Source organism: Fistularia commersonii, chromosome 32 (genome assembly GCF_037954325.1).
Source record: "Fistularia commersonii isolate RoL2024-O1a breed Wild chromosome 32, RoL_Fcom_v1.0, whole genome shotgun sequence".
Taxonomy (NCBI): domain Eukaryota; kingdom Metazoa; phylum Chordata; class Actinopteri; order Syngnathiformes; family Fistulariidae; genus Fistularia; species Fistularia commersonii.
The window spans coordinates 8,340,140-8,462,035 of NC_141315.1; the positions used below are offsets into that span (position 1 = coordinate 8,340,140).

A 121,896-nucleotide genomic window follows, 5' to 3' on the forward strand; every position below is an offset into this window, starting at 1 on the left:
AACACTATATGGCTCTCGATGAAATATATTTAGAAATATTTGGCTTTTATGGCTCAAAAAGGTTCTTGACCCCTGCTCTATGGTGTTGGTTTGTTTTTTTTTGGTTTTTTTTCTTTTGCACCAAGAGCAGAAAATATGAAATGTAGTGAAAAAACCCTCAAGAGACACCGTGGAAAATATTGAACAGGGATGATAAGAAAGGCACAGAGAAACGGAGATAATGAGACAAACGAATGTCACCCGAAAGCTAAGACGAGGAAATATGACGAAGCGTTTGCGGCGCATTGTGACTACGGCGGGAGACGGGGAAAGACCGGCGTGTTTACCGGGTCTAAAAATGTTGTCGTGGACAGCATGAGCCCAAATAAATAAAAGCGTCACCTAAAGACATTAAACTTCTATCGCGCTGATGAGCCGCTTGTGTTTTTTCACCGTAAACATGCTGAATATTAGCAAGAACCATCCCGCTAAAGAAAGCGAAGTAAATTAGCATGCACGGTCATGTTAATAAAGTTATTCTTTCTTGCGAGGTGATCTACCGTTTTTTTATATTTTATCTACCGAATATATTTTTTCCCACAATTTGAACCCCTGCGGTTTCTATAGCGATGCGGCTAATCTATGGATTTGTCTTCGCTAACGGCCATCGGGGGCGCTCTAGCAGGAAGTGCAAAAATGAGACGGACGCAAGAGCTCAATGCAAAGAAAAAACAAGAAGACGCAAAACATTTTTCAACAACTATGTTTTTGCAGCCCCTCATAATCAGCGTGAATTGTGTATTTAAATCGGTGTGTTTAAAGACTTAAAAAGTGTGTGATAGACATTTTCTGAGGCTCTTTAATTCCCACACTGAAGATGAAGCCGTTTCAGTGTTTGATCAGCCATGTTGGAAACAATGAAGGTATGTAAATAAATATTTATAAAATCTTTCTGTGTGAATATCTCATTTCACATCGTGGATATCTGCACCTTATAATCCGGTGCGGCTAATATACGTAAAATTATTTTTTTCTTTTAAAATTTAGATGGTGCGGCTTATATCCCAATGCGCCCTATAATCCAGAAAATACGGTATATTTCTTTCTTTATTTTCTTTAATGTTAATAAAGATATGATTTTGTCCAGAAGTGTATAATACATATTACATATTACATATTACATATTATAGTTGCACTGGAGAGTGATAGCGGGGTGCAAAATGTTTTCTTCCTCCTAGGGGAACATAAGAGAAAATAATTGAGAAGCACTAAACTATGACATTTTCCCCCCGTCTCCACGGAAACAAAGACAAAGGCGTTTCCGTTTTGTAGATGGAGGCCTGAACAAAACTATAGTTTTGCGATTTCACCTAAATAACCTTCCCTGTGTGTGTGTTCTTTCATTTTGCACTCCTTCTTAACAGTCTGTTAACTGTTTTCGGAGTCCAATGCCTCACAAGAGAATTACGATGGCTACTCTCCTGTTAAAAGTCGGCAAGCGCGCACAAAACCACACACAAACCGTCCAAAACTAGATACAGCGCAGCTGGTGGTCTCGCAGTCCAAAATTTAAGTTATTACACCGCTTGAAAAAAATAAGTAGTTTGTTCTGGCTACTTATTAATTGACTAATCGCCATATTGATGTATTTTTTAACATCCGAACCCGACACGTTGGCCGACGTGAACGCAGGATGACCTGTTGAGCGAAGATGGCCGCGTGGAGAACACAGATACCGAAAGTGTCGATCTGCCTCTTTTGTTTTCCCCTCCGGAGGTTTTTCGGTGACGTGAGTTCGCCGGTGGACGCCGAACAAAAAAAAAAATAAAATAAAATAAAACCAAAAGCAGCGTCTTTGTTTAAAATCCGCGCTGAAAAGCATGTTTCTCCCCAGTGCACAGCTTGGGCCCGGACAAATCATTTTTTCCTTTTATGACTCTGACAGCGCTGTCCGTCTGCCGCTTGGCTCGGCCGGCCTCGATGCATCTGTTTGTCGAGGAGAGAAAAGAAGGGGGGAAAAAAAAAAAAAAAAACACCTGCATATCTCCCTCCCGGCTGAATTGCTCAGAAGCGCCGCCAAGTAGAACCGGACAGATGTGGGGGGGCGAGGGCGGGGAGGCGTGGAGGGGGGCGGATGGGTTGGATCGGCCGCAGACAACTCCATCACTCTCCTCGCTCTGCATAAATCTCCGTCTATCGCACGAATCCGAATTGTTTTTCGGGGAGGGGGGTTCGACGGATGAGACGGGAGATGGAAGGCGAAAACGGGGTTGACGGTCGCCGGAGGTCAAGGGCGACGTGTGCGGTCGCCTCGACGTATACGACTCCCGAAAAACAGGGGCGACTCACGGGAGAAGAAATGCCTTTGGCGCAACGTCGGCGAAATTTCAGCGTCTCGCTCAACAACACTTGGACGAGCTAGGAGGAGTCCGGAATCGAACCGGGAATGTTCGGTTCCGAGAACGACCGACGCACCTTCCGACGATCTGCGTCGCCATTTCATGTGGCGTGGGAACGACGACCCTCTAATACTTCTGTCTCCTTGGCGTTCTGTCTCCCGCACGCTCTGTTTCGTCTAATAAGCCTCGGACGACCGCGCGGTGTGAAATTTTCCAAATGAGGCGAGCGCCTCTCGACGTCTCCTCCATCGTCCCTCGATATTTTATCCATCTGCGCGTCAAAACGGGCCGCCAAGCCCCGGGATGACAGCCGGGTGTTCGTCGGCCAAATTCAAGCTCCGCTCGAACAACGGCCTTTTGGAGAAACATCAGCGTTTGGACGGTGTGGAACAATTTCAGCATCATTTATTATCTATACCGCTTTTCCTCCACTCAGGGTCGGGGGGAACCTCGCCCAGCTGTCACTGGCCGAGAGGCCGGTTCATCCCGGATCTGTCGCCAGTGGACTGCGGGGCATACGACTACTGACCATCTCACTCACGCACAAAAATACAACTATTCAACCTCTCATTTTTATGTCATATAACCTTATGTTTAGGGTGTCCAATGAACCTCCTGACTGTTTTTGCATTGTGGGAGAAACCCGGAGAACCCAGAGGAAGCCCAAAGCCCCCAGATGACCAAACTAATAATAATAAGAACAACTTTATTTATCCCAAAGGACATTGTTGTGCCAGAGTTTCAAGTAAAACATAACAGTAATAAATAATAGTAGGAAATTGTATAAACAGTAAAAAAAAAAAATCACAACAATATCACTTTCAACTTGTGTTTTATTTATTTTATTGCCTGTTTATATATTGTAGTTATTTTATTGCCTATTTTATATATATTGTCTATTTGTACAGTTTTATATAGTCTTCCCAGGACTACAGATGGAAATTAGCTATAAGCTACAATCTGGTACAAACATCTCTGCCTCTGGGCTTAATGTAATTGTACACTGTCCTAATAAACTTTTTAAACTGAACTAAATAATAAAAATAATAAAAAGTCCTAATAAACTTTTTAAACAAAACTAAACTCAAATCATCTCACTGCAAGGCGGAAGCACTAACCGATGTAGCACCGCTTTTAGCAACATCTATAATTAAGCTATTCTTTCGTAAAAATGAAGGTAAGTCTGAGTATAAGTGTGTAAGTGAGAGGAACCAGGGTGGAGATAAAATGTCAGGAGTACGAAGAGATAGAAGACTATCGGCCAGAATGAAAAGGAGAGGCGGACAAGACAGAGTGAAGGAATAAAAGTACAACACTATTACGATTTTGACCCTCAGTTAAAAATTGTTGTTTTTAAAACTTGAAATTCTGCTTAGATTTTAATGAACATGAAAAAGAAGGGAATAATTCACTTAATGTCAATTTTCTTCTTTATAATGTTTTTTTGTTTGGTATTAAATTGGAAACTATGGACAGATGCTAGAATTGGTGGTCTCAAGGAAGACCAAAGAGAAGATTTATGGACGTAGTGAAGGGAAAAGCCCAAAGGAGAAAAATTTGCAAACAATTATAAACGAAAAACCTTCCTGGCTGCTCCCCAATATTTAGACATTCGATGACGTCATTGAGACAAGTCAGCTGAGCTCCCATTGGTTGGTTCATCACAGACGTAGCTTCCCCCTCTTAATGAAGGACTCTTGAATTAGTAAAATTCGGTCAAAACCACCGGCTGCAAAAAGTGATTGTCAGGCAGTAGTTGTCGCAGGGAATCCAAGTTGCGGGATTATTTTGAAAGGTTATGACGACCACGGGAGCAAATACACCGATCCCAGTGCCGGAAAAAAATCCGAAGTAGGATCAGCTAGCCAGTTAGCGCGTCTGTTCTTTGTTCCATTAGTATTCCGAGGGGACGCGTTGGTCTGGAAGGCCGACCTGAGCGGAATTCAAAAGTTCCAGTGTGCGCTAGTCGGTTACTGGCGGCGGTCAACTTCATCGATTTCTGCTCTCGAGGCGTCTCCTTGTTTTCGTGTCTGCGAGGTTTTTGGCCGTCAATCTGAGAGACGGCGAAGTTACGATATCGCGCCGTGTCGCGGAAACAGTAGAAATCCCAGCCTTGTCTCCATCATGGGAACCAGATGTGCGAGATGGGACGGAGCCACCGCTGGCGCTGATTTACAGGTCGGGCCGCGGCGATGAGAGGAACCTATTTCACGTCTCCGTACCGACGGCCGTTCGCCAGTCGGCGCGTTTGGCTCGGTCGCCTCTCGGCTGGTAAAAACGCGCTTTGGCGCTAGCGACGCCCCTCCGGAGTAATAGTTGAAAGCGAGGGGTCTCTGGTTGCAGTCTCGTGAATTTGACGACGACATTCTTCACGTTACTGCGCCCTCTTAAGATGCGGCGGCTTTGGGTCGCGGCTCTGAAAAGCATCCCAGTCCCTCATCGGTATATTGGTTCACGGGGCTAGTAACTGGCACGTAACATTCTTGGTTACTTGCTTGGCTTGTCACTCGCTGCATGTAAAATATCTAACACGAAGTGTGTGTGTGTGTGCGTTAGGAAGGGAGTAACTACAAAGACATTATTCACGGAGACAGAAGCAGGGGAATGAAATCCAGATTGGACAGAAACAAAAAAAAAGGCAGAGCGGGGCGGATGAAAGACCGCTCAATTGGTTTGAGTGTCCAAAGAGAAGTGCTTTTTTGGACAGGTTTGAAATGATATGCGAGGAGACGCGAGGAAGCACGAGTCGCGGCGATGGCGTGCGGTTCTGGTCATGGTCGTTTTGCGCCGCCTCTCCCCTCGCTTCCCCTCGTCTTCTGCTGGAGCATGAAAATAAAAACACGTCTGCTTTGAAAAGGAATGTGGGACTAATGTGTGCCAAGAAAGCTGGCGCTCAATTTCTCGCCGGCCACGACGGTGATGTATGGATGGCATTTGGAATATACCAAGTAAAGTTTTGCTCTTTTTCAACCACCTCCTGATTATTTCCATGTTATATTTCATGCCTTTTTTTTTTTTTCATTTCCTTTCCAAGCTCCTGCGTTGTCTGACAGACACAGTCTCATCTTATAGAAGGAAATACGAATTAAAAAAAGGACCGTTGTCTTAACAGAGACGTGCTAGGAGCGGGCGGTGTTGATTGGTACGTCCCGCCCAGGTTGGATCCGTCACTCTTGCGCATCTGCACTCGCACAAGTGCCTTCATTTTCTGGCAGAGTGAACGTTCGCAGGTCATAAACATGCAAATCTTCGTCTCTCCCATCTGTCGCACGTGATTCGATAACGGCCGCGAGGACCGGACTTCGGTTTCTGTTCCCGCCGCGCGAAAAAAAAAGGCCAGAAAGAAAACAAAAGACCTTTCATTTTCGATATCCACCGTTCTTTTCGGCGTCCTCCAAAAGCGAGGTTGTCAGCCGGTGCCAGCATTTTTGACATAGCCGTCTCATTTTTTCAGCACCCGCAGAACGTTGAGTCTCATGAATATTTTTTTTTTTTTGTATGGAACGTGTCAAAGTCTTGGAAAAAAAAAAAAAAAAGCAACAAGAAAGTCCTGGTCCGAGACAAAAAAAAAAAAAAAATTTGATTCTGTCTTCACCCTTTGGTTACATCAAAAAAGCACTTCTCAGGGAGAAACACCCAGAAAAGTGCTGGCAGTTCAGGCAGGATATGAGCTCCCCTTTTTTTTTTATTTTTATTAGCATGTAAACCTGCGTTGTGAACACGATCCGGGTCTTGGCAGCGGCGGGTTTTTTTGCCTCCTGCCCGAAAAAAAAAGAAGCTGACCTTCAGGACCGAGCGTCCGTTTGCAGGTTCCACCCATCACACACCTCCACCGCTTGTCGTTTGCGTGACCTTTTTTTTTCCCCTCATTTTTATTTGTCATAACAGCTGCCCTTCAATATCGATGATTATATCTGACCTCCAGAAAATCCCATAATAGAAGCAGGGCTATGAAACTTATTTCGTCTGGGTTTCTCCAAATTGACAGATTAATGTGCTATTGGACTTTTGTTTCTTCGTGTGCATGTGTGTGTGTGTGTGTGTGTTTAACCAGTAATGACTTCCTGTATTTAAATGTTCTGGGGGGGGCCAGATGAATTAAATACACTCAGCTCACAAGAACCCAAACCCTAAATGTGAGACGTTTATTTTCCTAACGGGAGTGACAACCGGAGGAGGTTGCACTGACGGCGCTGGCGAGAAAAAAAAAAAAAAAAAAAAAAAAACACTGCCGCAAATCTCCGACGCCTTCCCGAGCGAGGTACAATGCAAAGAGCGAGTGCGGCGGGAGCGAGGCCCGGGTTCAGAGACCGCGCGTAAATCTCGTCCGCTGTATATCCAACTGTCCGAGTCGCGCAATTACTAAATTATGAATGTGAAATTAATCAGAAAAAGGTCCTGGTGTTTGTGCGAAAGAAATTAATCTTGTCCTTGTTATGCCAACAGCGAGAGGCATTATTCATGCACCCTCCATTTCTCATCCCCCCCTCGCCCCCTTCTTCTTCCTGGAATGGGAAACTCTTAGCCAAGAGCGAACATTTACTCTCCAGCCCTGCAGACCCTGACAAAACAGAGTTGTAATTACGTGAAATTATTGATATAAACAAACTGATGAATGGTTGTCGGCTGCCGGTGTGTTAACTCGCGTGTCTCACGTGACGTATCCCGGCACGGACTTATTGTGCTCTTGCGTGCAGGTGCAGTTTTTGATGGCATAAAAGTGTGTGTGTGTGTGTGTGTGTGTGTGTGTGTGGGGTCCGGTGAGAAATAAGAAGACGGAGCTGATTTCTTTGGAGAAACTCTAAGTTACAGAGAGCGAACTCAGAGTATTTTAATTCTCAAATCCTTTCAGGGTAAATACGACATCGTACCGGGGCTGTAAAAAGTAAGTGAGGAGAAGTGTGGTGGGGTTAGTATCACTCTGAAAGTGTGAGAGAGGGGAAAAAAAAAAAAACAATGTCACCAGTTAAAAGCCCGAGAGTGGTTGAGGGTCGGAGGCATTTGGAAACTGCTCTTAATTGAAACTGCGCCGCTCTTAAGAGGGACGGTCCGTGCCAAACTCAAATCCGCTTGGCAGTAAAGAGGGGCAGTTAGAGAATCTTTTAACGGGCCGCAATCCATTACGGAAGCTCGTAAATGTCCTCTGGCAGATACTCGTCATCTCAGAGTGGTACGAACGGCGTACTCTTACGAGTCCTCTTCCTCCTTTAGGGGCCCGGCTTGTGTCCGGACTTTTGTGTAAGTGTGAGAAACTTGTGTGACGGCGCTCCCGATCAAAAATGAAGCGCAACTCGCTGAAAGCCGGAGCGAGTCTCGGTACTGACAGGCTGACGTCTTCTATTTCCCTCCAATAAGCGGAGTGGATGTTTCCAGACCTTGAGCGTTCTGAGTCGATGCAAACCTCGGCCGCTGTTTTCTGAGTTACGTCCCTGTCAAATCCCGGTGATCTATTCAAACCTGTGGCAAATTACTCACTCCCCTCCTGCCCCCTGGACGACGGGGGCGTCTTGTCTCTGATTGGTGGGCCCTGCCCTCATTTGTCTTCGACGCCGGCGTCGGCCAGCCAAGCGGCGTCATCCATCACGGCCGCCCCCATGCTGCGTCGAGGAGAAGCCCGGTCCTCCTCGCAAACCGCTGTCAGCGTCGGCCATATTCTCTCCTTCGGCGCTCTTCCCCCAGCACTTTCACCAAAGTGTGATTTGTCCACGTCAAGCTGTCTTGCCGTACGAATCCCGGCCAGGGTTTTTCTTTCGTTGTCTGAAAGGATATTTTTACTGGTGGACTTGCAAATATGTCAGGAGAAGAGGTCGCCGCCCTTAAACTGTCCCGCCATGTGACCTTGAACTTGGCCTTCCTTTGAATGAGAGAAAATTACCAAGATCTGCACAGTCTTCTTGTTTAGAACTAAATGTAATTGCTACCAGCAAAGCTTTCAATCTCGAAAATTTATGTCACGTTGACATGATAATATGATACCGCCAGGCGATCCGAATGGACATTCCTGCTAAAAAAAAACATGGTGTAATGAACTTTTGGGTTAAATGCACAGAACCTTATCGGCCATAGGTTTAGGGTTTGTGTGTTTGTTTTTTTATTACTATAGTGAAAAATCAAAATACCTGCTGAAAAGTCAATATACCTGCTTTGCTGTGGAGAGCTGTGATGCTTCTTTCATGCTAAACTAGCAAACTTTACACACAGTCACAATCAAAAGTTAGCTATCGATGCAATATATGGTTACGACCCTTTCTTTTTCCCCCTGAAATGTACTGATAAAAAGAATAAGAAAGAAAAACTGGAGGGCGGGTGCTGAAACTCAAAGTTACTCAGATGTAGAAGATTGCTATTGATTTAAAGAAATGGTTCACGAGTTTCCAAAACTACAAAATGTTGGTGGTGTGATTGCGTGCGGATCCGCATGGAGGTCAGGTCTTTGACCACGCGGCCTCTTCGTCACTCTCTCCGTCAGCCAGCGCCGACAGTTTGCCCCTCGGCGGTCTCCCCCGTGAATAAGTCAAACCGAACAAACCCGGGGCCGACACGTCGTACCATGAAGGCGCTTTATCGAGCCAAAAAGCCTCGGCAGGTAGCCAAACAACTCCTCTGGCACTCATTAAGTTTTCATCATAGATCATTTGTTTTCCAAAAAAAAAATGGCGTGTCTATTTTGTTCGTGAGTATTTTCGTAGCTGTTCTGTAACCGTGACACAAACCACTTTGTGGCGTGCCCCTTTTATTTTGTCAAGCCGTCCGCACCGGGCCCCGTCCCGGAGCCGCGTGCACGCGTGGTGGCGGGGCATCGCATGCGGCCGACATCTCACGAGTGAAATTTTGCGCCTCGCTGAGTGTCGGCCGTGATTCTTAAAACTTCTTTGATCCCTTCCTGCTGCAGATGCCAACTCCCACAAAGGCATTTTTCATGTTTTTATAAGCGCATCTGGAAATTGGCCCGACGAGGGTCGCACCTCCAAGGGCCTCGCCGTCGGGTTGTCCGTTTTAATACTAAACACTTGAAACTCAATTTGTACCTGGCAACCAGGTGCACAACATTTCTCCAACTTGTCTTGGCCGGGGTTCATCTGATCCCCCCAGCCCTTTCTCGCTGAACTCACCATGCTATAAAAAGACGAGCTTATCTGCCCTCTTAGTCGAGCCCGGCGCAGTTTATGGTCACAGGAGTCCCTCTGGATCTCGGCCATCGTGCCGGGAGACTGAAAGGCTCCGCACTTGCTGAGGCTCTTTACACTGACAGAGACAAGAGATACGGAGAGAAAGAAGTGCATGTTAGTTTTTCTGTGTCACTGTTTTTTTCTTGATGCCCAAGTTATCTGTTCCAAATGTTCAGGCCTGGGTTGAGTTAACTGCCTCAACCGTACAGAAAGGTCTGCTTCTGAATCCCTACAAAATCAAATTACATGTTTTTATTCTCTTAATGCACATGTGGTCCCTACAGACACATTTTGACTTTTTATTTGGAGAATTTTAATAATAATGTTGGCTTGTCCTGCTGTTGGCCATGCAATAAAAGTACATTATTTCTGTTTTTTGTTTTTTTTGTTTTTTTTATTTCATTATCCTCACATAAGATGGACGGGGTGTCTTGGGAGATAAATGGAGCATACATACACGAGGCCAGGATCACATAGATTAACCAGGGTCCAAGGCAAATGAGTTTAGAAGAGCAAATTTGCCAAAAAAAATGAAAACATTGGGATGAAGTCAGAATATATACATCAATGTGGATTTTAGGTACTTGTTTGACAAGGGATGCTAATGTCATAGTGTTAATTTTAGAGACAAAAAGGTCTGTATTTAGAAGGCCACAGTGGGATGAATAATAATAGGCAATAAAGTGACCTTTTCCCCCTCTCCTCCTCCTAATCCCCCGGATGACAGAGACATAAAATGGCAGGGAATCATCTCGGTGAACCCTTTAACGGCGATTTCCTTACGACACCGGAGAAAGTCTCCGCCGTGCTGTCTGGCACTGTCTCACTCCTTCGTGCTGTTTAGTCTGTGATTTTGAAACACACCACTCATATTTGCGTCATGGTGTTCCTCCTTCCTGCCCTTCCATCGTCCTCTGCCTGGTCCAGTCGGCTTAATGACTTCGGTCCGGCTCATTCCTCGCTTCATCAGACAATCAGCTACTGGCCTTTAACTCATTGTCTCATTTGTATGATTATAGTAAAGCCTCTTTGCTTGGCTCACCTGTTGTTACAGACCTCTTACACCTCTAGATCTCTTTTTGGGTGGTTAATTTCATTGTCACCCTTAGCCACTTCTGCTCCCTGCTGATGACACACATTCACTATGACCTAATGGCCGACATGCCTTGAGGTTGACAGTGTTTTTAGGCAGAGGAGCCAAAGACTGCGACCTTGCCAAGAGATCAGAGTCCTGCTCCATTTTGCTTCAGGCCAAAGTCACAAAAATGAGAATGACTGCCCTTTGTGCGAGCCAGAGAAGCTTTTACATTGGTATAATTCTGTGCCTAATATCATGCTTTTATTTTGTACAGCTTTGAAAATACGTCAACTGCAGCTAAATTAATATACAGTGCAGGGAGGGACAGAAAACCATGCCGGCTTGTGTGAAAGCTCCATCTAAATTAAATAAAAGGTACAAATACATACTGAATAATAACCCCAATGAAAACAACAGTAATAAAATTTGGTGAATAAAAAAGAAAGTGAATAAATGCATGTCAGTAACCTAATAGTAGACCACATTCCAAATATTTTATTTTACTTTCCATGTTATTAGCCACACATGAGCACAGAATGACATACCAATGGGGCTGATGCACAGACGCCGTTTATTTGATACTTCGGTCAAGTATCAACTTAAAACACACTTTTGTATTAAAAATACATACAACAAATGATTGAATTCCTGAAGAGTATCTTAAAGAAAAAAGTTTGGAAAAGGAACCATGGCAAAAATAAATTTGAGCTCTGTATAACATCTCACAAGAGAACATTATTTAATATACTCTGCCCTCGCTGCTGCCCCAGATACAGCAAGGCAGACAGCTATCTCCTCAATTGATAACGCTGGTAGATCTTCAACTAGTTTTGTTACCAATTATGAGCGGGGGTGGAACTTAAAACATGCAAATAAAAGTAAAACGGGTGAGACAACCGTGTCGAAATGCTAACACCAACATTGTGTTGTTAAGCTAGCGGTTAGCGCGGTCGCGATTAGCGACCATTAGCGGCTAGCTAGCGGCTAGCGTGTTAGCGTTTACAATACCAACACAAAACGAAACAGACCCTCAACAACACACATAACATCGGATTCAAATGTTTCTCATTTTGTACACAGTTCAGAATTTTACAAATACAACTTACAGGTTTAGCTCGTAAGAAGCGGAAATAGAGACAAACGGTCGAGGCTTCAGAGAAACAGGTAACAGGAAGTTGAGAATATGTCACTTCCGGTTCATGTCCGAACTGGAAGTGTAGCAAAAAAAGTCCTAAACATAAAAAATGACGTTAAAAAGCTCTGCAACTTTCATAATCATATAATATAACACAAAACACGAAAGCATAAAATGTAGAGTTTGTGATTTTATAATTTGTGATTATGATTTATGTTTGTTTTTTGTCATGATAGTCCTACTATAATAATCCCATCATAATGATCGTCATGGAAACCGTTCCAATCAGACTCGTGTGTTTGTTGGGCGGCACAGACAGCAAACATCCTGGTCTTCATGGCTCCCGTAAATCTCCATGGGGCTGAAACCCCATTCATCGCCGCTGGCTGTCATCACCGTGTGTGTACAGTATTTGGCAAGAGGCTCTGGTGTCGCTCTGCTGCAGAGCTGCTGACGGCTCAGGAATGATAAGTGTGTGTGTGTGTGTGTGTGTGTGTGTGTGTGTGTGTGTGTGTGTGTTTGGAGGGGGGGTATGTGCGCCCTCAACCCCCTCAGCAGATCGTCGACCACCGCGGAGCATCCAGTTTCAAGGCTTCAGAGGCGTCTTTCTGCCAAAGAACCCAAATCTCCTAAAATCGCAGCCTCTCCTTGAGGCACAGGTGGCTGAGGGACAGAGGGCTACATGATCCATCTCACAGGTACAATCCCAGGTACAACACAATAGGCTGCGAAATAATCCAAATCTCTGATATAAACTTTGGTATTTTCTTAATCACCTGCATGATTATATTGTAGCAACCCCGGAATAGAAGCTATAAGTTGTTGACCTGTCATTCTTCAGCCTTTCGCTGGACTGCAGGTTTGTCAAATAGGATGGTGGAGAGTGTGTGTGTGAGAGGGGCGAGTTGACGGGAGTTGCAGCGGGAAGATTGGAAGAGAAGTTTTTTGGAATAAGGCGTCTGCATTTGGAGTGAAAGCCTCATTGAAACATCACAATATATATATATATATATATATATATATATATATATATATATACCCCTAACTGCTGTTAAAATCCGACATGCCTGCTGAAAGCAAACCAAAAGTTACCAAAACAAATATCGAGCTGCACCCATGAAGCGATGGTGGTTCTATCCCAGCGGTCTTTTTTTCATGTGACTCTGCAGAATAATGAGAAAAGCCTCCTTGTTAGGGACCATCCTCCCTAATTTGACTCTGTTGTGGGACTGGGCTGGTCTTAGCAGCAATTTCACAAGAATTTTCACTATCTTTGGACGCCGTATCAGCTATCGTGAAGAGGAGGGGGGCTTTTTAATGGCACCGGTCGCATTGAACTCACCGCTGACTAATCGAAGCTTAATCTCCGCTTGTTCCCGCCCGTTCGCCAAACTCATTTCACATCCCGCTCAGGTAACAACGATCCATTTGAATTCTAACAGTAACTCGGAGAGTGAAAAGCTAGAAACAATCCAAACAATGACGTTTTCTCTAAACCTGACTTTGGCTGCCTAAAAACACAACCTTTTTCAGTGTTTACATCAAGTGGCACGTATCATTATTGAATTTAACTCTTCAGGCTGCCAAGATCCTGAAGCTGCTCCTCCCGATCGGCCAAAACCTAATATAGCTGTAATAGCTCTCGCGAAATCGACCGCGGCCACTTTTTTTTCCGTCGATACACACCCTGATGGATATGACGTATCTGCAGAGGAGGGCCTGCACGGACTCTCTCAACAAGTCCACTCTGAATCGTCATTTAAAATCACCGCCGACCAAAAATATCCAATATATTTGTCAGCTGCTGGTCACAGATAAGCAGGTAATATCTCACGGCCAGACATAAATCACAGTTAAGTATATTAGCAGTGGCTCCTTCGGAGATTTATTTGTACTTCAAAGACTCCGCGTCTTATTTACACGCAAAATCTGCTTAACTCCCGGACACCCGGCTCGAATCTGAACCCCTCCCCCGCCTCCGCATACTCTGGCGGAGATGGCCGACATGTGTTTTATACCGCCGACGGACGGGAGAATCGAAATCCATATGGTTCGGCGCGGCGAAGAGCTGAGCGTTTGTCGAGTACGTCTTCATCTTCGTCGGGCCGCGCCGGGTCTTTCTCCTCATCAGTCACGCGCGAATCCCGGGGCTCCGCTCCGCTCGTCCAAGACTTCCCAGCCGGAGTCTAAATCTCGCACCTTTTCGTAAAAGGCCTCCTTTCTTGTGCGTACATCATCGATTCACTCGGCCCGAGGCGGGTCTGCCTTTTGTCCGCGTGCGCGGGGCCGTGGCCCGGGCGAAATTTAACTGAGCTATAAAAGAAGAAACGGCACAGGTTATGGCCTTACATTTTTTTTTTTTTTTCCAGGCAGATGTAAGCTGTCGCCATTGACCGTTCTGCTTGATTGATCTGTTACGTAAAAACTGTTGAAAGTAAAAAGAAAATCTGCTTCCTGACATGTCAAGTAGTTCTATCGAAAAGGGACGTGCGCTGCTCCGTGCACCGCCGAAACAGTTAAAGCGTTCATTCGTTCCCAGCTATCGGCACAGCGCAGTTGGCATCGTCCGCAAGTGAAACGCGGCACAAAAAAAATCGGAGATTTTTGTAGAATGTGAAAAGAAGCTTTTCACAAAAACATGAAATAAAGCCACAATGATCATTTACTTTTGGATTGAAGCAGGAAGTAACGTAAAGTAAAGGAAGTAAAGCTACAACCGGTTTGCTAATTAGCATAGCCAATGTGCTAGCTAGTAAGTTAATACAAATCTCAGAAAAAGAGAAAAATGTGTGTTATTGTACTTTCAAAACTGCGGTTTGTAGGATATTTAGTCACTACTTCTAACTTCCTTTGGCAGCCATATTTTGTTTAACAGGGAGATTTATTGAGAAGATGAAGAGACTCGGCGCCATAGTTGGAGTCTCCGAGCTTATTGAACTACAAGTTGGACGCTGCATTGTTATTAAAAAAAAAAAAAAAAAAAAAACAGCAATAGCCATTGCCCAGTTTTCAGTGTGACTCACACTGACAGCTTGATCCGACGATTTTTTTTATTTTTTTCCCCCAAAATCGTGACAGTGGATCAGTACAAAACGGTCCCCGGCTGGGGCGCGCTCGTGCAACCCGCCTCCCCCCCCCTAAAAAAAAAGAAAAAAAATGGCGCCCACCATCCCGAACAGTTAACACGGCGTGACGCAAACTTTAAACATTCTCTGCAGCGGCACCGAATGTTCACGAATCATGTTCGTTCACACACGAGGAGAAGAGCTAAGAGGGAAAAAATGACGGAGGTCCAAACCTCAGCGACCTCATGCAGCTGGCGACCAGCGAGACGTCTGGAAGTGCGCTGTAAAGTTATTTAGCCGGTATTCGCTTTCAAGCCCGCCGTCTCTGCCTCTTGCGCTGTTTGTTTGCGCCGCTCAGTGTGCCGCGTTGCCATGGCACCTATCTGCATTATTCATTCGGCGATATATCATGTGGCTGCTCCTTACTTTGTCGGTCCGCGGACATAATTTCATTTCATACAGTCGATTTTATGGTTCACTTTGCTGTTTGCTTCGCCCTCGGGGGGAGAAAGAGGGTTGCCGTTTCCTCGTAAAGTGATTGCCGTTCTGTTTGCAAGTCGCCGACGTCTGAAGGGACTAACCGACCCAGAGAGCGGCTACTTCAAGAGTTTGACTTCTTTGTGTGTCACGGAATAAGTATTATGTGGCTCCAAATCTGGGCTGAACTTGTTGGACTTTGGAGTTTTTTTCGTTTTTTTTTTTTTTTTTTTTTTGCTATGTCGACCAACTATCAATCAAATCCAGTCTCTTGTTGTGCGGAGCTGTAACGTGACACGGCCTCTGCGACCGCGATGAGTTTTAATTATAAAAAGGAACAAACGGGCGTTTGATCGGGTCGCAGGACCTGCATGAACAGCTCATATTCAAATGTACATTTATTTCAAGTATTTCTTTGAAAAGAACTGGTATCCAAATATTTCATCGTTGATATGTTTGCAGTGAAATTTTGCTAGTTTTTTTTTGTACAGAGCAAAACAAACAAAAAAAAAAGTCAATGTATTTGTTTTTTTTAATCAAATATTCCCCTTCAGAGGCCAGTGGCGTTAAAACAAATGACCCGATGATATTTACAGTTCCCGATCTGCCTGTTTTCCCCTTTTTGATCGGTGAATTCAGCCGTGCAGGATGAGTTAGGGATGGACGGGAGGTATTTCCTGTCGAGCCGATGTAAAACGATTTTCTCCGACGTTTGTCTGAAAACGGCGAGCTGGAATTGGACTTAACTCAAATAGACAGGCTACAAAAACCTCCAATAAAAATGCAAATGGGACTGATCATTAATATTCTACGCTTTTCACCAATAAACTGTCCAGCCTGGTTTTGCATCTATCGATGATAAGCACCTCGGTTTCTATGGATTCTGTGCGGTATTTAACTTTTTCCAGGTTATTAGCTGACGCCTCGGACCCTCAGCGCTCCTTCGCTGTGCTTTATCTCTGTTTTATTGCCCTGTTAAAATATTAGGGGGAAACGTCTTCGTGGGCGTCCTCCAATTTTTCCTCCGACAGTCCAAAAAACACGCCGGAGGTTCGTTGGAGACGCTAAACTGCGCGGATGGTTGTTCGTCTCTATATGACATGTGAATGAGAGATTGAATGTCATGATATGATTGGTTGTTTGCATTTAAGGTCAAATATGAATGAATGATAAATAGTTTAATGTGTCTATTTGATGAGAGAGTGAATGAACGTATAACGTATGAAAGAGAGGGTGATCCCCGCCTCTCGGCCAATGACAACCCTAGCGGTGCTCCAGCGGCGGGCCGTGCATTTCGCACCAAGGCCTTCAGTAGTGCTACATTTATCAATCCACCCCTCAATAACTGCTTTAAAATCCAATCTTATTATGCAATTAGTGGACTGAAAGTGACAGACAAATCCTTTCCCTCGCTGCAACAGGTCAGCTGGCTTCAGCATTGCCCTTAGTTGTTGAAGAACCTTTCTAAGTCATGTCCAGGTTCTCTTGAAACGTCCATCTTGAAATGGTCTTGACAATAAATCTGGAACCACATCCATATCTTCTCTTCCTTCAGCAGGTTGACAAAATAGCTATTATATCAACGCTCGCTACAGATGCGGCCTGCTCGGTCTGGCTAGTAAGCGCTCTGATTATCCAATCAAAGGGCGTGTGACACGCTGACTGCAGCCTTCTGGAAGGCCTTGGTGTCTCAAATCAAAATCTGATTGGTTGAAGCAACAGTTTCATTGACCCTTATTTTTTTGTGAGAACACCTGGGAATCTGATTCTTTCACTTTAACCCTGCCTGGCAACAAATAATGGCAGAAATGTGATTGGTTAAATGCCTCAATATGAAAATACATGTCTGGAAGCAGCACAGCCAAGGAAAAAGCTATGAATTTTCTAATAATCATTCACGGACAAAATATAATTAAAATCAGTCTGTTGTTCAGATATTTTTTAGGCCAGCAGAGCAGGCCTTGAAGGCCCCCACGGCCCTCCGCTGCGGCGCTGTGACCCCGAGTGCAGGATAAGCGGTGTAGATGATGGCTGTCTGGCTGCAAATGGGATGTATTTCTCAGGGAGAGAAAAAAATCTCTTTATTGTCAAGCGTGTGAGCTGTTTCCTCCGGATTCCGCGTACACGTCGGTAATGTGCGATGACGTTCAGCGGCCGCTGACCTTGACTTGACCGAGGTAACGCGTCAGAGGAAGCATGATCCTCGGCGTCATGAGCGATATTCCTTTCCTGCGCGTTTAAACCACATGACACGAAAGACGAAATACCTTGAAAATAGAAAATAATTATTTCTGAAATTTTTTGTTTCATTTGGCTCCCGGTGAGGTCACATTATTCCGGGGAACGGCATGCGTGGCACGCCGCGCCTGATAGGCGGTCCCTCCTCGCCGCTAATATTTCATCCTGTCGTCACGCTCTCGGGGAAAAGAGCCCGGTGTTGACGATGGAAAGCGACGTGGATGTGGCGCTTTTCCCCGGGAAACCGCAGAGCATCGCGTCAACGTGAACCGGCGAGGATTCAAGGCCCCCGATGTTTTTCCTCCGGAGCTGCGAGGAACCTCCTGGCGGCGGCGTGTTATTGTTGCGGAGAAAGAGGGGAGCGGGCGCGAGCCAACGGTTAGTTCAACAAAGCTTCAACCAAAAAAAGCAAATGGGGAGGAAGAGCGGGGCCGGGCTAACGGGAGCGTCCTTGGGTTTGTCTTATCACGCGGCGCGTATGCCTAACATTTAGCATGGAGGACGGCTCCACGGAAAGACCGCCGTGTCCACAGTCTGATAAAAACCAGGCTACGGGTGATTCTCTATATGGTATGTTCACCAAACATTTAATCCCATCAGCAGCAGCAGCAGGAGGAGGAGGAGGAAGGAGCCCATCGGCCGCCGGTATCCAATATCACAACCCCGATCTCAGGTTTGACGCTCAGCCCGAGCCAGCGTTTCCCGGAATGTCTGTCCCCCCATGTGGGAAAACTTAACCTCGCGCGAGGTTTCGAGGGGGTTTTTGTTTTCACCTACTGTCACGCTGCCGGCGGGGACGGATCGGCGGCGCCGCCAGAATCCACCGTCACGACTCCGTGCCGCCGGAGCGAAGGTAAACACAAATACGATCTCTGAGAAAGAATCTCTGGTATCTTTTATTTCGCAGGGGTGTCCGGTTTGGAGTTCAAACCGCCCACGCGCGCTCGGGACACGCGCCACTGTTTGGGTCCGCGGTGATGTTTATACGAGCAGCGCCAACTGGAAGCGGCGATCGCGGGACGCCGGTTTGTTCTAATTAAACATGGAGAGCGCTTGAAAAGGGCTGCGGTGTGACTCACACGCTTTTTTTTTTTCAGAACGGTCCACGCCGGGGCGGCACGATGCCGCGTCAGTCGGCGCCTCCCTGGTTGGATCCGGACAGCGGGCCTTTCCTCCGTCCACGCTCTCCGAAAACATGCAGGAGGTCGATTCGACGGACGGACGGATGAATTCCCGTACGTCTCTACATGACACCAGAATGAATGGTTGTTTGTCGTTATGTGACGTGAATGAATGAGCGAATAGTTGCACGGGATCGACTGGTCAAGGGCGAAGCCTGGTTTTTCACCCAATGCCAGCTGGAATAGGCTCCGGCGGATCCACCGGAATGGGCGGTATAGATCACGATCGAATAGATCAGGGGTCGGCAACCCGCGGCTCCGGAGCCGCATGGGGCTCTTTCATCTTTACACTGTGTCTCCGAGTGGCTTGGGAAAATAAATTACAAAAATATTTAATTGAAGTATATTTCATTTGTGTTAATTCCTTTTTTTAACTTTTAGTTCTAAGTTGGAAGATTATTGTGATCTTGAAATATTAGATAGAATTATATTTATTATTTTTCGCCCGCTCAAAATAACGTCACCCTCGCGGAAGCCGGTAAAGTCCCGATTTGCAGATGCTGTGCGCAGAAGTTCAGGAGCAGAAGTCCCATAAACCAGGTAAAAGAAATATTTATGAAGATATTTTGCAAATATTTATTTTTTATTGGTTAATGACACAGTGATTTTTTTTCCCGATTTATTTTTAAAATTCAGATCAAGGCTCTGCCAAACGCTCTGAAAGGCCAAAGCTCAAAATGAGTTCCTTACATAAATAAAATTTAATTTTCTCCATCATGCTTTTTGAATTTCAGAAGCAACACACTACACACTTGTTTATACAAAGTGTAAAAGTAATAAAAAGCAATATATACAGTGGTACCTTTATTTTAGACGTCAAAAAGTAATTGCGGCTCGCAGTGTTTTCTTTCTTCTTACGGGTTGCCAACACCTGGAATAGACGAATGAACTACGAGTCTCGGGCCAGTCACGACGTGGCCGTTAAAAGCCCGGTTTGGCCACCGCCGTGCTAAACTGACGGCTCAGGTGGACCCTTGAACCCGGGATCTTTTCTTATGAAAACCTAAATAGCGACTCTGACTTTGAAAACCCCGGGATAAATCGATGTGTTTCGGGCGCCACCATCGCAACCGCGCAATCCACCTTTTTGATTTCATAGCCGAAGCCTAAATGATCCGTGAGAGCGTTTGTTTTCCTTCCGTCCCGTCGCCGGAAAGCGCCGCCTTCTGAAGACTAAGCCGGGCTTTTCTGGTAAAGCTCTCCTTCTGTCTCTAAGTCTAACTTAAAACAAATTTGTCCTTGAACCGTGGCTTGCCGGAGAGGCCAGAATAACTCTCCTCTCCGGCGCGGCGGCTAATAGCTCGCCGTTTAATCCCGCCGTACGTGCACAAGTCACTTTACAGTCATTAAGCTCTGGTTTGCTCTTCATAATCCCCTGCCGGCAACGCTCCACGCACCGCGGCGATGTGTTTACTTTCTCTCCGTGCGACGCCAGCGCTCCGCCGGAGCCCATCTGACAAGGGACCTCCAGACAAGACGGGGCGCTTCTGATGTTTGACGGATCCAATAATCGGCCGCGGCGGCAGCGGGAAAGATTCGACCGATCACGCCAAACAAACCCCAATTACACGTGGAGGCCTATCAGAAGTAATAGCACACACTGTCAGAAGTCAAAGGAGGTAAAGCCAAATGACTTTTCCTATGCAAATTCTAAATATTTGGAAGGAACAGTGTTATAATGCAGTTATTGGCCTGTCTGATTTCCTAAAATCTAAAAAAAAAACATCATTACATTTTAAATGAAAGTGTAATTATTTCAAAAGCAGGTATGTGGAACTTTCGGAGACATAGCTGTGGTATTACAACGTTATGGTTTTTTTTTTTTTTCCAAAATAAAAATGTGAGGATAAAACGGAGATAAATATCCTTTGAAATGAATGCGAAAAATAATATTGACGTAGCGTTTAATAATTCAGAAATATTGATTCGAAAAAAAAAAAAGTCAGCACCTTTTGAAATACACGCGGGAGGATCATCGAAGACGTCCAAATACGTGAATGAGAGGGTGAATGTTTGTACGTCTCGACCCCGAGCACAGGATAAACATGAATAAGAATAAATGAACGCCTCTGTATATAAAATTTAAAGACATTTTTTTATTGATTTTGACTGCTAGTTTGACTGATTTGATTCGACTGGCTGATTTTCTGACATTTGGATGCATTTCGTGGCTGCCATAGTCCAACATGGCGTGTGTGCATGCATGTCAGCGACACACACACACACACACACACACACAAGCACGCACGCACATGCAGGATTGCCAGCGTGTCATTAATGTAACAAAGGTCCCGGCGTAAATCAATGCCTCTGCCAATAGTTGCTGCCTTACAAAGCCTTTATTTTTATTCATTTCAAGTGGCTCCTTGGCAGAGCGCTGCCCCTGATTCAAAACACATGAGCCTCCGTTCCAGAGAGCCACAAGCCTCCGCTTCCAATTTGCAGCGGAGACGTCTTTTGATGTGGCCACATCAGTGCACGCAGTACACAAACGTAGACACTCGCGAAAATGAAAAGCCCGGCCTGACATTTCTAACCTATCTCGGCGGCGTCGGGTTTCCTCTGCGTGCGCACTCGGTGTTTGGAGAGGGAGCTTTGCGAGACCGTCATGGAATCTGCTTTTATTTTGAAGGTTGAAAGATTTGCAAGCGATACCCCGCGTTCTTTGTATAGCGAGAACCTCCAAATCCGTGTTGCTTAGACGTGTGCGTGTGTGCGCTAATCCCGCTAGCCCACCTTTTTTCTCTCCGGCCCCTGCACGTCGCCCGGTGACGCCGCACCGTCTTGGAAAGACGTCTTCGCCGGCGTCGTTTTCACTCGGGAAAGCAGCAGCGCCGCGACCCCACGCCTCGGCGGTTGCACCTTCCAGACGCCCACGGCCGCTAAGAGCCGCAGCTGCGCCGGGATCGGTTACATTCTTTATCTCACCTTGTAGAGTTTCCCTTGCGAGGGCCGTAAAATTTAGAGACTCGTTCCATTCTGGAGAGTCCAATTTGCGCTTCCTCCTTTTTTTTTTTTTTTTTTTTTTTAACCGTGTCGGCTTCGTATTAATTTCCTCGCAGCTGCTAAAATGGACGTAAAAGAAAGAAAATAGGGGCCGTGATTATTGAGAGTCCGTCGGGGGAGATTACGTAAAAAAAGCACCAGCGCAGTGAGGAGGAGGCGGCCAACAGCGCGGCGTCATGGCGCTCTGGAGGAAAAAAAGGGGGGTTGGAGGGAAATTACTCGCGGGCCGTGACAAACGAACGAGGCTCTCGCCGATTCGTCATCGGTGGCCCGAAACACCTTTGAGGACCTTTTGTGAGGCGGTGGCATCAAGCAAAGTCGCCGATAGCGACCCCTCCTTTCGACGAACCTACGGAGGCCTGCGGGATTTAATAGAACGAGCACAAGCGCTCATCTCCGATTTGCAAAAGTATTGATTTGGGGGCACTAATAAAAGCCTGTAATCACTTCCAGAGGGAGGAGATGACCGATGAGGTTCTTTGTTTAGCCTTGACGTCACCGCGCCTGCTAGCGGTTAGAGAACCGCTTGATTCTTTTTCATGCGTCCAAAACTGTACAACAATCACCATCGGTCGGACCCCGAGTCAATAATATTGGCCGGACGTCATCCATCGATAAACAAAGCTAGATTCTCAAACGCTTAAATGCTAACAAGTGGTGAGCTAGCCTGCTAAGTTTAGCTTGGGGGTTCGTGTTTTGCCTTGCGGCCTCCCTGTGTTCGGTGTTGGCGCCGCGTTTTTGAGTTTTATTGGGAGTTTGACGAAAACCAAGCGCAGCAGTCACCATAATTCAAAGCAGGCCCGGCGTGAACCGTTATTTTACAGCAAATTTGCAACGGCTTTGAGACGAGTTAAGAGTTTGACATTTCTAAAAAAAAAAAAAACAATCCCGCACGGTATTTTTTCGGCGCCAGAACCAGGAAACGCCAACGGGGATCAGAAATATCACACCGGATACTGCGGGGCCATATTTTTTCCAAATGATCCAGTCGCTTCTCACATGTTGAAAACCCCCAAAGATCACGCAATATTTTGTTTTGCAGGAAATATCGCCCACGTCAAACATCTCCATCTTTTATCTCTCGTGTTCAATACCCTGTTTTTGGAGTTTTGGACGTTCCCTATTTTCCACCATTACACCTTACGCATCTTACATGTTGGGTGAGTTGAAGCCCAGACATGTCTTGGATGTACACGAGGAACTATTCCAGATGAAGAGTGCCAAAGAGTCGGAGATCTGTGGCCCGACAAACCTTTCCCCCCTCTTCTGTCACCTGGTCCTTGTTTTCCTGGGTAACCGGCGGATAATACGATATAAACCCAAGGAGTGGATTGTCGAATAGTAAGGGAGCGGTGAAGAATGCCAGTAGTCAGAAAATACTTACCTTTTTTTTCAACCACAACAGTTTTCGATCCCTGACTCATCCAGCTCGGCGCATTGAAATAACAGCAAACACGCTGAAACAATTACGGGGATAATATGGGGTGTTTTAACAGCTGTGGGCCGGGGGAGGGCAGGGCGAGAGGCCGCGGGAGGCCGTGGATATTGGAGTGACAAGAGAGAGGCGAGAGGCCGATCACGCCGCTCACTCACTAATGACAAAAAGGGTCATTTCAAAGTTTGAAACCAGTCATTGATTTATTATAGCGGCGGAGCGGCGGGCTAAACGTCCAAAAAATGCTCAATGGAGCGCATTCATGGTAGCCGGGGGTGTCAGCGTCCTGCCCCCCACCTCCAGGAGTGACAGATTTCTTAGCGGACAGGTGTTTGTGTTTAATGTCATGTTAGGCCCGGGTACTTTTCAGAGTGACGGACAGCGCATGAAAACTACTACTTAGAGGAGAAGTTTGCCCTTCGGGGGGGTAAAAAGCATCAGAAACCAGAGCTGGAACACACAGGTTGCGAGTGTCCGTCCTTTTCGGTCTTGGAAGCTGCCCGGGAGCGCGCGCCGCGGACGTGCGCGTTCATGCAAGTAGCGTATTAGCTAAAAATGTTAGTTTCACAAGCTATTTGTTTTTGTTTTTCAAACTTACGCGCTCTTCGGTTTCAGCGGCGACAACATCGCGCTCGTCTCCGCGCGGAAGCCGGCCATCGTTTCGGCCAGTTTAACCTCTGCTCTCGGAGGTCAAACTTCCTGTTCCAGATACAATCTCCCGCGATAGCGATGCTAACCGATCCCAGCTGGGACTCCGCCTAGTGGTCGCTAATAGCAACTGCTGTCCGCATGACCCCTCCACCTCCAACCCCCTGGAAAGTCATATTAAGATGCTTCCCTCCGTGACCCAAAACATCTGCTGCTAATAAGGGTCAGCTTCTCTGCAGGTCCACCACCCACCCACCCAAAAAAAAATCTGCACATGACAACTAAATGAAAAACATAAATGGCGTAAATCAGCCGGAGTGCGTGTTATTTCTCAGCACTTGTGTCAACATGCAAGGGAACCTGCTGAGCTGTGAAAATTCTCAGCCCGGACACCCGTCGGCCCCGCTCGGCTCCGAAAGGGGGCTAAAAGCGGCTCTTCCCGGGTTCAGGTCAAGCGAGGAGAGCTCCAACCCCGGAGAATATTTACTGTGCAAACAGCTGTCGAGTTATCGTGTCCGGGAAGCGGCGTTTGCTGCGACTGCCGAAAAACAGTTGAGGGGTTGAAATAACCGACCGTGTTTTGAAAATTCCTGGGCGTCTAATCCTGAATTTAAGGGGACAATTTGCGGCGGTGATCCAGCGGGGTGTGAGTAGCAGCGGACCAACCCCCCCCTCCAAGAAAAAGTAAATTGGAAATCACAAAATAAAACAAAAGGGATTAAAAACCAGTGAACAGAGAAGACAACATCATCTGTATATGCAGGTAGAAGAATTCTTCGTCCACATGGCGCCATGTTTTCAATGGTGGTGAACTCTGAGCTCCGCACTGCCCTCTGGTGGACGTGTTGATCAACAACCGAGCGACGTGAAGCGCGCACGTGAATCGTGTGAAAGGGGACGTACAGTAATATCTCCACTTACGAGTTGAATTGGTTCCGTGACTGAGATCGTAACTCAATTTGCTTGTATATCAAATTAAATTTCCCCATTAAAATGAACTGAAATGCTATAAAACCGCTTCTGCACCACCGGTTCCATTAAATAAGAACAATGTACTTTCTAAAGACCAAAAAAATTGTAAGAGAAAAATGGTTCTACATGAGAATGCAAAGAGATAAACTGGTTTCATGAAGTGTATTTACCTTGAAGATCAGACTTAATGCTACAACGTGTTGCTAAATGTAACCTGCACACTTTGCTGCACTTTATGGCTAATGCTAATTTAGAAACAGAGTTAATGTCGGTGCTCTATTCTACCGTGTCTGAGCAGCTATGAATGAAATCTTCCGATGCTTCGTCTGTTGACGTCTGCTGCACCAAAGTCCAGTAAAAGTCTCCTGCCTTCTCACAGATGATGCTCTCGGTCACGGTATCTCACAACAACAACATCTCCATCTCGTCATGGACATGTCAACAACACACACACCTCGCTCATGTTCTTCCATGATGTGGTCTGAGTTACCTGGAGGGGGACGGCATGCTTTTAAAGGCCACTTCACAGACAGCGGCAGCCACATTGGTGTCAAACGGTCATCCCGCTCGCTTCCAACTCGGATCTCAGCTTGTATCACGAAGGGAATAATCCACTGAGCAGCGGCTAGTATCTTGGAAACTCATAGGTCGAGTTTGGGGGTGGGGCGTAAGCCATGCCGCGCAGCCCGGCCAAAGCGCACCGTCATCAGACATGGATCCCCAGGACGTGGGCCTGGAGGTCCAGAGCTGCCGATGTGAATGAAAGGAGAATATGAGGAGCACACAGGAGATCCCCTCAAAAACTGGGTATGGTCCTGCATCGCTCTGAAGAAGGGAAAGCCCATAGAGTTTATGGGCTCTGCCACCTCCCTCATTAGAGAAGGGCAGAAAAATCAGCAGAATATTAACTTAAGGCCATTACACTGCCATTATTGCCTTATTAATGCGTTATAATTATGTTAGTAACTTGCAAGTTGATGCACTCGTAAGTCAAGGTTTCAGGTTTTACAGGTTTTACAGGTTTTACAGGTTTTAACAGGTTTTACCTGTTTACGGACGTAATGTGAACCCTTGCAATGATGAGGGGGGTGGGACAAATATTTGCACTCGATAAGAGTGAGCAGCAAGTGAGACGGTGGGGAAGTGCACGACTCCAAGCTGCCAGGACGATTGAGTGGGGGGGTGCTGATAACGCCATCCATTAGCTGCTGCCTGGCCATCGCTTCTTCACTAAAACTCAACTTCAAAAGGAAACTCTTGAGTTTTACCACCGAGCTGCCGAGCTGTCACCGGGGGAACGAGTGCACGGAAAAAAAAAGGAGTGATGTTTTTTCTGTATACAAGTGGACGGAGCAACAACTTCAATACCGTTTTCAGGTACGGAGAGAATCACAACACTCACCCCGGTGAGCTGCAAGAAATGTGTAAGGTGAGACACAGGTACACGTCTGTCAAAGATACGATACAAGATACAAAGATATGAAAAGTAACATCAGACTAATGAAAATTCTTGCTTCGCCACTGGAGATGGAAAGCGCCGGAGCACCTTGCCCTCAGAACTGGCCTCTCTTTGAGCTGAAGTTCAGTTGAGTAGTAAACAAAGTCGACTGCAGAGTACAGTGCGGTGGAAAACTCCATGATAGCCGCCGGGTCTCCCTTCTTCATTATCTCAGGAGACTCCATTGTGGAGCTGCTTTTGTTGAAAAGTTGATTTGAATTGCTTGACAATCACATTTTTGGAGATATCTTATGACCTCGTCCTCATCTGAGGACGTTCCCAGCGCTTTCACGTCACTGTGACGTTCAATTCTGGCAGGTGGCCTTTCCGTGTGGAGTCCCCATGTCCTTCCCGTGTTTCACGTGGGTTTCCTCCAATGGTCCAAAACCATGCATGTAGCCCACCTCCAGTGCAGGATAAGTGGAAAACATAAAGAATGAAATAAGATAATAATACTTTATTGATCGCCAAAGGGGAAATTTATTAAAATAAAACATGGGTCAAAGATGTAATTTTAACAATAAGGCCATATTTTGTTCATGGTTCAAATGTACACATTTGAAATAAAACTTAGTAAAGAAAATATAATCCAGAAACCCATTTACCACACCGCTATTAGATATTTAAATTATATTCCTGCTGAAACCATGTTGAACTTTTACATTAGCAGCCAGTATGTCTCCTTCCGATGGTTTCTGCAGGTCCATCATGGGACTCCAGAAAAAAAGATCCAGATTTATCTCCACCAGCTCCACGCCGGGCCGAGCCCCGCTCTTCCGAGACCTCCGTGGAGCCGCCTCCACTTTCTGTTTGCTTTGCAGCAGGAAGTTGAGTCCGATACCGTTTACCGTTACTTCTCCTCCATGAATTGCCCTCTTGTTCCCACACACACACAGATACAGCAGACAATATGTGTCTACAGACTTTTAAATAGGGAAGTTTTATGCAGTTGACCTTCGACTCCTACGTCTCCGCATTTACGTGTGAGAAAATAGGGAAATTATGACACTTAACGCTGTCGCCTGCGTTTGTCTGGAGTGGGTTCCTCGAAGAGGGTGATTGGGGTGGGGGCGCGGGTCAATCCAAAACACCTCGCTTTCCCGTTTACCCTTTTAATAAATACACACTGGAGCGCATTCACGCCATGGAAAGAACCCCTCCGTGCTGAAATGGTCTGCGAAGCCCGTCAATAAAGTAGTTCCAGATTTTTTTTTAGCTTTTTTTTTTTTTTTTAATCATCGTAATCCACACAGGGACCGATTGTGGGAAGTAATTAGGCGTGGAATTCTAATGGTGAGATTATTCTTCGAATAACCGCGAGGTCACGGGGGTCGACTTCGGACGTTATCTTCGTGAGACGTCAGTCAAGACTCTTGAAGGAGAGGGAAGCGGGAGAGGGTTTCCCGCGATCCCGCTGCGCCCCCCGGAGGCCGACGCTGGATATTCCAGCCCCGCTGGCGTCCAACTTTCCAGAGCACTAAGCGCCGTGGCCCGGAGTGTTAAAGCATCGGCTTGTTTAATTTAGCCTGTTTGTGTAGGTCTTTTGTACAGAACAGTTCGTGCAGATAGTAAATAATCTCCTGGCAATTTTGAAAATGAATCCCAGATGCGGCGCGGACGAACGGAGGGTTTCCCAGCACAAGCAGCTGATTCATAAATGATTTTTTTTTTTTTTTCGGTTGGAGTTTTAAGTGTAGTGAATAAACACAAACAAAAATTGTGAGTGGGAAGGTTAATGCCGGCGCGTCCAGGGTCTCACGATGGCTTTTCAGGCTAACTTTTGGGAGCCGCCTGCGCTTCCGTGCCGCACCGCGGAGGCCGTTGAAGAAGGGAAGGGGGTTCCCTGCGGCCAGCGGTAGCCACTTTGATCACGCCGCCGATGCGGGGGTCACGGCGGTTTCACTTCGCTCCTCTCCGGCTTAATCAAGAGGCCCCTGGAAGCACTCGAACGCCGAGGAGTCCTCCAGAAAACGGGGTACAGAGGCTCCACCGAGCCCCAATCAATGAGCAATCAGACCCCCTCCTTATCTATTTGGCCCGGCCGTACACGGGGGTTAATCAGTCCCACATCTCCGTAATGGCGTTCCCCTTGAATGCCTCCCGTCTACGCGGCTGGATCCCCTTTCTCTTATGATCTCCATCTGTAAATGAGGTCAGAAAGGCATATGGATCTCGTTTCCAGCCCGGCGGCGCTGAAATCTCACCGTGGGGGGGGGGGCGGTCGGAGAACGAGCGGCCTGGCGTCGAAGGCCGTCCCGCGATCGAGGCGCCGGCTTTCCCGCGTCGGGTGATGTCACGGCTTCGCCGGGGCCTTTTGGACGACCCGCTGTTTCCAAGGATACGGAAATCACAAATATCTTCAAATCAAAATCTATCCACGACACGTTCAAATTGTTGATTTTCGTGACGTTACAATGACGGAAAATGTGTAACCTAAGCAGACCCTCGGGAAGCCTCGATGGAAAATAACTACTTAAATAGATAGAAAATAAATTAAAAAATAAAAAAAAACATGTAATAAATAAATACAAGTAAATACATAATTGAACAAAATTAAAAATAAAAATAAAAATCTAAATACAATAAATGAATAAATTAATTCTGCTTCGCTCAGAGTTAAATGGTGAGAAATTGTCCAAAGTACTTTCCACCAGAGTGAAATAACAGAAATACTAATCCGGTTTCGGGTCTAGTTTGCCCGCCGTGATCTCAGGATCTCGGGCTTCGATCCACCGATGGATCATGGGGCTGGACTTCTCCAGGCCCGTTGAAAGTTTCGAGTCTGGAGGAGCTTCAGATCCTCCGAAAGCGATGACGCCGGGGGTTGGCATCCCGATTGGGTCGTATTAGTCATGACGTTTCCTTCCTCTTCTCTGGGAAACCCTTCGCTGATGGCTCGGAGTTTTCGGTCGATAAACCCCGGATCTTATCACGCACGGACCTCGGGTCCTCGCAGATGTTCCCGACCGCCGTACTGAATCACCACTTTCCTCTTGTCTTTCCTTTCGCTTTGTGGCATCAAACCGGCAACGCCCATGGAACACTTTGGAAATCCGCGGATGTATTTTGACCATCTCCAAAACACCGCTCTAAAATTAAAACCCGGGTTTGTTCTGGTTCTTTTTTTTTTCTGTTTTCCCATGAGAACGGCGAGATTTTGCGTGCACGCGTTCGATTCCCTGCTCGTTAAATTCCGGTATCCGCACAGCTCCCGGGGGCAGGGGCCGCCGAAGCGTCTGAGCGGCATGCAAATATAGAATAATCCCATTCCGCGCCGACCCGGTCTGGAACGAGGGTTCGAGGTCTACCGACCCGCCGTTGACGCGGCGTGACAGAAATTGAGAAATTAATTTGACAAACGAAACCGTGATGCAAATACGCACCTTTGGAGATGGAGATCCCAGAGCGGCGAAGGTCAGGCGGGGTCACGGCCGGAACCGCAAATCCCTCTCGCTCTGAGAGGGTTAAGTGTCACTTCTTTCAAACCTCCTCCGCCTCCCCGGCCGACCCTCGGGCTCGCTGAGAGCGTTCCTCCGCGATTTCTCCCTTCGCTTTGATTTAACGCCGGTTAACCCCCCGCTGTGCGTCCGACCCCCGTACCTGCCGGAACAATGGGGGTTGCTGTGCCGCCGCGGCGCTGCTCAGCGCTGCTGCGTTGTCTTTCAGCTTTGGAGGAGGAAGGGTGGCGGGGAGGCGATACCGTCATCCTCACTTTTCACCCGAGCGGATCGAATTAACGACCTCCTGAGAGGGGAGATCCTCCTGAAAGTGGGACGTCTTGCCCCGCTCGGTCCTCCTCATAAAGCTTTTGTTATGCGCGGCGGCCCAGCTGTTCTGCTGCTGCCGCTGTCAAAGCACAACACCCGCCCCTGATCTTCCACCTCCTTGCTCTTAATGACGCCCCGGGGGGCCGGGAGGGAGGGGGTGACGGAAGGTTCCTGCAGACCAGACAAACTCCTTTCACTGGTGACGCGTTCCTTTCAGCGGTCACTCTGAAGGTCCGCCGCTACTCTCTGGTGGAAGTCATGAAACAAAAGGGAAGAATTGATTTAAAACATCACGGCGCGTTACAATCGTGGATATGCAATTAAAAGAAATGGTAAGAAACTTAAAAATAATAAACTGTATCTAATACTGTATTTCCGCACTATAAGGCGCACTGGATTATAAGGCGCACCTTTAATGAATGGCCAATTTTTAAAAAAAATTCATACATAGGGCGCATAGAATAGAAGCTACAGCTGTGGCTGGGGTTGCATTATGTCTCCACTTAATGGAGCTGTACTAAACTAAAAGCTAATAACTAAGAATCAAAAGAAAATGACTCCCAGGAAAATGTACTGTATTTTACGCACTATAAGGCGCACCGGATTATAGGGCGCACCTTCAATGAATGGCCTATTTTAAAAAAATTCATATATAAGGCACATCGCATGATGAGTCGCATAGAATAGAAGCCACAGTAGTGGCTGGGGTTGCGTTATGCATCCAGTAAATGGAGCTGCGCTGAAGGGAATGTCAACAAAACAGTCAGAGAAGTCAGTCAAACTTTATTAATAGAATACAAACCAACATTCTGACAACTCCGTTCACTCCCAAAACAAGTTAGTGCATTCACAAGTCGGTACCGTACGTACCGGTAGCTCTTACCGGTATTTGCGCCGCCTTTGTTGAAAACAATGTTTTTCCAGCTCCATTTGTCACAGTTTAAAACATTTCATAAAACAAAAGCACTGAGAAGGACCGCCTCTAAATTCATTGATTTTAAGTTCGCTAGCTAGCGCTGTTGCCTTCATTTGAATAGTGACCATGGTGACGCTTCTAGTTGCTGCTCTCTGTTCAACAACACACTGTTCAAGTTTGTCCTCCAACTGTAGCATCTCACTTCGTCTCCTCAGAAACTCTGTTTAGTCTTCTTTACTCGGCGCAGGTCATCTCGTCGCTTCCTCCACTTCCGCACCATTGATTCGTCAATGTTGAATTCTCTCGCCGCTGCTCTATTCCTGTGTTCTACAGTGTGACTGATCGCCTTGAGTTTAAACTCTGCATCGAAAGCGTGTCTCTTGAGAGGAGCCATTTTGAGGTCTAAACACACACACACACACACACACACACACACAAAATAAAACGAAAATGCACGCTTCACACAGTCATATAGCCCATCATGCACCGTGTGCTACTTCTTCTACGGGAGAAAATGGAGTCGGCAGCTGGCGGCTGCTTCCCTTAGTTGTGAGACCTCTTGCGACTCAATATTGATCCATACATAAGGCGCACTGGATTATAAGGCGCGCTTTTGGTTTTTGAGAAGATTTAAGGGTTTTTAGGTGCGGAAAATACGGTAATATACTAATTTCTGTATTTAACCCATCATGGATGAACCGTGGGCAGTTGGTTGCCGTCCATCTGCATCAGGGGAGCAGTTAAGGATTCAGTGTCTTGCTCAACAACACTTCAACACACAAGGAGGAGCCGGGAATCGAACCAGGAATGTTCGGTTCCTTGCGCCGCGCTGCCCCTTAAATTTTTAAAAATATTAAATATCCCTACAAACTCGCCACAGATTCCTTAAAGTAAATGACATATGGCCCTTTACAACATCGCAAACGAATGTTAATAGATATTTTTTATTCATATAATAATATACATATAAATGTAAAATAAATAACAAAATATATTTATCCTTGCATTATATTTATCTATTTTATATGTTTATGTTTTATTTTTATTATTCTATTATTTATTTATTTATTTTTCATCATTATTTATTTGTTTTTTATTATCTTTATTGTTACCTAGGTGTGCGATTAAGTCCAACTGGTGTGTCGCCATCAAGTGATACAGCACCGACCTCTAGAGGCGGATCTAAGTATCATCACTGTAAACTGAAAGCGTTGAAGCTCATGAACCTGCACTGGGTTCTCCTTTCCCTTTTGATGGGGAAGAAGCAGAAGACAGTTTTTCAGTGGATAAATTCTTTATTGACATCCGTGTAACATTTGCACGTTTTGTTTTCTTGGTCACTTTCACCCGCTTTCATTTTTGTCTTCATAGATCGCGGAGCGACGGAGGAAACACGAGGCGCATATTAAATGACGACTCCCCTTTCCGCCGTCTTGCTCAGCTGTCCTGAGGGGTCGACGACGGCGCCGCCGGCGAGCTCTGTCTCAAGGTCGGACTTGTCTTTCCGTCGTGAAGCTCGGCGGAGTCCTGCGGGTCGACGTTGGCCTCCGCGTCCCCCTCGTCCGGGAAATGCGACTGGCTGATGCCGCTGACCCCGAACATAGACGAATCACGTGACTTTTTTGCTGATTCGCCACCTGCGAGGAGGGAAAAGAAGAACAAATCAAGGTTTGACACATTATTGAGTTAAACACTATTGCGGCATTGTTCTGCAGTTCATTGTGTGACCACTAGGGGGCGCCAGTGAGCACCCGAACCAACGCTAACTGCTTTTGCTCACCTTGCGCTTGATATTTACTGGAGGTGGACTGGAAGGGGAGCTGGAAAAGCAGCTCCCCTCCCTCTAGCGTGTCTCTAGAGGGGGAAGCGTCGTCCTCAAGCTGACTCGCCTCGGAAATCTTCCGAAGCAGCGCCGCGTATCTCTCAGATACCAAGTCGTCCCGCAGGGCGACGTCAACGCAGCTTCCGTCGGAGTCGGCGTAATCCCAGAACACCTTGGCGAAGTGGAAGAGCTTCACGCCGGACGTAGCGTTGACTAATATCCTGGAGGAGGTCGGGGGTCAGAGAGGGTGAACGGCTGCCGCGAAAACAAACATCTTTATCCCGATGTATTGAAATCCACTGGCAGGAGTGGATACGACTCACTTGTTGTCATGGAAATGCAGCGACAGAATACGTCCCGTGTCGGGCTCCGCCCTGAAGTCTCTCAAGCAGTCGCCCGTGAGGAAATTAAAAATGCGTATCTTTCCATCCGCGCAGCCGGTGACGACTCGGAGGAAGGTGAGAGTCAGGGATTTCACCTCCCTGTAGGGACGCAGAGTTGAGCTATTAGATCCGCTATCTTTGTAATTAAGGTAAAACCTGACTGGCATATCAATAATTACTTTCGGGACACATAAGAAATACGATTACATTATTATCAATACCTTCCTAACAGGTAACCGGCTGGACGCCAGCCAGCTATATTTGCCAGGTTTGTGGCGTCGATGTTTTTAATTGATTGCGGTTTGTTTGAGATAAGATCACATTTAAAAAAAATCTGAATCAGAATTAAAAATCATAATCAAAAAAAAAATAATTAAACATTTTAAATTAAAGAAGAAAATCCTTCATGGACTGAAATGCTTTTGTCACAGACGCACAATAATAATTATAAATATAATTATAAATATAATGAAAATTAAAAAAGAAAATCCTTTATTGACTAAAATGCTTTTGTCACAGACGCACAACAATAAATATAAATATAAATATAAATATAAATATGATGAAAATTGAATAAGAAAATCCTTTGTTTTGAAATGCTTTTGTCACAGACACACAACAATAAATATAAATATAAATATAAATATAAATATAAATATAAATATAAATATAAATATAAATATAAATATATTATAAACATGATTTGCATCATCACCCTCCAGTGCAACACTCTAGGGACAACTATTCGCTATTTCCTTCACGCCAGGGGTGTCAAACTCAGTATAAATGTAACTAAATGTAACTAAATGTAACTAAATGTAATGTTAACTAAAAAAAATAACTCTGAAATTATTACTCCTTCAAATCCAAACTGTTGATATGAATTCCAATTTACTTGAAACAGCCTTCCATCTGCACCTACTTTACTTTTCCTGGAAATTTAGGGATCATTTGTAACGTGATCAGCATGAATGATGGGAAATGTAGTTTATGGTCAATGCACACATTTAACTTATTTATTTTAGGACAATCAGACCTTTTAAGACGTTCTCATGGGTCACATTTGGCCCGCGGGCTTTGAGTTTAACACATGCGATCTACACCATTAAATCATTGGAATTTATTATCTCTGAGTCTGAACAATCTCTATTTTTAACTATCTTTAATTTTGAAAAACGACCGTAACTCTCGTTTGCATCTCGGTCACTCGAGCTTGCGAAATGAGTAAAAAACAGACGTCAGATGGAAAGTTTCTTTTGGAAGAGGAAAAGATCTCGTGAAGAGGTAGAGGAAGAGCCTTCAACTTCCGAGAAAAAGAAGGATTTTAACAGACAATACCAGGAGTTCTGCTTGAAATATGGATTTTTCGTAACAGGTGATTCCCACAGACGGAGCCGCTCTGCATAAAATGCGGCAATGAGGCAATGAAGCTGCTAATAAAGTTGCATACGAGTACAAAGTGGATTCACGTTTATTATTGGAGTCGCAATATAAACAATCTAAACTGACAATATAAACAATATAAACTGATTTAAACAATTGACTCTCTTTCACGCGTCACATAGAGACGACCGATCGTTCGGGATCCGACTCATCGAGCTCATATTTCTGTTCATTTTCCACCCGAAACGATCAGAACGAAAATCGCCGGCGAACTCACTTGGGATGTGCGAAGGTCATGAGACAATCTTTGACGTCGCAGCTGATGCTCCACGCCATCACCTGACCGTTGGAGTCCCCGGACAGGAGGTGCCACTGGTCAAAGAACAGGCATTTGACCGATCCCCGGTGGGCCTCGATCACCTGGAGCACAGCGGAAGGTTCACAGAAAACAGAAGATTTGGTGGAAATTATTTAAAAAAAAAAAAGATGGCGAGATGTCTGACCCTGATGAGCGATGTTTGCTCCAAGTCCCAAATCTTGATCAGGCCCCGGTCGCAGCTGCTGTAGACCGTGGTGGAGTTGATCTTCACGCACTGGACGGGACTGTGGTGCTTGAAGTTGCATCCCTCGATGTGCCTCCCCGTCTGCAGACTCCACACTGACGCCGCCGGGTTTAACGTCGGCCCTCAAAGATTAAACGCTGACCCGCGGCGGCACCTCACCCTTGACTATGCAGTCCTTGGCGCCGGATACGAGCTTGTCGGCGTGCACGTCCAGGCAGTTGACGGTACGAGAGTGGCCGTACAGCACCATCACGCAGCGGTCGGTGCGCAAACTCCAACACCTGCGCCCGGGTCAGAAAGGTCACGCCCGAATATCCACCGACGCCGGAGCGGTTCCTTTTTTTTTTTTGAATCGTGACCGGCTCACCGGATACTGGCGTCGCAGCTGGCGGTGATGAGCAGGTCTCGCTCCTGGCACAGCAGGACGGCCCGGATGCTGCCCACGTGGCCCTTCATCACCGCCACGTTTTTCATCTCCCTCCCGATGTAGAGCAGACGCACCGAGCGGTCTTTGGAGCCCAACGCCAGGAAGGATCCCCCCTTGTAGTCCACCGCTCTGTGAGGATCTTCTCTGATGCACAAACATGCAATTCCAATCCAAACTTTTATTTAAACTTAAATTTGTTCAATTCACCGACTGGCGAAAAACATACACTGAGTGATGCCACCTAGTGGTAGAAAGGGGAATTGCAGGAGTCAGTTTCATGCTCATACAGGACTGTCTCAGAAAATTAGAATATTGTGATAAAGTTCTTCATCTTCTGTAATGCAATAAAAAAAACTAAAATTAATTTTTCATGATATTCAAATATTTTGATATATTAGAGATATTAGAGCCAGAATCAGCAATACTAAAATAATAAAATGCTTGCAATATTTCAGTTGATTTGTAATAAAATCCAGAATGTATGACATTTTTGTTTTTTTAATTGCATTACAGAAGATAAAGAACTTCATCATAATATTCTGATTTTCTGAGACAGTCCTGTATATGGATTTTAATTGAATCATTATTTAAGTTTCTTACATTTAAATGTTCATACTGCATATTTGTAATATTTAAAAAATGGATGACGGTAATAATAAATATAATTGGGCCTAAAACTCTGGAAAGAATCCTCAGGGGTGATAATTCCTGTGTTTTGATGTCAGAATAAATCAGAAATATTTGTTTATTTATCATTATTCCTGACTATTTTGTGTTTATATTGTGACTTATAAACAAACGTCGACATTCAGACGAGGATATTCGACGGGCTCACTTTCCAATCAGCACCGTGGCGAAGTAAGCGCCGCAGTAGACGTTCCTCTCCTCCATCTGCACCAGGACCGTCTTGATGTTCGCGTACGCCGATTGGAACGGCATCGCCTGCGCCGTCCAGACAAAAAGAGCCAGATTAAGAAGCGACTCATCCGGCGCGGAGACGGATTACAACCCCGGCCGCGCGGCGGTTTGTTGACCTTTCGGAAGCTAAAGTGAGCGGTTCCTTTCTCCTGATCCTTCACGGGTACCGGCACGTCCACCATGTTGGCAAAGGTGGGGCTGATCAGAGGAATGCCTTTGTATTGCTAAGAAGGGAAAGGGTTTGTTTTCTTTTACTGCTAATCGACGTGACTCGAAAGAAACCCCCGCGTCTGCCGCACCCACCTTCATCATGGCCTGGACCTGACCCTGGAAAATTCTGCGGAAGCGGATCTCCTCCAGGGTTTCCTCCGTCAGGTGCTTCCACTGTCCGCAGACCTTCAGGCAGCGTCTCAGGCTTCGGTCGTCAAGCAGACCTGGCAGGAGACAGCACCGCCTTTACATATAAAGTCTATTGCCGCTTAAACTGCACTCAAACATCTTATTGCACCGCCGCTGTTCTATGGCGATGTTCATATTCATATTTATAATGTTTATACTGTTTCTATCAGCACCTATCCAAATGCACTGCGGACAGTGAAGTAGGAATTTCACAGTACAGGGAAACTTGTTTGTGCATCGCACATGTGGCAATAAACGCTTTGAATCTTGAATCCGGACGTGAAACGGCCCGCTGGATTTTTCTTCAAATTAAAAAAAAATATATTTTTTTTTTTTTTTTCGGTTATGTAGTTGTTGCGCAATTGTAAAGTTTGCATTGGTTTCAGGGGGACATAGCGCCCCCTTGTGGTTGGATTGTTTGCAACGCTTCATGCCAGAACAGATTTGGCTATTTTTCGGCACATCCGGTCCGTTCTGCTTTTTTATACGGCCCGCCAAACTATTTTCACTCAATAATTTAACAAGTATATTCAATCAATATTGTATTGAGAAACTCCTTATTTTTTGCTTTTGTTTGTATGGATGATTACATACAAAATAATGTCATACATCTACATTTAAAATGATCATTTATGATTTTAAAGTTGAAATAAAATACCCAAAAAAGTCATTTGTTAAATTGCAATTCATATTTTGTTCAATTTACATGATACCAAGTTGGAGCATAAAAATTAAATAAGAAATGTGACCCGCCAGCCAAAATAATTGCCCATCCCTGCGCGAGAATGAGATTTTTAAAAAGAGCTTTTCCAGTTTACGGGTAAATTTGAATATTATATTTTGGAGGAAAATTCCTTTTCCTGAAATTTGATAATTAAAAACTTAATTTTTTTCTTTAATAAGACCAATAACGGTTCACCGATCCAAATCAGGAGAAAAATAATCCTCTGAGAAATGAACTCAAAAGCAAAAGATTCTGATAAACAAAACCAAATTATGCATTTATCGGGGCCACATTGGGTTCACCCCAGGAAAGGGACGCTGTTAATCCAGCCCTAGATTTGGGCGATTCGTTCCATTAGACCAGTGACATGCGGTGAGGTTCATGGCTGGTGAGGCGGGACACCTGCGTGCCTCACTTAGTGGCTCTTTGCAGCTGTTTTATGATCGCTCAGCACAAGAAACTAGAAACACGCATAAAAAAACTGGTTAAATTAAATGAAAAATGGCTTTACAGTGCAAATCACTGATAAATATAACCTTTATAATTCTTTTTCATTTTACATTTTTTCCTTTTCAACATTGGCAAGTGAGGCACGGCCTCTCCTGCCTCCCCTGACTGCACCTCACTGCATTAGACGTTGACTCCTGTGTTGTGACGACTGCGATTTTTAAACAAAGCTCCTGGACTTTCCTCCGCACAGACCAGCGGCCAACAGGTTGCCGGGCAGGCTTTTTGTTCCCCTTAGATCCAGGGTTTTACCCTTTGAATGGGATGGATTTAACAAGGGCCATTCTTCACGTTGAAGAAAACGTCAGCGCATACTTGACTTTGACCATGGAGACGGAGGACGCATTGCCACGCATTGGAACAACGTTCTGACCTTTATTAAAAGCAGAAATACTGCTACTACTAATACTACTACTAATGATTATAATACCGACTTTTTTCACATGCTTTATGCAATGATGTAGCTAATTTATGTTTTTTTGGGGGGTTCATGCCACCAAAACATTTAGCCTCGTCAGATCGGACCACTGAGGTTACCGTGAAATTCTTATATATAATGTGTAAATAAGAGGGTGAATTACTGTGTGTTTATATAAAATGTGTGAATAAGAGGATGAATGGTTGTATTTCTATATATATTGTGTGAATAAGAGGGTGAATTATTGTTTGTTTATATATAATGTATAAATAAGAATGTGAATGGTTGTATGTTTCAATATGTGAATCTGTGATGGATTGACGTCCGTCCAGGATGAATCCCACCTCTCGTTGAGTGACAGCTGGGAAAGGCTGCAGCACCCCAGGATACACAGAATAAGAAGTATGGATGAATAATTAATAATGATAAGATAACGATTGATTGAATGAATGAATGTTGGTCGAAATTTTTTCGATATAACAGAACTTGGATTTCTTCCCTGGAAGATGTTGAACCCTAACTCTCTCATACAGGAGGCTTAATCAGCTAAGAATGAGTGAACGAACCAATGGATGAATGAATGAATGAATGAATGAATCTCAAGCCGGTCCCGCTTTTTGCGGATGGGTGCTGCCACCAAAACCACTGAGTGAAGCCCACCTCAGAGATGGATGGATGGATGGATGGATGATTGATAGATAGATAGATAGATAGATAGATAGATAGATAGATAGATAGATAGATAGATAGATAGATAGATAGATAGATAGATAGATAGATAGATTGATGGATATAGATAGATAGATAGATAGATAGATAGATAGATAGATAGATAGATAGATAGATAGATAGATAGATAGATAGATAGATAGATAGATTGATGGATATAGATAGATAGATAGATAGATAGATAGATAGATAGATAGATAGATAGATAGATAGATAGATAGATAGATAGATAGATAGATAGATAGATAGATAGATAGATAGATAGATAGATAGATAGATAGATAGATAGATTGATAGATAGATAGATAGATAGATAGATAGATAGATAGATAGATCCTCGTACCCAATATCCTCTTGGACAGATTGACAGGCAGGCATCCGATGAAGTCCTGGTAGCGACTGACTCCGCACAGAGACTGGGGCGACCCCGGCACCACGCTGAGAGCCGGGTCTTCCGAGTCTTCCTCGCTGTCACGTTGATCAGACGAAATGCCGAAACCAGCAGCTGAGGGACCGACGCCGAAATTAAAGCTGAGATCAGACCGTTTGCGTAAGAACATTTTTTGTAGGATTTTTACAGTTAAAAATATTTATTAATATATTTCCATAAAATTGACCATTTTAGGTTTAGCGATATCATATAGCGATAACAAATAGCTTTAATAGAAAAGGGATTATTTATCTATAAATAAACAAAAATAGTTAATTCTGATAAATTATGGCTACATGGAAAATGGATCGTGGCAATATTTCTCTAAGAAAATATTTTACAGAAAAATAAAGTCACCAGGCATCTAACAGTGGTGAGGATCTATTTTTAAAATAGATTAAAACCACAACAAACTTTCCAGATTCCTTTAAATAAAAACCTTAAGAAATTATATTACTTGACCAAAAATCTGTTTTTTACGCATCAAGATTAGTTTTTATCTTCTCAGGTCAGTGAATAGCTTTAGAACAGGTGCAACTACATTTTTCGGCCATATTTAATGAAATATTTATGTGAGGTGTTTAACGTTGTCCATTTAACACAGATTATGGTTTACAATTGCATTTTCAGTCACAAGGTGTCAAAGGTCATTTTCAAAACTGAACTTTATCTAAACATATCCGAGGTTTCCTGTGTCACAGGAGTGACAAGCCAACCTGACTTTAATAAGCACTGAAGATAAGATAAGATAAGATAAGATAAGATAAGATAAGATAAGATAAGATAAGATAAGATAAGTTGTACTTTGTTGATTCCCAAAGGGGAAAATTCTTTTTGTCACAGCAGCGCAACAATTACAGTATCAAGAATATGGGAAGAATTATAAATAAAGAGACAATTAAAAGATGGCAAAAGACAACCACAAATAAATAGTGGACAACAACAAAGGATAAGAATAAACAATAGAATGAAAAAATAAATAAATAAATAGAATAAACAATAAAGAAAATATTATAAATAATATATAATGATAATAATAATAATAATAATAATAAATAAATAAAAAGGAAATAAAATAAAATAAATAAGAAGAAGAAGAAGAAGAAGAAGAAGAAGAAGAAGAAGAAGAAGAAGAAGAAGAATGATAATAATAATAATAAATAAGTAAAATAAAATGAAACATTAAAAAAATAAATAAACAAAATAAAAATATTTAGAGCATTCCCAGTCCTCTGCATGTCACTGCAAAGTGATACATTTCATCAGAGAAGTAGCAGCAAAATGCATGCTGTCTGCTGTCTATTTTTTTTTTTTTTTTTGGGCTTGCTATCTTCTGTCTTCTGCCTTTCAATTTAAATTTATTTTCAAAATGTTTCTTTTTTTTTTACATTATAACTGTTGCACTGCTGTGACAAATGAATTTCCAGTAAAGGGATCGATAAGTTAATCTTATGATAACTTTTTTTTTTTTTTTTGCATATCATTTTCCTCTCACCCTGGAAGTGCAGGAAGCCTCTGCGGATCCGAACCAGCAGCACGGCGGTCAGGTTGGCCACCACCCGCAGCAGCTCCACCTCGCAGCGCAGCAGGACCCTGCACAGGTAGTGCGACTTGATCCAATCCGGGCTGTCGCTGAACCAGTCCCACATCTCGTCCACGTCGACCCCGGGCGTCGGGGCCTCCACGGGGCCCCGGTGGCTCTTCGGCCGGTCTTGGGTCGCTCTCCTCCGGGACCGCGCGTACGTGAACAGCGTCCAGGCGGTGGCGCGCAACACGCTGTGGATGCCTTCCAGCAACTTGGCGTTTTTGCAGCGCAGCACCAAACCCACCACGAATTTCTTGGTGCGCTCGTCCGACGCGCTCCACGACGTCTGCACGGGGGCCCGCAGGCGTGAAGTGAACACGCACGACGGGCACATCCCGCACACGCTCACGCATCCGTCCGCCAGCTCGCATTCCGGCAGGTTGTATTTAAACGACCTCATCTCGATGTTTTGCGCCGCCGGCCGCAGTTTGACGCATGCGTCCCCGTTGCCAAGCAGCATGGTTGTTCTTTTTTTTTTCCCCCACCCAAACCACTAGTTTAACAAGTTGAACAACTAGTCGACCTGCGCCGCTCCATGGCTGCAAACACCGGCAAAGTTCAAACTACCGTGACGTCATACCGCAGCGGGGGAGGGGGTGAGAGTGATGTCATGCATTCCTGTGTGACGTCACATAGATGAGATGAAATGATGAGATGTACTTTAAGAAGCCAAGAAGGAGAGGAGGAAGCCCGGATAAATGCAGGAAGGGCATCCGGCGGAAAACTTTTGCCAAAACTAAACATGGGAGTCAACCAAAACAATACCATACTGGATCGCTCGAGGACCGGGTTAACGACCGCCATCGGTACTGATGACCTACAGGGTACCAGTGGAAATTGGGCTACTGTGGGTTGAAGAAAAAGAAGAAGAAGAAGAAGAAGAAGAAGAAGAAGAAGAAGAAGAAGAAGAAGAAGAAGAAGAAGAAGAAGAAGAGGAGGAGGAGGAGGAGGAGGAGGAGGGCCTGTTTGGAAGCAGAGAGAGAGGTGGAAAGGAAAGAGTCTGGGACAGAGAGTAGGGACTTTGAAAAAGGAAAAGGTAGAGAGTTGGTCTACATGATGCAGAGAAGGAAGGTGGATATACTCTTGTTTCCAGGAGACCAGGTGGAAAGGTAGTAAGGCTTAGCAGCAGGCTTTAAGTTGTACTATCATGGTACTGACAAGAAGAGAAATGGAGGAGGAGTTACCTTGAAGGAGGAGTTTGTTAGGAACGTCCAAGAGGTGAAAAGGATGTCAGAGAAGAAGAAGTAGAAAGAAGATGCTCAGTGTTGTCGGTGGTTATTCCCCGCGGTTGGGATGTAAATCTGAAGAGAAGAAGTTCTGGATTGAGTTAGATGAAGTGATGCAGAACATTCGCAGAGATGAGAGAGTGGTAATTGGTGCAGATTTCGATGGACATGTTGGTGAAGGCAATAGAGGGGATAAAGTGATGGGCAGATTTGGTATCCAGGATAGGAGCGCAGAGGGACAGATGGTGGGAGATTTTGCAAAAAGGATGCAATTGCTGTAGTGAACACCTTCTTCCAGAAAAAATAGGAACATAGGGTAACTTATAAGAGCGCAGGTAAGAGCACGCAGGTAGACTACATCATGTCTAGACGAGGTAACCTGAGAGAGATCAGTGACCGCAAAGTAGTTGCAGGTGAGACAACATAGGATGGTGGTTTGTAGGAAGATCTAGAGGACAAAGTGGTGGAAGCTGAAAAGGGAGGTGTTGTATGGTTTTCAGGGAGGAGTTGAGAAAGGGTCTGGGTGGTCAGGGAGAGCTTCCAGATGATTGGACAACAGCTAGTGATATCAGGGAGACAGGTAGTACAGTACTTGTGTGGTATCTGGAAGGAGACTTGGTGGTGGAATGAGGAAGTGCAGGAATATATACAGAGAAAGTGGTTAGCAAAGAAGTAGTGGGATACTGAGAGGACTGAAGAGAACAGACAGGAGGACAGGAAGTAGCAGAAGGCGAAAGTTGGAGGATTTCAGGTACTTTGGGTCAACAGTCCAGCGTAGGATTGTGTGGAAAAGAGGTGAAGAGACGGGTTCAAGCAGCAGCAGAAAGACATACAAGGACAAGGCAAGCTAAAAATACATATGAAAATAAATAAAATAAATAAACTCTGAAGTGTAAAAGCTTATCCTCACTAGCACCTGTTTGCTGCGCTGCTCTCTGTTATGTAGCAATCTGCTACAACATATTCTCTTCAATTGTATCTGGCTGCTGCTCATCTGGTTACACTATTTATACTTGTATATTCTGTAATGTATATTCCATATAATCTGCATAACTGTTCATATAATACCTCTATATTATCCCTTCTGTAAAGTTACTATGTAAGACATGAAAAAAACACACACAAAAAACATGCATTTATTATGTAAATACTGCATTTATCTGTAAATACAGCACAATCGGTTCATATGCACTTTTACTTTTTGCACCTCTGATTAGATGCTAATTGCATTTTGTTACTCTATCCTTACATGGTAATGACAATAGAGGTGAATCTAAATCTGCATACATTAAATGATCTGAGCTTCCTCAGGAAGATGTACGGCAGAAAACGAAGAGCACTCGCGTATAAGTGGTTCATCCATCCATGTTTTAAATTAGATTAGATTTAGATTCAACCTTATTGTCATCATACGTGTTATGAGCACGGTGCAACGAGTTAAGCATCTCACCAAACAGCAGATGCACACATGATTAAATGCTTGTTGAAAATGTCTTGTTGTGGCAGCTGGACTTGAATTTCTTCTGAGAAGCCTTCAAGTGAAGAAATTCAAGTCCAGTTGCCAGGAGAAGAAAATTTTGACAAGAATACACAATGATTCACCTGGATGCCTGGGAACCTCCACGGACATAATTAATTACATTTAATGTGGATTAAATGAGGTAAACTTTAGGCAGGAACTATGGAAATGTACAGATGAGAAGTAATGCAATTCAGATCTTGTGCAAAACACCCTTTTCCAACTGAATGAAAATTTAGTTTGGATTAATTCTCATTAATTTAATTAAGGAGTCAAAAAATGCAGCCACACTCTGAAGGTGAAAAATGATTTTGGCTAATGCATTTTAATTTTCAAATCTGACATTTATGATTAATATTTGATAATGACTTTACTGGGGTATATTTTTTTTTTTTTACAATCAGGAAATTAAAAAAAGAAAAATGTGTGTATTATCTCTGAAAGTCATCAACCGTGTGATATGAGAGGTTTTGCTTGAGTTTGATTTTAAGGGGAAAAAAAGAAGTGCGCCGCCCGGGAATCGAACCCGGGTCGCAAGAATGGGAATCTTGCATGATACCACTACACCAGCGGCGCCGTTGCTTTATCCAGGTATTTTAACAACAATATAGAAGGACTAAGATGGTGTGCATTTGATTGGACGAATGGTTATTTCATTTAAATTTTTGTTGTTCATTAAATCAGTTGTGACCATGATTGTGTTAAAAAATTGAAACACCCATAAAAACACTTTTCTCGATTTTGCATTAAATTCCCGCCTTGAGGGGAAACGGAAGTGTGGACTTCTATACTGAAAATCTGATGTATTTACTTCCGGGGAAGAGAGTCGACGCCGGATAAAGTCCGATAGTTTTGGTTCTTTCATTAAAATTTTTATTGTTCATTAAATCAGTTGTAACCTTAATTGTGTTAAAAAATTGAAACCCCCATAAAACACGTTTATTAATTTTAAATTAAATTCCCGCTTCGGGGGGAAACGGAAGTGCGGATTTTTATACTGAAAATCCGATGTATTTACTTCCGGGGTAGAGAGTCGACGCCGGATAAGGTCCTATAGTTTTGCTTTCAGAGATAATCCACCGGCGCACTATTGTAATACGATGCTGTGCGTGCCATTGACGTAAAAAATAATAAACTTAAACTTTTGGCGCTTTTGGAATTATTTAATGAATATTATAACACTGGGCTACCCCAGTTTAGTCTCTCACCCGCGCCTAGCTTAGATAACATCGCTATGTCATCGACCCGAGCGATGAAACCGAAAACAGTTGCGCTAAACATCGCTACGCACTCGTTATTCGCGCCAGGTCTCGCGATAACTAATTGAAATCCACTCGTCGGCGCTCCCTGGTAAGCGAGCTAACTTGCTAACGGTAGCGGTTTATGGTAACCACTCGCCGCAGAGAGCGCACTAATGTCAAGCAGGACCAGCACCGTGGAGTGGGTGGAGGAAGTCGTCATCATCGAGGACTGTTTACCGAGCGACCCGCACGACAGCCAAACAGGTAGCCCCTGGGATCTTTCTTACACACACACACACATACGTACAGACACGTTTCCTATAATAGTTGCCCTCTCCTGTCCAGGGATTCCCGTCCTGCAGCCGACGGAAACCCCCATTCAGAAGCTGCTGGACACCGTGGGCCGCGGTGGGAGTCCGGAGGCCGCGGGTGGCTTCTGTAAGCTATTTACACAAACAGCTTCCGTAACGATAAGCTCCCTTGTTGGAGCATTGCAGCTTTAAGATACCCCAGTCCTGAATGGGGGAACACACTAACATAAACCGCTTGTTGTCTATTATCTAGCTAGAGAAAGAAAGCTAAGCAGGCGTATAATGAAGTTATGGGAAAGCAGTGCAATTTAATGTCTTGAAAGAGTATTAGAGATGCAGCATTTGTTTAAGAAAGCTGGTAGAGAAGTAGGTCAGATGGAGCTGCATTGTGCATGAGGAGGTAAGATAGGACTAAGCTAACATAGGAGAAATTTGTTTGTCACAGCAGCAATAACGTCATCAATAAATAGAAGAAACAAGTGACAACAACAGCAAAGATAAAAATAGATAACAGAATTGGGGGGAAAAAAAACAAGGGACAACTGAGCATGTAGTGACACCACTAAGAATAAAATTAATTAGATAATGGAATTAGGAGATGACGTGTGAATGAGTGAGGTAGTGATAGCAGGTGGTCAGTTGTGTGCCAATATGGAAAAAGCATATCTCAGGGTGTAGAGAGGAACTGTGGTACTGTATGAGGAAGTCTGGAGTAGCAGAGAAGTACATAGGACTGGTGCAGGACAGGAGTGCTGTAGGTTTGACAGAGAAGTTTAAGGTGGAGGTGGATCACATCTGAGCCCCTTCTTGTTTGTGATGGGGATGTGGACAAAAATTCTACTTTTTCATCTAAAAATAGGTTTTGGTGGGGAAACAATGTGTGACGATCATTTGTTAACGCAGCTTTAAAAGGAAAAAGAAATCTGCGAGTATTTGTCTTTGAAAAATAGTAAGAATTTTTATTTCAAATGATAAGAAATTCCTTTTTTGAAATAAGCAGAGTTTTATTTGAGAATAAACTGGGACTCAAACTACTCAGAGAAACTCCCACTTAATTTGTTTGTGCCCTTACTGCACCCACTGAAGCGTCATTTTGACAATTGTGCTGTCAATGTTTTGCAGAGCTTCTAATATCTTCTGTTTTTCACCTTTTCCTAGATTGTGACGAGTGTCTTCATCTCTTCCAAGACCAGGACGATTCATCAGATCCAACCAAATTCAATGGCCCGTCTTTTATTCTTGACTTTCCCACGAGTCCAGGCGTCCCCCAGAGGGCCCTCCTCACCCTGCCCTACGGCCTGGTGGTCGGCAGGTCCAGCATCCCCCACGCGGGGGTCGGTGTCATAAATCACGGGCCGCTCCTGGTTCCCGGCATGCACTTTGGACCGTACGAGGGGGAAAAGACCACAATGGAGAACGCCGTCGCGAGTGTCTTCTCCTGGGAGGTGGGTTAAAAGGGGGTTAAGGGCGAGTGAGTCAACCAGCCAGTGGTTTTTGGTCACAAGTGGGTGCTCTCACTGTGTGCAGATCTGCAAAGGGAAAGGCGAGTACGAATACATCGACGCTGCCAGAGAGACGCTCGCGAATTGGATGAGGTAATTCCGTATTGCCCACATCGGCAACTCTCCTGGTGCCGCCCGGTGGCAGGGATTTCATTAAATTTGATGGCATTTTTTACAAAAAAGTTTTCATTACCTACAGGGTTGCGGTAGAATGTGCACATGTTGTCTTTTCTGATCACTTTGAGCCTTCCTCACAAATTCAAACTCTTAAAGTTACAGGTTTATTTTCAATTAAACTACTAGAAGCAGGACATGCCAAAATACACAGATTTAGTTTTTTGGTTTCATTGAGATTCATGGAATTTACATGCAAACATTTTGAAACGTTTAAAATCTGACTATGAAATGGTGGTGAAAATTGTCCTGCATTGTAAAAGCTGTCTTAACTAACACCGCTTTTTGTGGATGAACGACTGGCCTTTAGAAAAGTCCATCACCATTGGAGATCTTTTCTTGTCAATTTACAGGCTAGTTCTCTCCTTTGGCAATTTCTGGCAGGTTTTTGGATAAATTGTAATAAAACAACCATATTGAATAGGGTCCTTCTGAATATCTCGAATTGCTCATCTTAAAGCAAAGTGTCCTCGTAGCCTCCACACTGAAAATACCAGCCTTTCATTCTCAAAGTTAAAGTTAAAATACAACACCCAGTCACGCCCCAGTCTCTTCTCTCTGTCTCACAGGTACGTCAACTGCGCCCGCGGCCGAGATGAGGCCAACCTGCTGGCCGTCCAGTACAAGGGCAGCATCCTTTTCCACTGCTGCCGCCCCGTCCACCCAGACGACGAGCTGCTGGTTTGGCCCGGCAGCAAACTCCTGGAGCAGTTCAGCCAGACCTGGACCCAGATGTGGCTGTTGAAGCTAAAGGCAGCGGGTCAGTAAATCAGCAAGGGGAGACAAATACTTTGAATAAATTATATACAGTGGCACCTTGACTTACGAGCGCATCACCGTGCATGTTTTCCGAGATACGGGTCGGTGCTCAGTTGATATTTTTTGCTTTGTGATTCGAGCCGAAATCTGAGTTAGGAGCGAGCGGGATGAGCGCTTGACACCGACGTGGCCTCCGCAGTCCATGAAGTGGCATTTAAAACAGTCACATGTGCTGCCCGCCACCAGGTAGCCCAGAGAAAATCATGGAAAAACATGAGCGAAGTGTGTGTGTTGTCAACTTGCCCATGAAGAGATGGAAAAGTTGCTGTTGATGAGATACTGAGAACCGAGAGCATCTCCTGTGGGAAGGTACACATATTACTGGGATTTGATTCGACAGACGACAGGGACGTCAACAGACCAGGCAAAAGAAGAGTCATTCAAAGCCAGTCGGGGCCAGTTTGATCATTTTAAAAAGAGGACCGGCATTCACTTCGTCCTCAAACAAAGTTTGGTGATAGCAAAGTGTGCAAGTTACATTTAGCAACAAATTGTAGCATTAAGTGGGTAGCGAGTAAGTTAAGTGATAGAGGACCAAATGATAAACGCCCCCAATGCCCTCTGCTGGCATCTTTGTCCAATCTATGTGGTAAATTCACATAATAAAACCAGTTTATTTCTTCAGATTCTCATTAATAATTATTATTGTTAGTATTATTGTTCTTATATTACTGTTTTATGTTTTTTGTGTCTTTATTTCTATCCAGCTCAGCTCAAGTATGTTTACAATATAGTTATTGTCCACTGATCTTCTGTTTGCCACACTCTCTGAATACCTCGAATTGCTCGGATTTTACTTCTCCACCTCCTTGGATTTCTAAAATGTTCCCCTAAATCTGCCTGTAACCTGGCTCTTTTCTGTCTCCTCCCCTCTATGTTCCAGAGAGTGTTTCCCCCGTGGTGTCTCAGGTCTTCATGTGCTCCCACTGCCCACTGTCCTTCACAACCAATGCCTTCTTGCAGCGGCACACAGAAAACCGCCACTTGGAGCCTCTAGACGGCAATCTGACGCCAACCGTGGAGGCAGCCGAGCTGGAAAACCCCGCCTCCGAGCTGGAAAACCCCGCCTCCGAGCTGGAAAACCCCACCTCCGAGCCAGACCCAAGTGTCTCCACGGCATCCTTGGTGGTCCTGTCTGTCGACACCGTGCAGTCCAAAACGTGTACTGACTGCGGGAAGATTTTCAAGCAGACGCCGCACCTGAAGAGGCACAAGCTCTGCGTGCACTCAAACAAGCGGCCCTACTGCTGCCAGCAGTGCCGGCGGAGCTTCAGCCAGGCGTCCGGCTTGACCCGACATCAACGGATCCACCGCAAACAAACGGTCATAAGGAAGGCGGTCTCGGTGCCCACCCGGGAAAGCATCACCAGGGAGCAGAGCAACGGCTCGGAGCTCACCGTCGGCGCAGATCCATCACGGGCCGAGGAGCCGATCGCAGGGGAGACCGGATTCGAAGCCGTGGACGAAGCGGACAAAGAGACGACGGGGGAAGCGGAGGCGGCTCAGCAGGCGGAGCAGCAGCCAAACACGTGTTCCGAGTGTGAAAAAAGGTTCATTAACGAAGCTTCCCTCAAGAAGCACAAGGAGCTGGTGCACGACAAGCTGCGGCCGTACGTCTGCACGGTGTGCCAGAAGTGCTTCGGGCAGTTCCACGACCTGACCAGGCACCTGCGCCGCCACCGAAAGCAAAGCGAGGAGGGCCTCGTTCAGCCCTTCAGCTGCGCCAAGTGTTCGCTGGCGTTTTCCTCAGTCGACGCGCTCCAACAGCACATAAGCGGGAGTCACTTGGGGGACACTCATCAGGAGGGCGAGGAAGAAGATCCGGCGGCTGTTAGCGATGATCCCGACTACATCCAGCCTCCCTCGGCGGCCGAGACAGTGCAGAAACACCAGAGACCTCAGCGGCGCGGGGCGAGGTCAAAAATCTACGCCGTGACGAAGCTCATCGCCCCGAAACGAAGGACGAACACCTCCAAGAAGCTGCTCGCCGGCGCTGCCGACACGGAGGACTGCAGCGACGCAGAGGCGCCCGCCGTCAGAAACGGCAAGTTAAAGCACAAGTGGTTCAGCTGCAACCGCTGTAAGAAAACGTACGGGACCTCGGACGATCTCAAAGCCCACGCCTGCGCCCTGGGCCAGCACGCGTGCGGCCAGTGCGGCGCCACGTTCAAGAAATCCGGCTTCCTGAGGAGACATGAGCGGACGATGCACGTCAACGCCAAGTCGTTCTGCTGCGAGAGCTGCGGGAAGGTGTTCTCCACGTCCGGCAAGCTCAAGCAGCACCAGAAGCTCAACACCTGCAAGAAGTACCACTGCACGTCCGAGCTCTTCTCCTGCTCCTTCTGCCAGTTCTCCTTCACCATGAAGAGCTACCTGGTGAAGCACATCAGGAGGCACCACCCTGTCGAGTACCTGTCACTGCCTAAGTTGGACACCCCGGGGGAGCTGCCGGAGCCGGAAGAGAAGGAGTACGCCTGCCCTCACTGCGGGAAGGACTTCGCGGGCGCCAAAGCGTTTAAATCCCACGAGTGCTTCCAGCAGGTGAAGGTGCTGTACGTGTGCACCCAATGTGGGAAGGGCTTCGCCAACCACTACGGCCTGAAGCAGCACCAACGCACGCACACGGGCGAGAGGCCGTACAGCTGCCCGCACTGCAGCAAGAGCTTCTCGCACAGCGGCCAGCTCAACGTGCACCTCAGGACTCACACGGGGGAGAAGCCCTACCTGTGCACGCACTGCGGCGAGAGCTTCCGGCAGTCGGGCGACCTGAAACGACACGAGCGGAAGCACACCGGCGTGCGGCCCTACAGCTGCCCTGAGTGCTGCAAGAGTTTCAGTCGCCCGCAGAGCCTGAAGGCCCACCAGATGCTCCACCGGGGACAGAGGATGTTCAAGTGCACCCAATGCGGGAAGAGCTTTTCCCGGAACTATCACCTCAGGAGACACCATCAGAAGATGCACCTGTAGTCCCATCGCAGGCTTCGGAAACCGGTGGAAAGGGTCGCGAGTGCACACTCGGCCGCGGTCAGGATGTCGAACCTGGACTATTTAAATCCTTATATTTTGCACTTGAATTTAGTCGAAAGAATGAGGAAGATAAAAAGGGTATGAATTAAAAAATATTTTTTTCCTCTATCATGTGCTTATAGCCCGATTCCACGATCACGAATGTGTTCTTTAACTTGCAGATTATTATTTTTAATGTCTAAATATATCATTTCTTGCATTTGACACACAAGGTGCTGGTCCTTGTGTTTACAATCAAAAAGCCCCCTTTTTGCTGGTTATTTAACCCATGAACAGAAAAAGAGTTAAAGCAGGTATGAAGGAAGACAAAAAGTGCTTTTTTTTGCAGGTCACTTTCTCATTTTGAAATAAAAACAACTTTAGCATCACTGTTGACCATTTATTCCACAAAACATACAATGCAAAGCGTGTGCACTGTACAAGCCTTGATATTAAGAAAATACTCATAACCATGCCTTTTTTTCAATTCCTTAGTTTGGCTTTCGCCTTCATCCAGCTATACTTTTTTTTTTCCCTAACATGACACAGTAAATTTTTTTATAATGTTAAACGTTGCTTTTGTCCGTTGCTTGTTTTTTTTCCTTTTCATATGACTTTAGTTAGCTTACGTTTCCACTTTGACCGTATTATAAATATTAAGTTAAAACACGCGGGTTTTTCGCCTGAACTGTACAAACCGGACCAACCGAGTGGCTGGGGGCGGGGTCGACCTGGCGCGCGAGCGGAAACCGTTACAAAACCCGGAAATGTGTGCCCGCACGTGGGCTGCTGGTTCCGGAACTTTCCGGGGCTCTTGGGTCGCGGTTAACTCCCGAACATAGCTGCTGGTACGCGCCGACTTTAACCACCGGCCCCGTTGCTGGTCATCCATCTCAGGTCAGTAGTACTAACTAGTCGCAGTCACACAAAAGTCCGTGAAGATGCCCGCACCGGTGGCGGGAGGGGCGAGGGGGGATAGTTTGGTGGTCTTCCGGGAGGGGGCGGGGCTTATCTCCGTGGTCCAATCAGAGTCTCGATCAAGGGGTCGCAAACGGAAGCATCGGTTGCTCGTTTCAGTTTGTTGTAAAAAAAACAAACAAAACAAAAAACGCTTCGGAAAAGTAGGCAGCAGGTGTTTCCCAAGGTAAGAGACGAGACCCCTACGAAGGTCGGGTTACTGTTTGTCTTATAACAATCTGAAAATAATTCCATCTTCTTTTGCTTTTCCTGTCCGTCGTTCCAGTGAAACGCCTCCTCCTCCTCAGTGCAATCTGTCTCCATCACAGAAAATATACAGCAACCCATCGGTCTAATTAGTTTACACTGTTAACTGGTATACACATATTAAAAATTATTATTTTGTTCTTTACAAACCACACAATCACATCTGTACAAACTGGAAAATAAAATGTCACTAAAACTAGGCGAGAGAAAAAGAGGATTTTTTTTTTTTTTTTTTGGCAATTAAAAGCAACAGCTCGGTCTGTCACAAAATCACAAATTAAGGGATTAAATACTTTTAATCTGGAATGGGAGGGGGAGAGAGAAATAAGAAACAGCACAGATTCCGGTCCCGCTGCTCTCCGGTCCATGAACGTCAACAGAGAAAATAAAATGGATAAAGTTGGTTAAAAGGGTTAAAGTGGGCCCCCGAAACGCGGAGCCTGAGGACACGAACACCGGGGAGGCTCCGGAGCCAGGCTGAGACGACAAATACCCTGCGGTTTTGCTGCGATAACAATAACACCGTGTTCTTCTCCATCGGGTGAAGTTCTTATTTCTGAGAGATGTAACGGGGTGGAGGGGAAGGGATGGGGGCAGAGGGGTATCTTTATAAAGGTTCTGATTTCAGCTCCTCCACCCGACACTCCAGGTCAGCCACCTGGGAAAAAGAGGGAGAGAGAGAGGGCAGTTACAAAATACCTGGGATTTTCTATTCACGTACAGTAATACCTTGACCTACGAGTTTGATTTGTTCCGGCAGTTCGCTAATTTGTTTATCAAATTGAATTTCCCCACTGGAATTAATTGAAACGCGATTAATCTGTTCATCCTCCCGCTTTTGTTTTGTTTTGGTTTTTTTTAAATAAGAAAAATGTCCTTCATAAATTACAGATAATGTCTAAATTATTGCCCCAGGAGGTCTTTCCTACCTGAGGCTATCAGACTTTTTAATTCCTCTCCCTTCAGCCGCAGTGAATCTCAAAATCTTTGTACTTAATACCTTAAGCCACTTTATAGCATTGACTTGTTACTTTTACACTTTATAGTTTTATTTGTATTTCTTATTCTGCTATACAATTCTGTTTATACAGTTTCCTACTACTATTTATTATTGTTATGTTTTACTTGAAACTCTGGCACAACAATTTCCTTCAGGATAAATAAAGTTGTTATTATTGTTATTCTTATTCTTAAAAAATATAAGACAATCCAAAGAAATACACTGGTTTTACTAAGTGCATTTACCACAAAGTTTCACATTTGGTGCTTTTAACTCAGTGTTTCCCAACCTTTTTTGAGCCACGGCACATATTTTACATTAGAAAAATCACTCAGCGCACCACCAAATAAATATGTCAAAAACGTTTTTAATGAAACTGTAGTCTCATTTTTCTTACCCAGTGTGAAATCTAATATCGCTAATATCCGTAGATTCGTCGAGTTGCAATGCAAATTTCCCACTGATGTGCAACTTTTCCAGAACACTCTTGTCAGTGTCTGCAGGCATGTCATCGACAGGTCTGGAAATGCTATTATTTGAGAGCAGGACTTGGGCTATTTCTTTAACAGCGCTAGGACTGAGCATTTCTTCAATGATGATTTTGCAGGCAGGTAGTATTAATGTCCCTGTCACGGTGTGCGGCTGTTTGGATTTAGTGATGAGATCAGCGACTTTTTTACTCTCTTTCAAAGCTTTTTTTCACGTCTTGGTGGTTTTCCTCAACAACAATGTCTGTTTCTCAGTCTGTTTACGCAGATGAACAGAATAGTCCGTTTTCTTATCCTAAAGTGAACGGCGTTTAGTTTGGCATTTAAGTTTGCTCAAAACAATGGCACTGATGGACAGCTTTTCCCCGGCTCGGTTGGTTCCCCAAACGCAATCTAACTTTCATTGTATTGTCGAGTTCACCTTTTTCACTTTCTTCTGACCACTACTCATACTTGGGCCTTCATCTGCGTCGGAATGCTCTTCAGGACCAGAGGCTCCTGGCTTTTTCTTTTAAAATATTTATCTATCATGGATCACTGCCGCTGTCTCACTTGAAGCATCACTAATTCCTCTGCTGTGAGCAGCAGCAGGTAGATACACAGGTTCATTCGCTTCCTGTTGCCATCTAGTGGAGGAGGATTTAATAGTTCCGCCTGTCACTGCATGCTGCCCTCATAGACAGACATACAAAGATATATTATTTGCGTAGAAGAAAAACTTTTTGGACCAATCGGGTGAAAATCGGGTTGATGATCTCTCACGGCAGACTAATGTGCCGCGGCACAATGTTTGGGAAACACTAACCTAACTTGCTGGCTTCACACTTAATGCTACAATGTGTTGCTAGGAGTAACTTGTACCCTTTGCTACATTTTAGCGCTAGTGATGGAGTAAATATTGGTCCGATGCATCCTCTGTTGACGTTATCGCCGTCTGCTGCGCCAAATCCCCGCAGATGACGCTCTCGATCATGGCATCTCGCCGAAAACATCGTCAGTCGAGTTGACAACACGCACACCTCTCTCATGATTTACTCTGGTTACCCAGTGGTGGGTGCCGTAACTGTCTTAAACGCCACTTCGCGGTCGGTGTCAAAAGCGCATCCCGCTCGCTCCGAACTCAGATCGCCGCTGGAGTCTGCATGAACGTACCTGCTCCTGGAGTTGACCCGACTCCTCCTTGAGTAGGGAGGCCTCGGCCCCGACTTGTGCACACCGCTGGGTCTCTTTCTTCAGGTACTCGATTTCCCTGCTCGAGGAAAAGCGGGCTTTAGCTCGACACGTGGAAAAGCGGGCTTTAGCTCGACACGTGGCATCCTATCGCATCAGGCTCTCGGAGCGAACGACTCGGCCTTACTTCTGCTGATACTCCTTGATCAGGCGCTTGGCTTTGCTGTACTTGCGCTCCAGCGCCTGATACTGGGCCTGAGTCTCCTTCAGGTGCTCGTCCACCGCCTGACACAGGCTCTGAGCCTCCATCCAGTAGCCCTCCAGCTTCTCCATGCGCTCCTTGTTCTCGTGCAGCGTCTGCTCCAGCTGGGCCTTGTCCATGCGCCAGCGCTGCTTGTCCTGCTCGGCGTGATGCAGCTGGACGAAGACGGGAGCGTTTCAAGAGACGCCGACGGGAAAATCGCGATTCTTGTCATGCGGCAGGGGGGCCTTACCTTTCGTTTAAGCTGCTGGATCTCGGCCTGGGTCACGGCGTGCTTTATCTGTAGCTGCACGGGGCGAGAGAGAAATTAAAGGCAGACGTTTTAATCTCAGCGGAGAGGGAATCAACTGTGATCACAGAGCGATTCCACTCCAGTTCGGGAGCCACCTCTTTGTATTTATGAGCCAGTTTCTCCGGGTCCGTCTCCAGCGGCGACATGTCCTCATTCTCCGCCAAGTCAAACACCTCGATGGCGCTGGGATACTGCGGGCTGACCTCTTCCTCGTCATCCTCCTCCTCGTCTGTGCCGTATTCTCCACCCTGCGGGGCGCGAAAGAGAGTTTACATAAAAATGAAACACCCAGGTTGACTTGAGAACTTGGTCTCAACCACAAGGATTATTTATATAATCTGGAGTTGGAGTTTGTAGTTTCCTTTTTTCATGTAGCATCTCACTTCCTTGTTTGCATTCAATTGTGTTTTTTTTTGTTTTGTTTTTTTATTTTTTTAAGATTCAAACTAATTTATTCATTCATTGTTTTGTTTTGTTTTTTACATTAAAAGGCAGAATCAGCAAGGAGGCCAGACAACTGCAGTGACGCCACACGGCCGCTAGGGGGCGCCAGATTCCACACCGCCAGGTTGTTTTCCACGATCCAGACTGACCTTTTGGAGAACCACCCACAGTCCCCCCTCTGGATGAACGGAGCCGCTTCCTGTGTTATTTCAATGAAACTCTGTGTGTGTGTGTGTGGAGAAGAGGGGGGGCTGTATACGCTCCCAGAGGACAAAGTCACGAACCCGATCTGGGACCGAGATCCGGGGCCGAAGAGCAAAGAGGGCATCCCAGGAACGACTCTGAGTCATCCCCAGTTTGTCCCCCGCTCAAGGTATCATCACGCTGGCAGGGACACCACACACACACACACACACACACACACACACACACATACACATGGCGTCGGTGCCTGAGGCTACAGCCGGACCCAGTCAGACGAGGTCAGGTCCTGCTAGCACAGAGGAACCAAGGTCATTCTCCATGTATGTACGCCAGCATCTGGTTCTTCAGCGCCAACCCTCTCATCCAAGTTTTTTGAAGGTAGATATATTAGAATTACTGTCCCCTTAGAGAATTATTTAAATAAAACAAACAAACACTTTTTTATTTTTTGACATTGCACTGCTGTGACAAAGGAATTTACCCAATGGGAATCAATAAAGGTCATCTTATCTCATCGTTTTTCCTGATACTTTTCAAGGAAAGCCTTATATCTGCTTGTTTCTCCAGATTATTTCTGGATTATTCCTTTCGTTTTCCCTGCTCCTTTATGGCTTGCTAATCTTCAGATTTGATTGTATTTTCTCACTTATCACATCCAAGTTATTTTACTCATTTTCAATCATGTCTTTGGCACATTTATTATCATATTCACACTTTTAACCGCCGGGCCTCGGTGCATGATAGTGAGTGTTGTAGGAATATTCCCCTGCTGGCTGGCAAAGTCTTTATTATAGTTGAAAGACCTCAGGGGGGGTGAATCGGTCAGCACTTCAGTGCAGACACAGCGGCTTTGTCAGCGGGCCGGCGGATCCAGCAAACCCGCCGCCTCAGACGTTTTCAGTTAAGAAAAAAAAAAAAGAAGGCTGACCTCTTGCTCGTCCATGTACTGGTTGTAGCGCTGCTCCATCATCTCCCTCTGCCAGCGCTCCTGCTCCAGGGTCTGCTGGATGAGCTGGGCCACCTCGCTCTGCTCCCCCGGCTTCTCCCGCCCGATGAAAAACCTGCACGTTGGACAGCGGGAGGATTAAAAACACCTCCTCTCCTCCACCTGCGGGCTTAGACGTGACATGAGGATGATAAATAATAAAAAAAAATAAATACACGAGGAGTGCAAACGCCAGCTCTCTAGGAGAGTTTTTATGCATAAAAAAAGAGCTGCAGCGGCCTGGATACTCGCAGTGTGGTCCCTCCCAACCCCAACCCGACCCCGAACCCGGTTCCGGAGTTTGTGGGGAAACCCGGTGAGACAGTCAGACTGCCTGGGAGGTCTTTCCGGTCCCTGTTACTGGATTCGTTTTCTTTTTTTAATTTTTTAAATTTTAAAAGTCCCCTGTTTTTTTTGTTCGTTTGAAATACTGTTCTCTTATTTATTTATGGCTTATTTAAATGTTTTTTTTGTTTTTTTGTTTTTTTTTTTAATGTTCAAATCATTGCCGGTCCCTGTTGCTGGATTCATTTTAATTTTTTTAATTTTAAAAGTCCCCTGGTTTTTTTTGTTTGTTTGTTTGTTTGAAATACTGTTCTTTTATTTATTTATGGCTTATTTAAAAAAATTTTTTTTTTTTTTTTGAAATATTCAAATCATTTCAAGTCTTTTGCCTTATATTTACTTATGTAAATATTGAATTGCTTACTTTAATGATAAATTTATAGCTATTGCTGCTGAGTTGCAAGTATCTTTGCTTGAGTTAAATTTCATAGTATTTCTTATTGACCCTGGAAAAATAAAATTGCAGGCAAAAAAAAAAATTAAGGACAATATATTCGACATATTTTCATTTATTTCTTGAAATTTTGATGATTATGGCTTACAGATAATGAAATGCAAAATTCAGTTGCATGTCAGGTTATAAATTTCAAGAAATAAAAGCTTGAAATATTTCATTCAGTGTATAAATGCTATATAATATATGGGTTTCACTTTTTGGAACTTTTTCATGATACTCTTATTTCTATTTTTTTTTAGATTTACCAGTGTATATATAAATTACCCAAAAAAATGTTTGATCATAACCCAGGCCAGGTGACGAGGTGTCATGTATTGATTCCGTCAGGAATGCAATGGCTCTCTAGCGGCAGAAAATCCCTTCCCGTTTGGGGTCCAAACAAAGGCGGTCTCCACGGAGCCGGCCTCTTCCACCATTGAAATTAACCCTGGGCTGTTCTGCGGCTCACCGTATGGCTCATCACGTAGGCTCCAGAATGCATCTAATTAAAGCAACAATCCGAATCTAGACGGATAATTATTAACCGCAGCCTTTCAATTCCTGCAGCTCTAACAGGTAATTAAAGGTTTGCAATCCGTGCTTCCTGCCTTCGTCTGTTTGTCTGACGGACGTTTTGCATGAATAACCCTCCCCCTTCCCCCCCCGGATCTGGCGCCCATCGACATGATGATCAGCAATGTACGAGCTATCTACGGAGGTCTCTGATCTTCTCCAAGTCAGACAACAGCGGCAATTAGCCCTAAGCGTTGACCGCCGCGGCGTGCATTATGAATGAGCTCGGACGGAGGCCGAGAGTGAATTCCACCCTGACGTTTCAAAATGAAGCTCCCCGAACCCGCTCTGCTCGTTCCAGATAACCCCATTTTCCCTGGCTCAGATTCTGGATTTCTTAAGGAAAAAAAAAAGAAAAGTAGCTTTTTAACACGGAGGGGTATGATAATGACCCCTCAGAGCCTTCAGATACGAATCCGTCGTCTGGTGAGCTGAGCTGGCAGGATGTGGTGGAGGGCAGAGCTTCGTGTAAACCCGACACCCGACGGGAAACCACGCAGCTGAAGCGTCGGAGGGGAATTAAAAAAAAAAAAAAAAACCCACGGAGGGAATCGGACGTGGCTGCAGCGGGCGGCTTTGACTGAGCGCTGTGATTAGCATGCTAATGTGCTAACTGGCTAGATTGTTTTGGAAACTGAAGAACAGAGTTCCTTTTTTGAAAGATTTGAAAGTTTGAAAAAGAAATAAAACAAACTGTTTATCATATTTTTATATACGATTAACATTTACCTATTTTTTGGTTTATAAATACGACAAAAGAATGAGAACGTAAATGGTTAACCATAATGTAATGTAGATATTTCATGATTGTTATTGCTATTATCTTTGCTGCTGTTCATTAATGATCGGCACTGATGTTTTTATTATATTTAAAATAATACATCTATTGTATTTTGATAGGATTGATACTGCCCCAACTCGGAAGTATCGTTTAATTCCCCCTTTTTAAATCACCACTGTCTGAAGCAGCCTATTCCATCTGACGCCAACTATTCTGTCACTTTTATTTTTATCACTTTGTCACTTTTATCACCTTTCTTTCTATTGTTTCCTTCTATCCGTGTCCTTGAGTGTTGAGTAAGGCGCCTTAAATAAAATGGATTATTTATTATTATTATTATTATTGACACATATATCATTGATTTCCACAGGATTCGTGTTTATGCGACGTCGGAACTCCTACTTGACGGTCCCGGATGTGTTCCTCAGCACCGACGCCGCGAAGCTCTGGGTGACGCCCACCAGACTGGTCCCGTCTACTTCCACGATCAGATCGTTCACCTGGATCCTGGTGGTGGGGGAGAAACGGCGAGGGGACATCAGGGACAGGAGTCAGCGGCGGCGGCGAGGCGAGGCGAAACGGCGAAGGGCCGTACAAACCTGCCGTCCCGGTGCGCCGCCCCTCCTTCGGTGACCGTCTTCACGAAGATGCCCAGCTTCTCCAGCCCCATGTCGGCGCCGGCGCCCATCCCGATGATGCTGATGCCCAGACCGTCGCTGTCTGTGGGAGAAAATCATCCGGATCGGACGGGTTTTCGCCAGACGTTCGCTCCGGGTCTCCCGGGGCCGACGGAGAACTCGTCGCCGCCGTCTGGATGAGAAACCTGGACTACTTCCAGATGTGTGTCACCACCTCCGGGAGTCACATGATCGGCGGTAAGAGCCGCTCTGGACTCATTTCAGAACAACCACAAATGCTCTGGATAATCTGCCCTCCCTCTCCTCCCAAACAAATCTGACAAACCTAAATCTCCGCTCGCCACGTCTAATAAGAAATTCCCTTTTTAAAGCGCCTCTGGCATTTTATGAAGCCTTCAAAAAAAATGTAATTAGAACTTAACATCACTTGAATCACTTAAAATCACAAAATTGATGACTTAATATCACCAAAAGGAATCTCGATCACGTGTCAAATGTGCGTGTTTTAACAACATCGGCCATTTTGCCCCGGGGGGTCGGACGACTCCGTCTGAATGCAGGAAAATCTGGTCACGGCACCTTGGCTTGGTTACGACTGTGTGGAGAGCGAGTGAGGACACACACACACACATGCACGGCTGGACAAGGGACATCGCCTGCAGGTGTCTGTTTGTGTGTGTGTGTGCACGCATGGTTTTATTTATGATTTTAAATGGGGCTTATTTTAGAACAGGAAGAGCAGGGGTGGATAGAGGCGAGCGCTAGCTTAAAATATAGTTCAGTTTAGTCTAGCTGTTATTTCATACACACACACACACACACACACACACATACACATACACACACACAGATGCACACACAGACAGACGCACACATGCTTTTTGTTTTGTTTTTTTTCCAAATGTGAATGCTCATGTGTCTAATTCTGAGTAAACAATGATAATCCATATCAATATGTAGATCAATATTGCAGTTCCACAGTCATGGGTATTTCTTGACATGTGTATATATATATATACACTGCTCAAAAAAATAAAGGGAACACTTAAAAAACACATCCTAGATCTAAATGAATGAAATATTCTTATGAAATACTTTGCTCTTTACACAGTTGAATGTGCTGACAACAAAATCACACAAAAATGATCAATGGAAATCAATTGTATCAACCATGGACGTCTGGATTAGGAATCACACTCAAAATTAAAGTGTAAAAACAAACTCCAGGCTGATCCAACTTTGATGTAATGTCCTTAAAACAAGTCAAAATGAATCTGTGTTGCTTCCTGAGTGGACACTATGATTTCACAGAAGTGTGATTGACTTGGAGTTACATTGTGTTGTTCAAGTGTTCCCTTTATTTTTTTGAGCAGTATATATGTGTGTGTGTGTGTGTGTGTGTGTGTGTGTGTGTGTGTGTGTGTGTGTGTGTGTGTGTGTGTGTGTGTGTGTGTGTGTATAGATGCACGCACACACACATATATGTATATATTTATACATAGACACATATATGCATGCAATATATGCATGCGACATGCATATACAAATATGCATATATGCCATAAATATGTGCATGCAAAAATGCGTATATATATATATATATATCACATATGCATGCAACGTGTATATAAAAAGATAAATGTATGCATACATGCGCATATATATGTATATTTGTATATTCATATAATGCCCATATGGGCGTATGGGCATGTAACATGCATAGAAAAATATTCATAAATATATATATATATATATATACACACACACACAAATATATATATTTATGTGTGTGTGTGTGTGTGTATATATATATATATATATATATATATATATATATATATATATATATATATATATATATAAAATACACACACACACATATATATACATACACACACTCACAATTCACATCATTTATTTAACCTCTGTGAGAGAGCAGAGGAGATAAGAATCGTAATCTCAATCCAAGGTTTAAACCGAGCTCTGCCACAGGTCTGCAGCCGAGTGGAAAGGATGAGTGAGTAGTGGTGTTGGTGGGGGGCACTTTGTACCTGGAGAGTGCTTCTCCCCGCCGCAGGGCCAAGGAAAAAAAGGTTTTAAGGGAAAATGGGGAGCATCTTAAGCGAGGTGGCTGCAGGGATCTGAGCTCTTATTCTTTTATGTTTTTTTTTTTTTTTGGGGACCCCCATCCCTCGCCCTCACCCCGATCCCGAGCGACATCAGTAGACAGACATGCTATAAGCAAAGCATGCTACGTTTTCACTCTACATCTCCAGACGTGACTCGAATATCAGGCGGGTCGCTAGGGATGGCGTCTTTATTTTGTTTTCCTTCCACCAGATTTAATTCGTGCAGACTGAGCACACTGCTGTACGTCATTTAAAACCAAACAGGGGCTCAGCAGACACTTTCAGGGGCCGGACCCCCGACGATAAATACGCCAAGGGCTGTCCCTCCTCCCCCACCCATCCCCATCCCTTTTCGTCCCTTTCTGAAATGTTGACCATTTTCAGGGAATCTCCAGCTGATTTCCAACTCACGTCAACACGTGTCGATGATTCCTGGTGAATTCAAGAAGACGTTTCGGACATATCTAGGATTTTACCTCCTTGCAAGCCTGCTGCAGGGGGATTCGATTTTTTTTTTCCGCGATTTCGATGATTTCATTTCTCAAAATCTTGAAATCATCACACACTCGGTTGGAACAGCTGAAGATGGTCACATGTGGCGTCCATTAAAACGCACGCTGTATGGAAACCTAAATATAGCCTTCTATGAATATATTGATGTGCCATAATGTTAAAGGGATGTTGAAGGTATGGCAGAGGAAGGAAGGAGGCTGGTTCTCCTTTCTCACCATGCTGATCTAGATCTAAAAAAGAAAAAAGGTATTTGAACGTTAGACCGGAATGCCAGCCGCAGCTGACAGCGCACGTCACGCTCACACGTCAACGCCGTGGCGACAGCGGAGTGACAGCGCCGCGACATGTCCGTCCAGAACGTACGTGAATTTCGTGAAGAGGAGCGACAGGCCTGAGTGTGGCCTGTCTGAGAGGGATTGTTAGAAACACACACACACACACACACACACACTCACACACTCTGCCAGTCCTCAACCTGTGTGATGGATGTCATTTCAGTTTCCTCACTCATTCTTATGCTTCGTCACATACTGCTGTTAGAACAACCTTCGTATATTCTTTAATGTTGTGCTTATATTGCATATAGTATATGAATGTGTATGTGTGTACTTCCCATATGCATTTTGGTGTTGTTATTATAGCTCTCTTGCTAAAAAAAAATCTTATACAATACCTTATGTAACAGTTTTTTCAAGATTTTTTTCTTCATGCTGCTTAGAGGCATCCCAAAAATACTAATTATCTTTTTGCACTATCACCAGTCTTCATCTGTGCAATATTTATATTTATATTCATACATTCTCCTTGAATACATATCCTTATTTGCATGATCTTCGATTATTACTATTCACACATTTTTTTCACTGTACTGCTGCAGTGACAATTGAATTTCCTAATTTCCTCCATTTTATCGAAATTCCATTATACCGGGGATACATAGGACTGCGTGTATATTTATTGCAGTTCTTCCACGGTAAAATGTGTGTTCTTTACACTTTTCTATTTTCTTGACAGAGGATCACAGAGGTACATCAGCAGTGACATCAGTCAGAATATTGTATCGGATGATATAAGATAAGATAAGATAAGATAAGATAAGATAAGATAAGATAAGATAAGATAAGATAAGAACAACTTTATTAATCCCGAAGGAAATTGTTGTGCCAGAGTTACAGAAAATATAACAGTAATAAATAATAAAAAGGCAGAATTAGAAATAAAAATAAACTATAAACTATAAAGTGTCTCAGTGAAACTATAAAGTGTCTTAGTAAGCAAGTGAGGTAAGGAGTGCACAATAGTATGATAAAAGGAAAAATTGTAGTGTAGCTGTTATGAAATGAAATATTGCACAGTGAAATGAAATATTGCAGTTTTTGTTTTTGTTAGGTTAAAGAAAGAAAAAAAAAAAACTATCGGCCCTCCACGTCACCGGCAAGGCACTGAAAGGTGTGTGTGTGTGTGTGTTTGTACCTTTCTCCAGCTCCACGGGGAAAAGGTCCAGCCTCTCCACCCTCTTCTCCAGCTCGTACTCTGCGGAGGCCGCCATGGGATCCACATCCTCATTGCGCCGGTCGTAGTCCTCGTTGGGGTAGGTGGCGAAAACCTGCGTGACGGGACGGGACTTAATGATCGCAAGTCCACGGAACAGCCAGTTGAGAAATAGTGTTTGTTCTTCCTGTTATTTAAATTCACAGTGCGGAAGGTGAAATAAACTCAAACCTGAGAAAAAAGGTCAACCCGATTTGGTAACAGTAGTCTCGCAGTGATATTCTTAGACAGACGCACACATACACATGGAAATTTCCCCAAAAGTGGTCAAAAAGACCCTCACTACTTCGCAGTTTGGCTTTTGAATTTAAATTTGAATTTTTTTCCAGATGAAAATATATGAATTCTGGCCTAAGAAGAAAAAAATGGTAAAAAATATAGTAAAATTCATTCTATAAAATAAGTAAATTATAAGTTTTGTTTTGCTAAACAAAGATACCTCGCATGGCGAACTCACTCTTACTATCGTACCCTCGCGAAATCTCTAACGGAATACCATTGGCTAAGTAGATCCCTACTTGTCATGCTATTGGCTGATTGAGCATGTTGTAGTGTTCCTCGTGTTGATTGGTTCATGGAGAAGCAGCTGATCTGCTTGTCGGCTGTACCCTGCATACAATGTCTTGGTCTGCTTCGCTACCGTTCGCGTAAGCGTGAATACTGTGCACTTTGTGCTATTTCTTTTTTTTTTTCGTGATACCCCACGCTCTGCGATCCCAAATTGTTTAGTGTGCTGGATAACAGTGAGAAGCATAATCCGGTCGATGGTGTGTTGATAACAGTTTGCGGGAGGTTCGTAAAGGGCTGGGTGAGGTTCGTTGAGGGATAATATAACTTTAAATAGCATCAAAATGATCACGTCTCAACTTTGCGGAAATTCACTTTTCGCCGGGGATCTTAGGACGTAACTCCCGGGGAAAGTGAGGATCCACTGTATATGACAAAGGGGCGTCGCATCCCCGCGTCAGCGTATCCGCCAAGCGCCCGACGGAGTTTCCCGGACGGGTTGTCGCCGAAGCTGAGGCTCCGGCGAAGAACAGAGACCTCTGTTCCCGGAGCCCGACTTCCCACATTCATTCTCCCTCAACAGCATGGCAGTTTACATAACCACCTCCAGCATGCTAATGGAGGCCCTCTGCAGCTGCTGCTCACACACACACACACACACACACACACACACACACACGGTAACTTGAATTTCAAAGGCCCCGCTCTGCCGGTCTCTTCCAGGGTGATTAAGTATGCACTACCTTACGTGCACAACTCCACGCTTCCACCTCGCCCGGCTCCCGTCACAGTCGTTCCCCTCCTCGCTCGCTTATCGCACGTTTTGGTCTTTGTTTACTTCCCCTGCGCCGTATCTCTCGCATCTTCCTGCGTTTTTTTTTTTTTTTCCCCTCGCAGCCCACCGTCCTGCACGGCCCCCCGTCTCCATGGCAACCCGAGCAGTGACAACCTTTTTTTTTTTTTTTTGACAGCCATCCCGTTTATCGGGTATTATTGTATTTTTCCTGCATGGCCGCGCGCCGCGTGGGGCCTCCGAAAGGCGGCCCTTTTTAAAACACCTAACTCCTCAGTCGATGTCGTCCGATGACTAAATCTTTAATAATCTCCGGAAAATGACCAAAATGAACACTTTCACGCCGAAAAGATCTAGCAATAACCCTGATGGGGAGGAAGTAAAAGGACGGGGCGCTTGTTCCCGAGCGGCGGACGAAACAACCAGGACACAGAAAGTGAAACCCAGAGTGACAGTTGTGTCAAGGAAAACGTTGCATCAGTTCATTCATTCGTTGGTTCGTACTCTACACTGCCCTTCCTGCTCTCTGCTGGGTTGCCGCCAATACCTGTCAATCACAGACACATCCACCCTTTCACACTCCTCTGGAGTCCTCCATGAAGAGGCTGATTGTTTTCAGACCGCGGGAGGACGACGGAGAACCCACTCGGTACAAGAACCGCCGACCCGCTTCCCCTTGAGGTCGGTAGCGGAGCCGGGCTCTCTGCGGAGGCCCCTGCCCTCCTCCTACACCTTTACATCAAATAGCGGAGAGGCGGGGAATCTTTTTGTGATGAAAAAAGAGCTGTTCAAGATGCAGAGAAGAAAAAAAATAGGAGGATTTCCCGAGGAAAACGGTGAATTATCCGCTTTTCCTGGACAAAGGATCCACGTGTTGGTGTCCCAGTGCGATTTGAGTCCCAACAGAGTTGTTTTCTACCTGCCTTCAGATAAACTCCAAGCAGTCCAAAATACAGCGATAACTAGACTTACGGGTCGAATTCGTCCCGTGACTGAGCTTGTGAGTCAGTACGCTCATATATCAACTTAAATTTCCCCATCAAAATGAAATGAAATGCTATTAATCCAAAGTGTACTTCATAAATAGCAAATAATCGCTGAAAAATAAGAATAGATAAAGGTTTATTAAGTGTATCTAACAAGAAGATCGGATAACAATTGGGAGAGTTTCACATTTCCTGCTCTATCACTTAACTTACTGGCGACACACTTAATGCTACAATGTGTTGCTAAATGTAACTTGCACACTTTGCACTCCATGGACAGCGATGGCCATGTCGCCGTCAAACGCTCGTGCACAAAGCAAAAAAAAAAATGTTTTAAATCGACTGCTCGACTGTTTGGATCTCAGGAATATCGTAAGTCCATGCACTTGTTAGTCAAGGGTCCGCTGTATAAATGAAGTTATCATGTAGTTTCAGTAAAAGATATAGATATGGATGACAGGCAGACTTATTTGACTGACCCTTTTAGGTTCAGGCTCTCGTGATAATTATTTCAGATCAATTTGCTATGATTTTTTTTTTTTCTTGAGCTGACAGTGCCGATGGCACGGCAGCAGCGCCGAGTTCCAAACGCCATCTGATTTAGGTTACCTTTGTATTTAGAGGGGATTAGCGGGAATGTGGATTATGGACACACAAAATACGCAGTTTGCATCCTAAGCAGCACAACAACAACAACAACAACAACAACAACGGCGCACCCCGCTGCGGCGCTCTCTCGCAGCCCCGCTCAACTTCTTGAGATCCAAAGGCCGCGGCCGGTGACCGGCAGCGCCCTAGTTCCTACGCCCACGGCGCCGCCGAGGATCGGCAGTGTTTAACGTGGCACTGGAAGGAAAGGAGGGGAGAAAAAAATTGCCACTGCAGAGCCGGGCTGCGGAGCGGTTCCGTTTAACACTTTCCCTCCCCTCGCCTCCACCTCCACCTTAGCACGCAGAGCAGCGGCGGGCGAGGAAGCTATCTTGGGAAGACAAACAGTGGGATTAAAGTAGGAGGGGGGGCAGGGTGGGGTGGTGGGGTGGGCATGACGCTGTTCCAGTTGTGGCTGATAGTAGGTCAGAGGAGCTAACAGATGGCCAGGAAACTCCCTTCCTCCCTCCCTCTGCCGCCAGCAGGCCCGGGATGTCCTACAAAAAGCAGCGCCGGGCTGCGAGCTGCGGCCGCACACCGGCAAAGGAGCTTGTGGGACATTCCTCCGGGACCGTAAACGCTATTAAAAAACACCCGACGGAGTGACAACTGCCATTTTACAATGCCGTTGTCGTGACAAAGGGACGGCTGAAATGATAGAGCCGCTCTGAAAAGGCTCCGCTCCCCTCCGGGGTGTTTCCAACTTGACGTCCCTCTGGCCGGGATGTGATTGGGTAACGCAGCGGCGGTTTCAGCAGGCAGACAGTAACCTCACACACACACATACACACACACTCACATACGCACACAACTCCGTTGCCCACAGCAGCAGCATGTCAATTGCTGTGTTTCTTTCCTTCTGGACTCTCCAAAAACCGATCTAAATTTGGACCCCGCCGATAGGATTTGTGGAGGTGGCGACGTTGGGTCTTTTTTTTTTTTACACAGCAGAAATAGCATGTTTCCACTTGGGCTCCACATTCTGCACAGTACAACTTTCCATTATTTTCACACGGTTCTGTCACGGTCGCCGGTGCAGTTTAAACCTCTATAACTCGCCTTTACCCTGATTTTGGATGCTAAAGAGAACTTAGTTGATTGCTGTGCGATGAAAAAAAACAAAAGAAAAATCCCCTTTTCTGCAAATAGAGCTAAATTACACTCCGTCGTAACGAATCCAGCATGCCGAACCCGACGGCAGCGAGGTTTCGAAAAAAAAAAAATCAATCATTTTTCCAACCGCCGAGTGACACGTGGGAGGCCGCGTAATTGTCTCTAAACTCCCCCCCCCCCGGACCGAAAAAAAAAAGCGGGAGTTAATCCAGATCCCACATGTACGACACGCAGGCGGAAAGTAAATGGATGTGGTGGTTTCAGCGGAGGGGCGGCTGCATGGCACCGCCGCCCGACCCCTTTGGCAGCCCCGTCCCTGCTCCACCAGCGCTTGGACTTAGCGCCCGCTGATCCCAAGGGGAGGGATGGCGGCGTAATAACAAGGTCAGCGACGGCGAGCAGGACGCCTCCGAAGCCACCGCACAGAAACTATATGTTTATTTTATTATATATAACTTTACAGTTAGTGTGCACACCAAATATATGTTTGCAGCTGAAGGCTGGATAGGAGGTCAAATAAAGTGTGAATAGAAGAAGGCGGGGTTTGGCATTTTTACCTGACTGACAACCGCATTTTGTGCAGAAAAGTACCTAAAATTTTGCTGCGAAACTGAAAATATACAAGCGGACTTGTCACATGTGTTTTTCTTCTTCCTGTCTAACATTTGTGTTTAGTGGCTGTGACAGCTCACTGCTGAAAGGTTTTGTTTCCTTTTTTTTTTTTCTGTTGTTTTTGCTCCGCGTTCACCGACGAGAGGTCTGATTTTCCCCGCGTTCGGTTCGAAAAGTCAATCCGAGAAGGAGGGCAAGCGAGCGGGACGGAGCGGGAGGTCTGGATGCTAATCCTGCCGCCGACCGCAAAAGACACAAATTGGATGTAGGGGGTAAAAAAAAAAAAAAAAAAAAAAATTGAAAGGCTTGTGGGGTTCACGAATACCGAGAACGGATTGCGGGAATTAAACACGTTTGCATTTTCATACACGGCAGAGAGAGCGGTGGCGATTCTTGGAATTGATTTGTTTACTTTCGGCCTAAATACCAGAGGTGGGCATCCGACCGCCGTCTGTTACCCGGTGAGAGTGGCAAGATGGCGGGCCGGATGACAAGCGGTATTGCATAACCTGGAGCGCCGCGCTAACCTGAGTGGGCGGGAGGCGTCGCGTAAAAGCGCGCAACCCAGCCGGTGCGGTTGAAAGTGGGGCAGGGTGACCTTGCTGATAATCTCTCTGGTCTCCAACCGCCTCCTTGCTGTGACTAACGCGCGACGTGCGATGCTGCCAGAGAGCCGGGAGGAGGTAATAGACAGTTTGAGGATACCTTGACATATTGTGATGCACGCCGTCTCGCCGGGTGAGCGCTCGTCTGCTGACCCGAGCGAGGAAGCCTCAATCCCTCGGCTTATTGCAGCAAGAGAACGCTTACTTTTTGCATTTATGATAGAAAATGGAGTCCTGTAGGGAGGTTCTGGGGCACAACAGATGCATGCATGGAGGTGTAATTGTGTGTGTGTGTGTGTGTGTGTGTGTGTGCGCGCGCACCTGTGCATGTGAGAGAGAGACAGAGGGGATGAGGGTGATGGAAGTGCGAGCGAGGCGGGGGTGAGATTGCTGAACACGATGGGTGTGAAACGCAATTGTCATTTTTCTGAACATAAATCAGGCTTTTCTGCTTCTCTTTTGTCTGCAACTATCAAAGAGCAGACACACACAGTTAGATAAATATTCAAAAAGTTCTAAGGAAGCAAGAACAAACGAGGATGAATAAATGCATACTAAAAATTAAAAAAAATCACAAAGAAAAAAATATGAATAAATAAAAATCAATTGATGTGATAATATCATTGCCAAAAAATTTATGATAAATATTATGGAATTAATTTTCGATACGTACAAATGAATTGATTTGATAATAGCATTGTCAAAAGTATTGCTATTGTAAACATTATGGAATTTATCATTTCTATTATTGTCGTTGTTGTTGCACTGCAGAAATGCAGTGTCCCCCCCCCCCCATTGGTCTGAATAATTCAAAATCCTGCCATGCCGGTGGTTAAAATAAAAAAAAGAAATCATTAAATGAGAGTAGACTGATCCTAAATGAAACAGAATGAAGTCTAAACAAACAAGCCCAACGAATAAATAAGACATGAGAGGCAGCTTCCTGCGCTCAACAAGCGGGGCGGCCCTGAGAGCGAGGCAAAGTCTGTGACGATAACAATGCTGCTATTTTTACAAGCAGTGGGAGACTGGTGACAAAGAAGGGGGTGTGGACGGTGGTGGTGGAGAAAGGGTGTCAGGAGGAGCACACAAGGCTCCAGTGTGAACTCCACACCCAGAAAAATGCTTTTTTTTCCGACTGTTTTAGAGGAGGGGGAAGACGTGCACGCGGACGCCCGAGTGCAGTCGCTGCAACAAGGCCGGATTGTGGCTGAAAGTCCGGCACAGACTTCGGGGAAGGGGTTAATTATGCACCGAAACCCGGGTACTTCCTGTTTGGAAGCGAAACCAACTGACACCGTGACTTCGGAGCTGGCGCTCAGACAGCAGCATGACATTTTGAGCGGCATAATACCCGCCCCTCCCGTTTGACCCCTGCACCCCCACGCTCTCATCCACCCCTGCATCAATCTCCATAACAAAGACCGCAATGATACAGTGTGAAAGGACCCCGCAGGAGGCGCTACTCTGATGACGGCGACAAGATCCCAGATCCGCCTCGTATCAGAGTCTGGGTGTTTGTAGTCCGTAATGGGTGCCGGGTAGCGGGTCCACCTGGTGTCCGTCTTCGATAAGATGCTGCGATGGGGGTTGATATTTCCGTCCTTCGTTGCATTTGTGTCACGCGATGAGCTCAGATGGGGGCTGAAGGGCAGTCTCAGAAGAGGAGGTACGATACACACCTCATGTGCTGCATCCCTTCATTCAAATCCCAGAAGCCAATATTTTAAAAGGTAAAATGTACCATAAAATTCTTAGATGCATCACGTTGTGCTATAGATTCCTGGATTTTTTAATTTATTTTTTGTTCGAATTACAGACAAAAATAAAAAGCTCCTGTCAAAATCATTGAAAAAATGTAGTGTCTATTAATAGTTGAACTTTGGGATTAAAAGGCTCCCCTGTGAATTTGCAAGCACACTTGTTGTTTCTTAGAAAAACACACGTCACGCATTCTTGGAAGCAAATGAACTTGTTGATTGCATTTCTTCCCTTATAAAGAATACTTTCAAAGCTTACTTACTCAGCGGAGGAAAAACTACCAGTCTTCTGACATATTTTCTAGGGGTATTTCCACAAACAGTAGTTGTTTAGGTTACCGAGGGAATGCATCTTGTGGTATAACTCTAAAACAAACCCGACAAACTAATAAAAGATTCTTCTTTAGGATCATCTGTAGCCAAAAATCAGCAGCCAAGAATGTCATTGAACAACTTACAAAAGAAAGTAATAATCAAAGCTTATATATGTCACTGTCTGTGAGCTCAATACCCTTTGTCAATGGGGCCACATAGATGTGTACCGAATCAATTTTATTGATTGTGACAGACTAATCAATCAACTGCCATCAGCTTCAGATTCAATTTGACCAAACACTGATGTTTGCAAGTGTGTGTGACAAAAAAACAATTTTCCACATCCATGCATCATCCACCACAAACCACAAACGCATGGGCAAATTCAGAAATACAGTAATATAAAACAGATGAAAAAGCAAAAACACAAAGATGTTCTTCTACCGACAGAAACTGATGAAGTTCACTTAGGTCTGAATTCTGCCTGGAAACAAGTGAGTCTGACATGAAGACACGCCCACAATCACTTTGATTGGCTTGGCCATCGTTTGAAACCGGACTGCACCAACCCCCGCCCCCCATCATGTTTAATAAACCTCCTCTCCTTGTTTTAATTGAAACACCAAGAAATAGCTTATGAATTGCAAATGTTAATGAAGGCACATCTAACAGAAGCTATAATAGTGCTGACCCAGCACAACACTGTATGGAAAAGCTCAAATACTGATGAAACATGGGCGCAAACGCAGACAGTTAGCAGCTAACAGTTGGGCTAACATCTCCGCGGTTAGCCGCTAATAGCGGCTAGGTTAGCCGCTAACCTAGCTAAGACACGGCTTACTGGTGCTCGCAAGCACATAAAAAAAGCTAATGCGCAGCTAGCAGGGTCTTAAGAGGCAGTTTAGTAGAACGACTACGCATCTAATAGAGGCTAACGCCGAAGCTAAGCGAGTCTGAACCAGCTGATTTATGTGAGAGCCCAACGCTGAAGCTAACTTACAGGTAACATAAAACATTTTTAAGTATTTCTTAAAAAAGGCTATCATTATTAAAAATACTAGTGCATGCTCTTGGTTGGTTTAAACACCAGAAGGATTTTAGTGAAGATGATGATTTAGTTTTAAACGTGCCTTTTTGTCAGCGCTTGGTCTTTATTTAAATTATAACCTCCTTAATCCAAGGCTTCCTTCATTATCATGCCCGAATCAAACGTCTAAGTTTCTTCTCAGTGCTGGCAACACATTTGTGACACGGATGTGATCATTAAGTCTTTTTTGTAATCATGGGTTCAGCCCCACATAACCGTTCTTCTGGTGTTCCGCCTCCAGCTACTACATTCTCTGTCAAGATAATTAGATAATGAATGAACGCCTTGATAATTTTTTTGGGGAAAAGGCATTGAGGTTTTAAAGTGGTTTGTGTGACGTTTCCTTTGGTTTGAGGCAGGCTAGCCGCCCCTCCCCCCTTTCCCAGTACTTGTGCTAAGCTAAGCTAGCAACACCTGGGACATGAGAGACCTCCTCTGATAATCAAAAAGATTTCCCTTTGTGGAAAAAATGTACATGTTAGTTATTTGTTTGTTTCTGGAAGATATTTTTCTAATTTTCCCTAAAGTATTACAACTCAGAAATTATACATATATTAATTTGAGTTATACAAAATATTACAGAATTGGAACTGTTGGAATTGATTGAAGCTGATTATGCTAGCGCCAGTAACATTTGTCTGTGTGTATATAACTACTGTATGACTATTCATGATAGAAAATAACAGTATATGAAGGGATACTAGCCGGATAGATACGGGCAAAGAGCTACGGATATTTGCAAAGTTATGCCCTGAATTTAATGTTCTTATTTCCATTGACGAGGCAGGGGGAGTAAGTGACAACCAAAGCAAAGTAAACATTAGCTACCGGACAAAACTGTTGTTTCTAAAAGCAATTCTGGCCACCCCATGCTGATTCAGTGCATCCCTTCGTTGAATCAACATCCCTGCATTACAAAGAGCAGCCGTGAGAGAGAGAGAGAGAGAGAGAGAGAAGAGTAACTTCCAACTTGATGGGTCTGCTTATGATACGAGACAGTAGCCCTTGCTCGCTGAAATGGCTTTCTGCGCGAGAGAATGTGTATGAGATGCACCATGTCAGAAGCCACTTCAAAAAAAAAAAAAAAGCTCAAGGCGGAACATAGTAGTGAGACTGAGCTTGAGAGGATGTGATGCTCTTCTCCGGATCATCACACCCACCACCAGACGCAGAGAGACGTGTAAAATCAACTCTGCCTCTTGCTCGTCATGTCTTCTGTCTCTGATCAGAGTGTCCAGAGATGGATTCCAGTCATTTCCATTCTTTTCTACATCGCAAACAAAAACACCCACTGAAAATTCTCCACTCCACTTCCAGCAAGTTTTTTATAGACCCTGCAACCATTGATTGCTTTTTCAGATAATTATCAACACCGAATCTTTTCAGGCCCGTGTCGGCTGCACAGCCGGAATGCGGGATCATCTATGCGGAGGGAGGGCGCGTTGCCGTGTGCCGAGCTCCCATGTTGAATCGGGGTAAAATCAAAATGTCAGCATCATTCTGACGCCGGCGTTAACCGGCCGAGTTCATTAAAAGAGCTGACAGCGGCGCTGGCTAAGACTTTATCACGGCCGATGAGCTTCGAGGGTCAAGTTCAGCAAACCTGGCAGCACGGAAAGGATTGCTGGGTGCGTGTGTGCAGCTGCGTGTGCGCTCACCTTGATGGGCTCCAGGCTGAAACGGATCTTCCGAGAAGGGGGCGGGTCTTCCTCTGCGGGGAGCCCGGTGATCTCCACGCAGCTGGACTCGGGCTCGTAGTGGTCGTCCTCCTCGTCGTCCTCGTCCTCGTCCGCCTGGCTCTCTCCATAGTCGCCGCCGGCCGCGCTGTAGATGCTGATGTCCAAGGAGTCGCAGCACGAGGGGTCATCTCTGAGAGTCCTGTCTTCCCCCTCGTCCTCCCCAAGCATCGCGCCGTCCTGTGGAGAGCTTTGTATCTCCGCCGTCCCCCCGTTCTTGGCAGAGACGTGGACGTCTCCCTGCAGAGTGGCGCCGGCGGGCTGCTTGCCGCCCGAGCGATCCTCGGATTTGGCCTCGACGCCGGCGTCCGAGACGCTCTTTTCCCTCTGCTCGCCCGGCTCTCCCGAAAACTGAGACGCCGAAGCGTCTTGACCCCCGTTGTAGCCATCGGGCGGAGGGTTCAGGCCTCTCCTCGGGCTCCTCTGGGGCCCCTCCGGGTCTCTCTGACTGTTTGTCTCTTCCTCCTGGTTGCCCGGAGCAAAGGCACTGACCCTCTTTGTGATTATTTTGGAGTTCAACACACCCACCTTGGCACTGACGCCCCGGGAGGGGAGCGGCGGGGTGGAGGAGAGGCGGTTGAGGTTGTTCCGGAGCTCGGCCGCCCTCTCGAACACGGCGCTGAGCTGGCTCACGGTGGGAGACACGGCGTCCCCGGCATCCAGGCTGTCCAGGGACTCGGTGCTGCCGTTGAACCGGGCCACCACGTCCAACCTGCCGTCCTGGAAGCCCGAGGCCTTGTCCGTCTTGAGCAGGACCCTGGTGGTGGCCAGCTTCTCCTGCTGCTGCTGCTGCTCGAAGATGCGGCGGGTCTCCTGCAGCTTGGAGTAGCTGGGCGACGAGGCCCGCTGGTGGCCGTTCTCCGGCTTCGTGTCGAACTTGCTGACGCGCTCGGACACCGTGGAGCCGAGCTTCAGCAGCGCACTGTGGTCCACGTTCTCGTTCAGGCTGCCGGCTCTCGGCAAGGACAGGCGCACGGTCTTGTCGCAGCTCTCCTCGCCGTCCGCCTCGGCCGCGGATGTGGTCTGCATCTGCTGGAACATGTTCTTGATGCGGTGCACGTTGGAGCCGTACCTGCGTCCCCGGGGACCGTCCTGCACGTCCCCGTTGGCGGCGCCGTCTTTGACGGGCTTCAGGGCCTGCATCCCCGCCTCGTACGCGTTCCTGTGCGGGGACGGGCTCCGGAGCGTGGCGCCGGAGCCGGCGCTTTTAGAAGTGGATTCGGTCTTCATCATGGTCGGTCAGGCGTCGCGACGGATGCTCGGCGACGGCATGTCCTCCCTCCCCTGCCCGCTCCCTCCCCGCCTCCCTCGTCGACTCCCCCGCTGGGCGCAATCCGCGTCGTCCACCCGGTGCAGGCGAGGCGGCGCTCCGACTAAAGCCGGCAGATGGAGGGGGGAGAAACAAAAACAACAGATCGCATTAGAGGCCCGCCCGTATCCGCTGCAATTGTCGTCCGATGCAGGAGAGAAAGTGAGCACGATGCATCTGTCAATCCCCCGCCTGCAGCCGCGGCAGCGCCGACACAACTCCGCCGGATAATTGCATTAATCGATCGGAGCCAAGCGAAAAAAAACACGAATTCCCATCAAAAAGTGGAGCAGTGAAGAGCCGCGGATTGGCCGCAGCCGACGCCAGATTGCTTACGTTTAATCCCGTTCTAAAGTCAGCATCATTTTGATCTCCTCATTCCGGGAGCTGCAGATTTTCTGGTCCTCCTTTCGCGGAGCCGCCGCCGCCGACGCCGCCGCCGCCGCCGCTGCTTGAGAGGCGGCCGCCGGGTCCCAGAGCCCGCCGGCTTACTGCGCATGTCCGAGCGCCATGCGCTCTGAAGCCACGCCCACCGCGGAATAAACCCGGAAACGCTTGATGAATCGAAAATACAGATAACGTAAGATAGATTTTATTTTTTATTTATTTTAATTGAACATAAACAGTATAAACAAATATACATATGTAGTACACAATTATGCAATACACAGCAGCATTTATCCAAGCCATTGCCAAGCCTGGATAAATGCAGACAGTTGTTTCAGGAAGGGCATCTGGCATAAAACATGTGCCAAAACCAATTAAGTGTTTTTTCTGAAAAAAAAGATAGATAGCCAGATAGATAGATAGATAGATAGATAGATAGATATGCATATATATACACAGTAGAATATAAAATAACAAAAATATGAAAAGAAACCAGAAGATATGCCTTGTGCACGGAATGGCTTTAGAAATAATAGGTGTACAGTAGGAGATGTTGCTCGTAAAAAGGCATTGAGAACAGGTATGGTGTCCTAGAGAATGTATAAATATAAATATTGCACAGATAAGTGTGGTAAAAAAAGAGATGGGGGTTGTGCCAAAAATGTATATATTTGGTGAGGCTTATAAACTGCATCAGCACCGTGCGACATTCAAAGAAATATAATATGATAAAATCTGGCCTATATAATAATGTTAACATGGAAAAAGAATCAGATTATTATTTCAATCTCACAGGATTATTTGAATTGGATTTTGCTCCCGATGGCACATTTATACTCACAATGAAACTTAATAATAATACATGTATTTAAGGCACCTTATGAGACACATAAGGACACCATGTATTTACACTTAATACTTTCATTCAGTTTTTGATCATATCATTTTCCCAAGTCCGTGCATTTTTTTCATGATTAAAAAAAAAAAAATTACATTTCGCTAACTTTTTCGTTCGTGTGTGTACGTGTGAATCTTCTGATCATTTCCTAAATACTTTTCCCTTTTCACATATTTACAGCGATCCCAAACCTGTGCACAAGTTAACACTTCAGTTTTGTTTCCTTTTCAATAGCTCCCCCTTGTTCACATATCGCATGTCTGTGTTTCTGATTCTCTCAGATGGGCTCGATCATAACGATCTCCACAAAATGTGGGCGCCAGCTTTACTGGATGGCAACCTTTTGGGGGGCCTTAAGTGACAACCAGAGGGACAGAAAAGAGCATGTTGTTCCAGGTGGGTCAAACCAGATGTCTCTTGTCCTCAGGAGGAAATTCTCATTTATCACAAGTATCATATATCACAAGTACCTTGGTGTCCACATTAACAATAAACTGGACTGGACACACAACACTGATGCACTCTACAGGAAGGGTCAGCGCAGGATGTTCTTCCTGAGGAGACTGAGGTCATTTAGGGTCTGTAGCAGGCGCCTCAAGACCCTCTACCAGATTATGGTAGCCAGCGCACTCTTTTTCACTAGAGTGTGCTGGTGAGGTCAACAGGCTCAATAAGATAGTGAGGAAACCCCGCTCGGTGGTGGGACTGAACCTGGACCATCCACACTGGGTGCTATGCTGGCCAAATCCCTCCCACCCCCTGCACGACGAGCTGTGGCTGATGGGCAGCTCCTTCAGCCAACGGTTCATCCCACCCTGGTGCAGAATTGAATGCTTCAGACGCTCCTTTGTGTCCACGGCCATCAGACTGCACAACAGCATTCTGGACGGCACACAACTCTACCCGGCCTGAAGTGCATCTGTGCTGCTTCCACAATCTCACCCCCTCATACATTCATGCCATGCCCTAACTCTACTGTCTTTCTTATCCTTGTTGGTCCCAGTCTGTACACATCCTGCCTATTTTTGTGTATTTATTTTATTCTTCTCAATTCTTTATTTATATGGTTGTTTAGTTCCAGTTTTGTATTTCTTACCCACACTGTTGATGTTGCTGCTGCTGTAGTTCTCCTTGCTGTCTATCGGTTTGTGGCTGTCTTGCGATCTTTATCTATTTATAATCATATTTATTTTTGACATTAAAACTGTTACGTTGCAGTGACAAAGGAATTTCACCTATTGGGATCAAAAAAAATTATCTTATCTTATCCTATCTTATCTTGTCTTACTTATTTAGTTTTCTATCTATATCTATTTACTATTTATTATTGTTAGTATTACATTTTTTGGTTCAAATTTGGTCATATTTTCAGTGTCGTTAGTGTTAAAAGTTTTTTTTTTAATTGACAATTTATGTTCACTTGAATGTGAGCTGTATCCAACCGGAAAGAAAAAAAGTAAATAAATAAAATAAATAAATAGATAAATTAAATCCTAGGGCACTAGGACCCAGGGACCCGGTGCGGTGTCAAACAAGGTTCACCAATGAGACATCCGTTACTGGAGGGCCGCGGTGCCGCTTCCTGCGCCCCGCATCCGCGTTCAACGCAGTCTTTCCGGGCAGACAAAGCTCCCCGGGCTCGGTGGGAGCTGCCTGCAGCTCTGCACACGCCCACGCCCACGGATTCAAAAATCTACATGGGCCAGACGAGTCTGAAAATACCTGCAAGACATTGGTCCCGTCTCCAACATACGCACGTAAACACACAAACACACACACACACTGTCGGTATTTGTGTGTTCATGTCACTTCTTTATCGCACTGTGCCTGAAGGACACAGGATCACGCCGGAGGCTCCTTTCCAACGGGATGTGCAGCTGCAGCGGGGATTTAGCGCCATCTACAAGAAGACAATTGGTACTGACAATAATCGCTTCGAAAACACCTTTTAGAAATTGATAAGAACCTGTGTGTGTGTGTGTGTGTGTATATATATATACGATAATATTAAAGTATATATATATATATATATATATATCATCTACTACTGCTATAGTATATATATATATATATATATATATATATATATATATACACACACATATCATCTACTACTGCTATAGCCAATAATATACTTTAATACTATCGTTTTCCAATGACTGGTTCACAGTGAAAACCACCTACAGGAGCACATAATCACAATAATCGCTGACAATAATCGCTTTGAAAATACTGTTTAGAAATTGATAAAAACTTGTGTGTATATATATATATATAATCTACTACTGCTATAGTCATTATTGTTTTCCAATGACTGGGTCATAGTGAAAACTATTTTTTGTACGATTGGATTTTGTTCTCATGATGTTTAAGATCTATCTATCTATCTATCGATCTATCGATCTATCGATCTATCTGAATGTTTGGCAAATACCTGTGTTATGCTGGTGTTAAACTCTGTGATGTCGACAGTTTTTATGTTGAAAGAAGATTGTTGTTTTGTATATACGTTTAAACTGTGAGTGAGACTTCAAGTTTCATCTGCAACGTGACTATTTTTGCTATGTTGTTGTGTGAGTCCACTAACAACATTTCCATCCATCCAAGTTAGCATTATTACTTATTGCAGATAAAGCTAGTTACTTTTTTTTAAAGCTGTACCAGTTTGCACGAGAAGTACAATGTTTTCTGTGTCAAGAGCGGAAACAGCGAGTGTTTGCCATGAATTAAATCTGAAATCGACCGGTGATGTGATTCCAAATCATCGGTAAGAACAAACACTCAATTTCCTCCTCACAGACAGCCTTCCCTGTGCGATGAGGTGAGCCGGGCAAAAATAACCCCCCCGGTGTGCCTTTTTATACGGCGTCCACTTGGCTCTGTCAATCACAAGTCAAAACAAGATGGCGTGCTGCAGAAGCTGGCTCTTCTCTCTAACAGGCAAGTTTATTCCTGATAATATCGACCCAGATGTGGTGTGACGACGCCGCTCGATCTCGCTGCTCTTTGAGTGTCTAGTTTGTGTTATCTGGCCTCGCCTGTCAAGGACTGCCGGCTAAAAAAGCAGCAGCTGAGGGGTGTGTTGTGACACGACTTCATGTCAGCTTTTTTTTTTTTTTTAAATGTACTTTGTTTTGTTTTGTTTTTTTTTCTGTTCTTTCGGCGTGCTCATTTGGTTTACGTCTGTTTCCACGCAGTTTGTGCCATCAGCGCGTGGGGGGTGAACGCCGAGATCAAATTTACCATTCCAGTGGGGAGGTTTTTTACGTACGAGCTGCTGAGAGACACTTTCCAGAATGACTTTGAGCCCTTGTCAAAGCTCTACGGTGAGAACCCCGATCTCTTCGTCCCGACTTGTGTGTGCAGCTCTTAATCTCCCCGATCTCCTCTCCCCGTGCACCCCGAAGCCGGCCGCCTCTACAACGACCCGATGGTGTTTAAGTGCAACTTGCAGAACTTTCCAGACCTCCCGGAGTGGCTACGCTTCACCCAGAGGCACCCATTTGACAACGGCTTCCTCTACGGCGTGCCCACATCTCCGGGGAAAAGCATAATAGAGGTATGAAGATGGATTTTTCGCTCCCTCAGCACATAGGGCTCGATAGTCAGTTTATTCCTAAATAAACACTTTGAGGTGAAACATGAGATGCACACACCGATAACTCAAATATAAGCGAAGTAACACACTCTCAGATGCACCCCCGAAAATACATTGTCTCGAGTTTATGGATGGATTAAACACATTGGGGTTTAAAAGGCTTGATGACGAAATAGCAGTGTTGTAATATTAATACTAATTATGGTAATAATCTGTATAAAAATCATCTGCTTGCATTGGCAGGATGTCATTGAGATATACCGTCCTTTCCGGACTGTAAGCCACTACTTTTTTCACGCGCTTTGAACACCGCGGTTTAAACAATGATGCGGCTAATTAATTTTTTTTTTTTTTTTTTTTTTTGCGTTTCACGCATCCAAAACGTTTAGCCTCATCACATCGGACCAGTGAAATTACCGTAAAATTCTGAGGCCGTTCAAGAAGACGACTTCAATGGTTTTAGTGCGCGGAAGGGAGAAAAAGATAGCGATCAGCTGCAGTAGGACAAAGCGGGTATAGAAAACGGATGAATGAATGGAGCTTTCATTGTTTTATTCTCTCATGACTTAAGTGTTCCTCTAATTCATGCAGACCCTCGTTGCAGTCACTCCCTGCTTTATTGCGCATTTAATGCATATTTTTTATTGCAAGATATGCTTGATGTAACAGTAAATTTTCATTGATTTAAAGAGAAACCATAATATTTGATAGGGATTTAATTTCAGCAGCAACGGGGGAGGCACGGGTTGCCAATTGTGACAACAGACTATGAAGTTATCAGGACAAAAGCTTCTCTTATTCCTTCAACATGGTCATATTAGAGATAATCTCCTCCTGCAGGATGGGGCCGCGCTTGCTCCCGAGGCTAAAGGCTCCAGAATGTGATGGGAGAGTGTTTCATACGTTTGACGCGGATGTCAAACCAGGAAAAATCAGGAATATCATTAAGGCTAATTACTAAAGTACACCATTTTTTTTGCAATAATTAAAAATTTATCCTACTTGGATGACTGCAAGGCACCTTATCAGGACACTTTTGCGACCTCATTTGATTATTTTTATTATCATTATTATTAGTATTTTAACGTATTTTATTTTTTCCTGCTAAGGGACTGGTTGTATGTATGCAGATGTGTGCAATATGTTTGATCAGTGTAATGTGTATTATATCTATACTGCAAGACACCTTAATTTCCTTTGAAATTAATAAAGTATCTCTACTCTACTCTACTCTACTAACCACCACTTGTTTTTCAAAATGTTATTATTCCCTCATATGTTTTGTTTCAGTGAATGTCCGCTATTTCTTTCGGTTGCCAGCAGATGTCAGCGGTGACTGGCTCTGCAAACAGAAACAAACATATAAGCATCATATTCACTTTATTTGATTTTGATTATTTTCTACAGCACAATATTCAGCTTTATGAAGTGTCTATTTCTGTCATTCAAGAAAAAAAGATACTAGATCTAATTAAGTGAATCAAAAAATATATTGTCTAAAAACAAGTTGATTTCTATGTGATATTTTTTGTTTTGTTTTAAATGAAATTTTAATGAAAAAGAAGAGTTATTTAAGAGTCATGCACTTATACAAGGAAATATTGTGCTCTTGAAATTACAATCAATTCAACTTATTTCTTATATTTTTTTAAATTAAATGATTAGATTTCAGTGCAACTTATATTCACATTGCCTGTATCTTTTTATGAATCACACGTGTTTCTGGAAAAAATATAAATACAAATATAAATATATGTGTGTTTTTTTTTTCTTTTCTAAATTATAAACCGCCCCACAGCGTTACCTTTGCCATCAATGGGCCTTCGTCTTTTGTCTTACAGATTTATGCCGTCAACAAGCGAACCTATGAAACAACCAGGCAGATTCTGGTCATCAAAATAGTTGCAGGTATGCTTCAGAACTGATGAGAACTCTTGGAAAAGTAATTTTAATACCATTTTTTTATTGTATCCGTTGTGCTTGTGTTCATTGTGCAGAGACCATCCTGCCTTTCCAAGCTGAATTCTTCATGAAGCTGCGGGAGATTGAGAGGGTGCTCCCCCTTCCTGTTCAGAGTGAAATAAAGCAAGATCTCCAGAAACTGTGGGGAACCGAGGCCTTGGAGATGGTCAACATCACCAACGCCCTGGACCGCGGCGGCAGAGTTCCCCTCCCCCTGGCCGGACACTTTGAAGGGTAAACACAGAAAGATCTCGCCATCCATCTTCGGTTGGTCTTCTCTCACATATTTAGACCATTTGCTTTGTGTCAGTGTCTACGTGAAGGTGGGATCCCAGAAATATTTCTCTAGCTGCTTGCTGAAGGTCCAGACCCTCGAGCATCAGCGGCTCTGCTCATCCGGGGCCAAAACCAAGGTCCCCGGAGGCTGTAACTTCTGCAGCATCCCCAGCAACTGCATTACCTGGTGCAAGACCCAGCTGGTGAGGCGCAGCATGGAGCCGGATTATGGAAGCATAAAACTAGATATGACTTGAAACAACCGTAGCCGGAGCCGATAATAGACAGAAATAAGCGAGAAATGACATTTCTGTTCCCATTTACCTTTCGGTGATTCGCAAACGCAAGGAGCTCAAGTCGACCCTGTGATTGAGTAAATCCAGATTAAATCTCCTGCCTCCCCTGCAGTTCAACGTGACGAAAGAACCGGAACCCACCGTTCCCCCCTTGGGCTCCGGCATCCTCGAAGCCATCGAGTACTTCGACCCCCCCGAGTCCCCGGAGAGCAGAGACTTCTTCCCGGACTATGTGGTGACGGTGATCGTGCCGCTGGCCCTGGCCGTCGTCCTGTGCCTGCTGCTGACCTACATCATGTGCGGCAGACGGGAGGGCGTGTACGTAACCGACGGCCTCCTGCTCACTTCTCAGATCTGTGTCGGCGCGATAAAGGCTGAAAATTACAAAACAAGTTATGGCCTCGTCTCGAAAGCAAGGAGGACGAATTCCAGTGGTCACACATGGAAAATATGATCATGGGAACAACAATAAAACCCGTCACTCAAATGATTTTAACTGGTACCCAACAGATAAGATGTCGTTGTAGGTTATTAAGAAAATACACATTATTCTGTATTCACCGTAATTTCCGGACGATAAGCCGCGACTTTTTTCACGTAAACAACCCTGCTGCTAATATATGGACTTTTTTGGGGGGGGGTTGAACGAGCTTCACGCCGCTAAAACATTTCTCCTCGTCACATCGGACCGATGAAATGACCGGGAAATTCTGAGTCCGTTTAACTCCGACACCGAGGAAGACGACTATGACGGTTTTAGTGCGCAGGAGGAAGCCCAAGATAGCGATCAGCTAGCCGGTGCGGCTTATATTGAGGTGCGCTCAATAGTTCGGAAATTACGGTAGTCTATTTGGCATTAAGAGAAAAGAAATAGCGAAGTAAGAAAACCTCAAATGAAAAAATAGCTGAAGCTTAAAAGATTTCTGATGGAAATGTAAGATTGACGTTTTGGGATCATTCGATCTTCTTATTCTATATTATGGACATTTAAGACAAAGGTATTGGATTGTGTAGTTGCTACATTTGAGTCCATATGAATACTAGAGCTGTCGATGAATTGTAATTATTTTTGTCTTTCCACAGCGCCAAAAGGAACTCAAGAACAAACCAGTGAGTAAACAAGTTTTGCTCTTCTCTTCAATGAATCCACTGAGTTGCAATTCGATCAAATTTAAAGCGGAGGCATCGGGATAGAAACCAAGGGCCCTTTTCTGCAGGATCCAGCTGTTCCACCACCACACCATCCTGGACAACGCCGAAGAGCTGAGGAACATGGCGGGGCAACGCGGCGCCTCCCCGCCGCTGTCCACGTTGCCCATGTTTAACAGTCGGACCGGCGAGAGGGGGTCCCCTCTGCAGTCGGACAGCATCCCCCTCGTCATGGCTCAGCAGTAAGGACTCAGCTAAACCCAACGCAAGAGTTCTCTGTTCCTTACATTATTCATCATTCAACATAAATTATCTCTGTACTTACAGCTGTACATAAAAATACAATTTTTGTATGTCAAAGTCAGCTTTATTGGCAATCTCTCCGCATGTACTGGACATACAGAGGAACCGAGAAGATGTTTCTCACATGAACATGAAATGAACAAAATAATAATAATAATAATAATAATAGAGTGCAGATTAGCAGTAAAGTGCACTGTTAATTATCTCTCTATTTATATTTATACCCATATTTATTGATACTGTCATTGTTGCGCAGCTGTAACGAGAATTTCTCCTATGGGGATCAGTAAAGTTTATCTTATCTTATCTTATCTTATCTTATCTTAAACTACGTGGTATAAAGTATAAAGTGCATGCTGATGCAAACAGATATTTGACGGCGTGAGAGAGTAGCAGTATCCAATTACAATTATACAATCGCATTTTATAGATCCCGTCTGTTGTGCTTTTTTGCTGCTTTAAATATGTTTTTAAGCGTTTTGAGTGGAAAAAATAAGCAAAGTGTTACACAAAGGAAATGTTGGCCCACTCTTGTCCACATGGGAGCGCCAGTTTCAACACAAAATATAAACCTCCTGGTTGTGATGTCATCAGCTGTGTAAATTCATCCACAGCACTGACACAAATATCTTTCCCCCCCCTCCCGTTTCCATAGTGACCCCTACAGCGACACACTCCCCAGGTAAATGTTTTCTCCTTCTGCTCAATATTTAATCTGCCGTATGTTTTCCTTGGACTTTCACTGCCCACTTTGCTTTGCAGGAAATGAGCAGCGCTGGGGCCCATACGCCAGGCAGAGTACAGTATATTGATATTAATTTGCAGTGTGAAATAAAGTATTCCATCTTGGGTTGCCTTTGAAATGAATCAATAGTATGCAGTCTTATTTCTCTGCTATCTATTTCCAATAATGTCAAAATGTATTCCAGCCCCACTATATTTTCCATAGTGCAACGTTGTCTTCTCTTTTTGATGCTACGGTTCAGATCATATCACCCAAGAGTGGGAAAATATTACGTCAAAAATGCATCAGCCCTTTTCAATGGTTATTCACCATAAGTTACGCTGCTAAAGCCTAAAATGCAGTTTATTTTTTAAATGGTGTTTAAACAGTAACACCCTTTAAATTCTGTTCTGTACTGAAGCCGCGGTATCTTTTATGATAAATTTAGTTGTCACAGATTCGTGATTATTTTTCCTGAGTTTTTGCAGGAAGTGGTGACCATAGCGGATTCTTGCAAAGAGCTTTTTTTTTTTTTTTTTTTGCATCAGTACATCATTATTCATCGTAACCTGATGGGAAATATAGTAATTTCATTTTGAAGTTTAAAAGAAATCAGATTTGAGTTTTGCCTTTAAAATAGATTATTAGCATGAACTTTGTGGAATTGTCATATTCAATTTACCTTTAAATGTGTTGATGCACAGGAAATAAAAGCATAAATATTTTTCAATGTTTGTTTTGTTTCTTTAGTAAACATGAACGTGAACTGCAACTTAAGAAAATCTACAACCAAAATTGTCACAGATGAACAAGACAAATATGCGATGAACAAAATTCACCAAATTTTGTACAAAATTGGAGAAATTCAATGAATCCCTCTGGATGGAAGTGATAATGCACATAAGAATGCTGCACCTCGAGGGTGTTTTATGCATTTGTATGAGTAAAGAACCAGAATGCCACTCTGTCAGACATCTTGTCTTGGGACTTGTTGGTCTTCACTCTCTTCCGGTGCCTTAGGGAAGCAGAAAAAGCCAAAATGTGAAATATTTTGTCATCTGTTTTGTTCTGGCCAGTAGATTTATAAAGAAACCCTGGCTTAACAAGCGCTTCCGGGTCCACTGGGATTTCAGGTGTTGGTCTCCTGTCAGACAGCGGCCGTTGCAGCGAACATCCAGAAGAGGTCAGTGCCGTTCGTTCTTCCGTTCCATGTAGATCCGTATTTCTGTTTTCGGAGATACGCGGCTTTGGCGGTTCGCTTTGTGCCATCAGCTACGTGTTTTCGATGTTTCAATCGGCGTATCAATGGGCTTTGTTTTCACTGCTACTTCGCAGAAACTAAAGCGCCGCGTGAAAGTCAGCGATTATCGGTGACCCCGTTGTCACGTTGTCACGGGGTCACCGTGGGATTTTCTTTTCTTCTTTTTCGTTTTTCAATTCCAGCCACTCATCTCGGTTTCACAGCAGTTGCAAAACAGGACAGCGAAAACTCTGCTACTGAGTAGACCACTTCACATGCTTTATTTCAGCACCCAAAAAATAATTAAAAACATCTTGATTTATTATACATGTACAAAATAAGTACAGAATCTCTTTTCAGCCATGAAAGTGGGTCCGCTTCAAATTCTTTTTTAAGAAACCCTTCGCGAAAAAAAAGACATCAACAAACAACATAAACAACAGGGTGGGAGATGTGTGCTGTTTCTTTCTTTGATTAAGTGAAGAGGGCTTTTTTTTTTTTTTTTCTCGGGTCGGGGGGCAAACAGACATTAAGATCAACACTGAACACAGGGGCAGGGAAATGATACTGAACCAGCGTTACAATGACACGACTGCATGCGATCGCCTTCTCAGAGAAACCTCCGTTCTCAATCCAACACTTAAGAAGAAAACAATTGCACGGCATAGACAACAAGACAATGAGTCAATTTAGTAGCACCAAAGGTTCGGCAGGCATTAGTGGCAATAATTACAGTATGACAGTGAGAATCCACCATCAAACACCAATAACTGGACCTCAATGGATTGGTTATAGCACCTTTGATTTTTATTTCATTCTTTGTGTTGTGTAAAATATACCCTTTTCATTTAAGAAAAAACGGTGACTTTTTTCATGAGGTAGCCATCTACATATTGCAATGAAGGTGATTTTTTTTTTTTTCCTATTTTTTCGCTGGTTCGTGTGATGTTTTTTTTTTTTTTTCAATATAATTTTATCACAAGGAGACACTTCACACTTTTTACAATTTATTTAACACCAGAAAAATGGTACATATCATTTGTTGTTTTCAATGTCCTTCCGCAGTGGCAGAAAATGGCAAAAGTCACCTTTGTTTTCATTTCATGCGAAGATCTTTTTTTTTTTTTCTCAATCTCCAGGGGGAAATTTTACACAAAAAAAAGTATATCATTTTCTTGTTGCCAGTGGAAACAAATGATTCCTTTTAAAGTGTCCTTGTGGTTGGTTTTTAGTTGAAGTAGCAGTCCAAAAGCGTCTCATGATCTGAACAAAACAAACACCGTCTTCAGTAGAGTGGTTTTAAGCATGTGGGCCAATGGTAGCCGAATGAATGCATAGAAAAAGGATTTTTAGAGATGACTGCTAGAAAAAAAAACAACAATGTCACGTCCATATTTCTCTCATTTTTACAAGAAGCAAACGGGGCCAATTTCGACGCCAAATTCCTGATCAGGTGCACCAACATCCATAGGAGCAATGTCAATGATTGGCAGGCGGGAAGTTTTTGTTGTCTTGTAGTCGATGACTGTCTTGCCCCATGAGCCAGTGTGTGACTGCGGAGGGGAAACAAAGCAAAAAGGTCAGAACGCTCCAAAGACGCCAACTCGTGCAGCGAGTCACAAAAACCGGGCCTCGCCGAGGCAAAGCTTACCGTGCAGCCGTCCTCGCTGACGCTGTATGTGAAGCGGCTGTTGCCCTCGGCCCTGATCTCGATGTCGCTGGAGCCCAGCAGGTGCAGGGCCTTCTTCAGGTTGCCGGAGGCAGAGTCCATGTAGGCAATGCTGTTCTTGCAGTGGTATGTTACGTTCTGAGAAGCCTGGTTGGACATCAGGCGCATGAAGGCCATCTGGATGCTGACATCCTCGGGATCAGCTCCATCGGTGCCATACTGGAACTGCGTGGCGGGAAAGAACCGTTGGAGTCACAGGTTCTCGCGGTTCCCGAGGACTGGTTTTACGGGCGGAGAAAAAAACCGCAGCTCACCTGGAATCCACCGGTCATGGACTCGCTGAACCAGACGTGCTTCTTGTCTTTGTTGTTCTTGCTGAGGTACCAGTTCTTCATGGGGACGTTGCTCTGGCTGGGGTAGACGCAGGTCTCGCCAGTCTCCATGTTGCAGTGGACCTTGACGGCGTCCAGAGCAGAGCCCTGGTTGGGGTCCACCCAGTATGAGCCTGTAAGGACATGTAAAGGTTTAAACATGGACCGATTCTTGGGGCGTCCCTCGTGCGAAGGTCCCACCGTCGGCACTCACCGGTCTTCCACTCGGGGTGGCTCATCTTCAGGTCACGGCACATGCGGGCGGGGCTCTTCTGGGTACCGTCGGGGCTGCGGATCTTCTCGATCTTCTGGGTGAGAGTCTTGAGGGTGGTGTCGACCTCCATGTCGCGATCGCGCATCATGTTGGGGTCGTCGGCGCGGAAGTAGCCGCTGCGGTAGGGATCAGGTGCCTTCTCCTGGACGGGCTGGCTGATGAAGTCGAATCCGCCTCCGGGAGGTCCAGGGGGGCCGGGGGGTCCGGGAAGACCAGGAGCGCCCTAGTCAAGGTAGTGGTTGCTTAACAGACCGCAGTCGTACCCCGAGTAAATGTGAGATTCGGACGATGGGGATTCACTCACAGCGGGTCCCATCTCTCCGTTGCGACCGCGAGGTCCGGGGGGTCCGATGGGTCCGGGCAGACCGTTCATGCCATCCTTACCAGGGGCGCCATTAGATCCAGCAGGTCCCTACGGAGCAAGAGACACCCCCAAAAAACATCACTGACTGAACTGGGTTCCTATTGAACCATTTGGGAAATGATTCCGGACCAAATTCCCGCAGTATAGACACCATTTGATGATTTTTCATGTGTTCCCCTATTTATCCCTCTCTCCTTTTTCTGTTTTTCGGAGGAATAATTTGCTTACATGTGAAGCTTTTCACTCTTTAGTCCAATCAGATCATCGATCAATATCCAGAGATCATTCACTTTTTTTTCCTGCTGTTGTATTTGGTAGGATTTTCGTCAATGACAACGCCGTAATGCGATGAATTGTACTCACTCTGGGTCCAGCGGGTCCGTTGGCACCGGCGGGTCCTCTCTCTCCAACAGCTCCCTAACGGGCACATCGATGTCATTTATCACTTTACGCAACTTCACTTTTGTAAAATATCCCGCTAATGCAAAACAATGGGTTACTCACAGCAGTTCCGGGCAGACCCTGCATGCCAGTGAATCCTCTGTGACCCTTGTGGCCTCTATCTCCAGCCTCACCAGCCTCTCCTCTGTCTCCCTTGGCACCGGCAGGGCCCTGAATACAACGTAGAGAGTGTCAGCCTGCCTGCTGCCACTCACTCCTGGCAAGGTAATATATATCCATGATACATTATTTAGTTCAGTGAGCGAGTGTGGAACGTACAGCAGGACCACGGACACCAGCAGGACCGGAAGGACCGGCAGCGCCAGCGGGACCCTAAAAGTAGACAAGGAACCAGAAGAGGAAGTCACCTTCACGGACGAATTGTAAATTGAACGCTAAGGTGTCAGGGAGTGATCAGGGAATGAGGCTTACAGTCTCTCCACGGTCACCAGTCTTGCCAGATGGGCCGACAGCTCCGGGGGGTCCAGGAGCACCAGGGGCTCCAGGGGGTCCAGCCATACCACTCTCACCACGGTCTCCCTACAGGGGCAAAGAGAGGAGATTTTTTGTCTTAACAAAGAAATCTTATCTTTTGCAGAGTCAGGGGATTGAAAAGGTTCCGAAAAATCTCAAGGTTTACCTTGGGGCCAGTAGCTCCATCGCGACCGGGGGCACCATCGTGACCTTGGGATCCCTGGGATAGAAGGACGAAAATGTTTGAAAATGAAATCCCAAATGCTTTAACGTTTTGGTTTTCAAGTCAGCGAGACTATCCAGAAATTTCCCGAATGTTTGCTCGGACTGGCTCGTCATACCTCGCGACCGGTCTCTCCGGGAGCACCAGTGGCTCCGGGGGGTCCGGCAGGTCCGGGGGCACCACGCTCACCAACAGGTCCTCCTGGTCCCTGCTTTCCAGGCTCACCCTGAATAGAAGAAGAAAGATGAGTACTCTTGCAGTCCTGTTCAGAACGGCGAGGAACAGTCAAACCTAACTATTGTGAAATTTTGCACCCTTTTTGTTTTTTGGACAATCAACAAATTCAGATCGTCAAGAAGGATACTCACAGAAGGTCCGGGCAGACCAGGGAAACCACGCTCTCCACGCTGTCCAGGCATACCTACGATACCACGCTGTCCACCAAGACCTTGGCTTCCAGGGATACCAGGGGCACCCTGTGCACGGAGGAACAGTGCTCAGGTGGAGAAAATACATTCCAACACCGATGTACTTTTCGGTATCTTGCGCTCTCTGCTGTCGTTCCAGTATTATATTTTGGATACTCACGGTGGCTCCATCAGAACCGGGGGATCCCTTCTCTCCAGCGGGTCCTGGGGCTCCAGCAGCACCAGCCTCACCAGGGCGACCAGCAATACCGGTCTCACCACGACCTCCCCTTTGTCCATCTTTGCCGACGGGTCCAACGGGTCCGGGAGGTCCAGCGGCTCCCTGGGGTCATAAGAGTCGGCCTGTTAGGGGGACTCCGTCGCCTTGCTCAACTGCGTCGGAGGAAGTGATGATGCTGAAACTTACGGCGGGGCCGGGGGGTCCAACTCTTCCGGCGGGTCCGGGGAAACCAGTAGCACCCTGCGGTATACAGACAAAGAAGAAGAGGGGGTGAACAATGCAGCTTGAAAACAGAACAGTGTGATGACGTTGATAATTCCTCAGACAAGTCGATGCAAGACGGACTCTGAGTGACCCAATGTACACGTTTTAACTCGTGCGCAATCGCTGCTTCATGAGCGAATCACTGCCATGCTACTTAGTTCAGCATAATTTGGGGGTCTTGCAACTGGAAGGTTCCTCAGGAAGCGTTCTGAGCATACGTATGTATAAATGCACATTTCGCAGCCTCTTCTATTTTTATTCAATCTCCGATGTGCGACCTACTTTTCCAGATGTTCGGGTGACTACCACCCCAATCTACCTGACCGCCTCAGTCCAATCATATTGACGCACGAAAATTTGTCCTTCTTTTCAGCACGGGTATTTGTAAAGAAATATGTTTCCTCATTACGAGATCAACCGATGCTTCTTTTTGGTCTTAAACCCTGACCGACCAGGCTGAGGTGGAACCGAACAGAAGGCAAAGAGACATTTGGACGCAAAAGTTCATACTGGATGGGATACTTACAGGAGATCCAGCGCCACCACGGCTACCTTTGGGTCCGGTGGCACCAGCCATGCCCTGAAAATGGCAGAAAATGACAGAAAATGGGGTAGGTTAGTGGCAGTCTTGACTTGTAATACAACACTTTGGTGTTACTATCGAAATTGTTGCTCTTGTGTAAAATGCTGTGACTCAAACCGGCGCCCGAGCCGAGTCCGATGCGCAGGCTAACCTGAGGTCCAGGAGCTCCAATGGGTCCAGAGGGTCCAGGAGCACCAGCGTCTCCCTTGGGTCCAGTTTCACCAGACTCTCCCTTGGCACCAGCCTGACCATCAGCACCCTGAGGTTGGGAAGGCAAGTGCGAGACATCAGCTCGTGTATCCTTGTTCGAAGAGCATCCGAATTTAAATGATGACACAGCGATGTCCGCGAGGTGCTTACAGGAGGTCCAGCGAATCCGGCGGGTCCAGCAGGTCCGCCCTCTCCACGCTCACCCTGTTGGAGTAAAAAGGAAAGAGGTTTAGTTGACGCCTATTTGAGGGCTACCTCTGTTTTTTCTTTGTTTTTTTTTTTTACAAATAATATGTGCATTTGAGGCAGGGACTCACAGGGGCACCACGGGGACCAGTGGGTCCGGCAACTCCAACGGGGCCACCCTCACCCTAGAACCCAGATGTTTAGGAGATCAGAGAAACAACTCGCTCCCGAGCACTTCCTTCAATACTGATATGTTTTAGCAGTTCCAGAAAGTCAAGCAAATATATTTGTAGGCTTCTTACCTTCTCACCCTGAGCACCAGGAGGTCCAGGAACTCCAATAGCACCAGTCAGGCCACGGACTCCATCCTTACCAGCGGCACCATCAGCTCCCTTGCCACCAGCCTCACCCTGGGAGGAGGAGAGAGTTCACGTCCTCTTTTAGTCGCAGGACTTGATATTTTGCAGGTAATTTAGCGAATCCTCAAATGACACACGACGATATCTGCACTTACTCTCTCTCCCTTGGCACCGGGGGCACCAGATGCTCCACGTTCGCCGGGCATTCCCTGCATTCCGGGGGCTCCCTGGGTACCAGGGGCACCGCCGACACCGGCCTCTCCCTGCAGACACACACAAACACGTGTTCCACTTCGGTGCTAAGAACAGCTGGACGCCACATGTGGCCGCACAGGACTCGGTGAACAATGACTTTGAATATCTTTAATATTGAAATTGACACACGATACGTGTGGATCTCCTCTGGTTTCATGAGTGATAGTGGGCACGACGCACAAATGAGTCATTTAAAATCACTATAATCACTTCCTTCAGCCGAAGGGAATATTCAAATCTTTGTACCTTTTAAGACCTTAAAACACTTTATAGCCTTAACTTACACACTTTATATTCATTCGGATTTCTTATTCTCCCTCCTTCCTACTATTATCTATTATTGCTATGGTTTACTTGAAACTCTGGCACAACAATTTCCTTTGGGATAAATAAAGTTATTTTTATTCTTATTCTTATAAAATAACACAATTGATAACAACAATAACGAAATTGATTATTTGTAACTTTATCCGATTTATAGGCCTGCTTGGTCTTTCTGCTTATCCAGTTTGTTTTTCCACCTTGGCTGTATTTATATATATGAGCAAACAATGCTGCATAACTGCTATATTCACATACATGTATTGTTTTTTTAGATTGGTTTCAGAACATAATGTTACACACAAAAGCAGCTGTTTTTTTGTTTTGAATACATTATTTCTTTTTAAGAAATCTCTCATCTCTGATTAAATATTATTAAATATTTCTATAATTTGTCAGCACGGTCAACGTTCTTGAAATTAATACAAAACTAAAAAAAAAAATCGCCAAAAAAGACCTGAGAGATCTGACCCTTGGACACGTTGTCTCTGTCCATCTGTGGACAAGCTGTGACCTTTGACCCCGACTGGTGTATCTCACTTACTTTTCATACTTATTTCGAGTTTTAATCAGCCGGAAATTAACGTTTGATTGTCGTGACGGGTGCAGGTCGGTTGACAAAAACCCGACGGGTCAGAATCCCGGTTGCGATGAGGTTCATCTCCAGAGATCTCGTTTCAGGGCCTACCTTGGGTCCGTCGTTGCCAGCGGGGCCGGGGGCTCCGCGGGGTCCGGTGGGTCCGGCCAGGCCGGTAGCACCGCGCTCGCCGGGGAAACCTCTGTCGCCCTGAAGGTGAGGGAAAGCGACGGTTAGCTTCGGGCCGGAGAAAAGCGCGTCGACGGCGGAGATGGCGTTTGCTACTCACTCTGGGTCCAGAGGGGCCGGGGGCTCCAACCTCTCCAGCAACACCCTGAACGCAACAAGGAACAGAGGGTGGGTTTTAATATTTACTTCTTTTTAATGACATGCGACCAATGATGCTATTTAGTTTTTTTAATTATGCATCTGGCTCTCAAGATTGATTATAATGATAGTAAAATGTGATTTTTACACCCTATCACCTTACAGGCATTTTTAAATGTACTTGTGAAATACAAGAACCACGATTGGTTCAATATTGACCTATAGTTTGATAGCCAACCATTTAGAGGTTATCTCATTTCTCTTAAATATTGATGAATCTACCGAAATCCATCCTATTTTTTTGAGTCTCTGAGCTGCGCACCTATTCAATGATCAGCGATCGTAGCACAGAGCTGCTATCAGCTCAGCTCAGCTGCTATTTTATCATAATTAAAAGTTTGGGATGATTTAAAAGTTCATTTGAGAATAAAAATCTCAGTGAAAGTCCCGGTGCTTCATTATTCCCCGTTGTTCTCACCTGCTCACCGGGCTTGCCAGTCTCACCAGTAGCACCTTGGGGTCCAGGCAGACCCTGCAGGGGAAAGAAGGCCGTGTTTAAGAAGCCGGGCGACCGGGCAACTTGAAAAATATACGTTTTCATACAAAGCAACATCGAGTGCGTCCGCTGCCGAGGACTCACCTGGAATCCGGTGGGGCCGGCGGGTCCTTGCTCTCCCTTCTCACCAGCACCTCCCTGAAGGCGGACGACAGGAAAACGATGAGCGCCGAAAGCTCAAACCGCGACGTTCTCGCCGATATTCGCTAATAACGTGCTTTTGTTTAGGTCTGGATACGTACAACGGGGCCAGCGGGTCCGGGGGCACCAATATCACCGTCTTTGCCGGGAGCACCCTGAGAAAGGACACAGCAGCCAGCGCCGACAGTTAGCAAGGTGGCTTTTTCTGCTCACTGGACTTGGAAACGATGTATTTGGTTACTTACGACGGCGCCGGTGGCACCAGCGGGGCCTCTCTCGCCGGGCTTGCCGCTCTCGCCCTAAAGAAAACCAACTCGTCAGCTTCCGTTAACGTACCGAGCGTCCGAAAAACACGGATAGTGGAGGATGAACTCACAGCTACTCCCTTGGGTCCGGGGAATCCCATCACTCCGGGCTGTCCTCTGGGACCTGAGGGTCCGGGAGGTCCGGGGCGTCCGTCTTGTCCGGCGGCACCCTAAAAAGATGGTCGCAAAGCAAGGTCGTGAATATATTCTCCACTGGTTACGGCAGAAAACCGAAAAAATATTGAATCAGGAGGTTTCTTACAGCGGGTCCAGCTTTGCCGTCGGGGCCGGCGCTACCAGGGCTACCAGTCATACCCTGCAGGAGGACGAGGGGGAAACGGAGTCAGCTGAGGTGTGTCTGATGGAGCCTTCCAGACGGGAAAACAACACCGGGCTTCCGAGAACCTCACCTTGGATCCGGGGGCACCGGGAGCACCGGGGGCTCCGGCCTCGCCAGTGGCTCCCTGAGCTCCCATGGGGCCGGGGGCGCCGCGCTCACCGGGGGCTCCCTGTCAGTCACACCAGGAAAATGGTAAAAAAAAAATGGATTATTAATGATTTTATGGAAACAGAAAGAAGAAAAAAAAAATCGGTGGATATTTCCGATCTGGTCGATAAACCCACCTTGCCTCCGGCAGCTCCCTCAAGTCCGGGGTAACCGCGGGCGCCAGGGGCACCCTAAAGACAACACACACACACACACACACACCCTGTCACTAGTGGAAGTGGATCTCCCCACCCCGTGGATATATCAGCGAAAAAGATATTTTAATCAGATAAATAACGCATGTTGGTGGAGATTTTAGCAACATACACGCTCTCCAGCAGGTCCGCGGGCTCCGCCGGGGCCGGGCTCTCCACGAGGTCCTCTCTTGCCTTCCTCACCAGAGGGTCCGGCGAGTCCCTGCACTCCGACGGGGCCCTGGAAAGAAAAAGGGTAAAGTGGATCTGGTGAATATTTTATTTTGAAATAAAATATTCCAGCCGTGCCTGAATCGCTGTACTTACAGGCTCTCCTTTGCTACCGGGCTCTCCCTTGGGGCCGGAGGGACCGGGGTCACCCTGCGGTGAGGAGGAACACACACTTGCAGGTCATTTCTGGTTGTCGCGCTAAAAAAAAAAGAAATCCTGTACTAAACAATCGTCTACTCACGTTGTTACCCTTGGGACCGGGAGCACCGACGGCTCCCTGAGCTCCAGCGGGTCCACGGCTTCCGGGGAAACCGGGAGCACCAGCGATACCGGCGGCACCCTGCGGGACGGGACGGCTTAATAATCCACGCTCGGAGTCGGAACGTGAGTGTGAAACACGTGTCGGGCGATCGGGGTACTCACGGGAGCTCCCTTGTTACCGGGGAGACCGTCGGATCCGGGGGCACCCTAGTGGACGGAGAGCACAAATGTTTCTTCGAAATGCAAAAACGCACGTGGAGGTGGGGGAGCATCTAAGGTGGAGGTGCACTCACAGCAGGTCCTACAGCTCCAGCGGGTCCGGGGTTACCGGGCTCACCGCGGGCTCCTTGGGGTCCCTCGGAGCCACGGCCTCCCTGAGGGCCGGTCTCTCCCTGCGGGTGAAAAAACAAGACAACTTTGAGATCAAAATTCAAAATTGATCCATATACCGTCGGTATACCCAGGAGGAAATATTTGTCCTGTATTTAAAAAAAAAAAAAAGAAGTCATCTTCTCTCTGTTTCTGTTCATTCGTTTTGAAAAAAGGATTTGTTAATTTGACTTTTTCGTTAGTTTAACTGTGAACCAGGAAATGAAAAGGTTCCTTTTAATTGGAGCTTAAATGCTGATTTCATTGAAGTTTGGACTTCATTCTGTAAATGTTTATATCTATAGATTTTATTGCTTGATATTCTACCACAAACAATATTTGCATTGTTCTATCTATCAATTTTGTATTTTTTGGTTAGTAATGGAGGATTTCTTTTACACTTTTAACCGCTTATCGAAGCGCTATAGCCACATTGGCGCCATCTAGTGGTCACAGTGCAAACTTGTATATAAAGTTATTCAGCTACTACGCATATTTGTTTCGTAGCAAGTCCTTTTCTTCTGCATCTGCAAAAAAATGATTGCCATCCCTTTGATACATGCAGTATTTTCCAACCACTGCAAATACTGCAAATGGATGCAGTACAAATACCCTGCTGTATTTTTTGCAGTTTTTGTACCGATGATCAGGAGGCGTGATTTTTACGGCTGGATGACGAATGATTGAGATGAAAATGAAAATGTGGAGCGCTGTAACAAATCAGTCAAATGAAGGGGGCTAAATCTAATTTTCTTTTTTTTTTTCTTTCTCTTATTTCTCGGATCGTTGTTTTAGAAGTACCTTAGCTCCAGCACCACCGGGGAATCCAGGGGGGCCGGCAGGTCCGGTGGGTCCCTAAAAGTAAGGATATGTGGAGTCAGTCAACAATCTGAGCCCAAAACAAGTGACGTGACCTTATTTATATGTTTATTTTTTATTTTTATGTTTTTAATTCATACTTACAGGGGGTCCAGCAGGGCCAGAGTTACCGTCGTTACCGCGAGCGCCCTGCAGGGGGAGGAGGAAAACCGATCAAACCAAACATCCGTGACGACGCCACGGTCGAACCAAAGATGGCCTCCCGACGGTCACGGAAGTTTCGAATTTGCGAAACGAGCGGGAGCTTACAGCGGGGCCGGGAGGTCCGGGGCGGCCTCTCTCGCCGGGAAGACCGCGAGCGCCCTGAGAGAAGATGGAGAGGGAGAACGTCAGCGGCGGGAGATTTTCTATCTGTTACGAGATGCGGCGCAGGAGGAGATGCGAACCTACCATGGCTCCGGGGATACCGTTCTCACCAGCTGCACCGGCCTCTCCCTGCAGGCAAACAGAAGGGTGAGCGGAAGGCGTCCAAAATGGCTGCCGGCGGCGAGGTAAACTACACGGACGGCTCTTTTACCTTGGGTCCGGCGGGTCCGGCGTCTCCCTTGGCTCCGTCCAAACCGTTGAATCCCTGCGGACAAAAGGTGACGGAGTGACGTCAACGTTCACGGAGAGACAAGCGACTTGCGATGGTTTGCCTCGTGGGAAACCCGGGGAAACTCACTCTGTGTCCCTTGATGCCGGGAAGTCCGGCGGTTCCGGGGAATCCGCGAGCTCCCTGCGGGAAAACAAGCAGGGAAGCCGGTCAGCGGACGGAACGGTGGCAGGAAAATCTGTTTTTTTGTAATCAAGACCCGTCGGGTGACGTTTACCTGAGAGCCGGGGGCGCCGCGCTCACCGGGGCGTCCGGGTTTGCCAGGCTCGCCCTGTCGTCGACGCACGGAGATGAGATTTAGCCGGGAAAAATGAGCGAACGATCTTGGTGAAATAATGGAAAGGACTAAAATCACTCACGTTGTCTCCGTTCTTGCCGTGGGGACCGGCGGGGCCGCGGGAACCCATGGCGCCCTGAAAAACATCGGGTTAGAGGGTCAACGGGGGGGAGGGCTATCATCACAACGGGAGACCAGGAAGTCTTCCATGGGATGCGTCAAATTCTTGTCTATCTAGATATCGAGAAAGTCACGGGTGATACTCACAGCAGGTCCGGGCTCACCGGGCTCACCGGCGGGGCCAGTGAAACCCTGAGGGCCCTGATGGGACAACGAAAGCAGAGAGATTAGCACGGGATCTTCTCTCATGAGAGGTGCAACAGGTATGACCCAAGGGCGTTACGCCGGGCGACACTTACGGAGGAGCCAGGGGGTCCGGGGGGGCCGCGGGGACCCATGGGACCCTGTAGAAAGGAAGGTGAGCCGTGATAAGCAAATACATCCTGGCTTTTGTGGGACAAGCAGCGTTGCAAGCGTCACTTCCAGAGGGTTTAAACAAACGTTTGTTGATCTGCGTATTATCATGAGCGGCGAGGCCTCGTTACCATGGGGCCTGGGACAGGTGGGCCGCTGGATTTGGAGTGGTCTACGTAGCCCATCTGAGGAGAGACCTGTCGAGAAGACACCAACAGGGTCAGATGCCAGGGTTCGGCATAGGATGGTAAAGGATGGGGGTCATGTGAGTTGACCACCTAGGATTTGAAGCGGAAAACCATCCAAAGCGGGATACTTACTCTGCCGAGGCCTGGGGGTCCAGGGGGTCCAGGGGGGCCGGGAGGACCGGGCACTCCGGGGATTCCATCATTGCCGGGGGGACCGGGGAGACCCTGTAAAAAAAATGTTAAAAAAAAATCAGTATTGTGATAAATCATTCAGTAACGCAGTGTTTCATTGTCTTCCTGGAGTCGATGTTGTTCCAAGGTTGTTTTGACATTTGTGAGAAGCTCGACGGCCGAATCCATTTTATAACAAAAGTTCCTCGCTTCTTCACGCGTTCTAAGATCAGGCGCGTCGAAGAGTTAAATTTTAAATCCAAACTATCGTAATGGGTTTACCAGACATACGAAATGTCAAATCTCAGATTGACTGTGACGCCACTATTTCAGCCAAAGCGTTTCATCTTGCATGACCTTTGACCTTACGATGACCCTTTGACCCAATTATCAAACGTCCTCGCAGTCGGTCGTCACAGCTTTGCAAATTCTCGTGCAGCCGGTATTCTGATATTATCGTGGATATTCTCAAATTCCTTGTTTTCACAATGCATGCATATATTTCACATGAACATATATTTATGTTTTGGCTTTCATTCTCGTCGGATTCGGGCGTTGAAAAGCTCGCCGGGGATTCGTGGAATACATGGCGATGCAAAAGGGGTGACTTCAGAACAACAGCTGATAAAACACGGGTGAAGAAGGGCGCCGCTTTTGCAAAACCATGATGTGGTAATGGAAACAGAAAAGAAACGCATGCAATAACATGATCCTAGCAGGCGACAACCCATGTATTTTTTAGCTTTTTTCCACATAAACACAACAAAGATGTTAACGATATTGTTGACAGTGCGGTGTGACGTGAGCGTGAACCTACCCTGTCTCCCTTTGGCCCGACTTGTCCAGGCTACAAGGGGACAGAAAAGAGAGTTAGGCTACTCCTGCAGGATTTTAGCAAAAACCACCTGATACTGCATGAGCTAAAAGCCTCGTGAGTGATTTTTGAAATGGCAAAGTTTAAATACCTTGGTGATAACCTCCCCATTTCCTACAGAGCCAACAGAGAAGAAGAGAAAAATCAGCGCCGCCTTCAACAAATCATCACTCCAGAGATCAACACATTGAGGCTACGGCGGCAGCGGAACCGAGCTGAAACGGTGAGGTTAAATTCCCTTCATTTCTTCTCTAAAATACCGAAACAAAGCATTTCATTCGGGATTAATGGGGGCCGGGAGAGGAAATTAGAAATGTTTGCTTTTGGACACGGAGCGCGTGTGTTTTTAGTGTGTATTTGTGCCGTTTTATCACAAAAAAAAAAAAAAAAGGGCTTCACGGGGAGAAAAAAAAATAAAAATGTGTTTTTGCTTGTTTTTTTTAAAAAAAAAAAAAGAGCAAAAGGTAAATCCAAAGCGAATCTCTCTGAGTGAAAATCCTCTGGCGAGCAAGAAGGGGAGCGAGGCTTAGGGCCCGGGTGTCCACGCTCGGCGGAGGGGGGGGAGGTAAAAGGGGGAGGGGAAAAAGTCTAATCTGGACCACGGAAAGGAGGAACCGAGATGAGGTACCACCTAGGCAGACAGGGCAGCACTCTCCCTCGGGGATGGTCGGGTCGGCGCAGTCGGAAGTGTCCTCGCAGATCACCTCGTCGCACATGATGGTCCCGCTGTCGCAGACGCAGATCTGGCAGGGCTCCGGTTTCCATACATCCTTGTCGTTGTACTGCTGTCCGTCTAGTGTGCAGCTGCCAAATGGGCCTGCGAGGGAGAAACGTGCGGTGAGTTCAGGTGGCGCGACTTGACGACCCCGTCGGTCGCCGACGGAGGCCTCAGGGCGACGCCGGGGCCCCCGACCGACAACCGGAACCCCCCGGTTGGATCACTTTTTCGCCTTCGAACGGCGGAAACGGATAAAATCTATCATATCCGAGCGGGAAAAACTTTGAGAGTGCAAACCCTTTCCTCGTCATGGCATCAATAAAATCTATCTTAAGCGATCTCAAATTAATCGTATCTTTGTCACGCGTTCTGGGGCCTTTTTTGGACGTACGAGGAGCGGGGATGTGGGTGGACCGTGGGGGTTTTTTAGGAGTGGGTTGGGAGGGGTTTGGCGTGCAAGGCGACGATTCTCGTATCGGCCACCAGGGGGCGCTGTTGAGCTACAAACCCGCGGAATTGACGTCTAGACTGGCGACGTCAGACTTCAGCTATTCCGTTTTCCACTCTTTAACCAAAAACTCGCTCCGAGTGGGGAAACATCCTCCCCCTCCCGTGAAAAAGTCTCGTCTCACGGGACCATGACAAACGAGATCTCGCAACTTATAGCGCTTTTTATTAAAAAATAAGTAAATAAAATGGAAGAAAAAAAAATGCGTAAAAGTGTGCGCACCAGACGCGCTGCAGCCAAGCGACTTCTAAGTGCGCTCCTGCAGGAGGACGCGCACTGGAGCGTGCGTGTGTGTGTGTGCACGTCGCTGAGAGCAACACACACACACACACACACACACACACACACACACACACACACAAAAAGGTGTGGGGGGGGGGAGAATAATCCACTCCCTTGCATCCCTATTGCTTTCCAGATTTCCAGCAAACACGCAAACAGAAGCCACCCGTCCCGCTTGCATCCTTCCACTTCCACGAAGGGGGTCACGAATAACCCACGCAGAGCAAAGTTCGGGGAGTTTGGGGGGGGGGGGTGTGGGGTGAGAGGAAAAAGAGGGGATACTTACTATCATCCTCGCCTTGACCTCTCGCCAAAAGCACAGCCGCGCTGAGCAAAAGCGCTAACCGGATATCCACAAAGCTGAACATGTCTAAATATTAGACATGTAGATTCTTTGCGGCGACGGGAATCCTGTGTGTGTTCAGACGCCACTCATGCACGGTAGGGTCCGGTCTGTGTCTCTCCTCTCCAGACCCCTGCAGAAACTCCCTACTGCCTCTGCAGACGCCTTAGCCGCCGGTTTTATATGCCCGAGGAACTTTTGGGGAGGTTCCCTGCGACGCTTCGTGTTTTAGGGCAGGAGGTGGAGGATGGATGGATGGATGGAGGAGGAGGAGGAAGAAGAGGAGGAGGAGGAGGAGGAGGAGGGCGTCTCTAAACATGTCCAACAAGTTCACGTTTCAGCTCAGACGTGGATGGTGGGGGATCTTCCTCTCGGATCGCTTTTTGGGTTTCTCCTGGATTTTGTCTTTTCTGACTCCCATCCCAGCCTCCATCCCTCTACTTGAGTGGAGTTTCTTTAAAAAAAAAATAAAAAAAAGACCCGATCAGTCGGTCATCACAGATCGATTCTATCATCAGAACTTTCAGCTTAATTTTTAAATTATTTTTTTAATGTTTTTTTTCTTTCATTGATTTTTTTTATATTTGTTTGAAATAATAATAATAATAATCATCATAATAAAACATGATGTTTGTCAACGTGTGCAGCAAACAAACCAAAAATAAAAAAATACTGGGGTTTATTTCATGACCCCCCCCCCTTAAAAAATGTGTTTCTGTTTCTGATGAAACAGAAATGATTTTTTCCTTACACACACACACACACACACACACACATATGTGGAGAAAATCATGCATTACCAGCAGAAGAGCAGCCCCCTCCCCCTCCCCTTTCCATGAAGTCATCGTTAAAGGCACAGTTTGCAAGAAACTCACAAAAAAACAGATTTTTTTGAAATCTATAAATATAAATCATATTCTCTCCCCGTCTTCTTTTGACCTTTTTTTTTTCTCTCTCTCTCTCCTACAGCCACCGCAGACCCCGAGCACCAACACCTGCACCTGAGCCAGACTCTGCAGAACAGGTATCCCATGATGTTCAGAGGAACGAGAGAGAAAGAGAAAGAGAGAGAGAGAGAGAGAGAAGAAAATCTGGCAAATCCACAAAGCTGTCTGGTTACATGGTGGACACGTTGCAGCTTCAGCTACAGCGTGGCCCAGTTTGACCTCTCATCATCCTCCTTTTCTTCTCCTCCTCCTCCTCCTCCACGCTCTCTCCTTCCCTGCTGGATGTCGGTCCGTCCTCAGTTCTGTGGCAGCGCCGTTCGGGGGGAAAAACGAAATCGGGCGCAAGAAAAGTTCGATGGATCGGGTCTGGGGATGAAAACCCGTTCGGTAAAATGGGTCTGAGCTGCACTCAGTGACACGTGTGTTTTAGACACACACACACACACACACACAGTTTGCAGAGTAGCTTATCTCTGCTCTCTTTCCATACTGGACAGCTGTCAATCAAACAGCATTTTCTTTCCACGTCATCCTCTTGTGAAACCACATATGAGTATATTGGTCATTTTTACATGCATGTGATTTTTAAAAAAATAGGTTTTATAGTTTATTTAAGCTGTTTATGGAAATGAAGACCACCCTTGTTTTTATTTCCAGGTTTTATTTGAGAACCTCACGGTCAAATCTCACCTTTCAGTGTTTTTGACCCCGCGGTTGTAAATACCGCCCTTCTCCTCCCGGCTCGGGAGGCTCGTGATGCCACAGATCCCCCGTCGCCGTGGCAACACCATATCGTGCGTGGAGGGGTTTTCGGTTCGATCCCCGGCGCCGCGCTGGCAACGTGCCCTCGGGCAAGACTGACTGTCAACCCTCCACACATCCCGATAGCCTTGTTAGCACCGTGCACGACAGCTCTGCCGCCATGAGTGTGTGTGTGCGATCTAGTGTGAAAACTGAACGCACTTTAGACTTGTATGTGTGTGTGTGTGTGTGTGTGTGTGAGTGTGTGTATAAAAACGCCGAAGCGAATCAAACGTGCAGATCGATCTCAAAATCAGCTGCAGAGACGGCAAAGTCCCTCTTCCTCGCAAAGGTTTCGCTCTCACGTAAAGCGACCTCCTCACCGTGTGTGTGTTTCAAGGGAAACTCGCAGAACTTTCTAGCAGAGAGAAGAAGCCGAAGCTCGCGGGACGGTGTTTAAATAGAACCGGTAATTTTCTGCTCTCTGCCTTGGATTCCAAGTTGCTGCAATCTATAATATGTTTTTTTTTTTTTTTTCTTTTGTGGCGAGTCTTTCTGAGCGGAGACCGGTGGTTTTAGGGTGGAAGCGCTAAGACGGGCTTTATGGTGTTTTTTTCACTGCACTCAGACATCCATCTGCCGGCGCTCTGCGCTGCAAAGCAACTTCTCTCGCTTGGCTCTTCTGGAGAGAAGAATCCTCCGGCCAAGATGGCTCTGTCTCGATTCCGTGTCTTTTCTTCAGGTAATCCCTGTCGTGTTCAGGCGGTCTTACCGAAGAAAAGAACGGAAAAAAAAAAGAAAAAAGAAGAGCTGAATCGGAGCCACCGAGCTTTGCAGACGCAGCTTGGCAGCTGGCGGAGGTGAGCGCGAGCCCGGAGAAGCGGCAGGTTGTGGGAAGGAAGAAAGGTGTCTTTGCAGTATTTCCCTCCGGTGATTCAAAAACAGTCTGACATCTAGATCAGATGATCGCATTTGAAATCAACATAATAGATAATGTTTTTACAACATTTTTCGTGAATTATATGAGAAAACTCCCATCCCGACTGCTTTTCCCGGAGGCCTGAACTGATCTTTCCTCCTTTAGTACTTTCTGGTTACATTACGGAAGCATGTTCCTGCGAATGGGCTCCATGCTAACAGGCTCCATGCTAATAAACTCCATGCTAACGGCCTTCCTGCAAATGGACACCATGACAATGTGCCCCCCCCCCCCCCATGAGGCTGCCCTTGCCAACAGGCTACATGCTAAAAGGCACCCTGCTAATGGGCTCCATGCTAACTGTCTCCCTGTCAATAGGCTCCGAGCTAACAGGCCTCATGCTAAAAGGCTCCCTGCGCATGAGATCCATGCCGACGTGCTCCAAGCTAATGGGCTCCCCGTGCTAAAGGGCTCCATGCTAACGGGCTCTCTGCGAATTGGCTCCATGCTTACAGGCTCCATGCTAACGGGATCCCCATGCTAACAGCCTTCCTGCAAATGGGCTCCATGCCAACGTGCCCCCTCCCGCTATGAGGCTGCCCTTGCCAACAGGCTACATGCTGAAAGGCACCCTGCTAACGGGCTCCCTGCGAATGGCCTCCATCCTTACAGGCTCCATGCTAACACGATCCATGCTAACAGGATCCATGCTAACGGCCTTCCTGCAAATGGGTTCCATGCCAACATGTCCCCCGCTATGAGGCTCTCCTTGCCAACAGATTACATGCTAAAAAGCACCCTGCTAATGGGCTCCATGCTAACAGACCCCATGCTAAAAGGCTCCCTGTACATGAGCTCCATGCCAACGTGCTCCAAGCTAACGGGCTCCCCATGCTAACGGGCTCCCTGTGAATCAGATCCATGTTATCTGGTTCCTTGCTATCGAGCAACATGCTAATGGACTCCATGCATCAGTTGTCTCACGATAGTAAAGTGAAACAGCCTCAGCACCAGTTGAACATCTGGGATGTTTTCCTGGTCACCTGGACAACCAGCGCAGACAAAGCTGTGCCCCCCCCTGACTGGCGGCCATGTTGTTTTGTGTTTTGTTTTCCGAGAAACCGTTGGGAACCGTTTGGTTTCTAAGCTTCAAATCAAGATTTGATGCTTCTGCTGTCCACCGCAGCAGCATGACGCTAATTGGCCTTCTGTAGGTCTGATTTGTGTGGCGGCGCGGCGACATTATAGCTCCCCTGTAGCATGTAAACAACCGTGTTGACGTGTTGTCGGACGTTTTGCGTCCCTCTTTGCCTCCTCTGCACGGGAACTCACTGGGGTGGATAACAAGCCAGCAGGGCAGCTTCACCTTCACCTGCGCCCACGTGTTTCTACATGTCCGGTTCCAGCGGAAGGAAACCTCCCGCCCGCAGTCGTCTTTTCCCTCCTCCTGGCTCAGGTGCCGAATACGAAACTTCATTTGAGACGCCTCGTGCGACCGCTTCACTCTAATACCGTTCTAGCTTTGTCTCAAGGCCACTGAGACTCACGTTATTTTCAATTACGGGCCTCGGAGGCCGTTTGGTGCTTTCTTTGTTTTCGGGATCCACCTGCCTCAGACAGATTACGGGGTGTGGAGGGGAAAATTGCATAGTATCACAAATGAAATGAGTCAAGTCACATAATATAGTATCTTTGCAAAGGACTGTCATAATGCTATACATATACCATCATAAACTCTGGTCAAAATTATACACTTGTGGGCTTTTAGTCAATAATGATAATTTCGATATGCCACTGGGGGTGTTATGTGTTTTGGTCCAAACATCTTTGAGCAGGGACTTCCTCCAAAGCGTTTCCCTTGTTAGCTAATCCCAATTTTTGTTTAGCACATTCATAGAAGTTGCTGAGTTTTTGACCCTTGGCCGCTCATTAAGCTCACATTATAATTCTTTTGTACAATTTGTCACAGCTCCGAACTTCAGTGTCCCAACGGAGCAGAGACCTGAAAATGCACCACAATGTTAAATCTAATTATTTGTTGATAGCAGATGAGCTTCACGCGTGCTAAAATGGCGTGAAAACAAATAGTCACTCCTCGATTAACGACGATGATCTGTTCCAAGGACCGCGTCATTTAGCGAATTCGTTGTTTGTCAACTCAAATCATCATAGATAAGTAGTACAGTATACCCTTATTTTTCGCGGGGGTTACGTTCCAAAAAGAACCCGTGATAGGCAAAATCCGTGAAGTAGAAACCTTTATTATTTTTTGCAATTATTATACAATTGAATACTCTCTTATACATTGCTGCTGTCGTCCTTATGTTTTTTTCTTCCTTCTTTATGGAACGAACGGAAGATTCATTAATTCCGTAATGCCGACCTGCAGCCGCATAGCTTTTACCTTCCCTTAGCATGTCCAGAAGTTTAGCTTTATCTGTGATAGATAGCATCTTCCGCTGCCTTTTGGGCAGTTTTGTCAACATTATGGGTTTTAGAGAAACTCGAAATTGCAAGAGAATTTGCACGTACGTGATGTAAATTTGGCGAGCTGTTTTACGTACGTGCACATATTAAACTGCAACGTTATTGACGCACAGGTAGAGAAGAAGCGGAGTGACTTTTTAGCCAATCAGAATGCAGAACACAATGCACCATGCAAATCCGTGAAGTAGCGAAACCGTGAAAAGTAAACCGCGTCATAGCGAGGGATCACTGTACACCGTATTGCCTTACGATAGGCTAGCCTACCGTAGCCTAAAAGTACTTGCTTTGTGCTTCTTGGTAGAAGATCCATGAGCAGGATAAGAAGTATCAACAGTACTGTTGAAAAATTGGAGGTAACTCATGAAAGTACACTGCGTTGATGGTGACTGAAAGAGACTCCCAGTTGCCTAAAACCAATTTATCGTATGCAGCTCCGTTTGGGTCCACTAACACTCTCGATCACTCGGGGCATCTACATTGACATCGCAACTTTGGGATATTGTCATTTGCTGAAGTGTTAAATTGTCCTCTATGGCGTTCATTGAGTAAGAATCATAGAGAAAGGCAGAAAATGACTCTTTGCTCCCAGATAACCAACTTGTTTAAAATTCCATAATTATCATCCTCATAGCAGTGATTTTACAGGAATATCTCCAAAGGAATCACTTTATTTCGTCTTTACATAAAAGCTAACTGAGTAAAAGCAGACCGGGCGGAGCCGGTCACCGCTAACCGTACCAGTAACCGTCACCGTCATGGCCGCTAACCGTCGCCGGTCCACATGACCTGAACCTCGGCTGGGACTCACTGAGCGAGGGAGAGAGCGAGTCTTCCACGCGGCGTTACGATTCAAACGTTCAATTACAGGGTGAGCGTTCGGGCCGGTGACCGACAGCCACCTCCACTTCGGTCTGAAATGAACTACAATCATCTCACAAAGGCCTCGCGGGCCGAGCCCCGCGCTCGCCGCCGCAGACGGAGACCGTCATTTTCTGCACTGGCGTGCGGTCGGAGTGCATGGAAACATACCGCCGAAATATGGAAGGCAGGTCGCATGGAGACAACAGACATTCACCCTTTCATTCGCACGTCATATCCAGGCATCCGGGTGTTTGGGGATTCTTGTAGAAATGTTCCTGTCGGGGCGACTGGATTTGGATTTTAATTTCCTCGCTTGAGGATGTTTCACTCTCAACCAGAGGCTCCTTCAGTAGATATTCACTAGTCAGTTGGAGGAAAACAGACGTTCTCTCGCTGTCAACATAGATAGATAGATAGATAGATAGATAGATAGATAGATAGATAGATAGATAGATAGATAGATAGATAGATAGATAGATAGATAGATAGATAGATAGATAGATGTGATATTTCTTGCACATGCAGAAGTTCAAATGGACACCAGATGATGGTTGGATTCCTCAGACTGAGCGAGAAGCTCCAACTCAGCTGTAGAAGAACCAGCCTCTCTCTGGCTCCGCCCACCATGACACATCACCTCCCCTCCGACGCGTGAGAGAAAAATGGCCGAGGAGCCCCGACTACCCCCCCGCCCCCCCCCCACGCCCACCCAGCGCCTCCACCCGGGGCGCCCGACACACTCCCGCCCAAGTCGCGCCCGAACGCCTCGGCAAAAGCGGCGAGCGGGACGTTTATCTCCAAGCCTGGATTTTCTTTGGCCCTCTCACTCCCGCTGAACACACATTTCAAACCCCGGGTTTTTCTCGGTTCTCCCCTCGGCCTGGCTTTCTTCATCTCTGCCCCTGCATCTGGTTTTCTGCGCCGTCCCAGCCCCCATCCTCCAGAAAAACCCTCCATCCCTCCCTCTTTCCCCTCATCCTCCCCCCCCTCCACCCTCCACCCTCCACCCCAGACAGCCAGTCAGACACGGAGGACGGAAAATATGACCGTCTCCTTCCCCGACTCCAGATAATGTGCTACCACTAAAAACAGGGAAAAGCGGCGCGGAAGAAATGTAAAATGTCTCCTCATAATCCTAATCTTAATCTTAATCTTAATCTTAAACTCTAACACACCTGCACACCCAATGGGAAAAAGCAGGGCCGCGTTCGCCGTGACGGTCGACGTGTTAGCGCGACGGCAGATGCCACGAGACAAATAAGAGCCCCGCGGAGAACGGGTGGGGGTGGTGTGTGTGTGTGTGTGTGTGAGTGTGTGTGTGTCAGAGAGGTTAGTAGTGTCATATTTCCCAACCACACCAGCTCAAAGAGAGAGAGGGGGGTGTTTTCACAATGATATCCTGCATAGAAGAAGAAAAAAAAAGGAAAAGAGGGATCCAGGTTTCCGTGTGTGTGTGTGTGTGTGTGTGTGTGTGTGTGTGTGTTATAACTATATACATACTCGTGCATGTATGTACTGTATTGCCGTTTTCTGCACCCAGATGACATCATGCCTCGGGGATTTTCACTTTTCCCCGCGATTGTTTCCGATTCGATTTCCGCCGCTGTATCTGGAAACATCTGGGAAATACGGAGGTGCGTTCACCTTCTCGGTGCGTCTCGAAGCCTGAATCACGACTTTACGAAGCGGGTTTGCAGGGCACAGGGGTGGAGGCGGGGGTTGGGGGGGGCGGAGGCCGCGGATGAGCTCAAAGGTCCCGTCTGGTAACGTCATTACCTCGGCCGAGGCGTCGGAGCTGCGGGGGGAAAGAAGGAATGTAAGGAGGATTTGTAGGAGTCGGGGTTCGAGTTCGATTGTTTCTTTCGGAGCTGGCGGTTTGGACGGGCGAAGGGGAAGAGGCAGAATAGACGGCAGGTAGCCTCAGAAGCGAGGGGAGGCTGGAAATGGAAAGAGGGAAGCCTGTAACTACAGAGGGGAAACATTCCCATCTGTCTGATGACTCACTCTCTCCTCTCGGCCGCAGGAACAAAAATGAACGGCTTCCCGGGTTCTGCTATGGGGAGCGGACCGCCGTCCAGATGAAGCTCTGGCCGGTGGCCGTGCACGTCGCTTATCTCACATCGATCCGTGCACGCCGTTCACGCGTGCGGCGATACAGACGGATAGGGAATTTCAAAGTGTTTGTCATATCTTTAAATCCACTGACCTACTCAGAAACCGTACGGGCAGACATTTGGCTGTGGAACCTGAGAATCTCCCCCCACAAAATTATATCTTAAAATAAAACAATATACATATCTAATATTCTATATCAAATTTAATTTAATTTAATTTAATTTAATTTAATTTAATTTAATTTAATTCTATTTTATTTTATTTTGTTTTGTTTTGAGACATATTAACATTTTTTGAAAATCAGAAAATAATTGAAAAAGTGAATGGGGAAAAATTAAAAAAGATAAATAGATAAAACAAAAAAGAAATGTAGCCAATCATTGGTATTCGAATAAAAATAAGCCAAATAGATAAAAATTATATTTTAAAATAAAATAGAATAATATACATATGAGATGAGATGAGAACAACTTTATTAATCCCGAAGGAAGTTGTTGTGCCAGAGTTTCAAGTAAAAACATAACAGTAATAGATAATAGTGGAAAGGAGGAAGAATAAGAAATATAATCTAATATACTATATCAAATTTAATTTTATTTAATTTTATTTAATTTTATTTATTTTGAGACATCTTACCTTTTTTGAAAATCAGAAAATAATTGAAAAAGTGAGGGGGAAAAATTAAAAAAGATAAATAGATAAAACAAAAAAAAAATGTAGCCAATCATTGCTATTCGAATAAAAGATAAGCAAAATAGATAGATAAAGAAATAAATCAATAAATAACACAGTACGACTGTTGTATTTATTAATTATTATTTATCCATGTTTTTTTTTTTTTTTTTTCAAAATCAGTGGCTTTTCAAAAGCAACAGGACATAAAGCAATGGAAAAGTTTTGAAAACTGGACTGTGGAAAGTCATAAACCGGATTGGATAATCCTTTATTAAACGGTGCGTATTTTTCCCCCCAAAAAATACACAACAGACTTGTTGCTGTCCTCCTTTTGAAGACGTATTGTTAATTCTCTCTTCCTCTGCTGGCGAATGAGAGACAGCGACTACAAGCTGGCCCGGCGAGCCGGCAGAATCTCCCTCCAACGTTCCCCTGAAACAGATGAACGGATGAAAAAAGCATTAATAACGGCGCCGTCCAAGCCCGAAGCAGAAAAAAGTAAACGATCTGAAAAGCCTGTGATTATCATCAGCGCTTTCAACACTCACTGAACACACAACGTGCAGTAAAGTTCCCTGTTTTATCTCCAGGTGTCACTTCCTGTGACATCACTTCCTGTCCCGCTCACACACCTGGTTTGAAACCCTCGGAGCCAAACTGAGAGCAAAGGTGCACGGCTGCGGCGAGGCGATATTATCGACGTGTAAGATGTCGCTCGGGGTGTTTCGTGAATCGTTAAACGAAGATTTTCAAATCTTTTAATCCATCTTTGCAGTTCGTCCGCGCAGACGCAGCAGGTTTCGGCAGCAACCTACATGCCACCAGGCCGGAGGTACGTCTGGCCCGTGTTTCTTTGTTTTCTAGGATGAATGTGTGTGTTAACAGCTTCCCTTGAAGGTCTACCAGCGAATGAAAAAATATCAAAAATAATATAACAGAACGGAAGTAAATAATATTTCAATTTTACCCCTTTTTTGAATTAAATAGTTTCGGGAAATGATGTGTCGATGAGTTAATCTGAACTCATTTCCGGTGACGACGAATAGGAGAGCAGAAAACTGATCGGGAATATCATTAAAAAAAAATAACCTTCACTTATAAGTTGAATTTGTTCCGAACTCGTAACTCCATTTGCTCGTCCACCAAATTAGATTTCCCTGTTGAAATGAATTGAAACGCTATTAATCCGTTCCAGCCCCTGGTTAACTTATGCTTTTTAAATAAGAAAAATGTACTTTAAAAATAACAAATAACAGAAAAAAAATAATAATACATGGTAAAAGATAACGGGTGGAGGAAATTTCATTTGGTGCTTGATCGATTAACTAAATTCACAGGCTACACACTTAATGCTACGATGCTAACTTGCAAGGTTCAAGGTCAAGGTTCATCCAGATCAGGGGTCGGCAACCCATGCCTCCGAGTGGCTTGGGAAAATAAATTATAAGTATTTAATTGAAGTGTATTTTATTCGTGTTATATGTGTTAAATTGGAAGATTATTATGGTCTTGAAATATTGAAATAGAATTTAAATGTATTATTTTTCGATGCTCAAAATAAACGTCAAACTCGCGGAAGCCGGTATACCTGCCGAAACGCTGCCCCGATATGTAGATGCTGTGCGCAGAAGTTCAGAAACCAGGTAAAAAATAAATATTTGTGAAGATATTTTGCAAATATTTATGTTTTATTGTTTACAGACACAATGCTTTTTCCCCCAATTTATTTCTAAAATTCAGGTCAAGGCTCCGCTACACGCTCTGAAAGCCAAACGCTCAAAATGTTCAAAATGTCAAGGTAAAAGGTCCCATAAATAGAATGTAATTTTCTCTGTATCTCTTGGATTTCATAATCAACACACCAAAGTTGTTTTTACAAAGTGTAAAGGTTAGAAAAAGCAATATATACAGTCAGCGGCGCCTTTATTTTAGACGTGATAAAGTCATCGCGGCTCCCAGTGTTTTCTTTTCCGTGGAAAACGGGTCCAAATGTCCTCTTTGGGGGTCAAAGGTCACCTGATCCAAATCTACCTCCATTGTTGTAGTTTTCCCACAGATGCCAACGCAGGTGTGCGGCTCCGCCCGAACCGTCCGATGTCGGTCAAAGCGACAAGGGAAGGCGTTAATTTATTTGTTTGTTTGTTTTTTAAATCAGTACGGATACGGCGCGCCGCGCTCCCCGAGATCGAACCTCCAGTCCAGGCCGAAGTTTGCTGAGTGCTTCGGAAGGGCTGAGGAAGAAAAAAAAAAAGGGTGATCTCAATGGAAAAGAATGCAGTGTGGTCTGCTCTCCCTCCCCTTACATCCAGCGCTGGTAAAAATGACTTCTCTTAACCCGCTGTTTAGCGGAGGGACTGTGTGCACGATTTAAATGGCCACATAGACACTTTCTCCCGTCTCGCTCTTCTTTTCACCTTCTCTGCTCCCGAGGGGGAGGTCGGGGGGCTTCTAACCACCCCCGAAATCTTTAAGGGGGAAAATGTAGTTTTGTAGATTTGCGTTATCAAAAACAGCGTTTTTGTTTTCCGCTCCTGTCTTCAGAGGCTTCGTCTCTCATAAACACGCCGCGATCACGAGTGCCGATAGCGCTCGTCCACTTCCTCTCGCCGTCGGCGGATCTCGACAGATTGGGTTTAATTGCGCTCTGTATAAACAGCCGCCCCGTCCTGAAACTCACGTCTGTTACCAAGAAGAATAAAGATCTACACTCGGGATTTCTGCCCCGATTTCCAATACAATCGAATTCCGGCAGTAGTTTGCACCGTTTATAACGGCAGCTCAAATCAGAAGGTTGGCGGTTCAATTCCTGACTCCAACTGTCGTCACGCGGAAGGTAGCTGAAGCTCTGTCGGTATCTGTGTGTGTGTGTGTGTGTGTGTGTGGGGACACAATCCGGGGTAAAGTGCTTTGAAACCGCAAGGTGTGAAAGTGCTTTATAAGTGGAGAGCGTTTACCGTTTCCTGCGATGAGCCCCTGTGAAGGGGGGCGTCAGCAGGAGGAGGAGGAGGAGGAGCCGGGATTCACGCCCTCCTGCCGCGTCACCCTGGAAATGCAGCACTAACGGGTTTCAGATGTAGCGCGAGGGGCGACCAGCGTCTCGAGGTATTAGCGGTAAAAACACACGCATCGTCTGCGAAAAGATTGAAAGGATTTTAAGACTCGGTTTAAAGAAAGGCGACACAAGAACGCCGTTTGCACCCGAAGGTAAAATGATAATGATGCAGGTAAAATGCAAGACTTTTAAAACCGGCGTGCGCGCTAAGATTGCAGTTGGTCGGACGGGACGTCCGGGACAGGAAGTGCCTTTTCACCTGCATGGGATTTAGTTCATCACACCATAACAGCGACATTTATAAAGAAAATGTTATTTTCATGAACAATTCAAACATTTCAGATTATGGAGTCAATGTCAAGAAACCTTAATAGCACATTTGCATTTACTGTCTTTTGACCTTCATGTTCCGTGTTTTTTTCCTTCAAAATACTCCAGGGGCTTGTCTTTGAATCTTTGTGTTTGGTCTCTAAGTGGCGAAGCAGTTTTGACGGCTTTGTTGCCTCATTAGAAAGCCGGTTGCCGCATATTACCGTATTTTGGCGACCATAAGGCGCACCGTACTAAAAGGCACAGTCTCAGTTATGTTTGCCATTGCTGTATTCAACTCACATATAAGGCGCACCCGATTATAAGGCGCGGGTTTTATATACAATCCACGTCCTCTACGACGGCTTTTCATTATAATCCACCGGAAGTTGCTGTGCTACCGTAGTCCTGGTCCGGATGGAAAAATGGCACCGTTTTATGAAACGAAAGCACCAAGACGGACCTCCTTGGAAATGTTCAATTGTCATTTCTTCTGCTAGCGTTACCGCTTTTAGTCGAATGGCGACCATCGAAACGCTTCTCCGGCTCGTTCTTTGCTCGATGATCCGCCGCTCGAGTCTTTCCTCCAACTCGGGCCACCTCAGCTGCGTCTTCTCGACCTGTCGGAGCTCGTTTTCCGGCTTCCTCCACTTTGCGAACCGTCGATTCATTAATCTTAAATTCTTTCGCGGCTGCTCGATTTCCATGTTCCTGATGGCCTTCAGTTTAAACTGCGCTTCATAAGCGTGTCTCTTTGCCATTTTCAGGGTTGTTAAAACAACGATGTTCGTTCTTTTATATACAATAAACGCCCACACTTCCCCCTTTAACGTTCTCATGGTGTTCTCTACGACGTCCGCCTTACCACAACACACACACAGGGTGCACTGCACTAAAGGGCGTGCCGCACATTTTGAAGAAAATCTAAGACTTTCATGTGCGCCTTATAATCGTGAAAATTTGGTATGCAGAGCGAGATTTGCATGTTGGAATCGCCTACCTGGATAATACCATATTTCAAGTAGGATTCCTGTGATTGTCTGTTTTCTGGGAGGTAGGCTTTTGGGTCCTTTTCCCCTTCGCAAAGAAACTCTCCAAAGACGTCTGTTTCTTACTCATTTTCCCAGCTTTTGGATTATATTTTGGCGCACAAGGGACCGGGAGAATCATTTTTTTTCAAAATAAAAGATCGTCCAGTCTCAGATAATACATAAAGCGGAAATTATTCGACCAGCTGATCCACAGGGGTTGGGGACCACTGGTCTAAAGAGTTCGAAAAGACTAATGGAAAACTACAACTAGATTCTTTCAGCAATTTTTTTCCCCAACATGCAATGTTAATTTCAGAGCCTCTGCTATTTCACTCTATCGCTTTCCCTTCCTTCTGCGCTCGGTCGCGATTTGTCGGAGAGTTGACGTCGTCTAAGCCGACGATCCGCACCGATCAGAACGTCCTCCACCGCTCCCGTTCATCCATATCGCCGACAAATATCGCTCTGGTCATTTTCCTTTTTCCGGCTTTGTTGGAGCTCATCTGTCGGTTATGTCACCATAAAGACTGGTGATAATAGCAAACGTTTGATATCGCCGTAAGCCCAAGAATGGGAAAAGACTGCTGTAAGATTGTAAGATTACCGCCTTAAACTTAACGGCAAAGATGACGGGAGTGCGCCGCAACTCTAGTGAGACTCCACAAAGACTCTTTTTAGATTTAGTTTTAAGTCTGCGACCGCAAAAATCTACGGGGATCATTTGAAAAACAACACCATCTCCGCATGGAACTGTTTTATGCAAACTCTTCAAGACTCCTGTTGTGGAAATGTGTGAAAAAGTTTGTTTTATTCTGCGGAACAAGGGGTTTGAACGTTTCCAAAACATTGATCGTCACGGCCCACGGACAACTGTCATTCTTAGCGAACGTCGCACCAGTCCACTGCCCTACTAATCGCACTTAGCCTACAACCCCCACCGAAAAAAGAAAACAGAAAAATAACAAAGAAATGTATGTATGTATGTATTCCAAGGAGCTCCACTGAACGCCACAGGAGGTCTTTCCTACCTGAGGCTGTCAGACTTTTTAATTCCTCTTCCCTCAGCCGCAGGGAATCTTCAAATCTTTGTACTTAAAATCTCAAAACACTTGATAGCCTTAACCTTGACAATTTGTATTTTATTGTATTTCTTACTCTCCCTCCTTCCTACTTTTATCTATTATTGTTATGTTTTTGCTTGAAACTCTGGCACAGCAATTTCCTTCGGGATAAATAAAGTTGTTCTTATCTTATCTTATGTGGTTCTGAGATGGCTACTTGTTAGAGTGGTCACTTCTGACTTCCGACTACTGGTACTTCGGATCTTCGATGACTGAATCACACTTTTTGTAAGTCGCTTTGGATAAAAGAGGCGGCCAAATGACTGTAATATAATCTAATGTAATGTAATGTTCCAATGGTTGACGGATATAGAACAACCTGCAACTGCGGCCAGTTTCGTCATTAGTTACCACCGTGTTCGCGGAGCAGCTCCTCGAAGGGTTCCGTCCTCGAGGTCTTCAGTCAGTTTGTGCTTGGAAGCCCCACTTCTGGCCGCCTCGAGGGCTTTTTGTGCCGGTGCGTGGGCTTGCGTCCTTAGAACATGTCCGAAACACGGACCATCTGGATTCGGCCATTTTCTGAGACAGAAAATGAGACGTACTTGTCCATTTTATACGGGCTGAACGTCCTCTCCTACAACTGGACCGCTGAATGACCGGCGAAAACTTAAAAACATGGCCATATTAGTTTGTGTACACAATATTGCAAACACTAAAGGTAGTACGTTTTATTCGGTTTATTGGTATGAATGATTTTTTAATAGCAACAGCAAGCTGTAGGGTTCCATTAGCCGTTCGCGGCTCATTGTTAGCTAGTTACTTTCACGAATAATAGACGTAAACACGATCCATGCATGATTTCTTGTTTTTTGCAATTACCAACCCTTTCCCTCGGCTGCAGAATGACTTAAGCGAGGTTAGTAATCTAGCGCTAACTTTGGGCGTCTGTCAAAGTAAAGCCGTAATCACCGGCCGACAGTGGGCGCAAGCCTTCCTCTCGTCAGTCGGCCGTTATTTCTTGCACCTTGCAGCGCGGCTGTCGCGCACACCTGGATTCACCTGAAAACAGGGTGACCTTCGTGCTTGTGCTGTTATTATTTCACTTTCGTGCGGTAACGGGGATGCTATCGGGAGTGATATTATCACCTGGATTTAATGGATCAAAAAAAAAAAAAAAAGAAATTGTTGCATGAAAGAGAAAATGGAGTATGTCGGGGAGCGGTGCGATACGTCTCGGGGCGACGCGGCGCGTCCTGCGCTGGAGACTTCAATAAACTCCCGTCCGAAAATAGCTGTTAAATTAGAGGGCTGCAGCGCGCGGGGGGAAAAAAGGCCACTGGGCTTGGTTCTTTGGCTCGCACTTGCCGCCGCTGCGGAGTTCCTTTCCTGTCTCCCGTTCTTCCTCGGGTGATCCGAAGGAGGGAGAAAAAGGGCGGTGGAAGGAGGAATAGAGCGAGGAGACTGTAGGGGAGAGAGAAAAATAAAAGACAGAAGAAGGCATGGGATGGTGGAGGGGGATGGGACGGTTTAAGGCCAGACGTAGACGGGCCGCTGTCGCAGCGCAGCTGTTTTGAAACAACCGGAGTCCTAAAGTGCGTTGACGTTTAACAAATACGGGAAGAAGTAGATCCGTGGATGTCAAGAAGGATTCAAAGAGAAAGAAAGTGATGTCCAATTTCCTATCTTGCGCTTCCTTCTTTTGTGGGAGACTTGTTTTATTCTGGCGCTGCAGAGCCTTCAAGGGATCAACTAGAACAGTGTTTCCCAACCTTTTTTGAGCCACGGCACATATTTTACATTAGAAAAATCGCGTAGCACGCCGCCAAATAAATAACGAATTAGAATGAAACCGTAGTCTCAATTTACTTAGTGTGAAATCTAATATATCTAATATCTGTGGATTCGTCAAGTTGCAATGCAAATTTCCCACTGATGTGCAGCTTTTCCAGAACACTTTTTTCAATGTCTGAAGACATGTCATCAATATGGCTGAAAATGGTATTATTTGAGAGAACTCAGGCTATTTCTTTATCAGCAGGTAGTGCAGGGATCCCTCGCTATAACGCGGTTTACTTTTCACGGTTTCGCTACTTCACGGATTTGCATGGTGCATTGTGTTCTGCATTCTGATTGGCTAAAAAGTCACTCCGCTTCCTCTCTACCTGTGCGTCAATAACATCGCAGTTTAATATGTGCACGTACGTAAAACAGCTTGCCAAATTTACATGACGTACGTGCAAATTCTCTTGCAATTTCGAGTTTCTCTAAAACCCATAATGTTGACAAAACGCGGAGGATGCCATCTATCGCAAGTTAAACTTCTGGACATGCTAAGGGAAGGTAAAAGCTATGCGGCGGCAGGTCGGCATTACGGAATTAATGAATCTTCCATTCGTTCCATAAAGAAGGAAGAAAAAAAACATAAGGACGACAGCAGCGACGTATAATAGAGTATTTAATTGTATAATAATTGTAAAAAAAAAATAAAGGTTTCTACTTCACGGATTTTGCGTATCACGGGTTCTTTTTGGAACGTAACCGCGCGAAAAACAAGGGTATACCGTATTAATGTTTTGCTGTTTGGATTTAGAGACGAGTTCAGCAACTTTATATCAAGCTTTCACTGCTTTCTCACTCGTCTTGGTAGTTTTCAACAACGCTGCCTGTTTGTTTACACAGATACAAGTACTTTTTATTTCAAAAATGTATCACGCAAAGCCTCACTAATCACTCTGATACACAGATTCACAGGTTAATTCACTACCTGCCCACATAGACATAGGGAGACACATTATTTGCGTTGGATAAATAATTTTCGGACCAATCAGGTGAAAGTGGGCACAGTGGTTGGGAAACACTGAACTAGACAGATGAGGTATTTTTGTCCAAAACTAAACAGCTCAGCGCGTCTCGGACGTTAACCTATCGGCCGACCAACCGGGCGACTTCAACCAATCGGATTCCGGCGTTTGTGTTAGAACTCTTGCTGCAGCCATTTGTGTCACATCCCCGAACCAGGGGCGCCAATCGCTTGACTGAACGCTGACCCGTCCGGGACCAGCCGCCCCCCCCAAAGAGGTTCACGTTGAACCGATAGCTAATTTAAGTTGCCATTAAAAATGCATCTTTGCTAGCATGAGCCCCTCTCGTCCGATCGGCAAGTTAGAAATTTTGAGATTCCGCCCCACTGTTTTGCACATTGGTACCTTTGTAAAAGTCAATCCCCGACATGTATGTTCATGTGTAAGATCCTGAAAACACCTCATCCTGCAAGTGAGGGAAGGGAAAAAAAAAATCCCCCAGAATCATGGGAAATGGCAATTTCCCCACTTCTTACTTCTGGTGTTGAGAAGGGAAATTGATTGGAAAAAGAACTTTTTATTTGACAGTTCTAGTCATCTTTTTAATGCTTTCCGCTGCTTTGTTTTCTGCCTAATTTCTTTCCCGGCCCTGTCAGATGAGTCCAGCGGCTACGCCATGAATTTGTCCCCGAGTGACAAAACAGATGTATTTTGGAAGCGGGCGCTGCTACCTGAGCGAACATTGTCTCCGCCGCCGCCGCCAACAATGAGATCGATATTCGCTCAAACAAGCGTCTGGCTGGAATCCCTCCCGATGCAAAGTCTGCCTCTCGGAGTTTTCCGAAATGATCTTCCTCTTTTTGTTTTTCTGCTCCGGCTGCTCACATCTGTTATCTTTTATCAGTTAAAAAAAAAAAAAAAAAAAAGTTTTTAAGTGCCTTCCCCGGCGACAGGTGGATCAAACGGATTTATTCGAAGGAAGAAAACGTTTTTTTTTGGTACTTTTAAAGGGAGAACCGAGTTGCCGGTGTTGTTATTTACTGAGAGGATTACGGACTTTTAATTAGCCGTGGTTTCGCACCCCCTCGTGTTTTACGGCGCCTCAGTTAAATTTGGAGCCAACAGGTAGTTTGGGGCCCTCGCAAATTGGCAGGGGTCCGAGGGTACGACTAAATTGGACTGCGGCGTAATATTTGCGGTACCGAAACGTTAGCACGCGTCGCCCCGTCCATCGTTGTCATCGTCCCGATACGTGGACACATTTCCTGAGGATGGAACCTGGAGGCGACACGGTTTTTCACCACGACGGGCTGAAAGGTGGCGTTTGACCGCATGATTGACCGAACGAATGAATGAATGAAGGTTTGTGATCAACCGCAGAGCTAATACGACTTTGGTTTAAGATTAGCTCGTCCGCCATTGCCAGACCGGAGAAGGCAAATCAGTTGATTTCAGTTTCCCAGTAGCTGCGAAAACAACATTGGTGACATTAGACAACGGCGAGAATGCAATCGGAAGGAATGAGACTGGAAAAAGGGTGGGGTTACATCCATATGGTGATGTGAAATTCAAAATTTGAGAGTTGGACATTCATCTCATGGCCAGGCTTGTATTTCTTCGACCGACATTCTTCTTCATTTGGATGCAGGAGCTATTTTTCGTCAACGGCGGGTCGAGAAATGAATTCTCCCCGGAGAGGGCAGACAAGTTTGCTCGGGAAACCCGAGCAGGCAGATAAACGGGATCGTCGTCAACGCAAAACCCGACATCATATCCCGTCCGACGTGAATGTTCAGGGTTTTAATCGGCGCGTGAGGCTAACCTCTGACTAGGCTAACGGTCCAAATTCAGCATGTAGAATATGTGGCAGCGGTGTTTAATTCTGGCCTTACACCCGAAGATTTTGAAAGAACTCGTGTAAAGTTATCATTTCACATCAGCTCGCATCTGAAGACTAGCATTTGGAGGTTTATATCTCAGCCTCGTGTCGGCGTAGAGACGGGAATCTACGGATCTTACGTCTAAAGACGCAAAGACTCATGAAATTTCCAATCATGCAATGTTTTCCGGCTATCGTGCTAACAGGTTTCCTGTTTCTGGTTTTGTTGGAGCTCATCTATCGGTCGTTGATTCAGTCTTTGCGGCGACGCAATGCTAAGATTAGCGATATCGAACATGTTCGATTTTGTCTTTAGCCTCAAGACGAGGCAAAGACTGAGCTACGACCGCGCTAAGATAGTAACGCTACCGGTTCATACTTAATGACCGAATTGAGGGGATCAATATTTCCTGGCTTCCCACGTCGAAATGAACCGGTTCGAGTGGTCGGCATCAGCCGAGTAGCAGCGGCGCGGATCTCCGTCGCCGCCCGTACCGCCGGTGTCTCACGCTCCAGCTGTATGAGCTCACCCTCCGCGCTGAAGCGAACCGGTAACTTTGCCCGGGACGAGCGAACGTGTCTGGAGGCGCAAAGCAGCTCCCTGTTGCCCCGCGGAGTAAAAAAACCGGAGAGGAAGCTCAGAGCGGAGCAGAGGCTCCGGGGCCGAAGGGGAGAAACAAAGAGCGTCCACGTCGCATTTTTGTTTTAACCTCGATAATCTCCGGCGGCGGGTTCGGGGGTGATTTGTGAGTGGGCGGAGCTGTAACGGGACGCTCGCGCTCCCATTGGCCACGACCCCTTTGCCCATATATAGATTAAGTGTCATGTCCCTCCCTGGTTTGTATTCAGCGGAGCTTTGGAATGAAAAGCAAGATGTCCGCTCGCTCTCGGCACATCACATCATGGAAAGTCACCGGGAGACGCTTCCCTGGCGCCGCGTCGCCGCACCTTGTTCTGTCATCTGTTTGCCGTGTCTCCCCTGGACCCGTCCGCCTGGCGGAGGAGGCCTCCTTCTCATCCGGAGAGCCGCTAGAACTTTCCTGGCTCCTCTTTCGCTGTTCAGACGGAGAAATCGCTCGCTTCGTTTCCCGGCGAGATGAACCCCCCCCCCCCTCCTTCCCGTTGAGAACGCTCTCGGCCACACGAATGAAATGTTTACGTCGCGTACTTTTTTTCGCGTACACATGTAAAAGATGCGTGTCATCTCGTCGTACCCCGTGAAATTATCCCT

The 121,896-nt window shown here is 45.8% G+C and overlaps 5 protein-coding genes and 1 non-coding gene across 8 annotated transcripts; 2 read left to right on the forward strand and 4 right to left on the reverse strand.

The window, feature by feature from the left end:
- Positions 1 to 32,304: 32,304 nt before the first annotated feature.
- fbxw10 (F-box and WD repeat domain containing 10) lies at positions 32,305 to 41,663 on the reverse strand. The gene is made up of 12 exons (XM_086139943.1): positions 41,151 to 41,663; positions 39,580 to 39,706; positions 36,763 to 36,893; positions 36,576 to 36,683; positions 36,377 to 36,483; positions 35,482 to 35,685; positions 35,274 to 35,395; positions 35,055 to 35,209; positions 34,829 to 34,971; positions 33,109 to 33,267; positions 32,744 to 33,006; positions 32,305 to 32,600 (listed from the first exon to the last, which is right to left on the reverse strand). Exons 1-12 carry the CDS (start codon positions 41,649 to 41,651, stop codon positions 32,401 to 32,403), a joined length of 2,220 nt encoding a protein of 739 aa, XP_085996069.1. The 5' UTR covers positions 41,652 to 41,663; the 3' UTR covers positions 32,305 to 32,400.
- Positions 41,664 to 44,501: 2,838 nt separating this feature from the next.
- On the reverse strand, positions 44,502 to 44,572 carry trnag-ccc (transfer RNA glycine (anticodon CCC)). Its single transcript has one exon. It is a non-coding gene; the product is annotated as a tRNA-Gly (tRNA).
- A 457-nt stretch (positions 44,573 to 45,029) lies between these two features.
- LOC147215335 (histone-lysine N-methyltransferase PRDM9-like) lies at positions 45,030 to 51,438 on the forward strand. Its single transcript, XM_086140182.1, has 6 exons — positions 45,030 to 45,501; positions 45,583 to 45,675; positions 46,707 to 46,993; positions 47,076 to 47,143; positions 47,794 to 47,984; positions 48,927 to 51,438. The coding sequence occupies exons 1-6, from the start codon at positions 45,411 to 45,413 to the stop codon at positions 51,008 to 51,010; spliced, it is 2,814 nt and encodes a 937-aa protein (XP_085996308.1). The 5' UTR covers positions 45,030 to 45,410; the 3' UTR covers positions 51,011 to 51,438.
- Positions 51,439 to 52,554: 1,116 nt separating this feature from the next.
- LOC147215336 (neurabin-2-like) lies at positions 52,555 to 76,079 on the reverse strand. Its single transcript, XM_086140183.1, has 10 exons — positions 74,169 to 76,079; positions 64,007 to 64,139; positions 59,853 to 59,973; positions 59,656 to 59,760; positions 57,062 to 57,194; positions 55,581 to 55,733; positions 55,426 to 55,479; positions 55,119 to 55,348; positions 54,914 to 55,010; positions 52,555 to 52,931 (listed from the first exon to the last, which is right to left on the reverse strand). The coding sequence occupies exons 1-10, from the start codon at positions 75,477 to 75,479 to the stop codon at positions 52,881 to 52,883; spliced, it is 2,388 nt and encodes a 795-aa protein (XP_085996309.1). The 5' UTR covers positions 75,480 to 76,079; the 3' UTR covers positions 52,555 to 52,880.
- Positions 76,080 to 78,362: 2,283 nt separating this feature from the next.
- sgca (sarcoglycan, alpha) lies at positions 78,363 to 85,291 on the forward strand. 3 transcript variants are annotated; one of them, XM_086140184.1, is made up of 12 exons: positions 78,366 to 78,757; positions 79,640 to 79,780; positions 80,038 to 80,166; positions 80,248 to 80,399; positions 82,280 to 82,346; positions 82,436 to 82,634; positions 82,711 to 82,879; positions 83,085 to 83,290; positions 84,056 to 84,082; positions 84,190 to 84,363; positions 85,080 to 85,106; positions 85,187 to 85,291. In XM_086140184.1, exons 2-12 carry the CDS (start codon positions 79,744 to 79,746, stop codon positions 85,191 to 85,193), a joined length of 1,194 nt encoding a protein of 397 aa, XP_085996310.1. In that variant the 5' UTR covers positions 78,366 to 78,757; positions 79,640 to 79,743; the 3' UTR covers positions 85,194 to 85,291. The 3 variants fall into 3 exon arrangements, with proteins under 3 accessions (XP_085996311.1, XP_085996310.1, XP_085996312.1); XM_086140185.1 differs by lacking the exon at positions 85,187 to 85,291 and having other exon boundaries at positions 78,363 to 78,757; positions 85,080 to 85,110; XM_086140186.1 differs by lacking the exons at positions 78,366 to 78,757; positions 79,640 to 79,780 and adding an exon at positions 79,812 to 79,917.
- A 1,355-nt stretch (positions 85,292 to 86,646) lies between these two features.
- col1a1b (collagen, type I, alpha 1b) lies at positions 86,647 to 101,942 on the reverse strand. The gene is made up of 51 exons (XM_086139429.1): positions 101,731 to 101,942; positions 100,568 to 100,753; positions 100,028 to 100,050; positions 99,880 to 99,909; positions 99,024 to 99,116; positions 98,835 to 98,900; positions 98,649 to 98,693; positions 98,497 to 98,550; positions 98,312 to 98,365; positions 98,170 to 98,223; positions 98,022 to 98,075; positions 97,875 to 97,928; positions 97,748 to 97,792; positions 97,607 to 97,660; positions 97,442 to 97,486; positions 97,280 to 97,333; positions 96,403 to 96,501; positions 96,272 to 96,316; positions 96,090 to 96,188; positions 95,945 to 95,998; positions 95,751 to 95,858; positions 95,561 to 95,614; positions 95,347 to 95,445; positions 95,199 to 95,252; positions 95,008 to 95,106; positions 94,877 to 94,930; positions 94,733 to 94,786; positions 94,575 to 94,628; positions 94,413 to 94,466; positions 93,897 to 93,941; positions 93,719 to 93,817; positions 92,610 to 92,717; positions 92,398 to 92,505; positions 92,227 to 92,280; positions 92,060 to 92,113; positions 91,851 to 91,958; positions 91,643 to 91,696; positions 91,039 to 91,092; positions 90,793 to 90,954; positions 90,573 to 90,680; positions 90,323 to 90,430; positions 90,148 to 90,201; positions 89,940 to 90,047; positions 89,787 to 89,840; positions 89,571 to 89,678; positions 89,430 to 89,483; positions 89,007 to 89,114; positions 88,643 to 88,925; positions 88,372 to 88,562; positions 88,040 to 88,282; positions 86,647 to 87,941 (listed from the first exon to the last, which is right to left on the reverse strand). The coding sequence occupies exons 1-51, from the start codon at positions 101,810 to 101,812 to the stop codon at positions 87,795 to 87,797; spliced, it is 4,332 nt and encodes a 1,443-aa protein (XP_085995555.1). The 5' UTR covers positions 101,813 to 101,942; the 3' UTR covers positions 86,647 to 87,794.
- Between the last annotated feature and the right edge of the window lie 19,954 nt (positions 101,943 to 121,896).

Bases quoted from the DNA above. Each gene is read 5' to 3' on its own strand.
- LOC147215335 (XM_086140182.1), top strand. From the start codon at position 45,411: ATGTCAAGCAGGACCAGCACCGTGGAGTGGGTGGAGGAAGTCGTCATC. The intron at 45,502-45,582 runs GTAGCCCCTGGG...TCTCCTGTCCAG, and splicing joins CCCGCACGACAGCCAAACAG to GGATTCCCGTCCTGCAGCCG. The intron at 46,994-47,075 runs GTGGGTTAAAAG...CACTGTGTGCAG, and splicing joins CGAGTGTCTTCTCCTGGGAG to ATCTGCAAAGGGAAAGGCGA.
- LOC147215336 (XM_086140183.1), bottom strand. From the start codon at position 75,479: ATGATGAAGACCGAATCCACTTCTAAAAGCGCCGGCTCCGGCGCCACG. The intron at 59,974-64,006 runs GTACAAACACAC...TTTCTCCCACAG, and splicing joins CCCCGTGGAGCTGGAGAAAG to ACAGCGACGGTCTGGGCATC. The intron at 55,349-55,425 runs GTAAGGCCCCCC...GTCTTCGTCCAG, and splicing joins TCCAGCAGCTTAAACGAAAG to CTGCATCACGCCGAGCAGGA.
- col1a1b (XM_086139429.1), bottom strand. From the start codon at position 101,812: ATGTTCAGCTTTGTGGATATCCGGTTAGCGCTTTTGCTCAGCGCGGCT. The intron at 95,859-95,944 runs GTAAGTACAGCG...TTTTCTTTCCAG, and splicing joins CCGGTAGCAAAGGAGAGCCT to GGCCCCGTCGGAGTGCAGGG. The intron at 88,563-88,642 runs GTGAGTGCCGAC...ATGTCCTTACAG, and splicing joins CCACCCCGAGTGGAAGACCG to GCTCATACTGGGTGGACCCC.
- fbxw10 (XM_086139943.1), bottom strand. From the start codon at position 41,651: ATGAGGTCGTTTAAATACAACCTGCCGGAATGCGAGCTGGCGGACGGA. The intron at 36,894-39,579 runs GTACGAGGATCT...GTCTCCTGCCAG, and splicing joins TCTGTCCAAGAGGATATTGG to GTCTGCTTGACGACCGAAGC. The intron at 36,484-36,575 runs GTCAACAAACCG...TGGACGGCGCAG, and splicing joins CTCACTTTAGCTTCCGAAAG to GCGATGCCGTTCCAATCGGC.
- sgca (XM_086140184.1), top strand. From the start codon at position 79,744: ATGGCGTGCTGCAGAAGCTGGCTCTTCTCTCTAACAG. The intron at 84,083-84,189 runs GTGAGTAAACAA...CCTTTTCTGCAG, and splicing joins AGGAACTCAAGAACAAACCA to GATCCAGCTGTTCCACCACC. The intron at 84,364-85,079 runs GTAAGGACTCAG...CCGTTTCCATAG, and splicing joins CCCCTCGTCATGGCTCAGCA to TGACCCCTACAGCGACACAC.